The sequence below is a fragment of the Hibiscus syriacus genome, unplaced genomic scaffold (assembly GCF_006381635.1).
Source record: "Hibiscus syriacus cultivar Baekdansim isolate YM2019G1 unplaced genomic scaffold, ASM638163v2 tig00112276_pilon, whole genome shotgun sequence".
In the NCBI taxonomy this organism is placed as follows: Eukaryota; Viridiplantae; Streptophyta; class Magnoliopsida; order Malvales; family Malvaceae; genus Hibiscus; species Hibiscus syriacus.
Window position 1 is genome coordinate 234315 of NW_024063291.1, and position 144179 is coordinate 378493.

Below are 144179 nucleotides of genomic sequence, written 5' to 3' on the forward strand. Positions count from 1 at the left end.
TTTACAAGGATTTTGTTAGAAAAAATGATCTCTTGTTTTCAATTCTGCCATTACCTCTTTGCAAAAGGTTTCGAAAAGTGGCCTCTTTCATTTGTTGCCCTTTGCTGCATTCTACGAAGATGATGATTTTTCTGGTGGTGTTGTTGATGATGAATTTCTTGATGTTTCTCATGATGACATTGATGATGGTGATGGTGACAATGATGAAGACATTAGTAAAAACGTTGAGGGTGGTGATGATTGTAATTGTAACCATGATAACAACAATGTTGGAAAATAAACCGAGTAACGAGTAATTTTCCTATAACCAGATTAGTGAGAGTGCAAAATAAAAACGGAAAAATAATACTCGAAATTGATAACGGGGTTCAGCCAATTATGCCTACGTCTCTGGACTGCTGCAGATCTTTTACTAAGAGAGAAAATTTATAGGTGTTTACAAAACACTCACTACTCACAAGAAAACTCTCTAGTATTGGGAGAAAGAAATGATTTGGGATGATTTTGAAGCTAAATGGGTAAGGGTATTTATAGTTGAAGCTTAGGGACTAATCTTGTAAATACCCATTTAAAAATTCAAAAGAAATTTATTGGAATTCCACCGAATTCGGTGCCCCTAGCAGCCACACATATTGACTTTTTCCAACAATCTCCCACTTGAAGAGTGATTTTAATCTGTCTTCACAACTTGATCAATGCATCAATATTTCTAGTTTTGTTATTCTAGCATGCCAACTGAAGCTGAACAAAACTTCAGTTTGTCTGTAGTTATCGCCCTGTAAACCCACTTGTTATTAGGCAGTTTCTCCGTGGTTGCCTTGTCCCTCAACGTCTTGGCTCCCTTCGACTCTTGTCCACTAGTCTTTGAAGGATTGTTCCTCACTTGAACATCCTCGGCAAGCCCCTGCTTCGACCCTTCTCTTTAGATAGTCTCTGAAGCCATGTTCTCTACACGAACATGCTCGACAAACTCCTTGGACACGGACAACTCTTATTGCACTTGGCTTCTACTCGCCTTGGCAGAATTGAACTTTATTGAGCCATCTCAACGCCTCTTCGATCCTGGGTTTGTCCTCTTCTCTGGACAACTCGATCTTGGGCTCATCCATCACCTTGGATGACTCGGCTCCCCTCAGGTAATTTTGCAACACTTCTGGCATCTTAAGTCTGCCCCCCCGTTTGCTCGACTCTTACCCACGACTTAGCATCTTTGACACTTGAACTTGTGCCAAGACTACACATATCTTCCCCAGATCCATCATCTGGTTCATCATTGAGTGGACTTTCTCTGCCACTCGAGGAACAACATTCCTCATCCTTCAACTTGCCTTCATCATGGAATCTCTTGCTGCTACACTTGGCTTTCGGCTTTTCTTTGGAAGTCTTGTTCTTCTCGACTCCAAATTCTTTGATAGACTCAGCGGTTGTCAAGGCTTTATACAACTCCTTCGCTCCAACACTCTCTTCGCCCATAGCTTCAATCTGAACATGTAGGTGAAGAATCCATCTTCTTCAGTCAAACTTGGGACTTTGAGCATGAGTTTTCTGAATCGAATCACATACTCCTTAAGTGTCCCTTTATGCCTAAGATGCCTCAACTTGGATGACGCCTCCATCCTGGCATACTTTGAGCAGACTTGCTCACTTTGCACCCTCAGCTTGACGGCTTTATCTCTTGTTAACGCATCGGTCCCTTCTTGTGCTCGACTGCTTTGACACCCGCAGTCTCGTCACATTTCGATCCTGGGCTGACTACTTGAGAACTTGTAGTCGCACCACTCTTGCTCCTTGATTTGGCTACTTTGGAATATGTAGCCTCACCAAGTATTGCTCCAGAGTTGATTGCTTGGACACTCGCAATCACATCGGGCTTTCTTCTGGGTTCGGCTGTCTTAACACCAACAGCCTTGCCTCGACTCATTCCTTGCATGGCCGTATTGATCCCATCAATCGGACCAAGTCTTTTCACTGACTTGGTAGCTTTAACACTTGCAACCACACCAATTCTTGCTACTTCTCCTTCTCCCATCCTCTTCATGATGGTTGTAAGGCGGCGCTTCTCGGGACATCCTCTAATCAAATGAGGACCATCACAGAAGAAACACTTAAGCTTTTCCTTGCTCACATTCTTCTTCGCACCGGACTTAGCCTTACTATTCTTTCCCGATGACATTCATTGGTTACGAACAGTCGATGGCTCACCTTGGCCACTCGAAGAGCTTTCTCTACCATCTCTCTACTGCACCTTTTCCCGGTCTCCCCCACTATTACCACTATCTCTGGGCATGGGCCTGGACGACACATCACTACTTGACTTGTCGCCTGCAAGCTCAGTCAGCTTTCCGGCTACAGCTATGGCCTCCGAAAGTCTTTGGGCATCACCTTGCTCTCCCCCGAGCATCGCCCCTGGTCTAAGTCCTTCCAAGAAGGTCTTGAGCGCATCTTATTCACTCATTGTTCCCTTGCATATGAGCAGCTCCCTCTTGAGCTCATCGACTTCGTTTCTCAAAACCATTGCTCCCACTCGAATCTGGTTTCTTTTGGATCATTTTTGACTATTCCCGAGAACCACCGTGTATTAGAACACCTCTGTCGACAAATTCGTATCGCCGACCAAATTTTACTATTCACGAAATTCACTATTTATGTGAATAGTAACCTTACAAAAAATTCACAACCAAAAGCTCATGATACCAGTTGTTGGGAAATAAATCGAGTAACGAGTAATTTCCCTATAACTAGATTAGTGAGAATGCGAAATAAAAGCGGAAAAATAATACCCAAAATTGATAAAGGAGTTCAGCCAATTATGCCTACGTCTCCGGACTGCTGCAGATCTTTTACTAAGAGAGAAAATTTACAGGTGTTTACAAAACACTCACTACTCACAAGAAAACTCTCTAGTATTAGGAGAAAGAAATGATTTGAGATTATTTTGAAGCTAAATGGGTAAGGGTATTTATAATTGAAGTTTAGGGACTAATCTTATAAATATCCTAAAGTGTTTAGGGACTAATCTTATAAATATCCTAAAGTGTTTAGGGACTAATCTTATAAATATCCTAAAGTGTTTAGGGACTAAAGTGTAATTTACCCATTTAAAAATTCAAAAGAAATTTATTACACTGAATTCGGTGCCCCCTAGGAGCCACACTTATTGACTTTTTCCAACAAACAATATATGCCAAAAAAATTATTGGCTCTTATCATACTTGGTGGCGAATCCAGAAATATTTTGTAGGGTTGACACACATATGTTAATAACATAAAATTTTTAAATGGTATAAATATAAATAACATTTAAGGGTGGGCACCGTCCATAAAATAAGTAACTAATTAAAGAAAACTTCTATTTCAGGATGGGCACGAAAAGTTTCAGGGTGGATGCCAGTGGCGGATCCAGAAATATTTTTTAGGGTGGGCACCATCCATAAAATAAGTAACTAATTAAAGAAAACTTCTATTTCAGGATGGGCACGAAAAGTTTCAGGGTGGATGCCAGTGGCGGATCCAGAAATATTTTTTAGGGTAGGCATATATAAATTAACAATATAAATTTTTTGAACGAGGTAAATATAAATAAAATTCCAAGGTAGAAACAATCAATAAAATGAGTCATTAATCGAAGAAAATTCAGATTTCAAGGTGGCCACAATAAAATTTCGACACTATCACCAAAATAGGCGACTAATCGAAGGAAATTCAAATTTCAGGGGCACGTCCACACCCTCAGCCATGAGTGCATCCGCCACTGGTGGACCATCAGTAAAATAAGTAACTGATCAAAAAAAATTCGGATTTTAAAGTTAGCACGTGACCACCCTCACCAAAATGCGGCTCCACTGATTACTAATGATTGACACTCCATGATGCTTCAAAGATGATCCAAAGGACTCGTATAGTTTGAGAACCAAAATGGAATGAAAACAATAAAGTATGTACTAAACGTATAATTTACCCTTCTATTTTTTTGCCTCTGTCTCAATTAATAGTGTAAAAATAGTAGTAACAGGTTTAACGAAAGGTTACCGCTCACTGAAACGGAATTAACGGTTACGCTATTACAATCGAGAAATCCAAAGAGAACTTTTGATTTCTTATGACAATCTCTTCAACTGCTGAATCTTGAAATCAAATGGCTGCAACTCTACTCACTCACAATTACTTCCCCAATTTCAACGCACCCAGAATTATTTCCCCGAACCCCTTGGAACTCCCCAGCCCAAACCAAAGCCATTACGCTGTAACCGGACCAAGATTTCCCAAACGAATCAACTCCGGTTAACCCATTCCAATGCTTCAAAAAACTTAACCGAACCGTGCAATATCGCACTCATTGATGCTCTTCGTTCTTTTATTGATTCGGGGTCAATAGATGATGCATTCTACTTGTTTGAAGAAATGACCCACTCGGATACTTTCACGTGGAATATCGTGATTAAGGGTTTAGTCCAAAAAGAGTTTTTCGATGAAGCAATTAGTTATTTCCACAGGATGGGATTTGGAGGAGTTAGACAGGACAAATTTACATACCCATTGTGCTCAAGGCCTGTGCTGGGTTATTGTCTTTGAAGGAAGGGGAAAAAGTTCATGCTAAATTAATTAAGGTTGGATTAGACTTGGATATTTATATTTGTAACTCTCTTATTTCTATGTATATGAAACTCGGGTGCGTAGAATCGGGGGAGAATGTGTTTGAGGAGATGTCTGTGAGGGACTTGGTTTCTTGCAATGCTATGGTTTCTGGGTACCAACTAGTTGGTGATGGTTTGAGCTCGTTGGTTTGCGTAAGGGAAATGGTTTCGGGAGGAATAAGACCGGATAGTTTCAGTTTTATTAGCGGTCTGGAGGCCTGTTCAGTCGAGGGTTGTGGAAGAAATGGGAAAGAGATTCATTGTCATGTTATTAGAAATGGGTTTGAAATGGATCCTGTCGGAATCGTCTTTCAGTTGGGCTCCGAGATTGGGCTTCGACATGAAAAATATGGATTGGAGTCGCCACCGATTATTTATTTAAAAATAAATAGGTTAATCGGATACCTTATATCTTACATGATCTGCGTCTTACCAAAGATATGTCGGATTCGGGAGTCAGTTACAGCCAAGGAATGATTAGCACCCTTGAACTGCCCTTTCGGTACTTCGTAATTTCCAGTTGTCTTTGATTAAGAAAATTGAAAGTTTAAATTAAAAGGTAAAATAACGATCCAAATTACTTACCTCTGATTGATTAGAAATGTACTCTTTAGAAGTCAAAAGACGTGTTAAAAAAAGACAAATAAATAATAAAGAAAGTAAAAACGAATGAGATAAAGAAAATAATAAGTGTCGCCACCGTCTTTCGGTTGGGCCCCGAAATTGGGCTTCGACTTAGGAAAATGTGGATTGGAGTCGCCACCGATCATTTATTTTAAAAATAAATGGGTTGATCGGATACCCTATTTCTTACCTGATCTGCGTCTTACCAGAGATGTGTCGGATTCGGGAGTCGATTACAGTCAAGGAAGGGCTAGCACCCTTGAACTGCCCTTTCGGTACTGTGTAATTTCCAGTTGTCTTTAATTAAGAAAATTGAAAGTTAAATTAAAAGATAAAATATTGATCCAAATTGCTTACCACTGATTGTTTGAAGTTCTCTCAAAAAGCCAAGGAAAGGGTTAGGTAATGAAAGTAATGAAATAGAAAAATAAGGCGAACAAACGAAACAATATATAAAAAAACGATGTATACAAAAAAGAAAGAATGAAATATGCCTAAATATAAAATAAAATATGCAAAGGAAAAAACGAAAATACAAATAAAGAAAAAGAAGAAAATATAACAAAATATAAATGGATAAAAAAATACACATAATAAAATAAAATATAAAGCAATGAAAATAAAAAAAAGAAAAAAAAAATATGCGTAATATACATATAATAAAAAGAACAATTATAATAGTAAAAATAGTAATGAAATAATAACGATGAAAATAATAAATAAAATATATATATATATGTAGAATATAAAAAATACATAAAAGATATATAGAAATAAAGAGTAAAAAATGAGTAATACATATACGTATATAATAATAAAAATAATAATATAATAGCATAAATAAATAAATAATAATAATAGTAAAAAGTAAAAGGGGAAATAAATAAAATAAAAATAGAATAAATAATTATTGAATGAAACAAGAAATATATATATGTTAAAGTATAAAAAGGAAAAATATCAATAATAGGTAAAATGAATATATATATATATATATATACATATGTAAATACAAAAAAATGTTAATAGAAATATAATTATAAGATAAAATGAGTAAGATTGATAAATAATAAAAAAAATACATATATAACGTATAAAATTATAAGATGTAGTAGCTAGAAAAACAGTTAATTAAAATAATATATATGTATTAACACTAAGTATATAAATGAAATATATAGAAAATACGTATATATAATTACATGATATGGAATAAATAAAAAAGGTTAGTATAAGTATTAAATTGAATCAAAAACAAGTTAAGCGGCTAAATTGAAAGAAAATCAGAATTAGAGACCAATTCAAAAGCCAATTCGGGGTCAAAATAACTCTTTAAAATATGCGAGGGACCAAAAGGGTAGTTTACCCCATTTTCTTTAAAACACGCAGGTTCTGGGGCTATATGTGTCAAAATCTGGGCTTAAAAAAAATTATTTCTTTCAAACGAATGCCTTTCCTCTTTTTCATTCATTTCTCTGCTCCGTGTTCATCCAAGGATGAACGGTCGCCTGGGTTCTTGATGAACCCAGAGTCCGGCCATCGCAGCGCCGCCTCGTCGTCGTCGTCGATCGACGTCGGCCTCCAGTCATCAGCGGCAAAACACAAAAAGGGAGGCTTTTTCCAAAAGCTTTCGACCCCCCAGTTTCAAAAATACACATTGTTTTTGAAAAATGGCCTCAGAGGAGACTAGATCTGGGTTTTAAAACCCCGAACCTTCCTCTAGAGTTCATCGGCCGAGCCTCCTTGAAGGTGTTTTCTTTGGTTTCAAATGAAATGAAAACATCAAGCATGCAACGAAAGCCAACTAAAAACGAAGGTAAAAAAAAATACCTTTCTCTTTTATTTATCGTTTCAACGAGTACAAGTATTTTAGCCTTTTGGTCGATTTGTTTGCTTGTATTCTTGCGCCTAATCCTCTCTGTTTTTTTAACTATGAGATTACATGGTTATTTATACAAAGTAAATGCATCTTATTTTTAGCCTAGTTTGAGTCCTAATCAAACTCTAACTCTCATTGTTTGCTTGTGGGGGTTATTGATGGTTGCCGTGAAATCCGGTGACGGTTGCGTGCGTGGCCAGAGACGTGGGGCGTGGGGGACTTGCTGGCTTGGTTCTGGAAACGGCACTGGACGAGAAACTGTTAGGGTTTGGGAACCTTGTGTTGGGTCTGGCACATGTGTAACGGGCTTTGCTTTCTTATTTCAGCCTGTAAAGAAAAGAGGAAAAAAAATAATAATAATAATAATAATAATAATAATAACAAATAAATTATATATTATATATTATTATATATATATAATAATTTTATGTAAGGACGAAAAATGTGCGTCTACAGCTGCCCCTCTTTGCTCATTATCGTGTAACGAAAATAGAGCAAAGATTAAAAGACACAAATTTCGTCCACATCCACTATTCTTTGTCATAGAGTTGAAATTTGATCATGAAATGACTCCCTTGTCGTGAGGTTGAGTCAAAACTGGAAGATTCTGAGTATGAGTCCTTTGTTGTGAAGTTTGGCTTCGAGTTAGATATCCTCCGTCGTGGAGTTGAAATATACTCTTGAGCAAATTGTGTTGTTTCGAGTCCGATGTCCTTCGTTGTGAAGTTGAAATTGAATCTGAATGAAATTTTGTTGACAAGCAGCGGTCCCTTCGTCGTGAAGTTGAACTTGCGTTGTTTGGAGTCCAATATCCTTCGTTGTGAAGTTGAAATTGACTCTGAGATTGGGAAGTCGTTGTTGACAAGCAGCGGTCCCTTCGTCGTGAAGTTGAACTTGCATTGTCTGGAGTCCAATATCCTTCGTTGTGAAGTTGAAATTGGCTCTGAGTAAAACCTGCAAAGATATGCATATATGTGATGTTATGGATGTCATGCTCTTAGGTGTGCCTAAAATGCATATGCAACATATGTTATTCTGAGCTCTGGAGAGTAATCTCGATCTCCAGTGGCCTGTCGTTGTTGACTCTTGAGCTTGAAGTTCCGATCTCTGGTCTTGAATTCTTCAAAACTTTTTAATGATGATTTTTTTTTTTTGGGTGCTCCTCAACCATCTCAAGCATGTGCATGAGCCTTGATCGGCTTCTGGGTACCTGTACTTTTCAATGAATCTTTGTACAGTAATATGCGATTATCTTTCATAAAAATAAATAAATCATTAGGTTTAAATCTAATTCAAGATGCTCAAAAGGAATTGGAGGAAAGATGGTCTTTATTCATAAGGGAGGAGAAGAACAAATAATACATGGCAAACATTCTAGAAAACGAATACACAATGATGTGTAAATGAATGTCTTAGATCTCGATAACGTGGGCACTTATGAGTTGAAAAGCCGTTTGGTGACTTTGAATGCAGCCTTTGCCAAAGGATCTTTGAAAATGCGACAACGTTTGGGAGGGTGCAACATTTCTCCGATTTGTTGAGTTCGTAGAAGATTCATGTGCCGGGATGTTTCCACCGTTGATATCCAAATCGCCCTTTCCGGGTTTTCAACTTGGACCCATCCTTAGTTGCAAGACGCCCTTTTGCGGGTTTTCACCTTGAACCCACCTTATTTTCTCTTCTTTTTCCTCTTTTTTCTTTTTTCAATTTAGGGCGCCCTTTCGGGTTTTCACCCCAAACGTTTTTTTTTTTTTTTTTTTTTTTAACTTAGGACGCCCTCTCGGGTTTTCATCCTAAGCGAAGTATTTCTTGACTGCGTCCGAGTTAATGGGATGTGGCAGCTCAGGTCCGTCCATTTCAGCCAGGATAAGGGCTCCTCCGGAGAAAGCCTTCTTCACGACATAAGGACCTTCCCAATTTGGCGTCCATTTTCCTCGGAAATCTTTCTGGACTGGCCAAATTCTTTTTAGCACTAGATCCCCTTCACGGAATATTCTCGGGCGCACCTTTTTGTCGTGTGCTCTGATCATTCGTTTCTGATAGATTTGACCATGATGAATGGCTTTCAGTCTTTTTTCATCTATCAGATTAAGCTGATCATATCTGGATTGTGCCCACTCTGCATCATCTAGTTTGACTTCTGACAAGACCCTGAGAGACGGAATCTCGACTTCAATGGGTAGCACTGCTTCCATTCCGTAGGCTAGTGAAAATGGAGTTGCCCCAGTCGATGTACGTACCGAGGTTCGATAAGCGAACAAAGCAAAAGACAACTTCTCATGCCAGTCTTTGTAGGTTTCAGTTGTTTTCTCCACTATCTTCTTAATATTTTTGTTTGCTGCTTCTACTGCTCCGTTCATCTTTGGTCTGTAAGCAGTGGAATTGTGATGTTTTATGTTGAACTGTTCGCAAGCAGCACACATCATCTTGTTGTTCAAGTTTGTTGCGTTATCGGTGATAATCCTTTCAGGTAGACCATACCGACATATAATTTCTTTCTTCAGAAACTTGCAAATAGTGGATTGAGTGACACTGGCATATGACGCGGCCTCTACCCATTTCGTGAAATAATCAATTGCTACGAGAATGAAACGGTGACCATTCGAAGCCTTCGGATGGATTTGCCCGATAACGTCCATGCCCCACACGGAAAAAGGCCATGGTGACGTCATTACATGAAGTGGATGGGGTGGAACATTTATCTTGTCTCCATAAATCTGACATTTATGACATCTCCTAGCATAGTTGATGCAATCACTTTCCAGTGTGGACCAAAAATATCCGCATCTCATTATTTGTCTTGACATCATATGCCCATTTGCATGTGCTCCACAAACCCCATCATGTACTTCTTCCACTATCATTTTTGCCTCTTCAGCATCGACGCACCTTAACAGAACTTGGTTATGGATTTTCTTGTATAAAACCTCTCTGTCAAGGACATATCCAGCTGCCAACCTTCTAAGGGTTTTCTTCTCGATTTCAGTGGTTTTTTCTGGATAATTCCGATGCTTGATATACTGCAGAATGTCGTAGTACCAAGGCTTAGTGTCCTTCATTTCTTCAATTTGGTAACAATGAGCTGGGTACTCATACGACTGCATGTTAATTGGCATTATTTCAGACTCCCCGCCAGCCTTGAATGTGGCTGCCAAGGTAGCTAGAGCGTCAGCCATTTGATTTTCTTCTCTAGGCACGTAGTGGAAGGTGACTTTGTCGAACTCTTCGAGTAGATCTAACACTAGTTTTCGGTACTCTAACAGCTTTATATCCTTGGTTTCCCATTCTCCTCGGAGCTGATAGACTACTAAGGCTGAGTCTCCATACACCCGTAAAGTTTTTATATTTTGCCCCAGTGCAGCCCGAATTCCCAAGACACAGGCTTCATATTCTGCCATGTTATTGGTACAATCAAAGTTCAGTCTGCTGGTAAATGGGTAGTGACTCCCTTCTGGGGAGACTAGAATTGCCCCGATGCCATGTCCTAGTGCATTTGATGCCCCATCGAAGTGCATTCTCCAGGAACCGTCCGTTGAAATGCTTGCTTCCTCTAAAGATATGGCCATTAAGTCCTCGTCCGGGAAATCAAAGTCCAGCGGCTCATAGCTCTCATCAGTTCTGCTTGCCAAAAAATCGGATATGGCGCTGCCTTTTACCGCTTTTTGGCTCACGTATTCGATGTCAAATTCAGACAAAAGCATCTGCCATCGGGCTAACCTTCCGGATAGAGCAGGTACACCCATCATGTATTTTAGTGGGTCTAACTTGGAAATCAGCCAAGTGGTGTGATACAACATGTATTGTCGAAGTCTTTTTGTAGCCCATATCAGGGCACAACAAACCTTCTCAATAGGAGGATATCGGACCTCGCAATCGGTGAACTTCTTGCTTAAGTAGTAGATGGCTCTTTCCTTCTTCCCAGACTCATCGTGTTGACCCAGAACACACCCCATGGAGTTCTCGAATATGGAGAGATACAAAAACAGAGGTTTTCCTGGGATAGGGGACACTAGGACAGGAGTGTGAGACAAGTACTCTTTTACCTTCTCAAATGCAGTCTGACAGTTTTTATCCCATGCTCCAGGGCTATTCTTTCGGAGGAGACGAAAGATGGGGTCACATTTGTCGGTTAACTGAGAGATGAACCGAGCTATGTAGTTTAGTCTGCCCAGAAAACCTCGGACTTCTTTTTGGGTTCGTGGTGGAGGTAGATTCTGGATAGCCTTAACCTTATCAGGATCGACCTGTATGCCTCTCCTGCTGACTATAAAGCCTAGTAGTTTTCCAGATGTTACCCCGAAGGTACACTTGCTAGGGTTCAGTCTTAGTTGGAACTTTCTCAATCTCTGGAAGAGCTTCCTCAGATTCTTGACGTGTTCACTCTCGGTCTGTGCCTTGACAATCATGTCGTCGACATAAACCTCGATTTCTTTGTGCATCATGTCGTGGAACAGGGTCACCATAGCTCTCTGATATGTTGCCCCAGCATTCTTTAATCCGAAAGGCATCACTTTGTAACAGAAAGTTCCCCACATTGTGACGAAAGTGGTCTTCTCCATGTCTTCGGGATGCATCTTGATCTGATTGTACCCCGAAAATCCATCCATGAATGAAAAGTAGGCGTTCCCGGCCGTATTGTCCACCAGAGTGTCTATGTGTGGCAGAGGAAAGTTGTCCTTGGGACTGGCCTTATTAAGGTCCCAGTAATCGACACACATGCGTACTTTCCCGTCCTTCTTCGGCACAGGCACTATGTTGGCCACCCATTCAGGGTATTTGGCTACTTGGAGAAAACCGGCATCAAATTGCTTCTTGACTTCCTCCTTGATCTTAAGGAGCATTTCTGGTCGCATTCTTCTCAGTTTTTGCTGCACTGGTTTGAATTCTGGTTTGATTGGCAGTTTGTGAACAACCATATCTGTGTCTAGTCCCGGCATGTCTTGATACGACCAAGCAAACACATCTTCGTACTCCTGAAGTAAGGCTATCAGGTTTTTTCTTGCTTCAGTCGAAAGAGTTGTGCCGATTTTAACCTCCTTTCGATCTTCCTCAGTGCCCAAATTTAAGATTTCGATCGCCTCCTCATGCGGCAGTATTTGCTTTTCTTCTTTTTCTATCATTCTCAACAATTCGGTAGGTAAGTTGTACTCTTCTTCATTATCGCATTCTTCAAATTCCCCAAGACAAATGGTTGATTCAAAATCCACCTCCGGATCAGGATCATTAGTGCCCCCATTATCGTTATCTGGGAACCTGAAAGAAGAAAAATGTGCATGTGTGAGAGGATAATATCCCACACGGAACGGTCAAGAACTAACTTTGAGAGTAACTGGAAATGAAGTACTGGAATGAAGGAGATAGGGAATGAATTCAAAAATAAAAGAAAAGTTTGTTTGCCATGGAAAGGAAAAATGCATCTTTTATTAAACTTAAACAAAATATTTATTCACCCTTACAAAAGATCACCTATTGCCCCGGGTATAGGCAAATAGGGATAGCTCGAATATTACTCTGAAAGATTCTTGTAAACCACAGGTAGTTCTTCCACCGACCAACTGCTAGGCACGAACCCATGTGGCAGAAGGCATATCCCGGATCTATCTCCGTTGTCAACATCTTCTGTGGTCACGGCATTAACATTCAGATCTTCCAGAGCCGTTTCTAACTCGGATGTGGTGGTCTCAAACACATAACCACCTGACTTGAATGTTCTGAAAAGCGGCGGGAATGTCATAGGCTTCCATTGGAGTTCGTTTCCAGTCAATCTAGCTATCCTTCTCTCCCGGTTCTTTTGAATTTCCTTTCTCTTTTCATGATAACCGGGCTGAAAACCGAGCCCAAATTGGTCTAATTTTGGGATAGGACGGACAGGGTTGATCATTCCTTGCAAATATTTCCCAAAACCTCTCCCGGTTCTTACGCCTCGGCCTAGGGTTTGCTTGATTTCCATCCTTGTGCATTTGGAGAGTCGAGGTCTTGGGATTCTTTTTCCTTCTGCCACGAATGTGGCATTCACAAACTCCAAGGAGCGGAACGAACATTCTACCGCTTCCTCGTCTACTTCGATGTATGGAGCCTCCGTGGTCACGCTTGCCACGATATCTTCCTCAGCGTTGATAATTACCAAGGCCCCGTCAATGACAAATTTAACTTTCTGGTGCAACGTGGAGGGTACTGCACCTGCCTGATGAATCCACGGCCTTCCCAAAAGACAGCTATAGGACGGCATGATATCCATCACAAGGAACTCGACATTATAGGTGGCTGGTCCGATGGTCAATGGTACCTCAATCTTTCCGATTACCTCTCTTTTGGTCCCATCAAATGCTCGGACCACATTCTGACAAGCTCTCATATGAGAGGTATCTATTGGTAGCCTCTTCAATGTAATCAAAGGCATCACGTTCAAGGCTGAACCATTATCGATTAAGACACTTGGTAAAGCGTGCCCCTTACAATAGGTAGTAATGTGTAACGCCTTCGTTCGGCCTCTTCCTCCTGATGGAATCTCATCATCTGAAAACGAGATGAGATTATCAGCTTGAATATTGTTCACCAGTCGATCCATCTTGCTGACTGGTATGTCTTGTGGCACGAACGTTTGATTAAGGACATTCAACAACGCTTCTCGGTGTGCTTCCGAGCTTAAAAATAGTGCTAGCATTGAAGTACGTGTAGGTAAGTTGTGGAGCTGTTCTACAATGTTATACTCGCTGTGCTTCAAGATCTTGAGGAACTCCTTAGCTTCTTCCTCCTTTATAGGTTCATTGACGACTAGCACATCTTCTTTGAATGGCTCCAGTGGTCTTTGCCCCACTTTACTATTACATTCTCCGGAAGTGCTCACCTGACACTCGTACTTCCATGGCACTTGCCGATTGTCCTTATATTGAAAAGGCCGCGGCGCGGAGATTACCACCTTGGTTGGTGTCGTTACTGTCATGCTTGCCTTAGGGGTAATTATCAAAGGACTACCCCTACCAAATTTTCTATCTGATGATTCTCCGGTGGCACAAACATCTGCTTCCAAAGAATCTAAAATTTCTTCATAAAACTCCAGCTCCTTTCGATCCATCATGAGCTGGACTAACAATCTGAACTCCGGGCAATCTTGCACTTTATGCCCTTCTTTGTTGTGGAAATAACAATGATTACCGTCTTCATTTTCTGTCGTATCTGAATACGGTGCAAGAAATCCTGCCTTTACCATTTGGCTCCATACCCAAGCCAAAGGAGATTTAATTTCCGAAACCCTTGATTTAATTCTCCTTCCCCCCTTCAGTAGTAATGGCATTAATTCCTGTCTCCTGATGATTGGGCAAGGGATTCTGAGCGACATTTGGTGCTCCGGAGTTGAAAGTGATCCAATTCTTGTTTCTCATCCGTTGCACAAGTCTCTTGAATGCGAGACAACTTTCAATCGAATGCCCCTGCACACCGCCATGATATTCGCAGTGAGCGCTCTCGTCATACCATTTCGGGTAAGGGGGATTTATTGGATTCATAGGATAAGGCGACACTGCATGAGTGTCGAAGAGCTGTTGGTATAGTTCTTTATACGTCATGGGGATGGGATCAAACTGCTCCCTTTCCCTTTCTCTTCTTGGTTCCCTCTGGTTCTGTCTAGAAGTACCGGATGGTACAGCTGCTGTGGAATTTGAGCTTGAGATCGTAACCCCCTTGTTGACGTTGTAGGTGTTCACATTGTTGATCTCTCGCTCCTTGTTTTTCGTGGGAGGCTTTTTTACTGGAGTCTCCTCCCTCAATCTTTCCTTGTTTAATGGCCAACTCGATCATTTCGCCGGCCATGACTAAATCTGAAAAACTCCCCGACGTGATTGCTACCAAATGCCCGAAGTAAGGTGCCCTCAGGGTCTGTACAAACAGCTTTCTAGTTTCCTTTTCATCCAAAGGTGGATGAACTTGCACAGATAAATCCCTCCATCTCTGTGCGTACTGTCGGAAACTCTCATTGTGTTTCTTCTCCAGGCTTTGTAACATGACCCGGTCTGGTCTCATATCGTTGATATGCTTATACTGTTCCAGGAAAGACTTGGCTAAGTCTTTCCACGTCTTGATATGAGTTCGGCTAAGCTGGTTGTACCACCGAATAGCTGAACCGGACAGGCTCTCCTGAAAACAATGGATCAGGAGTTGATCATTCCCTCCATATCCTGTCATCTTTCGACAGAACATAGTGATATGGGCTGAAGGGCAACTGTTCCCGTCGAACTTCTCAAACTCAGGAATTTTAAACTTTGGTGGAAGCACCAAGTCTGGAACTAGGCTTAGCTCCATTGCGTCCACTCCATAATAATCATGGTCTCCCTGAACCATCTTTATTTGATCTTCTAATATTTTTATCTTTTCTTCCATCTTTTTGGCTTTATCTTCCTCGTCAAATTCTGGGACATTATAATCATCCGGATGATCATCAGGGATGATTGTAGAAGTTTGTATTTTCACAGCAGGTGCAACTTTCGCTTTGGTAGCGAATGAGTCCCCGGGTAGTGCTGCTTTCCCTTTAGTAGCAGATGCGTCCCCGGGTAATATTCCGGGTGAGACAACCACTTGCGGGGTTGGTGGTATGGCCACCCCCTCGGAAGAGATGCCCCCTGATGCACTAGCTTGCTGTAGACCTGACAACTTGGCTACGATTTGGTCGACCAATGACTCCTGATTTTTCTTGATGGACTCAAGAGTACTTTCACTGTTCTGAGCCATCTTATCTTCTAGCTCCTTTTGAAGTCTTGCCATGTGTTCTTCGATCTTCTCCATTCTGGCTTCCATTTGTCTCTTTTTTGCTCGAGTATTGTGCGGGTGATGTGTATCTGATGCTTGCGGTGGTAAACTCGGTGTCTGAGACATGTTCTGTTAGTTAATATGAATGTAAAAACATGGAAAATATAAAATAAACAAACGTGAAATATAAAATGCAAGAAATGCAATGTATGATGCATGCAATTGGAGGCACTGATCCAGAAAAGTGTTCATTATTATAAATAATCCTTATTCAGACAAAAATGTTTTATCTTTTTAGAGACATAAAGACAGACTAAAGGTACATTCGGACTAAATCCTCTAGACCCCGAACAGCTTCCAGTAGGTTGACAAGTCTTCTGCCTTCATCTGTCACTGGTTGAATGCCTTGTCGAACCACACCAGCTTCCCTTGCTAGGCTGTGAAGATGACGGGCTGCTTTTTGCACTTGATCCAGGAAATCTCGGATGGTTGCGTCTCGGGCCCTCACCCTTCGTTGTGCTTGTTCCCAACGGAAACGCCATTGTAGTCCTCTGTCGAAGGGCACCATCTGAAGCTCGTTTGCTTGCCTGTTGAACCCATCTATAATAGCTTCTAACTCAGCTATCGTCTTGCCATCTTTCTCATGTTGTTTCTCTAAGTCAGCCACCCGAACCCTCAAGCGTTGGTTCTGATGTTGACTATCTGCCAAGCGTCTTTGGGCAGTCTTCATCTGTTCCTTCCAAGCTTTCTCATCAGGCCCCTCAAACTTCCTTTTCAGGCTATGAGCTTCGTCTTTCCAGTATTCAGAGGTTACCTTCAACTTGGAATTATCCTTGACCTTATCCTGATACCCCTTTCTCAAGTCTTCAAGCTCAAAACGGACTCTTTTTTGTTCTTTTTCCAATTTTTCTGCCCGATCTTTCTGAGAGTCAGCATCAAGCTTCCACTGATAACGTTCAGCTTCAAGTTCCTTTATTCTTTGCTTCAGCTCATTATTCACGGCTTCAAACTCGGTCTTGGCTATCTCGAGTTCAGAAGGGACATGCATGAGGTGTTCTTCCATGGTCCGGGTGTCATCATGGTCTGGCACAGGGATGTTGTCATTCTTTCTTGACCTTCGCCACTCCACATAATCCGGAGTGAGCATGCTTCTGGCAGCTACAACATCCATCCGGAATACTTTCCTCCACGAATCGGCTGCTTCTTTGATCATCTTCTTATAGCTGTCGCCGTGATACTCAAACTCTGACTTAGCCAACCCGCATGTTGCTGGGACAAACTGACGTGCTCCGTACTGTCTAAGTGCTAATAGCGGAGCATACCCGACTGCTCCCCAAAGTCCAAGTAAGGTCACAGTGTCAGAGTCACCACATCGGAAAAGAACGTCACTGAGAAATAGCCAGGGGGCTCTCCAGACAATATCCTGATCCTGAAGATGCGTAAAGACCTTCATCCATTTTTCTTTCGAAGCGCCTTCATGCCACTTCAAGGTGATGAATTCACCTAGAGGTGAATAGGTGGTGCTGAAACGGCGGTAGGCAACCCCGTTAGTCTTCCAGAAATGGCTGTGAATCCAGACCTGAAGGAGCTGAATACACCCGGTAAATCTTCCTCCGCCAGTTCTTCGGCAATGGTTGAGCGATCGAAAGGTCTCGGCCAAGATGGCTGGTGCTGGGTTAACTCGTTTAGAAAGTTGCTCAAATAGTTCCACCACGGCAGCGTCAATGCACCCCAAAGCTTTTGGAAAGATAATCAAACCGTACAGACCCAGTGCAAAAAGGTCTATAGTCTTCCACTCATCAGGGTGGTTTTTCATTAGTTGCTTTATGTGTATCCATTCAATTCCTTCTCCACTGCCTCTACGCTGAGTCCGATCGATTACCCATTTCTCATCTACTCCTGCAACTTTGGCCAGTGCATTCTTGAAGGGCTGGCTTTTGATGTGTTTAATGTAGGCTCGCTCAAGCTTGATGCTTTCGCAGTGTAGTAGAGTAGTATACTCTTCGATAGTAGGCACCATGTCTTCCTGGTTAAAGGTGAAACAACTATATCCCGGATTCCAGAATTGAATTAATGCTCGGAGTAAGGGCTCATCAGTCTTGACATGGAGCAAGAGGGCGATATCACCATATCGTTGACTGAACTTCTGCTTTCTGTCATTCTTCCAACTATCCCAAATGTTTCGCAGCTCCTGGACATTATTCTGTTTCAGGCTGACAGCGGCATAACTAACCAGTTCTGACACATAGTTTCCCTGAAGACTGTCTCCCTTCTCTTTCTGAGCCTTCTCGGACCATAGTCGTGCCTCAGCGTTTTCAATCTCTTGTATTACAACACCTTTGTCCATTAACTCGAATTATTTTGTGTATAACAAACGTTTTTTAGGGATCAATAGCCTCTTGTAATGATGCAAATGCTAGAAAACAAACACAAAGGCAAAAACGTTAGTAAAATAGAAATAGATAAAAATAAATAAAAATAAATGGTAAATAAAAAAACATAAAAATAAAAAGGTTAGGAAATAAATGTCCTAGGTTTTGGAATGTGGTTTTGGGGTAGGCTCTATTTATTCAAAGCCTCCCGGTTTGGGTTCTAAAAACGGTACTCGAGTTCTCCTTGCTGGCGCCCCCTTGGACCGACCAGACCCTTAGTCCGAAACCCATTACAGGCTTGTGTGGACTAAGTTAAACTCGAGAGGACACATTCCCTTATGCCCATACGGAGAATAAATTCACACGAAGGCATAAGGTATATGAATCCCGAAGGCTACTTGCTAGGCCCATACGGTGAATAAATTCACACGAAGGCGTCGCTTTCACCCCCACTTAAAACGGGTTCGGAGCTCGGGTTTAGAGCCTTAGAAAAATGTTTGGAAAGCTGAAATCATGAGAAAACGATTAGTACAACTATTTACTCGAAAAATATAATCAAAAGTAAGCAATAAGGATCGAAATTTTACCTTAAAATTTAAACTTACCCTTTTCGTTAAAAAGACAACTGGAAATTACCTTAGCCTGACTCGCTTACCGTCCCCAGCGGAGTCGCCAAGCTGTCGCCACCGTCTTTCGGTTGGGCCCCGAAATTGGGCTTCGACTTAGGAAAATGTGGATTGGAGTCGCCACCGATCATTTATTTTAAAAATAAATGGGTTGATCGGATACCCTATTTCTTACCTGATCTGCGTCTTACCAGAGATGTGTCGGATTCGGGAGTCGATTACAGTCAAGGAAGGGCTAGCACCCTTGAACTGCCCTTTCGGTACTGTGTAATTTCCAGTTGTCTTTAATTAAGAAAATTGAAAGTTAAATTAAAAGATAAAATATTGATCCAAATTGCTTACCACTGATTGTTTGAAGTTCTCTCAAAAAGCCAAGGAAAGGGTTAGGTAATGAAAGTAATGAAATAGAAAAATAAGGCGAACAAACGAAACAATATATAAAAAAACGATGTATACAAAAAAGAAAGAATGAAATATGCCTAAATATAAAATAAAATATGCAAAGGAAAAAACGAAAATACAAATAAAGAAAAAGAAGAAAATATAACAAAATATAAATGGATAAAAAAATACACATAATAAAATAAAATATAAAGCAATGAAAATAAAAAAAGAAAAAAAAATATGCGTAATATACATATAATAAAAAGAACAATTATAATAGTAAAAATAGTAATGAAATAATAACGATGAAAATAATAAATAAAATATATATATATATGTAGAATATAAAAAATACATAAAAGATATATAGAAATAAAGAGTAAAAAATGAGTAATACATATACGTATATAATAATAAAAATAATAATATAATAGCATAAATAAATAAATAATAATAATAGTAAAAAGTAAAAGGGGAAATAAATAAAATAAAAATGGAATAAATAATTATTGAATGAAACAAGAAATATATATATGTTAAAGTATAAAAAGGAAAAATATCAATAATAGGTAAAATGAATATATATATATATATACATATGTAAATACAAAAAAAATGTTAATAGAAATATAATTATAAGATAAAATGAGTAAGATTGATAAATAATAAAAAAATACATATATAACGTATAAAATTATAAGATGTAGTAGCTAGAAAAACAGTTAATTAAAATAATATATATGTATTAACACTAAGTATATAAATGAAATATATAGAAAATACGTATATATAATTACATGATATGGAATAAATAAAAAAGGTTAGTATAAGTATTAAATTGAATCAAAAACAAGTTAAGCGGCTAAATTGAAAGAAAATCAGAATTAGAGACCAATTCAAAAGCCAATTCGGGGTCAAAATAACTCTTTAAAATATGCGAGGGACCAAAAGGGTAGTTTACCCCATTTTCTTTAAAACACGCAGGTTCTGGGGCTATATGTGTCAAAATCTGGGCTTAAAAAAAATTATTTCTTTCAAACGAATGCCTTTCCTCTTTTTCATTCATTTCTCTGCTCCGTGTTCATCCAAGGATGAACGGTCGCCTGGGTTCTTGATGAACCCAGAGTCCGGCCATCGCAGCGCCGCCTCGTCGTCGTCGTCGATCGACGTCGGCCTCCAGTCATCAGCGGCAAAACACAAAAAGGGAGGCTTTTTCCAAAAGCTTTCGACCCCCAGTTTCAAAAATACACATTGTTTTTGAAAAATGGCCTCAGAGGAGACTAGATCTGGGTTTTAAAACCCCGAACCTTCCTCTAGAGTTCATCGGCCGAGCCTCCTTGAAGGTGTTTTCTTTGGTTTCAAATGAAATGAAAACATCAAGCATGCAACGAAAGCCAACTAAAAACGAAGGTAAAAAAAAATACCTTTCTCTTTTATTTATCGTTTCAACGAGTACAAGTATTTTAGCCTTTTGGTCGATTTGTTTGCTTGTATTCTTGCACCTAATCCTCTCTGTTTTTTTAACTATGAGATTACATGGTTATTTATACAAAGTAAATGCATCTTATTTTTAGCCTAGTTTGAGTCCTAATCAAACTCTAACTCTCATTGTTTGCTTGTGGGGGTTATTGATGGTTGCCGTGAAATCCGGTGACGGTTGCGTGCGTGGCCAGAGACGTGGGGCGTGGGGGACTTGCTGGCTTGGTTCTGGAAACGGCACTGGACGAGAAACTGTTAGGGTTTGGGAACCTTGTGTTGGGTCTGGCACATGTGTAACGGGCTTTGCTTTCTTATTTCAGCCTGTAAAGAAAAGAGGAAAAAAAATAATAATAATAATAATAATAATAATAATAACAAATAAATTATATATTATATATTATATATATATAATAATTTTATGTAAGGACGAAAAATGTGCGTCTACAATAAGAAATAAATAAAATCAATATGAAGCAAAGATAAGAATGAATAGGATAAACAAAAGAAATAAAATGAAGAAAAATAGTAATAATAATATATACATGGCAAACAACTAAACAAAAATAAGACGATAATAAAAATATATGTATAATGATGGTAATAAAAAAACTAATGTATACATACACGAAATAATAAATAAAAAAATGTAATATAAACAAATGAATATAATATACGTAAAAGTATCGAAGTAATAAGTATAATGTACGTCTATATAAAAAAGGATAAAAAAAGTAATATATGTAAATAAGAAAATAAAATATTAGAAAAATAGTAATAATAAATAAATGAAAAAAAGAGAAGAAAACATATATGTATTAGTATAAATAAATACGCATGTAAAATATAATATAGAAAAAACTAAAAAAAAAATTAAATATATATATATATATATATAAATATATAAATAAATTAAACTGCTCAGTGACTAAATTGCAAGAACCGTAGGCTAGAGGTTAAAATTCAAAGCAATATTAAGGTGTGAATTCAATTCTGGGGTCGAAATAGCTCTTTAGAATCAACGAAGGACCAACAGAGTAGTTTGCCCTAATTATTTCAAAAACACGCGGATCCCCTAAGGGATCCGCTCGGGTCGCGGGTCGGGTCGGTCGATGTATAAAAGCCAAAATTTTTTGAAAGTCTTCATTGCTCTATTCTTCGCACGAGAGAGCCCTCTCTCTCTCAACATTTTCTCTGGCTCGATCATCCAAGGATGAACAAAGGCTGGGTTTTCCAGAAACCGGCCGCCGTGGCCTCCACACGCCGCCTCACCGCCGCCGTTCATCGGCGACAAAAATAAAAAAAAAACATATTTTTCAGGAGATCTTTGAGCCCTTGTTCTGGAAATAAGGTTAGTTTTGTGAAAAGAGGGCCTCGGGAGGGTGGATCTAGAGCAAATCCATTCGAAATACCCCTCCCCGGGTCATCGGCCAAACATTTCTTTGGGGTTTCCGGGCAAAATAGCAAGCAACACTCGACATGCAACGATGAAACACGAACAAACAAAGGTGAAAAAAGAAAAAACACTACTTTTTTATTCTCTTTTTCGAAAATCTCTACAAGTGTTTGAACTTTCTTTGTGTTGGCTATGGTGAGTTTGCGTGTGTGGTGATTTCTCTATGATCCAATGAATCCGTAGTGTTACAAATGTGTATTATTTATACTGAAAAAACTGACTTATTTTTAGGCTCCTATTAAAAGTAGAATTCTAATACATGTTGGTTGTTGATTTTGTGGGTCGTTGGTCGCTTCCTTGCGCCGGGAGAATCGAGATGACCGTTGGTGGAGAGAGGCATACGAACTGAGGGGTCCTCGGGTAAGCGGCGCCGCTTGGAACGAGGCATGGAGCTAGGGTTCTGGAGACTTTGGGTGTCACGGGCTGCTCACGTGGGATTTGGGTCTTGTTGGGCCACGTGTAGCAAGCTATTGATGTATCAGGCCTGCACAAATGTAAAGAAATAATATTAATAATATTATATATATAATTATACAATATAATTATATAATATAACAAAATATAAAATTGAGTGTCTTCAGCTGCCCCTCTTTGCTTATTATCGTGTAACGAGAATAGAGCAAATATTAAAAGACACGAATTTCAGCCATATCGAATATCTTCTGTCGTAGAGTTGAAATCCGATATTAAGACTGATTTGTTGATTTGGATTTAATCCCGAAATGACTCCATCGTCGTGAGATTGAGTCGAAATGGGAAATTCTGAGCACGAAATCCTTCGCCGTGAAGTTGAAAACGAGCTCAAAGCTTTTGACAAGTGGCCTCTGAATCGTCTTCTGGCTCAAGATACTTCGTCGTGAAGGTGGAACTTGACCTGAAGACTTTGGTGTTGTGCTACTACAGATGACCCATTCGTCGTGAAGTTGAGTCAATCTGTTGGGGTATGATACCCTTTGTTGTGAAGTTGTATATGTATATGGCCCTTTCGTCGTGAAGTTGAACTTGAGAATTGGAAATCCTTCGTCGTGAAGTTGAAATCCAAGTATGGTTCCGAGTCCAATATCCTCCGCTGTGAAGTTGAAACTGGTTCTGGAACTGGGAAATTGTTTGTTGACAACCAGTAGTCCCTTCGTTGTGAAGTTGAACTTGTGTTGTCTGGAGTCCAATATCCTTCGTTGTGAAGTTGAAATTGGCTCTGAAATTGGGAAGTTGTTTGTTGACAACCAGCGGTCCCTTCGTTATGAAGTTGAACTTGTGTTGTCTGGAGTCCAATATCCTTCGTTGTGAAGTTGAAATTGGCTCTGAAATTGGGAAGTTGTTTGTTGACAGTCAGCCGCCCCTTCGCTGTGAAGTTGAGCTTGTGCTGTCTTTTTTGACAACCAGCGGTCCCTTCGTCGTGAAGTTGAACTTGCGTTGTCTGGAGTCCAATATCCTTCATTGTGAAGTTGAAATTGGCTCTGAAATTGGGAAGTTGTTTGTTGACAGTCGGCCGCCCCTTCGCTGTGAAGTTGAGCTTGTGCTGTCTTTTTTGACAACCAGCGGTCCCTTCGTCATGAAGTTGAACTTGCGTTGTCTGGAGTCCAATATCCTTCGTTGTGAAGTTGAAATTGGCTCTAGGTAAAACTTGCAAAGATATGCATATATGTGATGTCATGGATGTCATGCTCTTAGGTATGCCTAAAATGCATATGCACCATATGTTATTGTGGGCTATGGAGAGAAATCTCGATCTCCGGTGGCCTGTCGTTGTTGACTCTTGATTTTGAAATCTTGAAGTCCTGATCCCTGATCTTGAATTCTTCAAATGTTTAAATTTGATGTGCACATTCTATTTTTTTGATTGGGGAGATGCTTCTCGACCATCTTAAGTATGTGCATAAGCCTTTATCGGCTTTCGGATACCTGTACTTTTCAATGAATCTTTGTACAGTAATATGCGATTATCTTTCGCAAAAATAAATAAATCATTAGGTTTAAGTCCAATTCAAGATGCTCAAAAGGAATTAGAGGGAAGATTGTCTTTATTCATAAGGGAGAAGAAGAACAAATAATACATGACAAACATTCTACAAAATGAATACACGATGATGTGTAAATGAATGTCTTAGATCTCGATAATGTGAGCACTTCTGAGCTAAAAAGCCGTTTGGTGACCTTGTATGCAGCCTTTGCCAAATGATCTTTGAAAATGCGACAACATTCAGGAGAGTGCATCATTTCTCCGATTTGTTGAGTTTGTAGAAGATTCATGTACCGGGATGTTTCCACTGTTAATATCCAAATCGCCCTTTCCGGGTTTTCAACTTGGACTCATCCTTGGTTGCAAGACGCCCTTTGCGGGTTTTCATCTTGAACCCACCTTGTTTTCTTTTCTTTTTCTTTCATTCTTTTTTTCTCTTTTCCTTTTTCTTTTTTCAATTAAGGGCGCCCTTTCGGACCCTAAACGTTTTTCTCTTCTTTTTTTTTTCAACTTAGGACGTCCTCTCGGGTTTTCATCCTAAGCGAAGTATTTCTTGACTGCGTCCGAGTTGATGGGATGTGGCAGTTCAGGTCTGTCCATTTCAACCAGGATGAGGGCTTCTCCGGAGAAAGCCTTTTTTACGACATAAGGTCCTTCCCAATTTGGCGTCCATTTTCCTTAGAAATCTTTCTGGGCTGGCCAAATTCTTTTTAGCACTAGATCTCCTTCTCGGAATATTCTCGGGCGCACCTTTTTGTCATGTGCTCGGATCATTCGTTTCTGATAGATTTGACCATGATGAATGGCTTTCAGTCTTTTTTCATCTATCAGATTAAGCTGATCATATCTGGATTATACCCACTCTGCATCGTCCAGTTTGACTTCTGTCAAGACCCGGAGAGACGGAATCTCGACTTCAATGGGTAGCACTGCTTCCATTCCATAGGCTAGTGAAAACGGAGTTGCCCCAGTCGAGGTTCGTACCGAGGTTCGATAAGCGAACAAAGCAAAAGGTAACTTCTCATGCTAGTCTTTGTAAGTTTCAGTCGTTTTCTCCACTATCTTCTTAATGTTTTTGTTTGCTGCTTCTACTGCTCCATTCATCTTTGGTCTGTAAGCAGTGGAATTGTGATGTTTTACGTTGAACTGTTCACAAGCAACACTCATCATCTTATTATTCAAGTTTGGTGCATTATCAGTGATAATCCTTTCAGGTAGACCATACCGACATATAATTTCTTCCTTCAGAAACTTGCAAATAGTGGATTGAGTGACACTGGTATATGACACAGTCTCTACCCATTTCGTGAAATAGTCAATCGCTACGAGAATGAAACGGTGACCATTCAAAGCCTTCGGATGGATTTGCCCAATGACGTCCATGCCCCACACAGAGAAAGGTCATGGTGACGTCATTACATGAAGTGGATGGGGTGGAACATGTATCTTCTCTCCGTAAATCTGACATTTATGACATCTTCTAGCATAGTTGATGCAATCGTTTTCTAGTGTGGACCAAAAATATCCGCATCTCATTATTTGTCTTGACATCATATGTCCATTTGCATGTGCTCCGCAAACTCCATCATGTATTTCTTCTACTATCATTTTTGCCTCTTCAGCATCGACGCACCTTAACAGGACTTGATTATGGATTTTCTTGTATAAAACCTCTCCGTCAAGGATGTATCCAGCTGCCAACCTTTTAAGGGTTCTCTTCTCGGTTTCGGTGGTTTTTTCTGGATAACTCCGATGCTTAATATACTGCAAAACGTCGTAGTACCAAGGCTTAGTGTCTTTAACTTCTTTAATTTGGTAACAATAAGCTGGGTATTCATACGACTGCATGTTAATTGGCATTATTTTAGACTCCCCACTAGCCTTGAATGCGGCTGCCAAGGTAGTTAAAGCGTCAGCCATTATTTTCTTCTCTAGGCACGTAGTGGAAGGTGACTTCGTCGAACTCTTCGAGCAGATCCAGCACTAGTTTCCGGTACTCTAACAGCTTTATATCCTTGGTTTCCCATTCTCCTCAGAGCTGATAGATTACTAAGGCTGAGTCTTCATACACCTGCAAAGTCTTTATATTCTGCCCCAGTGCAGCTCGAATTCCCAAGAAACAGGCTTCATATTCTGCCATGTTATTGGTGCAATCGAAGTTTAGTCTGCTGGTAAATGGGTAGTGACTCCCTTCTGGAGAGATCAAGATTGCCCCGATGCCATGTCCTAATGCATTTGATGCCCCATCAAAGTGCATTCTCCAGGAACTGTCCACCGAAATGCTTGCTTCTTCTAAAGATATGGCCATTAAGTCTTCGTCTGGGAAATCAAAGTCCAGCGGCTCATAGCTCTCATCAGTTCTGCTTGCCAAAAAATCGGATATGGCACTGCTTTTTACCGCTTTTTGGGTCACATATTCGATGTCGAATTCAGACAAAAACATCTTCCATCGGGCTAACCTTCCGGATAGAGCAGGTACACCCATCATGTATTTTAATGGATCTAACTTGGAAATAAGCCAAGTAGTGTGATACAACATGTATTGTCGGAGTCTTTTTGTATCCCAGACCAGAGTACAATAAACCTTCTCAATAGGAGGATATCGGACCTCGCAATTGGTAAACTTCTTGCTTAAATAGTATATGACTCTTTCATTCTTCCCGGACTCGTCATGTTGACCCAGGACACACCCCATAGAGTTCTCGAATATGGAGAGATACAAGAACAGAGGTTTGCCTGGGATGGGGGACATCAGGATAGGAGTGCGAGACAAGTACTCTTTTACCTTCTCGAATGCAATCTGACAGTTTTCATCCCATGCTCTAGGGCTGTTTTTTCGGAGAAGGCGAAATATTGGATCATATTTGTCGGTTAACTGAGATATAAACTGAGCTATGTAATTCAATCTTCCTAAAAAACCTCGGACCTCCTTTTACGTTCATGGTGGAGGTAGATTTTGGATAGCCTTAACCTTATCCGGATCAACCTCGATGCCTTTTCTACTGACTACAAAGCCTAATAGCTTCCCGGATGTCACCCCGAAGGTACACTTGCTAGGGTTCAGTCGTAACTGGAATTTCCTCAATCTCTGGAAGAGCTTTCTCAAATTCTCGACACATGTTCATTCTCGGTATGTGCCTTGACAATCATGTCGTCAATATAAACCTCGATCTCTTTGTGTATCATGTCATGGAACAGGGTCACCATAGCTCTCTGATAGGTTGCCCCAGCATTCTTTAATCCGAAAGGCATCACTTTGTAACAGAAAGTTCCCCACATTGTGATGAAAGTGGTCTTCTCCATGTCTTCAGGATGCATCTTGATCTGATTGTACCCCGAAAATCCACCCATGAATGAAAAGTAGGCGTTCCAGGCTGTATTGTCCACCAGAGTGTCTATGTGCGGCAGAGGAAAGTTGTCTTTGGGACTTGCCTTGTTAAGGTCCCGGTAATCAACACACATGCGTACTTTCCCGTCCTTCTTCAGCACATGCACTATGTTGGCTACCCACTCCGGGTATTTGGCCACTTGAAGAAAACCGGCATCAAATTGCTTATTGACTTCTTCCTTGATCTTAAGGAGCATTTCTGGTCGCATTCTTCTCAGTTTTTGCTGCACAGGTTTGAATTATGGTTTGATTGGTAGTTTGTGAACTACCATATCTGTGTCTAGCCCCGGCATGTCTTGATACGACCAAGTGAACACATCTTTGTACTCCTGAAGTAAGACTATCAGGTTTTATCTTGCTTTTCTTCTCTTTCTATCATTCTCAACAATTCGGTAGGCAAGTTGCACTCCTCTTCATTATCGCATTCATCAAATTCCCCAAGACAAATGGTTGATTCAAAATCCACCTCCGGATCAGGATCATCAGTGCCTACATTATCGTTATCGGGGGACCTGAAAGAAGAAAAATGTGCATGCGTGAGAGGATAATATCCCATACAGAACAGTCAAGAATTAAATTCGAGAGTAAGTGGAAATGAAGTACTGGAATGAAGGAGATAGACAATGAATTCAAAAATAAAAGAAAAATTTGTTTGCCATGGAGAAAGAAAAATGCATCTTTTATTAAACTTAAACAAAATATTTATTCACCCTTACAAAAGATCACCTATTGCCTCGGGTATAGGAAAATAGGGATAGTTCGAATATTACTCTGAAAGACTCTTGTAAACCACAGGTAGTTCTTCCACCGACCAACTGCTAGGCACAAACCCAGGTGGCAGAGGGCATATCCTGAATCTATCTCCGTTGTCAACATCTTCTGTGGTCACGACATTGATTTTCAGATCTTCCAGAGCCGCTTTTAACTCGGATATGGTGGTTTCAAACACATAACCACCTGACTTGAATGTTTTGAAAAGAGGCGGGAATGTCATAGGCTTCTATTGGAGTTCGTTTCCAGTCAATCTGGCTAATCTTCTCTCCCGATTCTTTTGGATTTCCTTTCTCTTTTCATGATAACTGGGCTGGAAACCGAGCCCAAATTGGTCTAATTTTGAAACAGTAAGGACAGGATTAATCCTTCCTTGCAAATATTTCCCAAAACCTCTCCCGGTCCTGGCTCCTCAGCCCAGGGTTTGCTTGATCTCCATCATTGTGCATTTGGAGAGTCGGGGTCTTAGAATCCTCTTTCCTTCTGCCACGAATGTGGCATTCATAAATTCCAAGGAGCGGAACGAACATTCTACCGCTTCCTTGTCTACTTCGATGTATGGGGCCTCTATGGTCACGCTTGCCACGATATCTTCCTCAGCATTGATAATTACTAAGGCCCCGTTAATAACAAATTTAACTTTTTGGTACAACGTGGAGGGTACTGCACCTGCCTGATGAATCCATGGCCTTCCCAAAAGACAACTATAGGACGGCATGATATCCATCACAAGGAACTCAACATCATAGGTGGCTGGTCCGATGGTCAACGGTACCTCGATCTTTCCGATTACCTCTCTTTTGGTCTCGTCAAATGCTCGGACCACATTATGACAAGCTCTCATATGAGATGTATCTATTGGTAGCCTCTTCAATGTAACCAAGGGCATCACATTCAGGGCTGAGTCGTTATCGATTAAGATGCTTGGTAAAGCGTGCCCCTTATAGTAGGTAGTAATGTGTAACGCCTTTGTTCGGCCTCTTCCTCCAGATGGAATCTCATCATCTGAAAACGAGATGAGATTATCAGCTTGAATATTGTTCACCAGTCGATCCATCTTGCTGACTGGTATGTCTTGTGGCACGAACGTTTTATTAAGGACATTCAACAGTGCTTCTTGGTGCGTCTCTGAATTTAAAAATAGTGCTAGCATTGAAGTACTCGTAGGTAAGTTGTGGAGCTGTTCTACAATGTTGTACTCGCTGTGCTTCAAAATCTTGAGGAACTCTCTAGCTTCTTCCTCCTTTATAGTTTCATTGACAACTAGCACATCTTCTTTGAATGGCTCAAGTGGTCTTTGCCCCACTTTGCTATCGCAACCTTTGGAAGTACTCACCTGGCATTCGTACTTCCATGGCACTTGCCGATTGTCCTTATATTGAAATGGCCGAGGTGCTGTGATTACCACTTTGGCTGGTGTTGTCACTGTCGTATTTCCCTTAGGGGTAATTATCAAAGGACTACCCCTACCAAATCTTATGTCTGATGATTCTCCGGTGGCACAAACATCTGCTTCCAAAGAATCTTGAATTTCTTCGCAAAACTCCAACTCTTTCCAGTCCATCATGAGCTGGACTAACAATCTGAATTCTGGGCAATCTTGCACTTTATGCCCTTCTTCGTTGTGGTAACAACAATGGTTACCATTTTCATTTTCTGTCGTATCTGGATATGGTGCAAGAAATCCCGCCTTTATTATTTGGCTTCATACCCAAGCCAAAGGAGATTTGATCTCTCGCTCTTTGTTTTTCATGAGAGGTTTTTTACTGGAGTCTCCTCCCTCAATCTTTCCTTGTTTAATGGCCAACTCGATCATTTCACCAGCCATGACTAAATCTGAGAAACTTCCCGACGTGATTGCTACCAAGTGCTCGAAGTAAGGTGCCTCCAGGGTCTGTACAAACAACTTTCTAGTTTCATTTTCATCCAAGGGTGGATGAACTTGCACAGACAAATCCCTTAATCTCTGCGTACTGTCGAAAACTCTCATTGTGTTTCTTCTCCAGGCTTTGTAACATAACCCGATCTGGTCTCATATCGTTGATATGCTTATACTGCTCCAAGAAAGACTTGGCTAAGTCTTTCCACGTCTTGATATGAGTTCGGCTAAGCTGGTTGTACAACCGAATAGCTGAACCGGACAGGCTCTCCTGAAAGCAATGGATCAGGAGTTGGTCATTCCCCCCATATCCTGTCATCTTTCGACAGAACATAGTGATATGGGCTGAAGGGCAGCTGTTCCCGTCGAACTTCTCAAACTCAGGAACTTTAAACTTTGGTGGAAGCACCAAGTCTGGAACTAGGCTCAGCTCCATTGCGTCCACTCCATAATAATCATGGTCTCCCTGGACCATCTTCATTTGATCTTCTAACATTTTTATCTTTTCTTCCACCTTTTTGGCTTTATCTTCCTCATCAAAGTCTGGGACATGATAATCATCCGGATGATCGTCAGGGATGATCGTAGAAGTTTGTATCCTAACAGTAGGTGCAACTTTCGCTTTGGTAGCGGATGAGTCCCCGGGTAATACTCTGGGTGAGATAACCACTTGCGGGGTTGGTGGTATGGCCACCCCCTCGGAAGAAATGCCCCCTGATGCACTAGCTTGTTGTAAACCCGACAACTTGGCCACGATTTGGTCGACCAAGGACTCCTGGTTTTTCTTGATGGACTCCAGAGTACTTTGACTATTCTGAGTCATTTTGTCCTCCAATTCTTTCTGCAGTCTTGTCATGTTCTCTTCGATCTTCTCCATTCTGGCCTCCATTTGTCTCTTTTTTGCTCGAGTATTGTGCGGGTGTTGCGTATCTAATGCTTGTGGTGGTAAGCTTGGTGTCTGAGACATATTCTGTTAGTTAATACGAATGTAAAAGCATGGAAAATATAAAATAAAAAACTAACATGAGATATAAAATGCAAAATATACAGCGTATACTGTATGAAATTTGGAGGCATTGATCCAGAAAAGTGTTCATTATTATAAATAATCCTTATTCAGACAAAAATGTTTTATCTTTTAAGAGACATAAAAACAAATTAAAGGTAAATTCGGACTAAATCCTCTAGACCCCGAACGACATCCAGTAGATTGACAAGTCTTCTGCCTTCATCTGTCACTGGTTAAATGCCTTGTCGAACCACTCCAGCTTCCCTTGCTAGGCCGTGAAGATGACGGGTTGCTTTTTGCACTTGATCCAGGAAATCTCAGATGGTTGTATCTCGGGCCCTCACCCTTCGCTGTGCTTGTTCCCAACGGAAACGCCATTGTAATCCTCCGTCGAAGGGCACTATCTGAAGCTCGTTTGCTTGCCTCTTGAACCCATCTACAATAGCTTCTAACTCTGCTATTGTCTTACCATATTTCTCATGCTGTTTTTCTAAGTCAGCTACCCGAACTCTCATGTGCTGGTTCTGATATTGACTATCTGTCAAGCGTCTTTGGGCAGTCTTCATCTGCTCATTCCAAACTCTCTCATCAGGCCCCTCGAACTTTCTTTTCAGGCTATGAGCTTCATCTTTCCAGTATTCAGAGGTTACCTTCAACTTGGAGTTATCATTGACCTTATCTTGATATCCCTTTCTCAAGTCTTCGAGCTCAAAACAGACTCTTTTCTGTTCTCTTTCCAGTTTATCTGCTCGATCTTTCTGAGAGTCGGCATCTAGCTTCCACTGATAGCACTCGGCTTCAAGTTCCCTTATCCTCTGCTTTAGCTCATTATTCACAGCTTCAAACTCGGTCTTGGCTATCTCAAGCTCAGAAGGGACATGCCTGAGATGTTCCTCCATGGTTCGGGTGTCCTCACAGTCTGGCACAGGGATGTTGTCATTTTTCCTCAATCTTTGCCACTCCACATAATCCGGAGTGAGCATGCTTCTGGCAACTACAACATCCATCCGAAATACTTTCCTCCATGAATCGGCTGCTTCTTTGATCATCTTCTTATAGATGTCACCGTGATAATCAAACTCTGATCTAGCTAGTCCGCATGTTGCTGGGACAAACTGACGTGCCCCATACTGTCTAAGTGCTAACAATGAAGCATACCCGACCGCACCCCAAAGTCCAAGTAAGGTCATAGTGTCAGAGTCCCCACATCGAAAAAGAACGTCATTGAAGAACAACCAGGGGGCTCTCCAGACAATATCCTGGTCCTGAAGATGCGTAAAGACCTTCATCCATTTTTCCTTTGAGGCACCTTCATGCCATTTCATGGTGATAAATTCACCTAGAGGTGAATATGTGGTGCTGAAACGGCGGTAAGCAACCCCGTTGGTCTTCCAGAAGTGGTTGTGAATCCATACTTGAAGGAGTTGAACACACTCAGTGAACCTTCCTCCGCCAGTTCTTCTACAATGGTTGAGAGATCGAAAAGTCTCGGCTAAGATGGTCGGTGCTGGATTGACCCTCCTCGGGAGTTGTTCGAATAGCTCCACTACAGCGGCATCGATGTATCCCAAGGTCTTTGGGAATATAATTAGACCATACAGACCTAATGCAAACAGGTCTATTGTCTTCCACTCATCGGGATGGTGCTTCATTAGTTGCTTGATATGAAGCCAAGCGATTCCTTCTTCACTACCCTTACATCGAGCCCGGTCAGTTACCCATTTTTCATCAACTCCGGTAACCTTGGCTAGTGCATTTTTGGAAGGTTGGCTTTTAAGGTGCTTAAGGTAGGCCCGCTCCAGTTTGATGTTTTCACAATGCAATAGTGTAGTGTACTCTTCTATGGTGGGCACCATGTCTTCCCGGTTAAAGGTGAAGCAACTGTATCCCGGGTTCCAGAATTGAACCAAGGCTCTGATTAGGGGCTCATCAGTCTTAACATGAAGTAAAAGTGCAACATCACCGTACCGTTGGCTGAACTTCTGTTTCACTTCATTCTTCCAACTGTCCCATATGTCCCGAAGCTCTTGCACGTCATTTTGCTTTAGGCTGATCAAGGCGTAGCTAACCAGCTCCGACACATAGCTTCCTTGAAGACTGTCTCCCTTTTTCCTTCTGAGTCTTCTCGGACCATAGTCGTACCTCGAGGTTTTTAATCTCTTGTATTACAACACCTTTATCCATTAATTTAGATTATTTTGTGTAATGAACATCTTTTTAGGGATCAATGGCCTCTTGTTATGATGCAAATGCTAAACAAAACAAACACAAAGGCAAAAAGTTAGTAAAAGTAAAAATAAATAAATAAATGAAAAACAAATGGCAAGGTAAAAAGCATAGGGACAAAAACATGGTTAGGTAAACAATGTCCTAGGTTTTGGAATGTGGTTTTGTGGTAGGCTCTATTTCTTCAAAAGTCTCCCGGTTTAGGTTCTAAAAACGGTACCCGAGTTCTCCTTGCCGGTGCCCCCTTGGGCTTACCAGACCCTTAGTCCTAAACCCATCACAGGCTTGTGTGGACTAAGTTAAACTCGAGAGGACACATTCCCTTATGTCTATGCAGAGAATAAATTCACACGAAGACATAAGGTATATGAATCCCGAAGGCTACTTGTTAGGCATATGCGGTGAATAAATTCACACGAATGCATCGCTTTCACCCCCACTTAAAGGGTTCGGAGCTCGGGTATAGAGCCTTTGGATGAAAAAGTTTGGAAAGCTGAAATCATTAGAAAACGGTCAGTCCAACTATTTACTCAAAAAAAACCAAAAGTAAGTAATAAGGATCGAAATGTTACCTTAAAATTCAAACTTACCCTTTTCATTAAAAAAACAACTGGAAATTACCTTAGTCTGACTCACTTACCTGGGTCCCCAGCGGAGTCGCCAAGCTGTCGGAACCGTCTTTCGGTTGGGCCCCAGGATTGGGCTTCGACTTGAAAAATATGGATTGGAGTCGCCACCGATTATTTATTTAAAAATAAATAGGTTAATCGGATACCTTATATCTTACCTGATATGCGTCTTACCAAAGATATGTCGGATTCGGGAGTCGTTTACAACCAAGGAAGGATTAGCACCCTTGAACTGCCCTTTCGGTACTACGTAATTTACAGTTGTATTTGATTAAGAAAATTGAAAGTTTAAATTAAGAGGTAAAATAACGATCCAAATTACTTACCTCTGATTGATTGGAAATGTACTCTTTAGAAGTCAAAAGACGTGTTAAAAAAAGACAAATAAATAATAAAGAAAGTAAAAACGAATGAGATAAAGAAAATAATAAAAAACAAATAAAATCAAAATGAGGCAAAGATAAGAATGAATAGGATAAACAAAAGAAATAAAATGAAGAAAAATAGTAATAATAATATATACATGGCAAACAACTAAACAAAAATAAGACGATAATAAAAATATATGTATAATGATGGTAATAAAAAAAACTAATGTATACATACACGAAATAATAAATAAAAAAATGTAATATAAACAAATGAATATAATATACGTAAAAGTATCGAAGCAATAAGTATAATGTACGTCTATATAAAAAAGGATAAAAAAATTAATATATGTAAATAAGAAAATGAAATATTAGAAAAATAGTAATAATAAATAAATGAAAAAAAGAGAAGAAAACATATATGTATTAATATAAATAAATACGCATGTAAAATATAATATAGAAAAAACTAAAAAATTAAAATATATATATATATATATATATAAATAAATGAATTAAACTGCTCAGTGAATAAATTGCAAGAATCGTAGGCTAGAGGTCAAAATTCAAAGCAATATTAAGGTGTGAATTCAATTCTGGGGTCGAAATAGCTCTTTAGAATCAACGAAGGACCAAAAGAGTAGTTTGCCCTAATTATTTCAAAAACACACGGATCCCCTAAGGGATCCGCTTGGGTCGCGGGTCGGGTCGGTCGATGTATAAAAGCCAAAAAATTTTGAAAGTCTTCATTTCTCTCTTCTTCGCACGAGAGAGCCCTCTCTCTCTCTCAACATTTTCTCTGGCTCGTTCATCCAAGGATGAACAAAGGCTGGGTTTTCCAGAAACCGACCGACGTGGCCTCCACACGCCGCCTCGCCGACGCCGTTCATCGGCGGCAAAAATAAAAAAAAAACATATTTTTCAGGAGATCGTTGAGCCCTTGTTCTGGAAACAAGGTTAGTTTTGTGAAAAGAGGGCCTCAGGAGGGTGGATCTAGAGCAAATCCATTCGAAATACCCCTACCCGGGTCATCGGCCAAACATTTCTTTGGGGTTTCCGGGCAAAATAGCAAGCAACACTCGACATGCAACGATGAAACACAAACAAACAAAGGTGAAAAAAGAAAAAACGCTACCTTTTTATTCTCTTTTTCGAAAATCTCTACAAGTGTTTGAACTTTCTTTGTGTTGGCTATGGTGAGTTTGCGTGTGTGGTGATTTCTCTGTGATCCAATGAATCCGTAGTGTTACAAATGTGTATTATTTATACTGAAAAAACTGACTTATTTTTAGGCTCCTATTAAAAGTAGAATTCTAATGCATGTTGGTTGTTGATTTTGTGGGTCGTTGGTCGCTTCCTTGCGTCGGGAGAATCGGGATGACCGTTGGTGGAGAGAGGCATACGAACTGAGGGGTCCTCGGGTAAGCGGCGCCGCTTGGAACGAGGCATGGAGCTAGGGTTCTGGAGACTTTGGGTGTCACGGGCTGCTCACGTGGGATTTGGGTCTTGTTGGGCCACGTGTAGCAAGCTATTGATGTATCAGGCCTGCACAAATGTAAAGAAATAATATTATATATATTATATATATAATTATACAATATAATTATATAATGTAACAAAATATGAAATTGAGTGTCTTCAGATCCTTGGGTGGAAACTTCACTGATTGATATGTATGGGAAATGCGGGAATGCGATTTATGCAGAGAGGGTACTCGACATGATCGTCGACAAAAACATTGTCGCTTGGAATGCTATGGTTTCTGGGTATGCTTCCAATGATCGTTTCTACGAGTCATTCTCTTGTGTTAAGAAGATGCAAAATGTTGGAAAGTTGATGCCTGATGTTATTACAATGATAAACTTACTTCCAGCTTGCGCACAAACGGGAGCCCTTTTGATGGCCAAGTCTATTCATGCTAGTGCAATCAGAAAAGGGTTTCTCCCTCATATAGTATTGTAGACTGCTCTGGTTGATCTTTACGGAAGGTGTGGGAAGTTGAAACTGGCTGAGCATGTCTTTACGCTAATCAACCAAAAGAACTTGGCATCGTGGAATGCGATGATTGCTGCTTATGTACAGAATGGATGGCATTCAGAAGCCTTGGAACTGTTCCTAGACATTTGGTACAATTCCGTTAAACTGGATGCGATAACATTTGCAAGCATATTACCAGCATATGCTGAAGTAACCTCCTTGAGTGAGGATAGGCAAATACATGCTGTTGTTACGAAATTGAGGCTTAGTTCGTCTACTGTCGTCATATCAAATTCGATTATTTATTTGTATGCCAAGTGTGGAGATCTCCTGACTGCAAGGACACGTTTTGATGGCATGGTTTGTAAAGATGATGTTTCATGGAACATAACCATTATGGCTTACGCCATTCATGGGTTCAGGAGAATTTCCGTCCAGTTGTTCCACGAAATGATAGAAAACGGTATCAAGCCTAACAAGAGCACTTTTGTTTCTCTATTATCAGCTTGCAGCATTTCTGGCATGGTTGAAGAAGGGTGGGAATACTTTGATTCAATGAAAAGAGACTACTGTATTGACCCAGGAATAGAGCACGTTGTATGCTGGATCTTATCGGTCGAACTGGGAATCTTGATCTAGCTAAGCATTTTATTGAAGAAATGCCGCTTGTTCCTACCGCCCGGATTTGGGGTTCTGTACTATCTGCAAGTAGAAAAACCAATGACATCGAATTAGCAGAAGTTGCATCCAAGCATGCTTTATCCCTGGAGCATGACTATACAAGGTGTTACATCTTGCTTTCTAACATGTATGCTGAAGCTGGGAGGTGGGCAGATGTAGAGACGACCAGAACTCTTATGATTCAAGAAGGCATAGCAAAAACAATGGGATTTAGTACAGCTGAGAAAGACTATAAAGTTCACAGGTTAGTCGATCAAGACGGGTTGAACGCTCAGGTGAACATGGTCAATGACGTGATGGATATCATCACGAAAATGACAGCGGAAGATGAAGATGTTTATGCTCGCCGTTTTACCAAGTTGAGAAGAACAGATTTGACAAGAAAGAAACCAAATGTACCAGAGAATCATAGCATGAGATCGGCCATCTCTTTCGGATTGATCTCGACGGAGTTGGGGTCTCCGGTTCTCGTTAGAAAGAACATCAAAATTTGCGAGGATTGCCACAATTTTGCAAAGAGGGTCTCAAAGATTAGTAAAAGAGAGATAGTAGTGGGAGACTCCAAGGTGTTTCATCACTTTGAAGATGGAAACTGCTGTTGCGGTGATTATTTGTGATAGCTGCTGTCGTAAAACCCATATAGCTAGCAAAACAACTGTAAACAAACCTCCAACACAATTGTAAAAGACCAACGACAAATGAATAGAGACAACAAGACATTGTTTATAGACATGTAAATTCATATTCGAATTCTAAAATTTGACTGATTAATCTGGACTAAATACACACATATTATTTATACTAACACATGACATGTAACATTTTGGTTAGCGAAAGACAACCAAAACAAGCAGTCACAATGACTCAACATGCGTGTAGGAATGGAGTTGTTACACCATTAATTAAGAAAAAGAATCGTCATTTGTTTGTGCTTATGAAGAAGTCAACGTCAAAAGCCATAGATGATATTAGTCTTATCGACTTAGATGTAATTGAGACGGCATGTAATCAAACTTAACCACTAATTAATCACTATAATATATTAGCTTTATCATGTAAGACAAACGAAGCTTGTCCAACCATCAAAGCTTGCTTCCTCTCTAAACAAACGTTGGGTTATATTCAGACATCCTTTCTTGGTTAATATATTAGTACTCAATAATATATAATTTAGTACCATTAGCTACCGGTCAAACAAGCAGCGATTTGAGTTTCAGTCAACTTTGTCATCATCGTCTTCATAAGAATCATTAACCTCTTCTCTGCTCTCCCAGACCGCCTCCCTGACATTCCTCCAAACGACATCGTACAACCAGAGAAGGCACCCACTTTCACGGCAGCACATTCCCTTAAGCCCCACGAACGAACCCTTTTCCGCCGTCGCCGTGGGACTCGACATGGGCTGCAAATAAGCCAACGCCGCATGCTTGACCAGCGGATTCTTTATGGGAATCTCTTCGTTCCAACATCTCCAATTATTATTACTATTATTACCACGTGTCGTCGGCGAACTGAAGCCGGTTTGCAGTGCAGCCGGAGAAGACAACAAGTCCTTCAAACTCGTGTAAGAAACCGACTGTATCTTTATCATCTCTATGTCCGAAACATGATGGGATGAAGGGAAGCCGCAGTATAAGAGAAAAGTTGGAGAGTGGGAGGTCATTGAAGGATGATTCAGGTTCATGTTGTTGGCTTCTTTAATCATGGGAGTATCCATGAATGGAAAATGGATGTTATTTCATCTCTTTGAATGATGATAAATGTGGAAGCGTAGGTTCTACGCGCAAACTTTGATTTTCGTTTAGTCTTTGTAGTTCAAGGCACAATCCAAATCACTAACATCGTCAAAATTTGCATTAGTTGAGCGACAACGATAATCCATATCATGAGGCTGAGTTGGAATTTTTTAAATATAATAAATAAATATTTTGATAAATCAAAACTTAGTCTTTTAATGACAGGGAAATCGTGTTTTATTTTTTTATATAAAATTTAAATTAATTATTCATATGTCCCTTAAATTATAATTCAGATTTTAAATTAATTTTTAAACTTTAAAATTTTCTAATTAAGCTCTCAAACTATGAATATCAATTTAATCAAATCATCCTATCAATCTAAACTCATCAAATAGAATGTTAAAAACAAAATAATTCTATAAAATTTTAATGACAAACTACTTTTTAAAATACAAAATTGAAGTAAAATATACACTTTTTTAAAATTAAATTTACGTCATTTAAAAACACTTTACAACAAATTTGAACTGACATTTAATACCAAACACAGTTGAACTAATAAATGAACATGATTGAAATAATTTTAAAAGAACACTATTGGCCATCCAAAAAAGAAACCCTAACTTAATACCATAATTAAACAAATATGGTCAAAACATAGAAACACAAAATATGGCATTCCAAGAGGCCTAAGATTTATTGTTATTTGGGTAAACAATGGGGAAAAAAGTAATGAAAAACAAATCCAGCCACCAATTCCAATAGTATGTTTCATATCTTGAATAATACAGAAATGACACCCCAAAACTAATAATAGAAGACAATGAAAGCGCTTGTGCAAAAAATCTGTGGAATCCACAGATCAAAACCCTATTCCAATCTCACAAAACAATCAAAACAAGAAGGAAAATTGTCTATCAGTTAAACATAACAAATGCAAATGCTTGAATCAGATTACCTTGCCCCATGTTTCAATTACTAAACACCAAATAGAACTCCTTCAAGCTTTTTGGAGGCTGCATATTTAATTTATTTAATTTAATTAAGGGGTCAAAATGGATAGTTTTGAAAATTCTAGGTTAATCTCAAATGTTTGGGAAGTTCAGGGACTTAGTCCTAAATTTTTCCTTTTTGGGTCAGTAGAGAAAAAAAATGAAAAAAAAATGTGTGGCTTGAACCCTAACCTATTGCATAACCAACCACGCCCCTACCGATCAAGCTAAGCTACATTTTTTTATTAGAAATAATACTCTTATTTTATATTTAATAAGCCGTGTGTTAACCCATTTTTTAAAACCCCCGATGCTCATGAAATCTCAAACCCTGAACCCATTTCCCCCCCAAAAAAAGATCCCCCACCGTCACCATCTTCAACCGTTCACCACTATTCTAGCCATCCGTGGCATTCACTGACACCACCAGTTGAACCAGCGTCCTCCCACGATCCGACCCCGACCGTCGGAACACCAAAGTCGATCATCGTTCGTCGTCAAGAAGAAGGGAGAAACACGTTTGCGCTCTTCTTTGTCGATTCTCCCCTCCGACCGGGGGTACGTGTCATCGCCTGTTCCAGTGAAGACGCCGCCTCAACCCGATCAAAACCTCTCTGACTGATTGTCGAAAAGTGTCGTCGATCGTCGTGGAGAAGTCGTTAAAGTTCCGTCAAAAACCTCCCTGCCTCTTCGATTTTTCCTCGATTCCGGTCGCCCCGGTCATCGGCTAGCCTCACGCCTGCACCATTGAACTCCCCACCTCCGTTCGCACAAAACCCAACCGGTAGGTCACCGTGTCGTTGCTGGTTTCGTCCGTCCGCCGTCGAGGTAAAAGTTTCAGCCATTTTCTTTTGCTTTTGATGATTTTAGCTTGTTTTGAGCGTTGTTATGGCTTGGTCTTGATGTTTTGGTGATCTCGGAGTACTAGACTGCCCACCCCATCGTGGTCGTCACGAGCCACATCATGCGCATGAGGCTCCTCACCTATCTTGGAACCTCCTAGAATCGGTTCGTGTTGAACTGGGTCAACCCGAACCAATCTGACCCTTTAACTTTGACCTGACTGTTGACCTATCCGGTGATCGTTAACCAGACCCGTTGACTTTGACCTTTGACCAGTTTACTTTGACTAAAAAGTTAAAATTTTTGAAAAGTCATATTTTATGTTTTTCGATGTCCCGAGTCTGAATTCGAGGTTCATTTTGCCAAATTTGAAATTGAAAGCATCTGAATTGTTCCGTTAAACTCAAATATGCATATATAATTTAAATATTTATTTAAGTGATTTAATTAAGTGCATCTAATTTAATTGAGGGTCAATGACTAATTTATGTTATATTATATTAAGGTACACATGTTTCTCCCGACCGTTCTTCTGCGAGAGCTCGTGATTACTCGTATAGTTCTGCAACCCTGTTAAATACTCAATTTAGTGTACTACTCCGGTAATAATTTTGTTCTGATATGACTTAGGTTCTCGTACAGTCGAAGAGCCTAGTGAAACTGGTGCACAATAGATCTCCCGGACTGATTCTTTTTCCAAGGTGTTCTATGTGTGCTAAATATATTTGAAATATCGTGTGCACATGATTGTTTTACCTGATTTGCAATATGGCTAGCTGATATAATTTAATTTCACATGTTTTATTTGTTTCAAGCCTGATTTCTGATTTACTGAAGTTTTAAGCCTGTTTGTCTCATTCATGTTTTCTGGTTACTATTTTTACTGAATTGATATCTGTTGGAATTATGATTTCCTTGCTACTGTTAGTTACTGTTTGAAAACTATTCTCTTCGGGATACTCTGGGATCTAGTATGAAGTCTCTGCAAGTTCAGCTCCGATCAAGCTGCTAATTCCTTATTGACCTAAGGCGATCATTGGGTGGGCTCCTAAGCCCAATGGGCCTAAGGGTAAGACCTGATGGACCCTAAGGTACTCCTTTAGGGTGGCTCCCCTACTATATGCATTGGGTAAGTCCTTATGAGCCTTAGGACACACTCTTCAAGTGGGCACCTACACTTCGACTAGGATAAGACCTTATGGCCCCAATATACTCCCTTAGATTGGCACCTACGCCCTTTACGCTTAAGGTAAGTCCTTATAGATAGAGTTCTGGGGAACTGCATATGATGTACAGTTAAAGGGTTGTTCTATATTTTAAACTACAACTCTACTATAGTTTTCATAACTTTGATAATGAACTAATTTTGAAACTTAACTGTATGTTTTTATTTTGCACTACTGGAACACACTGAGCTCCCTAGCTCATTCCACAAACTTTTTTTCTTTCAAATTACTTTTTCATAGGCGACCCAGACCTAACACTTAAAAGATCGACACATTTGTACAATATTATTTTGTTTTAATGTTTTTATCTTTCGATTTTCCATTATGATGGGTGACATATGCCTACAACATATATTTCTTTTCTGAATGATGTTAAAATTACAACGATACTAATTTATGAAAGATTTTGTTTTACTCAGAAATTTATAGTTTTATATATTACTCGAATTAGAGCTTATTATTAATAACTATGTTTTTAAAAGATGTTTATTCATAATATGAATTTAAATTATTGAAAAATGTTTTGAATTTTTTTATCGTAATCTGCTAGATCTGATCGTAACACATAGGTAGGGTCTAAGGGTTACAAACCGTGCATAATGGGGACAAACCCCCACTTGTTTTAAGACAAGGCAACTGATATTCTTTGCCACGGTAAAATCCATAACCACCTATCGGGAATTTGCTTATACGAACCGCAGCTCCAATACAGTCGGATAATGCACAAAATATACCAACAGTATTGATGCTGATAAACCTCTCAATAACAGCAAATGATGTAGAATGACGACAAGCATGTATAGCGGCCAAGTTCTTATACTTGATACTTTGAAAGTTTATCCTTAACAGGTGGCTCCAAAGCAGACATACATTGGTCCCACGCCCCATTCCTAAGCATCTGCAGGCAACATTTATTCACTTGACTCAGTAACTGAACCTAGTCTATTGCATGTTATAATAATTATGTATCCTTGGCAAAAATATAAGCAACCAAAAAGTACTAAAGTTCCCTTGTTAATTGGAAAAAAGAAAAAGAATTTTCATAGGCAAGGAGATAGGGTAACCTATATGATTGCAGAAGTACATAGAAGCAAAAAAGGCACGCAATAACAAAATATAAGGATTTTGATCATTTTAATATATATTAAGTTAAAAGTAGTAAACCACAAACTTCCAGCAAGAAGGTATAATCAGCAAAAGCAAAGCTGGCGATGACAAATGCCTACCTGTTTGTAACCATTCAAGACCTGACAAACTTCATTGTGAAGTTCTACGCTCCTTATTTCCTACAGGCAGATAAAAAAAAAGTTAAGGTCAAACTTTAGTTTAACATAAACAAAAGCTTAAAATACAATTGATAACAGAACCCTTACATGCCAACTTGCAATAGCTTTGCACATGAAAACAAGTGAACTCAGAGCACCAGATGGATTTGCCCTGACCTGGAAAAGTGTATATCCAGGAACAAATTAGTTTCTTGCCTCTGTTAATTAACATTATTACAAAAACAGATGCATACCATTGCACATAGACCTCGGAAGGCATCTTCTTTCTCAACATCATCCCGTATCCTGACAGTTATTTGACAAATGAGTTGACATAGATGAAGCAACAATTACAAGTGTAACTTAGCTCTGCATCAAAAGTGACGAAAATAAATTATACTTACTTAGACAAAGCAATACACCATGATTGCATGAAATGTTCCATGTGTGGTGATACAAGATCTGGGCAGACCCATGCAAGCCTCCCTAGTGTAATTGCACTATTTTCAACAAGTGACTTGTTGAGCCCTTGCTAATCATACAAAGAGATTATGGCATCAAAATGACTAATACAATAACTAACGTACAAACAATAGTTATGCTTATATGAGGAAGCATACCATCAAATTTTACCAACAGAAAGGGAATAATACCTCTGCATGCTGAAGGATCGGAACCAAACACAAGACCACTGACATGACAATTGGAGAAATTTCTTGACGTACCTGAAACTCAAAAGGCAAACAGTGAAAAAAAAGATTCAAAGCACCCAAAGGGGAATCAACTTATGAAGGCAAGTTGATAAAACGGTAAGTAATCTAATTTTATCATGATTGAGAATGCAGAACACACATACCTTAATTGCTAGCTCGCCGATAGCCCAGCATGCATTATTTGCTACTGAAATGGTTTCCTTTATCTTGGGGGTATTCTGCATTGGGCATAATATACTTTGTAAAACTGTAAATGTGGCAAACTGAGATATGTAATCCCAAAATGAGCCCTTACCAATTGCTTTGCTGCAATATCAAGAAACTCAGACAAACGAGGATGCAAATGAACAGGGCACACCTAATCAAAGTCAAACATTCGAATACAGTTAACATACACTAGCTAAACACTATATTATAAGGAGTTTCAAGTTGATCAGCTATGAACATGTTTGAGGCTTATTTAATAATAGACTTGCAAGCTTCATGTCGAGGTAGACAAGTGATGTTTTATTTAGTCTATAGTTCTAAACTAGCATAAGTGGTGAGTTCATTTTTAACGTACTCTTGCAAGGTCCCCAAGAAGTGCAAATGCACTTTGACGAACATCAGAAGCATCATCATCCATGCAACACTGCAGAAGCAGATCCCTCAAATTGCTCTGTGAAACCTGGCATATAAGAGGTCCACGTATGCAAAACAAACACATTACACGTTTTAACTTATCATAAATTTTATAGTTAAGGAAAATTTCCAGTTTGCACACCCAATATCAGGAACAAACGGACAAGTCCTCAAATTATGATGACAATTAATCTATTAAACATCAATGCAGGAAATACAAAAATTTTAAGGGATACATAGTCCAAGAAAGTTTCCGTGAATAATAGTCCATTGCTCATTACACTCATCCATGTGTTCTCTGCAATTACTCCAATGTCTAACATAGGATAATGACCCAAAATAAAAAAAAAAATCTCGCTTCATATAATCTCTCATAAAATAGATAATTCCATGGACTAAAAGAACAACCCATTTCAGTTCAAGATACAAAAAAAGAATGCAAGGAGAAAGCAAGTACCAAACTCTCTATTCCACTACCAAGGCCCTCCGTTAGTCCAGAGAGCAAATCAAGTGCGCATACAATGAACTCCTTATCATACTGAACCCCAGCTGAAACAGGATCAACCTGCAATATAAATTCCATCAATTTCTTCAGAAAAACTAAAATTAAAATATGTTTATAGATCCAAGAAACAATCATATATTCCATAAGCATTAAGCAAAGAGAAAAGTATCATGAGATTCAGAAAATGGTTCAGTTGCTTTTATGTTTGAAGCACAGGTTGGAGTAACATTACTATGCAAATAGAACATCAGATTAAAAGATTCTATCGGTTGTTTGGTGGGAAACTTCCCATCTAATTATCTAGGCCTCCCTCTAGGTGCTACTAGGAATTTCTCTGTTATCTGGGAACCAGTGGTACAGAATTTTCACTCTAAATTAGCAGGTTGGAAGGCTGCTACTCTTTCTTTAGCAGGGAGAATGGTTTTGATCAAATCCGTTCTGTCCTCACTACCTACGTATTTTTTGTCTATGTTCAAGATTCCAGCTTCTATCCTCTCAATTCTATTATGTCTAATTTTTTATGGGGAGGGGGCAATGGTATTAAGAAGATACACTGGGTTAAATGGGATGATGTCTGCAAATCAAAGACTGAGGGAGGCTTGGGAGTTCGGAATCTGATTTCTATGAACAGAGCATTGCTAGGGAAATGGTCTTGGAGGTTTGCAAATGAGAGAAATTCTGTTTGGATGAATTTTATTTGTAGCAAATACAACATTGACTCTTCTAGATTATTGTTTGACAGCAAGATTCCTTCTCAATCCTCCTGGTTGTGGAGATCAGTGGTTAATAACCATTTCAAACAAGACTCATTTGGTTGTAAGTTCCGTAGTTTGTGCAAGTTTTATGTCGGAAATGGTAAGCATGTTCGATTTTGGCAAGATAGCTGGGCTGCTGATTTTCCGTTTCAGATTCTATTTCCTAGACTGTTTTCACTGTCAACTAATAAATTCGGTAAACTTTGTGAGTTTGGGGAATTTCTTTCTTCGGGCTGGATTTGGGATGTTAAAGTTCGAAGAAATTTAAACGATTGGGAGCTTGAACAATGGTGCAATTTGGTGAGCATCATTTCTTCTTTCTCTCTATCTATTGATTCTAGCGATGGATTGATCTGGAAAGGCAGTGGGGATGGGGTTTATACAGTCGGTTCTTGTGTTAAGAGTTGTGCTTCAATTTCAGAAGAGTCTCATTTCTGGAACAAGATTGTTTGGAGAGGAATGGTTCCCCCTAGAGTTGAAACATTAGTTTGGCAAATTGTGCTTCAAAAAATTGCAGTTAAATCCGAATTGGTTAAAAGAGGAGTTCAAGGTATTGAGGATGGCTTATGCCCTCTTTGTAAAATGGTTAAAAAATCTTCTTCGCATCTATTCTTCTCTTGTTCGGTTGCGTGGTCTTTGTGGAATAAATTTCTAAATTTTTGGAGATTTAGTTCTGTGTTTTCTGCAGAAGCAAAAAAAAAAATTCTTGCTTGGGATGAGTTGAAATCTAATTCGGTAATTTGGACTTTCATTCCTGGGGCTGTTATTTGGACAATCTAGAAATTCAGGAATTACATAGTTTTTGAAGGGGGGAAGCTCGATCAGACTGAATTATTCTTCTTAACAAGAGTTAGGCTGGCCTCTTGGTATTTAGCTAAGTATAAGGATGTTTCTATTCCTAAGGACTCCTTAATTTCTGATCCTTCTATAGGGGATTCTTACTCGTCCTACAATTTCTTGAAGTCTTCCATAACCCCTTGGTTACCTCCCCCTACGGGTTTCATCAAGTTGAATGTGGATGCAGCAATTAGTTGTGATTGGGAAAAATCAGGTCTGGGTGGTCTTATGAGGGATCATTCTGGTGCAATCCTTGGTTCTTTTCAGGAACCGGATGGTTCTGGACCTCCAACATTGAAGGAACTTAAAGCTATCCAAAGGGGTATCTCTTTCTTTACCTCTGTCCTAGGGAGGGTTAAAGATAGGTTGATCATAGAGAGTGATAGCAGAGTTGCAGTAGACTGGATCAATAAGGTTGTCTCATGTCCAGCTGTTTATGGTTTCATTGTTAGAGATATTGTTGAGTGTCTTAAAACTGTCGGGGGGGGGGGGGGGGTTGTTAGATGGATTGCAAGGACAGCTAATATGGATGCCGATGCTCTAGCAAAGGCTGGTATAGGTTGATTATTATGTTGTTGACTTCTATAGTTCGGTTTTAAGGCTCAAGAATTGTTGTAAGGGTTCTACTTGGATTTTTCTTTCCAAGGTTGTAATTCTTATTTTATTCAATGAAATTATAAGGCACTCTTTTCCTCCTTCCGATGATTAAGAAGCTTCTTTACAAGCTCCATTAATCAAGAAGGAGGTTTTTAAAGAGACCTTCAAATCTTATCAAAAAAAAAAATTACATGCAAAAACTTTCACTAGTGGATAATATAACACACACACACACACAAGAAAGTGCAGATAAATGCAACTGATTTCTTTATACATCTATTTTAGCTTTAAGCTTTTCAATCCAAATAAATTTGAAAATTTATTGTTAATACAACACAAGTTTAAAGGAAAGCACTGTACTTGACATATATCACACAAGGAAATTTCAGATAGTCTTGGCTAAGCATCTCAATCCCCTAAACAAGCACATAATAACATGAAAGAAAAGAGCACAAATTAAACAAATAATCAAGGCACTAGTCAATATGTTGCTTGATTAAGGAGATTAATTACAGTGAACAAAAAATCTATAAAAGCATCAGTCAACCATGAAGAGGAAAGAACAATTGAACAAATTAAAGTTGGAAAATTGTTGATGAGTAGAGAACTTAATAAAAAAACCTTGGCCAATTGTTGACTCTGGATGATATTTATGCACCTTTGGAATACAGGTGGAGCAAATTGAGAGAACCCGGTACCCAATGCCTGAAAAAGTAAAATACATTATCCCAATGCTAACTTTACTATAATTGCGTACAGTCATCTTGTTCAAATATATAATCCAAAATGATGTTGAAGAATGCTATGGTGCTAAACTTACAGCAGATTAAAAAATTATGCAGATTGGACTGTCCCTAGAATAAATAAAAAATTCTAGTTTGCACACACACCCATTTTCCAGGTTACATTATGCAGAGGAAGATGTAATTACAGACAACTCTATAGCAGCTTTAAGTCTCTTTCCAAAATACTACTAGATGCATTCAGTATTCAGCATTCACTATTCAATACTTGCTGAACTCAGAGTAAAACAAAAAGTTAAATTCAAAGCACAAAATCAAGATTCAAAGACAAAAACACATCTATCCTCCTTGAAGAAAAATGTTATAAATAAAAAAGTCAGACAAGAAGAGACAACAGACCTGTGCTATGGATGTGAAGCACTCAAGCAGTGGAAAGAGATCCTTGTCAGAATTTGGAACCTGATGCCACTTTGCAATAAGCGGAGGCATCAGAATTTCAAGATAAACAGGCTGCCAAATAACAAACCAGTCAATAAAGATAATCATCTTTATACCAAAAAAGAGCAACGATTTTTGTGCATAGTAAGACTCAAATACACAACAGAGAACATTGTTTATATTTTAGCATACAGATATACCTGATTTAGTTCCCCTCCAACAGCATCTGCTAGAGTTCCGATAGCATCATAAACAATTCTAAGGTTCCGTCTCTGTAATTATACATAAATGATAATATTATTCAACAGTGACGATGAAACAGAGCATCTATCATAAGGCATAATCGCAACAGTCAAAAGTAGCTTTTTTATCCAGAAAGCAACCTGATACTTGCCAAAAGCGCACATAAGATGCTGCAAAATTACTTCCAACCTAGGTGCCAACTCTTCGGCAGCCTCCTGCAAACAAAATTAATACATTATATATATGTTGAAATGTATAAGAATTTAAACCCCATATGCAACAATTTGTACAGCATGTTTATAACAACCTCTTCAAGTGTTGCAAAAGCCGAACAAGCAGCCTCTTGCACCCGCTTGTTAGTATCCAATATTCTTCGCAGAAGACCCATAAGAGTTGCGTCAAATTGCTCGTAACCTTTTTGATGACCACTATCCTGAAATAAACGAAATATTAGAGTTTTGAAGCACAAAATCCAAAGCTATAGACAAAACAACAAAAATGTGCCAATAACAAACAAAAGATTGCCGTATTATGCAAAAGAATATATTATTTTGTTGGATATAATAGTAATTTATCATTAGTAGGTTAAGAAAGATTTACAGCTAAACAACATTGAGGTAATTATGATCTTCAAAAGAAACATCTGAAGCAGCAATTTTCATCCATACCTGAACAATGTATTTGCTGAATCGAGAAAGTGTCCAACAAGATATACTCCTTATGAGAGGAAACTTATCATCCAAAAGAGGAATTAAAAATGCCACAATCTGGGAGGGAAATATGTTTTTCGATTAATTCAACATCATGGCAAACAAAAATAAAGAAAAATCAATGACAAAAAGAAACAATGATAAATTAAGGAGCATAATAACTTGATTTAAGTAAAACAAATTGTAGAAATCAGAGTAATTCTCTATATTTTCTTATTAATTCAATAGGACATATTGCATCTTTATATATATTATATACAAATTATATCTCTAAATTAGGAAACTCTAAGTTAGGAAAGATATTAATCCTAGAAGATATGATCCCTTAAAATAAGAGATTGTAAAAAAACAAAATATTTACAGAATTCCCTAACTGAAGGGATGGTAACAGCTCATATATTTCTATAATTCCCACACTCCCCATCAAGCTAGAGAATACACATTGTATAATCCCAGCTTGAATAGGAATTATTGAAAACAGGATTTGGCAAAGCCTTAGTAAGAATGTCTGCAATCTGTCCTTCTGAAGGAATGTATGAAAGGGTGGTTGTCTTTTTGTTGACTTGATCAGCAATAAAATGCTTATCAATCTCAGCATGCTTTGTTCGGTCATGTTGAACTGGGTTTTTGGCAATCTGAATGGCAGATTTATTATCACACAAAACTTCAAAGTGATACTTCTGATTAGTGCCAAGTTCTTTTAGTAGTTTAAGTAGCCAAATTCTTTCTCATATTCCCAATGCTAGTGCTCTAAATTCAACTTCAGCACTACTTCTTTAAACAACATATTGTTTCTTACTTCTCCAAGTTGTAAGGTTACCCCAAACAAAAATGAAGTAGCCACTAGTGGATCTTCTTTCAATGAGATCTCCGGCCCAACAAGAGTTTGTAAAACTCTTAACAGTTTTGTCTTGTGTCTTCTTAAACATTAAGCCATGTCCTAGAGTTTTCTTCAAGTACTTGAGAATTCTATTTATTGTTACCATATGCTCTTCAGTAGGATTAGTCATGTGTTGACTTATCACATTTACGGGAAAGGCTATATCTGACCTTGTCAAAGATAAATAAATTAGTTTCCTAACTGACCTTTGAAATTTCTCTCAGTCTACTAAGGACCCATCTTCTTTGTTGAATCTCAAGTTTGCCTCCATTGGTGTATCAGTCGGCTTACAACCAAGAAAACTAGTTTCTTTGAGTAAATCAAGTACATAGTTTCTTTGAGTAAATCAAGTACATAGTTTCTTTGGTTGATCACAAGTCCTTCTTTTGATCTTGCCACCTCCATTCCTAGGAAATACCTTAGCTTTCCCAAGTCCTTGGTTTCCAATTCCCTATTTAACAACTTCTTCAAATTGCTAATCTCTTCCTCATCATCTCCAGTAAGAATTATGTCATCCAAGTACACAATTAGGATAGATTTCTTATCTGTAGAAGTTACCTTGATGAAAAGAGTATGATCGGCGAGGGACTGCTTGTAGCCGTTTTTAAGAATGACTAGTAAACCTCTCGAACCAAGCTCTGGGTGGATTGTTTTAACTCGTATAGAGACTTGTTGAGCTTGCAAACCTTGTTGCTACCTTCAACAGACTTTAAGCCAGGTGACAATTTCATATAGACCTCTTCTTCTAGCTTGCCATTAAGAAATGTGTTTTTTACATCAAGTTGGTGTAATTGCTAATCGCAATTTACAGCCAAACTTAGGAGTACTCGAATAGTGTTAAGCTTTGCCACAGGTGCAAAAGTTTCTGTGATATCTAGCCCATATGTTTGTGTAAAGCCTCTGGCCACTAGTCTAGCTTTGTATCGTTGGATACCATTGGAGTTATACTTTACAGCAAAGATCCATTTACAACCGACAACTTTTTTTCCTTGAGGACGGTTTGTAACGGTCCAAGTAACATTTTTCTCTAGTGCACAAATTTCCTCTTCAACAGACCACCTCCATTTTCGATCCTTTAGAGCTTCAGCTATGCTTGTGGGAACCTGTTCTTTATCCAAGGTTGTTGTAAATACTTGAAAAGAAGGCATCAATGAATTATAACTAGCAAATTTTCCAATAGGATGCTTGGTGCACTGTCTAACCCCTTTTCTAATAGCAATAGGAAAGTCATCTAGAATAGGAAAAGTGGACTTACTGATTTCTTCTTCCATTTCGGCAGCTAGACCCAAATTCAATTCTCGGCAAGAATTAGATTGCAAAACAGCCTCGGGGATATGTTTTATTTTCCTTGTGTAGACATGAAATTGTTTGGGTGGTGCTGTTTTTGAAAGACTTTCAATGGGAGTAGGTGTATTTTCAGGAAGGGCGTTTAAAGTAAGTGTGGATGAATTAATCATAGATATTACAGGAGAATTAATGGGAGTAGTCACGTTTGACAAATATGTAGGTAAAGGCAAAAATGGTGGCAATTATGAAGGTTGAGAATGTAGATTAGGAGGAGATACCTGATGTGGCTGAAAATCCTTCCATGTCTCCCCCTGAATTTCAACCTAAGTGAAATAGAGATCCTCCACATAAAATGTTATATCCATAGTGGTAAAAAATCGTTTAGAATGAGGATGATAGCATTTATAATCCTTCTTAAATGAAGAATACCCAACCAATACACATTTTAAAGACTTAGGATTTAACTTCGACTTATTAGGAGCAATATTTTGGATAAAAACAGTATAGCCAAAAATTTTAAGTGGCAGAATGGAGGAGATAGATTTAAAATGGGGAAAGTGTTGCAAAAATATAGATTGAGGAGTTTGAAATTGTAAAACCTTACTAAGCATTCGATTGATTAAATATGTGGCAGTTAATAAGGCTTCCCCCCACAAATATTTGGGAACATTAGCGGCAAATAGAAGGGAACGAGTAACTTCAAGGAGGTGCCTATTTTTTTATAAGAAAGGGAGGCCTCGTTAAAACCCCCTTCATAACTGTCAAGAACCCTAGGGTATCTCGACGGCCATTGGAAGGAGGAAAAGAGTACCTCATAATTTTATTTCTGCCGAACAAACCATTACATTATAACCAGTACATAAAGTACAAAACCAGTAGTACAACATAACCTATAGGAACCTAAAACCATAAATTCACCCAATTCCTATCTTAGCTAATTCATCCGCTTTACAATTCACAATTCTACTAACATGTTTTACAACAACACTCCTATCTTCTACCAATGCACTAATTTCCTTGACTAGTGAGTTGAAAATCATAGGAGAAAAACTCAGCCACTTGATCCAATCCACAGCTTTACTATTATAAATCTCCACCATTAATCTACCCCTCGAGCTCCAACTTGACTTGAAGAAGAATAATAATCCTGCTTTAATAGCCAACAACTCGGCCAGAATTGGGGGACATCCCCCAACACTCTCAAAGAAAGAACCTAGCACAACCCCGTCTTCATCCCTCAAAATACCACCTATTCCCCCTTTACACCAAGACTTCTCCACAGCTCCATCAACATTAAACTTGTAAAAACCTTTCGGAGGAGGATTCCATGAGAGCGAAGAATCACCAAATTTAACATTAAACACATAGGAATCAGCTAGAACCGGATTCCCCACAAGACAATCGAACATAATAGGGACATCAGGAAATTTCCCAACAAACCAAGCAACCAGTCTATACCTCGTTAAGAAATGCAACAAAGCAGTGTCCATCTTCCTACCATCAAACATAATCTCATTCCTAAACTTCCAGACTGACCAAATAATAGCTCCTGGAATAAACACCCATATTTTCGAACGAGAGAACATCCTTCCCCACCATGCAAGAAGATCAGATGGACTTTCTGGAACAACAAAAGCAACTTTCCAACTCAATAGAAAGTAAGACCATAACTGCCTAATGTCTTTTGTTGTAGGGTTCCAACACAAGAACTAAGCTAAACTATACCCTTTTCCCTGAATAAATCACCCAAAGACCTAGCAAAAAATTCACTGCCAATATCATATTTAAAGAGCTAGATTTTAGACCCAAATTCAGTGAGAACCATGTTATAAAATTGGGCAAAAACACCAGCAGTTTCAGATTTATCTTTCAGCAAATAAGTCCAAGTTATCCTACTGTGATCATCAATGAAAGTGATAAACCACTTACAATTATCAGCATTCTTCACCCGAAAAGGGCCCCAAATATCACTGTGAATCAAAGTAAAAGGGTGAGAAGGCTTGTATGTAGAAGGAAAATAAGATGATTTAGTATGTTTGGCAAGAAAGCATACTTTGCAAGAAAAAGATTTGGCCTTTTATTAATGAATAGAGCAGGAAACAATTTTGCAAGGTATTTTTTTTTTTATAGAATATTAGGCCTCATTAAAAACCCTCTAGTTACCCTCCATATTACAATAGTAACATGAAGAACAAACGAAGAGGGAAAAGAGTGCCTACTACTATTATTAAACAGGAGAATAATACACTGCCATACCTTACATCAAACTTTAGAAGCCTTAATCCTAATTACATAAGACTTAAAAACTTCTTCCTGCAGAAACTTTAACACTAATTACATAAGACAAAAAACAAAATCCCTGCAGAAATGTAAGGGTGTCTAACACACCCTAACACACCAAAACATAGCCTAACGATCATCCTATACCATCCTTAGCTAGTCCGTCCGCTTCCCAATTAGCAGCTCTCAAGATTTGCCTTAACATAATATCCTTCCCTTCCATTATAGAAACAATCTCCTTCACCAAGGATAGAAACATAGGGGAGCTTAGTTCCGGGTTCTTGATCCACTTCAAAGCATTACTTGAATCCGATTCTAAAATAATCCTCTTATTAAGACTAACACCTGAATCAAACATGTACAACCCCCTCTTTATCGCCAATAATTCTGCCATAATCGGAGGTCCCCCCAACCTTATCAGAAAACCAGTGAATCAACACACCTCTGATGTCCCTTATGAGTCCACCTATACCACCTTTATTCCAACCACTCTCCATCGCCCCCATCAACATTAATCTTTATGAACCCGTCTAAAGGAGGAACCCAACAAGTAGGTTTAGATCCACTTTTTTCCTGTCTACCAATCGAATCAGCAAGAGTTAAGTCACCCACTAGGGAGTCAAAAGGTATCTGCACAGCGTCAAAACTAGCAGCAAACCAAGAGACTGTTTGAAATCGAGCAATAAAGAACATCCTCACCACATCCAACTTTCCTTTCATAAAGATAACCTCATTCTTACATTTCCATATAGTCCACAACACCGCCCTTAAGATAAATTTCCAAATACTGGAATACTGTTGTAGCTCATCCCACATAATAATAAAGTCTAAGATGTTATTAGGGATCACCAAAGAAACATTCCACAAATTCGCAAATCTAGCCCACAAACCCCAAACTACCTCACAATGAAAAAAATATGAGAAACAGATTCCACAAACTTGCCACACAACGAACATAAAGGGTCTTCAATCCCAACCACTCCTCGCTTCAACAATTCCTCTTTAACCGCCACTCTCTGATGAACAACTTGCCATATGAAAGTTTCAACACGTGGAGGAGCTATCCCGACCCAGATATGTTTATCCCACTTAGCCTGAATCCCCTGATTACCAGTCGTGTCAAAAAAATGATTAATACAAGACTTAGTTGAAAAACAGCCCTCTTCATTCCCTAACCAAATCCAGTAATCGTCCTCCTCAAGAGAAAGTGAGATGTTATTCAATATAGAAATCAGCTGCAACCATTGTTCAATCTCCCAATCCACTAGATTTCTCTCATTTGAATGTCCCACACCCAGCCTGCTACATTGTTCACCCTAAACTCCACCACTTTACCCACTTTATTATTCGAAAGTGCATACAATCTAGGGAACAAGTCTTTAAGAGGGACTTCTCCCAACCAAATATCATGCCAAAACTCCACAGAATGCCCATTTCCAGCTTTCAAATGCAAGTTTCTCCTAATGCAATCTCCAAACTCATCACTAGAAAAGAAGTTATTAATCACAACTCTCCAAATCCAAGAGGCTCGAGCTGTCGAAGTATTCCCCAACATTTTGGAATTCAGATCCAAATTGTTCACACAACAAACCACCTTCTTCCACCAAGAATCCTTTTCAGAGACAAACTTCCAAACCACTTTCCCATCAGTGCTCTGTTCAAAATAGCTAAATTCGGAATCCCTAGACCCCCCAACCTTCTCGGTTTACTGACCAAATTCCAGTTCACCCAATGTATGTTTCTTCTATCTGTCGAACCCCCCCATAAAAATGCAGCCTTGATTGAATTTAATTTCTGCAACACAACTTTTGGAATTCTAAAAATCGAAAGGAAATAAGTGGGAAGGGAGCACAGCACTGATTTAACCAACACCACCCTACCTGCTAACGCTAAAGAGTTTACCTTCCAACCAGTCAACTTATTATGAAACCTCTGTACTATTGGCTCCCACATTGCAACAGAGTTTCTCTTGGACCCCGAAGGCAATCCTAGATACTCTGCTGGAAAATTACCCACTGAGCAGCCAATTTCATTAGACCAACCAGCTAGCACCTCCTCCTCAACATTTATTCCAAAAATTCTACTCTTAACTAAATTAATCTTCAGTCCCACCAATAACTCATAGATCAGTAACACCCTTTTAATATTCTTCAAATCCTGGATTGAAGCTTTGGAAAAAATAATAAGGTCATCCGCAAACTAAAAATGTGATAGATTGAAAGAACTTTCTTGAACCCCTAACTCAAAGCCCGAAAACAATCCCATATCCACTGCTTTAGTTAACAACAAATGAAGCAATTCACCACCCAAATTGAATAACAAGGGGGATAACGAGCAACCTTGTCCAAGTCATTTTTCAGTGTGAATTCTGTCTGTAGGAGTACCATTTAGTAAAACTGAAATAGAAGCAGTTGACATACACTGATACATCCAAGAGCACCATTTTTCACCAAACCCCATTTTACCCATTATTTTCAACAAAACCAACCAATCTACCGAATCATAGGCTCTCTTGAAATCCACCTTAAAGACTACCCCCTCCAACCTTCTCTTCCTCCAAAAATCAATTCATTCATTTGCTATAAACGAACAGTCCAAAATATTCCTCCCTTGAATAAACGCAAATTGAGATGGACTAATTATCTCATTAATGCACAAACTGAATCTTCTAGCTATGACCTTTGACAAGATTTTATATAAACCTCCCACAAGGCTAATAGGCCTAAAGTCCTCCATCCCCTCCGGATTATCCTTCTTAGGTATAAGGGAAATAAATGAATGATTCACCTCCAAGTCCCATTCCTTCCCCACATTAAATTCCTTAAAAACAGCATAATATCCTCTTTCAAAGAAGACCAGAATTTCTTAAAAAAAACTAAATTCAGACCATCCGGCCCGGGAGCTTTGTTGTTGTCCGAGTTGGCAATTGCTTCCCAAACTTCATCCTCTGAAAATGGCTTCTCAAGTGCTAAACTCTGTCCTACCGATAATTTTAGAAAATCCAGATCTAATTCCTCAGCCTCCAAAGAATTATTCTGACTAAACAGACCATTAAAAAACTCCACCACTGAAGCTCTTATTAGGGTAGGATCTTCTACTACTTCATTACCCACCTTGAGGGACTTAATGCCATTTTTTCTTCCTCTAACTGCAGCACTATGATGAAAAAATCTAGTGTTCTTATCACCATCCATTCTCCATTTCAGTCTTGATTTTTGCAACCATATCGATTCTTCTTTCTTTTGTAGCTCCCATAGTTCTTTTTTTGCTTCAATTATTGATTTCATTGACACCGAAGGAAGACCTTGTTGCATTTCCAATTCCAAATCCTGAATTTCTTTCTCCAATAATCTGATTTTTCCCAGTAACTCTAAATAACCCCTCCCAGACCAATTCTTTACCACACCCTTCACCCTCTTCAGCACCTTAGACATGGGCTTCCCTTTTTCCTCTTTACAAAATTTAACTAGCTCCTTCTCCATCATCTCACTAAACCCATCCTCCTCCATTACATAATTAAGCAGTCTGAACGGTTTCTTCCCCCAATTACATTCTTTGTTCTCTAACAGAATAATATTGTGGTCTGAAACAGACCTTGGCTGCAATGACTGACTTATCTTTGGAAAACAAGCTAGTAATCTCTGATCAACCAAAAACCGATCCAACCTCTCAAACGTGAGAGCTTCCCTATTATTGCACCATGTAAAACGACCTCCAGACAAAGGCAAATCAAACAAATTGGCCTTACTCACAAAATCTCTAAACATATTCATTGTTACCGAATTCACAGCCCCTCTTTCTTTCTCTTCCTGTGACAACACTACATTGAAATCACCTCCTAAGCATAATGGACAGTCAACATTATCCAAAAATGATAATAATTCCTTGAAAAACATATCTTTATCTGCATCCACACTAGAGCCATACACATTAATAAAACAACAGCTTCCTGGTACTTCTTCCAAAATCCCTTTTGTTACTACAAATCTACTATTAATGACTAAATCCTTCACCACAAACTTCTTCTGATTCCACAAGGTTATTAGACCACCAGTAGAGCCTACAGAAGGAGATATTGCCGAACCAGTAAGTATTTTACCCCCCCATTTTCCTCACCAACATATGACTAACAACCTCCAATTTTGACTCTTGCAAAAATACAATTGTAGGTTTCTTCTCATCAACAAATCTCCTAATTGCTCGAGCTTTCACCCTTCTACCCAACCCTACATTCCAAGACAACATCGGCCACTCAACCATCATTAACATACAATAACCTTGCTTCTCATTAACAACTACCTTCCCTCTTTTGAGTTCCTTTCATTAACCAGAGGAACCATTTTGTCCATAAAAGCTTTATGTCCTCCTTTGAACTTCACACCCAATAACTTGGAAACATTCCAACATTCCAAAGCCTCTGCCACCCCCTCTCTCTCATTCACTTCAAAGGATTCAAGCTCCTTACTATTACAACTCTTAACTTCCCACCTCCTGGAATATACATTCTTATAAAAACCTCTCTCAATTTTACTTACTGACGCGCATTTCCCATAATGACGACGCATCACCGGTGAGACATGCCCGTTCTGCAACTTTAAAACAGCTCTTTCAACATTAGTAACTTTTACAGAATTAATGGCAGCAATATTTGATCTTAAATTCCCTTGAACAGGCCTGTTTGTTAGACTCTTATCCATGCTGTTACTAAGCCAATTTTCTAGTGCAACCGTGTCCTAGCCCAATATGATATCTCCAATGTTCCTCTCTTTTTCTCTCCCTTCATTAAAATCCTCTGACACTCCCTGTTGACTGGGAACACCACCTACTACTGTCTCCTCAGAACAAAAGTCAACAACCAACATTTTATTAGCGCCTACTTTTCCTTTCAAATTTCCATCGATAAGCGTATCATCTCCTTGTTGAGCCCCCCGAACCCATGCTTCGACCCTGTCCTGTGAATCTGACAAGGACTGTTGCCCCAACTGCTCTTCCTATCCTTCCTGAATATCCCGCTGGCTCCAGTCCGATGAATTCTCCTCCCAAGGATCCACTGTTCCGTCTTCTTCTACCATATCCTCCAAGACCGGAAAAAAAATCATCACTCCCTTCCACCTTAATTTTAATGGTAAACGATCTTCCATACGTATTGACGGAAACCTGAGAAGGAATATCAAAAGGACTCTCCACCCTCAACAACAAATGTGCCACTCTACAATCCGTTTTCTGAACTGTTTACTCCTGGATCTTCACTAGCTTGCCCCATCTCGCTGCCAAGTTTGTAAATGGAACCGTCCAACAATTTAATGGAACACCTATCAAGGAAACTGTACAATAAGCTAATGGAACACCATTCTCATCCACAACAGATTCCAACCTTTCGAACCAGAAGGACAATTCCTCCCACTTATCTTCCATCGCTGTTTTTTTCTCCTCCACTGAATGAAAAACTATCAAACATGCATTATTTACATATCCCCATCTTGCAAGGTATTGAAAACTATGATGGCCTAAACGAAAGTGCCATAACATAACAATATCAACTTTTCCTAAAGCGGTGAAAGATTTGGAGTAGGAGAGGAAGGGAGGATTTAGAGACCATTCTGCAAGCTGGCCTTACCAATCATCTTCTTCGAGTTCAGTGCTTGTAAAGTACAATCAATATCACTAAAAATTGTGGAGCAGTACAAGTCTGTGTAAAGTTTACTAACAGAAACGAGATTGCAAGCCAGATTTGGTACAAAGAGAACATTTTTAAGTGCAATTTGTTCATTGAGAACAACAGTGCCATGTCTTATTTTGCACAATGAACCATCAGTCGTTTTGACAGCTTTACCAAAGGTTGAGAAAAAATTGAAAAACAAAACCTTGTTACCAGTCATATGATACGTAGCACCAGAATCGAGGATCCAATTAAGAGTCAATTGGGAGGAGAAAAAAACTGTAGCATAACGGTTACATTCTAGTTCTTTCATGACCAGATTACCTCACAAGGCCCCTATAACTTTCCAAACAGTTTTTGAAGTTTAGCAATATGTTCTTTGGTGAAGCCAGTGACAAATGTGGCAGCGACTAGGCTTGATTTATTATCACGAGAGTTCTTGGAATTCCAGTCCTGAGGCTTACCATGAAGCTTCCAACACTTCTCCTTGGAGTGGTCGGGCTTTTTGCAATGATAACACCAAGGTCTCCCCCATTTGGAAGTGGGAGATGATTGATGGGTAAGTAAGGCAGATCCTTCAAGAGGGGAATATGGTTCATTAGGCAACATCACACACCTTCGGCTTTCTTCCTTCTTGACAATAAAGAAAGCCTCTCGAATGGAGGGAAGAGAAGAAATAGCCAGGACCCTGCCACAAACCTCGTCCAGGTCCTTGTTTAAGCCTTGGAGAAATTGAAAAAACCTTCGTTGAGTGACAATTTGCTGGTAAAGGTTAGCATCTCTTGGATCTGCCCAATCATGTTGTGCATACAAATCTAATTGTTGCCAATGGGCGGTAAGGGTATTGTAGTAGAGAGTGACGGGCATGGTTCCCTACTTAAGGGTGGCTGCCTGATCTTCAATATGATATAATTCGGCAATGTTGTCAGTGCTAGAGTAGGTTTCGTGGACTGCACTCCAGATTTCAGCGGCTGTGGTGTACAGAAGAAAGTTTCTGCTTATACTCGAGGTCATGTAATTAAGGAGTCAAGTCATAACCTGACCATTGTCACACATCCACTTAGTAAAAATAATGTCAATCGCATCAGGCTTCTTGATTTCACCAATAACGTAGCCCAATCTTTCTCTGCCCAAGAGAAAAATCTTAACCGATTGGGACCATTCAAGAAAGTTGTTGCCATTCAATCAATGGAAGGTGATAGTCAGACCAGATGAATCTAATTGAGCATCAGAACCAGAAAGATTTTCTGGATTTGAAGTGATCTCCGAAGTAGGAAAAGGAGATGTAAGAGAAGAATTCGCGGGCATGGTCTAGGTTGGAAAGAAAACGTAACCTAATCTGATACCATGTAGAAATCAGAGTAATTCTTTGTATTTTCTTATTAATTCAATAGGACATATTGCATCTTTATATACAAATTAAATCTCTAAATTAGGAAACTCTAAGTTAAGAAAGATACTAATCCTAGGAAATATGATCCCTTAAAATAAGGGATTGTAAAAAAACAAAATATTTACAAAATCCCTTAACTGAAGGGATGGTAACAGCTCATATATTTCTTTAATTCCTACACAAAGAAATGTTATACATGCAAAATTTATTCTTCACCTCATAATCTGCCTCAGAACTTTGTGCATCAGTACATAAACAGAATTACCTCAGACAAATGAGCATAGAGACCGTTGATGCAACCTTCACCAACTGCACCAAGAGCCAAAACAGCAGCTTCTCTATCTTTCCAGGCTTCATCACCACTAGCAGCTAACTTGGACTACAAAAAATCAACTAGGAAAAATCTTGATGCAACTCCCATCACTGTTAACACTATTAAGCTCATGAAGAATGCAGCAGAAGTTTGACATTTGCAATAAAACAATAACCTTCTTGATCAAACTAGTATTTCTATGTAACAAATTATTTAACTTTGCAAAGTTAGTGCATGAAACAATCTTGTCTTCCGATATACTTTCTTCTTTAGTCCCATGTATGTGGGTGCAACTAGTTCTAGTGACCAAAAACATAAATAGATAAGAAATAGATACAATTTCCATGTCCTAACATTAACAACCATAATCGTAAGTTACCTGAATAATTGGCATCAGAGTTTGAAGAATTTCGTCCCCAAACACATTTGATAAAACATCAAGAGCTGCCGCACTGCATTTCCGTAAGTTCCATATGTTGAATGAGTCATCATCCTGAACCAAAAAGATCATTTAGGGAAAAGTTACACCAGATAACAGATATTTCTAAAACTAAAATAACCATAGAACTTAGCTATGTTCTCTGATTGACTGGAACAGAAAGGGAATCAAATACTTACATCATCTTCTGCATCCTCAGAACCATGAAATCGTGATGTATGAAAGCGAGGTTTTAGATCCTGAATGAAAAATATTAAGGAAAAACACATTCATCAAAATACTGACTTAGAATACATTATGGAAAACTAAGAGAACAATGATCAGAAACAAATTATATCAACCTGGTCTTTGTCTGGAAGAGACTCATCTTCCTACAAGAATGAATAAATTCCAAGTAAATTATCAATTATGATTGCAAATTCATATAATCTGAATATAAGTTGACAAAAAACAACCTCAGACTCAATGAGTGATTCATCATCATCTGCATAAATCATGTTTGACAACAAAACCTACAAAGAGGAGTGCATATGTGTGAAAACTAAGAACGTGGTTTTATTAAATAAAAAAAAAAGACAATATGAAACTCAGCAAAGTATTAGCATACTGGGATTAGTCGTGGCAAATATTCTCTCAAAATCGCAGGTGGTAATTGGGCATCACAATATGCAGACCTACAAACCAAGATCAATGTTGAAACATTAAGATTAACCAAGACCAAGGTAAAATGCCAGTAAAGTTAAATGCATGACCTTCAACATGTCCATATCTTAAAGCAAAAAAAAGAATCAATATTTTCTAACAGAAACAACTAAGAAAATGATGACTAAAATATTCGATTTCTTTGTAGGTACAACCCAGTTTACAATATACTAGCACAAAATGCCAGAAGGGTAACACACCGCAAATGCAAACAGAGATGAAAAAAAGGATCTAATCTCAGAAGATATGGCATTCCACAAAAAAGTATTTGTTTGAAGCTTGTCAAACTGCATAAGCTATTAAAAATATGGTTTTAATAATTTCTTAATCTACTAAGAGATTTAGAAATGTAATGCACAAAGGAAGTTACCAGAATTCACATGCTTCAAGTGCTACTTCAGCATCGGTGTCCTTATTGACTTCCAACATATATTCAATTACATTCTTCATATGTGGCTGTGAAATAACACAAAGTCACTTTAGAGAAAATAAAATGCAGGCTGTAAACAAGCCTAAAGGGATAAAAAGAACATGAAAAAAAAAACTAAAAGGTTTTAATATATACTGCAATCAATAAAGAACGTATAAAAACTAAAATGCAACAAACAAAAGATACCCACCTCCAGAACAGATGGACAGACTTCAATTAGCTGAACAAATGCTGCACAAACCTGATCATTTGGTAAGAAAAAGAAAAGGGAACATTGATGTGAAAATGTATAAGCTTGGAAGAAACAATATGGCTTTCCATAATCATCACTAGCTCACAATTAAAAATTTGGAAATGTTATACAGAAAATTATAACAGGAGTTGAAAAAAGTCTTTATCCGTAGTATTCAGTTACATAATATATACATGGTCCATGATAGAAAAAAGACGAGGAACATCAAACATCAAAGACTAGATGAGAAAATATGTCGGATTCTAACACTGCATTCAAAATAAATGTTCAAATCAGAAATGATAAGTAATACACGTCAAGCTTTTATGGGCTAAAATAATAAATTATAAGGAAAATAGGAAATATTCACAGTAGAGTATTCCATGCAAGATATTAGGTTATAAATAGAATAGGAATACAAGAGAAAGGAGAAACTATTCACCAATTTCCGCACTTCTGCTGCAGGGTCATTAGCAAGGCCAAACAAACCATTAAGGTATTTATCCATGGATGTATATAAAGCCTGAAAGAAATCAATGCACAATTCAAGCATTTCCCAAAAAGCATCATGATAACATCCATCACTAGAAGAATATAAATGTTCTAACTTTCAAGTTAACTTACAGAAGGCATCAACATGATATATTGGTTTACAGAACCCAATGACAGCTTTCTCAGAGAAGCATGGGGAGATTGAAAAAACTGCTCAGAGAAAAATAGACACAATTAGAAAATTTTAAAAACCTGACAATTTAAAAAAAAATGTGTTTTACCTGAAATAACCGAGTAAGGAATATGTTGATAGGCCTTTCAGCTAACCCAGGCACATCTGAATCCAGCAGTTGAGGTATATCCTCACAAATCTGTATTACAAAAGGAATGGTTGATGCGTTAAAGGTAATTCAAAGTCAGCATATAAGCATGTCTTCGACAGAGGGCGTTTGTCAGCTACAGTTACGTTTGACCCTCAGAATGCAGTAAGACCGCCAATAAAAGAAGAAGAAACAATATAGATTAGCTAGTGTAAGTTAACCCATTGGCATTCACCAGGATATATTGCTACTCATTAGTGGGAAAAGCACCAAAATAATGGAAACATGTGTCAAATACCATAGAAAATCAAGGATTCTGCATCAGGAAAACTCCATATATATATATATATATACCATAATGAAAAGAAAGAACTCGGGAAAGTAGAACTTGTGGGAACCCTCTACCTGGTACAATTTCAAGGCAACCTCTCATTGAGTCTTAGAATCTTGTTCCAGCAAAAATTCTTGTTTGCATGTAGGCAAATATATTCTAGATGGCCAAAGAATCATCTCATTTATCTCACTAGAAAAACTGGGGGGAAGGGTAATCCATCTGACACTGAAATTTTTTGCTTACTAACTTCATATAACTAATGGGGACATTTTCAAATAGCTTTCACACTAAATTACATTAACACGATTCTATTGATTTAAATTGACTCTTCCAAAACTTAATGGCATAAACTATGTAAAAGCATGAGAAACCATGGTTCAATATTGAATAAACTCGCATGCTTCTATTGATTTGATTGATTCATTCAACGTTTAATGGCTTAAAGTCTTAAACTATCATTCTATATTGAATAAACGAAAAGGAAGCTTCTCCATAGTAATATGACAACTTCCATAAAATGATAGCAGAGATTAGAAAATTACTCATCGCATACCTTCGACAATGCATCCATAGCACCTTCCATGTGATTTATGTCATTGCTATCCAAACAATTTACAAAAGCTTGCAATAACTCAGGCCATACCACAATTCCCCCTAGTTGAACAACCACAGTTATAATATTCCCAACAGTTGACCTAATGTGTTTATCTGCAGCTCCTAAACAGGGCAATAACTCTGATTTTATATATTGTTGGTGTGCAGGAGCCATTATCTTATAAGCAGTTCTTAGATTATTTTTCAGAAGCAAACCAGCAACTTGTCGAATCTCTACTGATTTACCCTGCAAAAATTTACAAAAATGAAACCAAGTTTCATTAGCACATCAAAGAAAACAGATTCTCATAGTATATCCAAAGGCTTCTGATTTACCCTCCATAAATTAACAAAATGAAACAAATTTCTATTCTCGCATAAAAGAAAACAGGTATTCCTAATACATCCAGAGTAAGAACATTGATTTCATGCATTAGACACCTATACGGGCACAAAACTGTATTTTCAGTTTTAAAGGTGTAATTCAATTAAATACCCGGAATGTAGTCCGTCAAAGAAATGCACAATCTTTGCAAATTCTATTACAGTGTAATTAACCCTACAAAAACCCAATTCTAGTATCGAATAGAAGCGTAATCCAATAAAAAAAAAGAAATTTCCCAAAAGAAAAGAGAGCAGCAATCGTATCTCCTCCATAAACACATAACCCCATCAATACCCATAATCCAGTTCCTCAAAAAACACTACAAGAAAATAAAATATCTGTAAACTGGTCACCGAAGAAACAAACGGGGATAGAAAACGAAGCAAACCTCAGCTCGTGCTAGGATAAAAACGAGATAGTTGTTGAAATCAGGGAACTGAGAGTAGTGCTGAAGCTGTTTCCAAATCTGAGACTTATCAGCCGAAGAAGATGGTGAAATCTGCTCCTCCAGCAGTCCACAGATCTCCTTCAACCCCTCCTCTTGCGGCTGCCACGGGACACTTCCGGTCGCCGCCATTTCTTAATCAGATTCTGATTCAAATAAAATTTTATTATCCGGTTTCGACTTGGCGAACAAATATGGGTTTTCGGTATTTTTCCGATTGAGGGGTTTTCGAAGAGTTCTGGACAAGCTGGGAGATTTCACCTTCTGGTTGACAAAATAGGCCAAAACACCACGAGGAAGAAAAGCAAATAAGGATTTTGTAGGGGATTTTCTTATAAATTTATTTTAATAATGATAATATACCCTAAAATAAAAATATATAATAGCAATAAATTATATAAAACGCAAGCATTGTTTTTTTATTAATCTAAAATAAATTAAGCTAATATTATTCAAAAATAATTCTCAATTTTTTTACGTTGGATTTTACATTCATGATGCTTGAATTCGAATTCTTAATGAATAATAACAATTTTTTTTGACAAAGATCACTTGGTTCATAATTTTATTTGAGTATAGATATATGAATGATGTTGAGATATGATTGTAATTTTAATAGTTTTAGATTTCTACATAATTTTTAAATTTTTATTATTAATTTAATTTTATATATTTCAATTTTAATATATAATTTTATAAAAAAAATTCTCGTTTGTGTGTCATCTTTAAGTCTATATATATATATATATTAGGAATTGGATATAATAACTAGGTCAAATAAAAATTGGCGTTTGGAGTGGAGTGGAGTGGCGTCATTCAATTATTGACCCAAAATAATTATTATGTGCTTGAATTTAACACTTCCAATGAGTGCCTAAAGTACGATGAACTGACTAACACGCTGCTAAAAGTTTTGGTATGCGGTGGAAAAATTTGTATAAATTACTCGAGTTTTCGATGTAAAATTTTATGCTTTCGATGTAAAAATTTTTGTTGACCATCAACACCAAGCTTCTTCAACAAGAGTACATATCGACCAGGATACAAGCAGCAGGCCGTGCGGATCCTTCAAGAACTACTACGAAACAACATCGTGTATCGACGATGAGCGATGGCAACCTCCTGCTCAAGGCTATGTGAAGGTTAATATAGATGACGGTTTTTATCTTATCGATCAAGTGGCAGCTATAGGTGTTATTGCTCGTGACTCTCCTGGTCAGATTCTGGGTGGGATGGCTTCATCCTCTTTAGGGTGTGTTGAGGTCGGCTTTGCGAAAATTCATGCTCTCAATGTTAGATTGACTTTAGCCAGCGACAATCATTGGACACATATGATTTTAAATCAGATTCAATGCTCGTGATCAACAAGTTGTCTCAAACGGAGAAAGATATATCCACTCTTAGATTTTATATTCAGGAAGTTCATAGTATATTAGATGGCAGTGAGAATTTTATGGTGCGTTTTACCCCTAGAATTTGTAATAAAGTCGCACTTAAGTTAGCAGTCTGGGCTCTTCATTCTAGGTATGCTTTGTATTTTGACTAGATTTATTCTGAACTTATTATTTATGATGTATTAAACGATCTTCTGCTTGGTAATAATTACTTAGGACACTCTTTTCCCTTATAAGATTTAGATGGGATATTAAATGATGGCCCTTCTTTCTTTAAAAAAAAGACTACTAAAAAAAGTACACTACACATTTAGACCTAAAATATTATATTTATTTCATTTTAGTACATAAATTTTCATTTGTTTCAAAACATACCTAACATTTACTTTTTATTTTAATTTGGTACCTCACAGTTAAAAGCTCAATGAAATTGTTGTACATGGTACCTTTTATGGGTAAATTGTATAATTCACCACTCAATTATCTTCTCACTCCTATTTTCATCACTGAACTTTAATTTTTTTTAATTTAATTACTTAAATTTCAAATTACTCCTAATTTATTCACTCTAACTTTCAAATTTATTTGTATTTTAATTATATACTAATAAAAATAATAATGAAAAATGTAATGTCATAAAAATTATTAATAAAATAAATTAGAGTGATTAAAATATGAACAATTTGTAAGTCGAGTAGTTAAATTGAAAATTTTTAAACTTTAGTGACTAAAATAGGAGTGAAAAGATAGTTTTAGTGATGAATGATATAGTTCCCTTAAAGTTTGAGGGCTATTTGTGTAGTTTACCCTTAATTTAATTACTTAACTTTCAAATTACTCCTAATTTAACACTCTACCTTCCAAATTTATTTTCATTTTAATTATATATTAATAAAATAATAATAATAATATCATGTCATAAAAATTATTAACAAAATAAATTAGAGTGATTAAAACTTGAGCAACTAGAAAGTTGAGCAATTAAGTTAAAAAAATTTAAACTTTAATGACCAAAATATGAGTGGGAAGATAGTTTGATGAATGATGTAATTTACCCATAAGTGAATATGTTAAGTTTTTAACAACCGCACGAACCAAACGATCTCTGTGATAAAAGAATTATTGTTATTCCTTGAGGTCTAGGGTTTAAGCACCAGAAATGTCAGGAGGTCTAGGGTTTGAGCACCAGAAATGTCAGGACAGGTGTGAACTCTCCCCATCGTTAAGCCTGGAGCCTTCTCCCACCCTCGACAAAGCTTCATCAGTACCAATATTCATCCCATGAGAGGATGAGACTTCCTCGTAACTTTGACGTCAAGCTAACCCATTTATTTAGCAAATGACGCCCAGAAGCTTTATAAGTAAGTTGTTTTTTCACCTTCAAACTTTTCTCGTTCAAAATATTTGCATTCGACAAAGAAATCGACTGAGGCGAAACCCCCTTGCCCCTCCTGTCCAAACGATTATTAAGTGAACCATCTTTAATGGATACCGCTAAGTGATTCTCCTTGTAGCAACCCGTGACTGAATTTTGACAGAAGGGTCCCTCCAACAGGGAATGAAGCGCACCATGTCTGCTCCCCAATTTATATTTGGTAATGCTACTAACGTATTCGAAACAATAGGCTCTCGTCTCTCTCCCAATGGTTTCCTAACCATAGCATCCTTAATGACCACCCCCGCTCCATTCGATGAGCGTCCAGTTCCACCATTCCTTTTGTCCGAGGTCGAAGCCACCCCTTACCTTTATTACGATTGTTACCCCATTTCAATATTCGCCTTTGCCCCTTGTTCAACAATATTTGGATTCGTGTTTTCATCATTAAAGACTGGTTCTTCCTGAGCAAGGACCCTGGACCTTGAAGAAGTTCTAACCCCCGAAGCACCAACTTCACCGTTGGTTTTTCCTTAGCTTGTTGTGGTCTTTGTTTACGATTTATAGCCACTATCCAAGGGCCATAAAGGTCATGACTTTCAAATTCTAGAAGGCCGATTGATTTTCAAACTAAGGAGCTGGTTGATTTTCAAATTAAGGGGATGTTTTGAATTCAAAATAGGGTGGCTGTTTTAGTTTAAATTGTCAAGGGATAATTACAAAATTCAACCATTGTATTTTAGGGTAATTATAGAATTAGTCCCTAAGCTTCAACTATAAATACCCTAGCTCATTTAGCTTCAAAATCATCCCAAAAATCATTTCTTTCTCCTAATACTAGAGAGCTTTCTTTTGAGTAGTGAGTGTTTTGTAAACACCTGTAAATTTTCTCTCTTAGTAAAAGATCTGCAGCAGTCTGGAGACGTAAGCAAATTGGCTGAACTCCGTTATCAATTTCGTGTATTATTTTTTCGCTTTTATTTCGCATTCTCACTAATATGGTTATAGGGAAATTACTCGTTACTCGTTTTATTTCCCAACAACTGGTAATCAGAGCTTTTGGTTGTGAATTTTGTCAATTTTTTGCGAGGTTACTATTCATTACTATTCACATGAATAGTGAATTTTGTGAATAGTAAAAAATTTATTGGCTATACAAATTTGTCGACGGAGGTGTTATAATACACGGTGGTTCGCACAAATTGTCAGAAACGATCCAAAGAAGCCAGATTCGAGTGGGAGCGATAGCTGCAGACGAAGGGAATGTGAAAATTGAAAAGTTCGATGGTACGGACTTTGGTTTTTGGAAGATGCAGATTGAAGATTTTTTATACCAGAAAAATCTATATCAATCTCTCTTAGGAAAACAACCTGAGGGCATGAAGAATGAAGACTGGGCTCTTCTCGACAGATAAGCCCTCGGAGTTATCCGACTGACGCTGTCACGCAATGTTGCTTTCAACATAGCAAAGGAAAAGACCACGGCGGGTCTTATGGCGGCTCTCTCCAGTATGTATGAGAAGCCATCGGCCTCAAACAAATTTCATTTGATGAGACTATTATTCAATTTGCGGATGACGGAAGGGGCATCAGTGGTTCAACACCTGAATGAACTCAACACAATCACAACCCAGTTGAGTTCCATAGAAATTGAATTCGATGATGAAGTTCAAGCTTTAATTCTCTTATAATCTCTACCAGACATTTAGAATGCTACTGTTACAGCAGTCAGCAGCTCATCGGGAAACAACAAATTAAAATTCGACGATGTTCGGGATCTGGTATTGAGTGAAGAAATTCGACGGAGACAATCGGGTGAAGCATCAACCTCCTCAGCCTTTGCACTCGGAGTCCATAGGGAGAACTTCAGAAAGAAATTCAAATCGTGGCAGATCCAAATCCAGAAGGGGAAAATCAAGAACGGGAAAGAAAGATTTTACCTGTTATAACTACGGCAAGAATGGTCACTTTAAAAGAGACTGTCGAGCACTGAAGAAAGATACCGGTGCACAGGAATCTGCCAACATGACAGATGAGACAGGTGATGCCATGATTCTAAGCGTCAACAGTCCGATTGAATCATGGATCTTGGATTCAGGGACATCTTTCCACTCCACACCATGCCAAGAAATCATAGAGAACTATGCCAGTGGTGATTTTGGGAAGGTTCATCTAGCTGATGATGAAACCTTGAAGATCGTCGGAAAAGGAGACATTCGACTAAAGCTGCCAAACCAGACCACCTGGAAGCTGACAGGAGTGAGACATATTCCTGGCCTCAAAAGAAATCTGATTTTTATTGGACAACTTGATGGAGAAGGATATTGTACAACCTTTTCAGGCTGTGAATGGAAGATTACCAAAGGAGCACTCGTCATTGCTCATGGTAAGAAGACTGGTACTCTCTATGTAACCTCAAATTTAGAGAATATCATTGCAGTAACAGATGCTGATGGAAAATCAAACATATGACAACAAAGGCTTGGTCATATGAGCGAGAAATGGATGAAGACACTTTTATCAAAAAGGAAGCTGCAGGATCTAAAGAATGTAGATGTCGGACTATACGAGGATTGCATCTTTGGCAAACAAAAGAAAGTCAGTTTTGCAAAGACTGGCAAGACACCCAAGGCAGAAAAGTTAGAGTTGGTTCATACTGATGTATGGGGACCATCTCCAGTTCTATCTTTTGTAGGCTAACTATATTATGTCACATTCATCGATGATTCTACAAGGAAGGTGTGAGTTTATTTTCTGAAGAAGAAATCAGAAGTCTTTGATACCTTCAGAAAATGGAAGGCCATGGTGAAAAATGAGACTGGTTTGAAAGTCAAGCGGCTGAGGTCTGACAATGGAGGAGAGTACAAAAATAGCAGATTCAGAGAATTTTACTCAAGCAATGAGATCAAGATGGAGACAACAGTTCTCATGACACCACAACAAAATGGCGTAGCAGAGCGCATGAACAGAACTCTGAATGAACGTGCCAGTAGCATGAGGATACATGCCGGATTGCCCAAATTTATATGGGATGAAGCTATCAACTCTGCAGCTTACCTGATCAACCGTGGGCCTTCAGTTCCTTTGGATGGCAGAATACCAGAGGAAGTTTGGAGCAAGAAATAAATAAACCTTTCACACTTAAGAGTGTTTGGTTGTATTTCTTATGTACACATAGATTCTGCTGAAAGAAGTAAACTTGATGCCAAGTCCAACAAATGTGCATTTGTTGGTTATGGCGGTGATGAGTTCGGTTACCGGTTTTGGGACTATGAAAATCGGGTGATCATTAGAAGCAGAGATGTCATTTTCAATGAGAATGTGATTTACAAAGACAGGTCAACCATAGAATCAAGTAGCTCCAATACCGAAGCTGAAACAAAGGAATTTGCTGAGTTCGAGGAGATTTCTGGAAATGATGTTCAGATCAATCCTGAAGCAGTTCAAGAAGAACCACGTACACCAAAACTGAGACGCTCCTCCAGAATTCCTAAACCAACCCAACAATATTCGTCTTCTTTGCACTACTTGTTGCTGACTGACAATGGTGAACCAGAGTGCTATGATGAAGCAATACAGGTGGAGGATTCAGTCAAGTGAGAGTCTTCAATGAAAGATGAGATGGACTCGCTTATGTCAAATCATACGTGGGAATTAGCTGAATTACCACCATGCAAGAGAGCGCTCCATAACAAGTGGATTTACAGGATCAAAGAAGAGCACGATGGGAGCAAACGCTATAAAGCAAGATTGGTTGTCAAAGGTTTTCAACAAAAAAAAAGTATTGACTACAATGAAATTTTCTCTCCAGTCGTGAAGTTGTCTACAATCAGACTGGTATTGAAAATTGTAGCTGTAGAGAATTTACATCTTGAGCAGTTAGATGTAAAGACAGCTTTCCTTCATGATGATTTGGAGGAAGAAATCTATATGAGGCAGCCAGAAGGCTTCATAAAGCCAGGCAAGAAAAACCTGGTATACAGGTTGAAGAAGAGCTTGTATGGTTTAAAACAAGCTCCTAGATAATGGTACAAGAAGTTTGATAGCTTCATGGGTAGCAGTGGTTTTACCAGATGCCAAGCAGATCATTGTTGCTACATAAAGAGGTTCGACAATAGCTTTATTATTTTATTGTTGTACGTTGATGACATGCTCGTTGCAGGCTCAAACATGCAAGAGATTATACACTTGAAGCAAAAATTGTCGAAGCAGTTTGCTATGAAGGATTTGGGCGCTGCAAAGCAGATTCTTGTGATTAGGATCAAGAGAGACACAAAGTCGGGGACTTTGATGTTATCACAGGCTGAGTACATCAACAAAGTACTCTCCAGGTTCAACATGCAAGATGCTAAACCAGTAAGTACACCTTTAGGTGTTTATTTTAGACTCTCCAAAGAACAGTCACCAAAGACGGAAGAAGAACGTGCACACATGGTGAAGGTGTCGTATGCCTCAACAATTGGAAGTCTAATGTATGCCATGGTTTGTACCATACCAGATATTGCTCAAGCAGTGGGAGCTGTTAGCAGGTACATGAATAATTCGAGCAAGGTACACTGGGAAACAGTCAAATGGATCCTCATATATCTGTGGGGTACTACAAACAAAGCACTTTGTTTCAAAGGTGGAGATACGATACTGACATGCTATGTAGATGCTGACTTAGCCGAAAATGTTGACATCAGAATGAGCACTACAGGGTATGTCTATACTCTAGGAGGTACTAAAGTGAGTTGGGTTTCTCAACTACAGAAGATAGTTGCTCTCTCCACAACTGAATCAGAATATGTCGTTGTTACGGAAGCCAGCAAGGAGATGGTTTGGCTCCAAAGTTTCTTGGAAGAGTTAGGCAAGAAACAATAAAACAATGTCTTGTATTACGACAGTCAAAGTGCTATCCATCTAGCAAAAAATCCATCTTTTCATTCCAGGACGAAGCACATACAATTGCAATATCATTTTATCATGTCTCTTCTGGAAGATGGGATTTTGAAAGTTGAAAAGATTAGTGGAGCTCAAAATCCGACAGACATGTTAACAAAGACGGTGATTACGGACAAACTGAAGTTGTGTTCAGCTTCAGTTGGCATGCTAGAGTAACAAGACCAGAAATACTGCTGCATTGATCAAGGTGTGAAGACAGATTAAAATCAGTCTTCAAGTGGGAGATTGTTGAAATTCTAGAAGGTCGGTTGATTTTCAAACTAAGGAGCTGGTTGATTTTCAAATTAAGGGGCTGCTTTGAATTCAAAATAAGGTGGTTGTTTTAGTTGAAATTACCAAGGGATAATTACAAAATTCAACCATTGTATTTTAGGGTAATTATAGAATTAGTCCCTAAGCTTCAACTATAAATACCCTACCTCATTTAACTTCAAAATCATCCCAAAAATCATTTCTTTCTCCCAATACTAGAGAGCTTTCTTGTGAGTAGTGAGTGTTTTGTAAACACCTGTAAATTTTCTCTCTTAGTAAAAGATCTGCAGTAGTCTGGAGATGTAAGCAAATTGGCTGAACTCCGTTATCAATTTCAGGTATTATTTTTCCGCTTTTATTTCGCATTCTCACTAATCTGGTTATAGGGAAATTACTCGTTACTCGTTTTATTTCCCAACAAGACCATGGACCTTGAAGAAGTTCTAACCCCCGAAGCACCAACTTCACCGTTGGTTTTTCCTTAGCTTGTCGTGGCCTTTGTTTACGATTTATAGCCACTATCCAAGGGCCATAAAGGTCATGACTTCGTTCTATTGTCTCATGATGATGTATCGTTGCTTCATTAATCATTTCTGCAGAGTTAGAAACACCCTCGTCTCTTATCACACTCCACCTTTGAGTGCCCACACATCCTACAGTGAAAACAAATTTGCGGTAGACCCTCATATTCCAAACGTTGAACGAACCCATCAATTTCGAAGCACGGAAGCAATGGTTTGTTAAGATCTACCACCACAACCAATCTCGCAAACTTGCCCCTCTCCCCAATGTTCGAGTTATAGTCGATTTTGATAACCCTCTCAATTTTCGAGGCGATCATACGAAATAACAATTTAGAATAATAACGATATGGGAAGCCAAGAAGGCAAACCCATGCAATAACCTGCGATGGATACTTATCAGAAGTATTGAAATTTCGACTCCATGGTTGCACGATCAAGAAGCTCCCAAAAATCACCCACGACCCTTCCATCAAAGCTTTCGTGTAATAGTATTCCTTTTTGAAACGGACAATATAATACTCGTTCTCAAGGTCCACCAATTGAAACTTCCCCTGCAATTACCAGAGCGACATGATCTTATTCCAGAAGACTCTATAGTCGATCCTCCTCCCCAAAAGTCGAACTATTATTGTTTTCTTCATATTCGAGTCAATAGCATCATGCACGCGATCAGAAAAGTGAACCATGGGGTAAGGTCCTTTTCTATCAACAATGACATCATCGTCCTGTAGTATCACTTCGCAGCCCAGGAAATCCGCGTCCGCCGACTGTCTATCAGAAGAGGCTCCCTTAAGCATTGCTGCATACGACTTTAGGCTACCCCCGTTAGGAACGCTTATGTTGTTTTGTCCCTTGTTATCCACTCTAGAGTCAGTACCTCCTACATCCACCATCGTCACTTCCTTCACAACCACCTGATTCTCCTCACACCCAAACGTGAAGTCTCAACCGAGTCATCCCCAACAGATTTTACGTCCACTTCATTTATGAACTTCTTTTTTAGCCTTAGACTCTCCGCTGGAATCGGGGATCCCGTCCTTTCAAGACCACCGGAGCAAACCCCAGCAATTCATGCTCTGACGACACATCGAATTTCATACAAAAACCTTAGAAAAATATGAAACCCTGGCTCCTGAAAATTTGGAGCGGCTAATAATATATCCTTTTTAGATTATTTATGTATTTAATTTCACTAAAATTTCATTCAAACAATGTCGATTAATCATAATAAATAAATGACTTAATAAAAAAAATAAGTGTTTAAATTATATACTTTTTCTATTTTAATGCTTAAACAATTGAATTATTTTTCGAACTATCCAAGTTTCAAACTGAACCATTATCGTCATTAAATTATGCTATTAAATGACACATGTCGTCTTTATAAAATTTTAAAAATCTATAAAACAATATAATCTGGGCAAAGTATACACTAATGGTCCCTCGGCATTAGTTGTTTTAGAAACAAACGTGAAATGTTAAAATAATTTCACGTGTACAACACCCTACACGTTATATAATATAATATGTAAAATATATAATACTTTCAAATTTTCCTATGTTATTTAAAAAAAAATCCTATGTTGATCTCCCTCATCCCTCGTCATTCCCCTCGTCCATCACCACTGTTGCTGCATGTATAGTCAAAATGTAATTTTAAACTTCAAGGCCTTTTCTACATCACTTCTGTTGTTTTTCGGCAGCCTGATCATAAACCGAATCAAAAGTCAGATAGTGCAAATTTAACAATAAATTTAATGAGAAAACAATAGTTTAATGAACATCTCTAATTACCAAACTTAATATTATTAATATACTGCAGCAAGGTCATACCTTTTTCAGTTTGGATAAAACAGAATCTTCAAAAGCTTGGAAACCAGCCCCAACCAGATTACTGAAACGATCAGGTTCCTCGGCCTTCCGGGGAGCTAAAAAATCTGCAACAATTGCCGGTTTAAGAGGCACGACCAGCAATGGATTGTGCAGATCCCCAATAACGCTTCCCGTAGCAGCAACCTGAAAAGAAATAAAATAGTTGAATAAAATAAAACAACAGAACTAAAATAAGATGACACGAAAGAAATCTCACTTACAGCTGCTTCTTTAGTAGCCATGACTACTAGAGCAGACCCTTTTTTCTTTGAGCTTTTGATTACAATATCCTCCACTTCCCCGAACCCGGAAAACAATTGCCTTAGCTTCTCTGCTGTATAACCCTCCCCAATTCTTTCCCAAGAAACCTTTAAAACCTTCTCTTTATCCAACTCCCCACTAGCCCCACCCTCATTATTCCCTTCTCTCCCAACCTTGTCTTGATTAAAGCCTGAACCTGAGCCCCTACCCATACCAGCACCCTTACTAGCAGCGTGCATTGCACGGATCCTTGCAATTTCCTCTTTTAATTTCCTAGCAATCCTCTCTTCTTCCTCTTTAGCAGTTACAGCAGGATCCGGAGCAAAAGAAGCACGTTCTCGATCTTCCAAATCTGACATCATTTTCCTTCGCTTTGTATCTTGCTGTGCAAAACGACGCTGCTGTTCACGTTTCACCCGGAGAAGATCATCGAAGAGCTTACGAGCTTTGTCGTCAACAAGAATTTCATACGAGGATTTGAGCTTTATAAAGTTTTCATGGGCATTCGGATCATCTTTTCGCTTATCAGGATGAAGATCACGGGCTTTTTCTCTATAAGCCTTGGTAATTTCTTTTTTGGTCAAATTGGCTCCTTCCTCGCCCGAAGGTAAACCCAAGATGCTGTAATGGTCAACCTCCATAGCTGAATCCAATTCAAAGGAAATACAAATCAGTAAACTGTTTCAAAGATGAATCTAGTGTCAAACGAAATACAAATCAGTAACAATGCTTCAATTGAGGTGGTCTTGCCCTCTATTTCACAGTTGCAGTGCTGTCAGCTACCACTAAAGAACAATGTAGCTGTGTGACAAATTTGACATCAATTGCAGCAGGTTGCTGCCGCAAATTGCAGTGTAACAGAAAATAGAGGCAATAAAGGTCCATTATTTCCAGTAAACCAATAGCTTCATGAAAAGATCTTCTCAACAATGTAAACAGAGAAGGAGTAAAAATCAGTAGGATTGATAACAGAAGAAAATAAATAGTACACTTATGCAGAGACTAGATAACTACAAATCCGACTCAAGTAGAATAATCTTCCAACTTAGGTTTTGGGTTCCAAAAATTACCTTACTTGATTCCCTGGTCAATCGGAAACTAGAAAGCAAGAGGCGGCTTCCGTCAGGCACTGGAGGAGTAGGAGAGGGGTAAGCATCAGGGTCGAAAACATAAAAACAAATATAGCAGAGTGGCGATGATGCAGATACCAAATAAATCCTAATTCCGTGACTTGAGTAGAAAGATATATTCAAATTAGGTTTAGGGTTTCAAAAATTACCTGATTATATTCCCTGGTCTGTCGGAAGCTTGAAGGCAATAGAGGGCTTGCGTTGGGCACCGGACAAGAAGACGAGGGATGAGCGGTAGGATCGAAAACAGAGAACACAACACTAGCAAATATCAGATAATCCAAAGCAAACGTTACTCAAAATTTCATGATTAAAGTATAAATCTTCAATTTAAGTTTAGGGTTTCAAAAATACCTTATTTAACTCCCCGGGCCGTCGGGAACTAAAGGAAAAAGAGGGTTTGGATCAGGGACGGGGGAGGAAACGGAGGAATGAGAAAGGGATAAAATTAGAGGAAGAGAAAGACGACGCTTTGGACAGAGCAGCGGTTGCTCGGCGTAGATGAGAGCGGGTCGGCAACTTTTAAAAGGGAAAATTATACGGTGTTTTAAATCTAAATACGCCGTAATTTTAAGATTAAATTAAACTACACCATTAATGATTAAACTTAGGGTAAACTACTTATTTAGCCAGCCATTTATTACTTTGTTTCTATTTTACTCACTTAACTATTTCTTTTTAAATTATGTCCAACGAAACGTTTTGTTTCTATTTTGATCATCTATCGCTATATTAGAAAAAAAAACAAAATATAGTGTAATAAGTTAAAATTAAGGGTAAATTATACCATTGAACATTAAACTATTTAGCCCTTTGATTTTTGCTACCGATCTTTCAATTTTGTCAATCAGACCATCAAACTATTTAAATTATTGCCGTTAATTTTTAATAGAAGGATGATATGGCAATTAACACATTTGGTCCTCAATATTTATAAATTCAGTCAATTTGGGCCTAAATACAATTTAATTCACCAATTAAATGGTTACACATGTCACCATTAGATAAATTTGTTTTTACTATAATTTAAATTTATTTAACTTAATTATTTATCTACCAACGAACCAGATGGTGAAAAATAAGTAGAAAAGGGGCAAGGGGGAGATTCAAACCTGGGACAAATGGAGCAGAAAGAAGGCCTAACCACTGAGCCAAACCCCACGTTCGAGATAGAATTTACACAAAAATTTATATATTTTATAACATAGTTAATGCTAAAAGAAATGAAAAATGCCTTTAGAGAGTTTTGAACCTAAGCTAGGTGAAGAACTTTAAATCACCAAACCACTAGAACAAACCTTATATTTAAACTATAGCTGGATATATATTTTAAGACTAATTTATACAATATTAAAAAATGTTAAATTTAAAATTTATATATTTTAAAATAAAATTAATATTTTTTTCCTTTTTACAATTTAAATATTATATATAATCTGATATTTTTGATTTAATTAATAATTTAATTTTTATTTTAAAAATGATAAATCATTTATATTTTAGTTAACTTTTTATTATATATAAAATGTATAATTTAAAACTACACGAGCTAATAAAAAGTTAACTAAAATATAAATGATTTATTTTAAATTATAAATCTTAAATTTATTTTTTTAATATTGTATAAATTAGTCTTAATATATATAATATATATATCCAGCTATAGTTCAAATATAAGGTTTATTCTAGTGGTTTGGTGATTTAAAGTGTTTAACTACGTTATAAAATATATAACGTGTTGTATAAATTCTATCCCAAACGTTGGGTTTGGCTCAAGTGTTAGGCCTCTCTATTCTGCTCCATTTGTCCTAGGTTCGAATTTATTCAATCAGATGGTGGCACGTGTTTCCATCGGTTGGTAGATAAACAACTAAATAAATTTAAATTATAGTAAAAACAAGTTAATCTAATGATGACATATGTCACCAATAACTGGTGAATTAATTTTTTTGAAATAAATTATATTTAGAACAAAATGATTGAATGTATAAATATTGAGGACTAAATATAGAATTATATCAATTGTGTTAATTGCCACATCATCATTTTTGTTGAAAATTAATAACAAGTGACTTGATTAATATCATTTAAATAATTTGATGGTCTGATTGTTCAAATTAAAAGATCGGTGACAAAAATAAAAGACTAAATAATTTAATGGTCAATGATATAGTTTACCCAAATTAATAGCAACTCAATGACAACAAAAACTTCATTCACGATGTAGTAGTTCTTCAACGATCACCATAACAAATGATCAGGGGCTTATCTAGGCCTAGGCCTACCTAGGCCATGCCCCACACGCCCAAAAAAAGGGTAAAATACTTATTCAGTCACTGATTTATTATTTAGTTTCTGTTTTGGCCACTCAATTATTATTTATTTTAAATGATACTTAATGTTACATTTTGGTTCTATTTTGGTCACTCATCTTTAAAAGATCAACGGTAATGTTGACGTATCATCATAAAATAATATAATGTCATAATTGAAAAGTAATTAAAAAATGTCATACTAACAACATTCTTAATTTTTTAAACTGTAGGTGATCAAAATAGAACCAAATCGTAAGGTTGACTATTATTTTGACAAAAATAATAATTAAGTGACCAAAATATAAATTAAGTAATATGTGGGGTGTACGAATTATGTTAAAAAGTTATATTAGTCCAATTAATATACTTTTTTCTAGATTTAATCCATATATATATATATATAATAATTTTTAAATTAAAAATATATGAGGATTATTTAGATAAATTTTTTATTATATTTATATTGGTCCGATTTACAATTTTTTTTGAATTCGCCATACAACTACCACCGTAACTTGTCAAGAGGACATTTAACTTGGTAAAAACCTTATGCTAAAAAAAATATTTCATGTTCTAAATCTCTCTCAACCTCATTTCTATTCACAAATTAACCACCAACTTAAAGTGTAATGTAATCAATAAGACATTTTTCATATTCTAAAACATTAAAATGTTTATAGTCAATCTATGTATAACACTCGTAAAAAAAAAATTAATAGAGACATTAGGCAATGAGAGGAGGGAAGACATGACAACCATTGCGAAGAACAAAACACGAAAAATAATTGAACCATCAAGTGGGAAGCAATGGGTTTTATCTGTAAAATATAAAGTGGATGACACAATTGAAAAGTACAAAGAAAGATAAGTGAACATAATAATAAGTATCTTGTCTTTGGCAGCTAATTTTAGATGGGATCTACAACAGTTGCATCTTAGGAATGCATCTCTCCATGGTAATCTTGAATATAAAATTTAGAGTAAATTATATTAGAGACCATCCAACTATAGTCTCTTTTCATTTCGACCACTATTTTCTAATTCTTGTCAATCAAGCCACTAGCCGTTAACATTTAACGGAAGTGATGACGTGTCAGTTAATAAAAACTGATATAATTACACATTTGGTCCTCAATATTTATATATTCTTTCAGTTGGTCATAATTTAATTCAATTTGATAAATTTAACCTTCAATTAGGTGTTGACATGTGTCATTACTAGATTGGAGGATATTTTATTAATTTTAATTATTTTATTTTGTATCCAATTGGATACAAAATGTTAAAATCTTCAACTTACTTTTGGAGGGATTAAACCAACAACCCACAATCCCTTTTGAGGCATGCCAAAATCGCTGGGCTAAGTCCATCAATTAGTATTGTATTCCAACATTTTATATATAATATGTTCTAACTAATGGTACAGAAAAATAAGAAACTATATTATATATATATATATATATAATTATTAAATAAAACTAAAATTATTAACTATATTAAAAATTAATTTGATGCTTATATAAAAATTGTATAAAAGTTAAAGATAATTTAAAAATATAAAAATATAAAAATTTAAATTTTACTTTTTCTTTTAAATATATGTTAGTTTTCTATTTTTCTCTATCATTGGTTAGAGCATATTAAATATAAAATGTTGGAATACAATACCAATTGAGGGACTCAACCCATAGGTTTTGGCATGCTCATAAAGGGGTCGTGGGGTGTTGGTTTGATACCCTCAAGAGCAAGTTGAAAATTTTACACATTTTTATCCAATAATGTGGTGACACATGTCACCACCTGATTGGATACAAAATAAAATAAATTTAATAATTAAAATTAATAAAATATTATTCAATCTAATAGTGACACATGCCAACACCTAATTTGAGGTTAAATTTAGCAAATTGAATTAAAATTATGACCAAACTAAAAAAATGTATCAATATCGAGGACCAAATGTGTAATTATACCAGTTTTATTAACTAAAACGTCATCACTTCCGTTGTTAACGACTAGTGGTATGATTGAATGCATTTAAATAGTTGGGTGGTCTGATTGACAATAATTCAAAATTTTGGTCGAAATAAAAAGGAGTTATAGTTGGGTGATCTCTGTTATAGTTTACCCTAAAATCTATATGGAAGTTTCTTCTAGTTTTAAATTTAAGAAGGTAATGACTTGTAGATTAAAGAAAACTCTTCACGGGCTCAAACAGTTTCCACAAGTATTGTTTGAAAGGTTTGTCGAGTCGATGATCTTACTGGATATAAGTGAAGTCGAGGTGATTATATCTTGTTCATAAAATACTTGGAACTCTTAAAGAAGTTAATCATTTTTGGTGTATGTGGATGACACGATAATTACAGGCAATGACATTGAAGTAATGAACTTGAAATAATGTCTTTTTGAAGGAATTTGACACCAAATTGTTGGGAAATTGAAAGATTTTGGTGTATTGTAAGTAGTTGTTAGCATGAGCTAATGCTTATTAAAATGCAGCACTTGCAGAGGTCTCAAACCCTAAAAGGAAAATGAAACTGATAACCTTGAAGTTCTTGCAGAGATCTTTCATCAACGGCCATTAGAAAAGTAATGATGATGATAATCAGCTATGTCATCAGAACTGAAACATCATGGAAACATAACTAAATTTGCCCAAGCGTGCTGCTTAGACATGATATTCAGTAATATACAAGTAGAAACAACACCAAACTCATCAAACCAAGATTCTCAGAAACCTCTTTAGCATTGTTATGTCATCTGCTACCATTTTCCTCAGCCTTGGAGCCCTCGATGTAGATTTTCATAGAAGCCTTGGAGAATTCGATTAAGGACTCAAAAACAGTTGAAAACCCAGTCTGAAATCCATTCGATGTGATTCTCTGTGTTTCTTGCGTGTAACTGTGGTGTTTCTCCCTTTCTACATCCAACCTCTTCCTCATCATATCCAACTGGTATTTCTTCTCCATTAGATATTCATTCCGCTGTTCTGTCTCGTGCTCGGATTTAAATTCCGTAAGCAACTTGGATTCCAAGAACCTGGTTTCTGCCTTCTGGAATGCCATAGCCCTTCTATCAAGTTCTTTTGCCATACCATCAACTTTCCTATTCTGTTGCTGTTCCTCCCCTTACTGAGCCCACAATGCCTTAACACCCTTGAAAAAGCTTTTCAATGAAAAGGTGACAGCCTTATCTTGTAACTCTTCCATGGAATTTAACCAATGATAACATATCACAAGAAGTGGAGGCCAATTACCTCCATACGGGGCACTAGAGCTCCTCCCTCTCGAATAAAATTCCACTTCAGGAACCAAGAACTTAGTTAGCCAGTCACTATGTTGCACTGATAAGTATACGGAGACGGGAAACAATAATTTTTAAAATTACAGGGTATGGAGACGACAAGGGTATGATATATAAAATAATTTTAAAATTATAAATATATATAAAAAATCATAAATAAAGTCAAATATCAAGACTCAAACCACAATATTAAGTTTAAAACAGTAAAATCTTAACATTTGAGTATTTTTTAAAATTATAAATAGATATAAAAAAACATAAATAAAGTTAATATTTCATAGAAAAATTGGTGTAACACCCTAATTTAACTCTAATTAAAATCTTAACATTTGAGATTTTTTTTCCAAACCCCTAAATTAATTTTAGTGTCCAATTTAAAAAATAATGAAAAATTGTTTCCAAATTCGAAATCCCTAGGAAGATCAGGGATCAAATGGAAATTATACCAAAAATTCTATAAATCCTACTTTCTCCAGCCCGCTGCGGCTTTTTCTTCCTTTTGTTTCTTTTCTTCCTTTTCGGAAATAGGGGAGCTGAATCACCGGCTTAGGCTCATCATCTGCCTATCGTGACTTCATCTTCTTGTTCCCACTACCTGTCTCACCACTCCCGTTTTGTTTTTTGTTCGAATCCAAATGAGGGTTCCAACGGCTCCTCTCTGTCTTCGGCTAGTGGTTTCCTCTTCTCCGCCCAAGCAATTCTTGTCGGTTGTAATTACCCCGGGACGTCCCCGAAACATCCCAGATAAGCTTTGACCGTCCCTGAATTCAATCAATCATACCTGTCAACGAGGCACGTCTCTGGTACGTACCCCAACCGTCCCCGTGCCCGAAACATATCGGGTACTTGAAACGAAGCTCCTTTGTTGTCCCTGTGCTTCCTAGGCCAGTCATGAAGAGCTTGAATGTATGCTCTTTGAGCCGCAATGTACTCCGTAAAGCAAGCACGCCAGTTTTGAAGCTCGGCTTCGAGTTAAAGCGTAGCAAGCCGGTGAGAATCGTTGCAGAACTTTCCAAACGAAAGACAGACGAAGGATTTCACTTCCGAAAGAATTTTGTTTTGGGTTTCATGAGATTCAAGCATAACTTTCCAGGTTCGTGTTAGGCTGCATCGAGGGGAAGGTTGAATCAAAATCCAAAGTTTAGATGAAAATATAGGATTTTTTTAAAGATTATTTCACCTACCCTTTCAACAGTTCAATAATTTGAGGGAGCAGTTCTTCATCTCTGAGTTTCTGAATTCTCTTTGAGATTGATTCGACACTTCGAATTGCAATCAAGATACCGACATACAAATCTTTTACTGCTGCTCTGGTTTTATTCATTGTAAGTCATCGTATCCCTTGACATCCTGGTTTCTCAGTCGAGAACATTTTCTCTCATAAATTTTCCTTGTGCTATCACCAGCCTACATGGTAAGTTAAAACATATCAAATACCCTAACATATGCACAAATTGGCTTTCCCAAAACGAATATCAATTTTTTTTACCTTAACCTCCTCGTAAAGCTTCTTTTCCCAGGCATAAAGTGTTCATAGTGTTGATGAATGGCTTCCTGAATCCATTCCTCCATATTGATCAAAAAGATCAGTCTTATATTTTGTCCATGCTGAAGAACCTTTTGAACTGTATGCCACCTAACTCTTACATGATTGAGGCTTAGACAAAGTGGATCGGTGCCATGTAATAACCTGGATGATTTTAGTCAAGTTCTCTACAAGAAAATTAGCAGAATCAATGATTTTCTGTAATGATATGGACATTAGGACCATCAAATTATACTAGAGGACCATGAACTAATAACTGAATGCTAGACCCAGAAGTGCAAATGCAGGGGATAAAGAATCAAGATATTTGAGCAAAGTAATCATAAACTGGAGCTGAATGTTGGTAAAATAGAATGCAAAATCACACCGTTAGCACTGACAGGAAATATAAACAATAATTGAAAAGGAACATATTCGTAAATCGTGTCATGGTATAACAACTGCCTTAGAAATGAATTCGCCCCAATGTGTGTAATCATTGCAGTTGGCGGACTGTCTCCCAAGGTTAACACGGTCGCTCCAAATTTCGTAGACCCGAAATCGGAGTGGACTATTGGTGGTATTGCTCTTCTTATCGGAAAGCACACATAGAGAATATCTAGAAAACACTTGGACAGTGAATTCTGAAATGTTGAGAGTGAGTTGAGAAGCTGAATTTAGCTCTCTATTTATAGGCTAGAAATAGGGTTAAAATCGTCCATATAAGAAATCAGGATTAAAATCATTCTTTGTAACAGCTGAAACATCTAGATAAACCTAACTCAGAAATAGTCCAGGTTCATTGCACCATTATTCAGCTGTTATAACTCCTAAAATTATATCATGTAACTCCTGAAATTAAATCATACAACTCATGATATTAACAGCTTATCTCCTCTGTACAAAGCTGTAAATCAGTCCAGATACATCTTAACGTTTTTGATTTAATTTAGAAAAAAACTGTTTAATTTCTGATAACTCATAAATCATCTGTTATCATTTGAATTTAACCAGTCCTCAGCAGCCTATAAATATCAGTTTAAATCTTTCACATTTTCCATTTGTTTCTTTCAAAGAGAAATTCCTCAAGAATTTTCTCTAGAAAGATAGTATCTGCGCGGACGTGTTGAAGACACATATTACCACGACCACGACCAAGAGCCGAGCCTAGCCGAGCCAAGCCGAGCAGTACCAAGACGGACGGCGGCGGCGACAATGCACGAGAGTCCCCTTGTTCTCTTTCACTCAACAAGGAAGTGGGAAATCCAAACCATAAATACCCATTCCCAATAGTGTTTCCAATACTATGTGGGATTGAGCATTACCAACATTCCCCCACTAATGCGAAAGAATTCTTCTGAAACTTGAAAACAAACTTTTCAGAAGAGCAATAGCGAGATTAGTTGCTTAAGGACTAGTGAACGTATCTGGAGCTAGTACATAGTGATGATGACCAATCTTTCTCTTAGATAAGTGAAACTAGTCTGGAACTTTCTAAGATGGGGGTAAACTCATAACACACAACTAACCCCTTCATCCACCTGAGTCATCGATGTGTAAGATATATATATATATACAAAAGTATATATTTGGCCATCTTACCTTAGGATTCTAGTAAGTGTGCTAGAAAAATGGCCCAACATTTTTCATAGAAGGCGGCTAACCCTTCTCACTTACATAGGTTATTTCATTAAGTTTATCTCGACATAAACCACCCTTAAAAGGGATATGAAATAATTAAGAGCTTTTATAATAGCTCAACCTTACAAAGGGTATGATGACTTTCTTCAAGTTCATTATTAATGAACCACCCAAACTCTGGGCTAAGAAGTCATTAAGAATAAATATTCAACCACATTTATCGGTAAATTCAATAAATCCTTATCACTAGAACCATCTAAATACTTGGATTTGAATTTATTAAGAGTTTAACAAACTCAACCTTTCTGTCGGTAAGTTCATTATTTCCTTCTCACTTAGGAATACCCACTCACTCTGGGTTATGAACTTATTAAGAATAGATATTCAACCAAAATCGGTAAATTCATCAAGTCTTTCTCACTAAGACCACTCAAAGCTTGGGCTATGAATTTATTAAGAGCACTTAAGTTCATCTTGGGCATGCACATTATTCGTCATAGAGATGGGCAGTATGAATGTGCACTATGAGTCTTTCCATGGTTTCGTTTAACCACATGGAACTTAGATAACTAAGTTGGGTATCCACTATGAATTCCTCAACCAATGGGCTTGAGGCCCATCCCCCTCGACGAATCTAGGACCAGCTTCCGACTTAACCATTTGGTAAGTGGATCTGCTAGGTTCCTTTCCGACTTCACATACTCTAAAGAGAGCACTCCATTCTTTATTAAGTGTCTAACTGATTCATGTCTTATGCGAATGTGTCTTTTCTTACAATTGTAAGCTTGGTTCTTAGCCACACATATCGCAGCTTGTGAATCACATAACAATAAAACTAGAGGAGTCGGTCTTCCCCACAACGGAATATCTGCTAACAAGCTTCTGAGCCGCTCGACTTCTTGCCCAACTAGATCAAGAGCTATAAACTCTAACTCCATGGTACAACGAGCAATACAAGTCTGCTTTGATTATTTCCACGAGATTGATGCTCCACCCAAAGTAAAAACATACACACTCGTAGAGCTTACCTCATCATTATCAGAAACCCAGTTGGCATCACAATATTCTTCTAATACCGCAGGAAAGCCAACAAACTCAAGTTTCCAATCCAAATTACCCTTAAGATACTTTAGTAAGCGTTTAAGAGCAATCCAGTGTTCTCCACTCGGATTATGAGTATATCTACTCAGTCTACTCACAGCATAAGCAAATCAGGCCGAGTATAGTTCATTAAGAACATTAAGCTTCCAATTAATTTAGAATATTTAGTTTGGGAAACGCTACTTCTTTTATTCTTAACAAGATGTATGCTAGGGTCATAAGGAGTTCGAACAGGGACGACAATAAAACTGTCAAATTTCTTTAGCACTTTCTCTATATAATGTGCTTGACTTAAAGAAAACCCCTTTTCAGTTTTGGTAATTTTGACTCCTAAGATTACATATACTTTTCCCAAATCCGTCATCTCAAACTTTGTGGACAAGAAACTCTTAACTTTGTTAATGGACTCAATGTTAAAATTGAAAATCAACATGTCATCAACATACAGGCTTATGCTGACATATTCAGTGCCAAACATCTTCGAATACACACAAGCATCCAAACCATTCACAACAAAACTAAAACTAAGAATAGTTTTATGGAATTTCTCATACCACTGTTTATGAGCCTGCTTAAGTTATAAAGTGACTTTTTAAGTCTACAGACTTTACCTTCCATACCAGGTGCTTCAAAACCTAGTGGATGCTCCATATAAATCTCCTCATCCATATCCCCATTCAAGAAAGCAGTCTTAATATCCATTTGATATACATGCAACTCATGAATAAAGGCTAGCGCAAATAATGCATGAATCGTTGAGATTTTCGTAACGGGAGAGTATGTATCAAAGTAGTCTAAACCAAACCTTTGAGTGAACCCTTTGACGACTAACATTGCCTTAAACCGCTGAATCGAACCATCTGGCCTCAGTTTCTTCCTGAAGACCCATTTATTGCAGATTGGTTTGAATCCCTTAGGAAAGTCAACTAATTCCCAAGTATAATTAGACATTATCGATTCTAGTTCATCATTAATAGCGCTTTTCTAGAAACTAGCATCGATAGATCTTATAGATTCTTCAAAAGTTTTAGGATCCTCATCTAACAGAAAAAATTGAGCTATATGATTTGAAATGGAGTCTAAATCATTTATCTCATAAATAAAGGAAGTAATAAAGACTGGTCCAAAAGAGGTTTCAACTCTTTGCCTTTTACTTCTTCTAGGCTCGAAATCATTATGTTGAGAAGACCTAACAAGAATACTAGAAGAAGTAAATGGAATATATTCTATTTGTGTTTCGAAATTTATTCTCGGTTCCTTTAAAGGAAAAGTATTTTCAAAGAAAACAACATCTCTTGACTCACAAATAGAATAATCTTGTAAAAACATGAATCTGTATGCAACACTATTTGTAGCATACCCTATAAACACTGCATCAACGATTTTAGGTCCAATGTTGGACTTCTTAAAGTCTGGCAAACCCACTTTGGCCAGACACCCCACACTTTTAGGTATTGTAAATTAGGAGTGTATCCTTTCCACAATTCATATGGGGTAGAATCTAATTTCGTAACAGGAGAGTATGTATCAAAGTAGTCTAAACCAAACCTTTGAGTGAACCCTTTGATGACTAACATTGCCTTGTACCGCTGAATCGAACCATCTGGCCTCAGTTTCTTCCTGAAGACCCATTTATTGCAGATTGGTTTGAATCCCTTAGGAAAGTCAACTAATTCCCAAGTATGATTAGACATTATCGATTCTAGTTCATAATTAATAGCGCTTTTCAAGAAACTAGCATCGATAGATCTTATAGCTTCTTCAAAAGTTTTAGGATCCTCATCTAACAGAAAATTTTGAGCTATAGGATCTGAAATGGAGTCTAAATCATTTATCTCAGAAATAAAGGAAGTAATAAAGACTGGTCCAAAAGAGGTTTCAACTATTTTCCTTTTACTTCTTCTAGGCTCGAAATCATTATGTTGAGAAGACCTAACAGGAATACTAGAAGAAGTAGATGGAATATATTCTATTTGTGTTTCGACATTTATTCTCGGTTCCTTTAAAGGAAAAGTATTTTCAAAGAAAACAACATATCTTGACTCACAAATAGAATAATCTTGTAAAAGCATGAATCTGTATGCAACACTATTTGTAGCATACCCTATAAACACTACATCAACTGTTTTAGGTCCGATGGTGGACTACTTAAAGTCTGGCAAACCCACTTTGGCCAGACACCCCCACACTTTCAGGTATTGTAAATTAGGAGTGTATCATTTCCACAATTCATATGGGGTAGAATCTAATTTCTTATGAGGAACTCGGTTCAAGATATGAGTTGCCAATAGAATGGCTTCCCCCCACATGTTATCAGATAACCCTGAACTTATTAGTAAAGAATTCATCATCGCTTTTAAAGTTCTATTTTTCCTTTCGGCTATACCATTTTGTTGAGGAAAATAGGGGACTGATGTTTCATGAATTATGACATTCTTTTCACAAATATTTTTTAAGAAATTAGATCCATATTCACCATCTCTATCAGATCTAACCCGTTTGATTCTCCTATCTAACTGATTTTCAATTTCTACCTTATAAATAAGAAAGAAGTTTTCAGCTTCATCTTTAGTCCTTAGGAGATAAACTTTTATATATCTTGAGTAATCATCTACAAAAGTTATGTAGTAGTGTTTTTCTCCTTTACTTTCAGTGTTTCTAAAATCTGCTAGATCAGTATGAATGAGTTCTAACAGCTCAGTCTTTCTATTAGAAACAGTCTTAAAGTGAGGTCTAATATGCTTAGCTTCTACACAAATTTCACATTTGTTAAAGCTAGTTGTGTCTAGTTTAGTCAAAACATTCATATTTATCAATTTCTTTAAAGTATGAATATTCACGTGTCCTAATCTAGCATGCCACATATAAATGGATTCAACAATATAAGCATAAGTGGTTGCTTTATTTTCATTAAATTTAGTTTCTATGACAAATAAACATTTGCTTAAAAACCCTTTCCAAACATAATCACCATTTCGGGAAAGTACAAGTTTATCTGCCTCAAAAACTAACTTAATGCCTGCCTTATTCAGAAGCCCACCACTTATCAAATTTCTATGCAAGACAGGTACGTACAGAACATTATTTAAAGACAAAGTTTTACCAGAGGTCAGCTTGAGGAAAACTTTGCCTTTGCCTGACACTTCAGAGTTGCTAGAGTTCCCCATGTACAGACGTTCACCTACGTTTCCATCCTCGAATTTGGTAAAAAAACTCTTTCATTGTGCATAAATGCTTTGAAGTGCCAGTGTCAACAACCCATTCCGAACAGTTTTCCACCATATTGACTTCTGAGACCACCACAGCAATGATTTCATCATCTTCTTCTACAACGTGTATCTGTGGCTTGTTGTCATTCTGGCGGTCTGAGTGGTGTTGGAATTTGTAAGCTTTGTGGCTGGGTAAACTGCAGACGTAACACTTGAGCGTATTTCCTTTAGGTTTGGCCTTTCCTGACTTCTTGAAGTTAGTAGCCTTCTGGGGTTTTGTCTTCTTATCTTGATTCCTACGTTTCATGATCTTCTTGAATTTAGACTCAACCAAGTTAGCTCTAAAAGATAAATTACTCATAGAATTAGTAAGCTTATCTTTTAAATGGTTGGCTTCTTCAATATTCATATGGCCCACGAGCTCTTAAAACGAAATTTCTCTCTTCTTATGCATAAGAGAGTTGCAGTAGTCAGACCAGGACTTGGGTAGCTTCTCAATGAGAACATTTGCTTGTAGTACCTCACACATTTGCATCCCTTCGACGATGATGTCGGTGACTAAGTTCTCATAGTCATGGACTTGATCCATTATCGACTTGTTGTTTGTCATCTGGAATTTGAGCCATTCACCGACAACGTACTTCTTAAGGCCCGCATCGTCCGCACCATACTTTTTCTCGAGAGTGTCCCATATTGCCTTGGTACTCATTTCTTTAAGAAACATATCAAACAGTTTATTTGACATGTGACTGAGCAGATGTCATCGCACCGTTTTGTTATATTTCTCATATTTCTCGTAGGTAGCGAGAGCGGCGGCGGCAGTTGCTAAGGCATCATCATTCAGAACCGCATCCGCATCATTACCGGTAGCTGGGGTTGGTGGCATGGTAGATGGTGGCTTGAGCAATACGTAGTCATGATCAAGTTGCTCGAAGAATATCAGGATTCTTTGGGACTACCTTCTATAATTCTTTCCATCAAGTGCATCGAGCTTGGAAAGATCGGGTATCAGTTTGCTCAAAGGTGTTGACATGATTGCAATATATAGAATTCATTTCTAAATTGTTGGTAAAATAGACTGCAAAATCACACCGTTAGCACTAACAGGAAAGATAAACAATAATTGAAAATGAATAGATTCGTAAACCGTATCGTGGTATAACCACTGCCTTAGAAATGAATTTGCCCCGATGTGTGTAATCGCTGCAGTAGTCGGACCGTCCCCCGAGGTTAACACGGTTGCTCTGAATTCCATACACCCGAAACCGGAGTGGACTGCTGGTGGTATTGCTCTTCTTATCACAAAGCACACAGAGAGAATATCTAGAAAACACTTGGAGAGTGAATTCTGAAATGTTGAGAGTGAGTTGAGAAGCTGAATTCAGCTCTCTATTTATAGGCTAGAAATAGGGTTAAAATCGTCCATATAAAAAATCAAGATTAAAATCATTCTTTGTAACAGCTAAAACGTTTATATGAACTTGACTAAGAAATAGCCCAGGTTTATTGCACCATTATTCAGCTGATATAACTCCTGAAATTATATTATATAACTCCTGAAATTAAACCATATAACTCATGTAGCTCCTGATATTAACAGTTTGTCTCCTCTGTACAAAGCTAGAAATCAGTCTAGATACATCTTAACGTTTTTTATTTAATTTAGGAAAAAATTGTTTAATTTATGATAACTCATAAACCAGTTGTTATCATTTGAATTTAACCAGTCCTCAACAGCCTATAAATATCAGTTGAAATCTTTCACATTTTCTCTTTGTTTCTTTCAAAGAGAAATTCCTCAAGAATTTTCTTTTTATCCACGCGGACGTGTCGAAAACACGTATTACCACGACCACGAGTCGAGCTGAGCCGTGTCGAGATGAGACGGACGGCGGAGGTGTGCGAGATTCCCCATTGTTCTCTTTCACTCAACAAGGAAGTGGAAAATCCAACCATAAATACCTATTCCTAATAGTGTTTTAATACTATCTGGGATTGAGCATTACCAACACTGAACCCACAAGTTTGAAGCAGAAGAAAACTTCAAATGCAAACATAAACAATTTTTACCAATTCTAAACATATATTAAAGCTTGAGTCAAGCTCAAAATCTGTGATAGGAAATAAAAAAAAACTAGACTTTAATCCCCTCCAAACCAGATTGCAAATGAACCATATTAGCTTCCAACATTCTTGACACGTCTTTCCCAGAATTATAAGCTCTGATGAAATTATCTTCAATATCTTTCAAGGCTTCTAAAGTTTCCTTTCTTTTTCTGGGCTATCCATCACTGTAAGCCTTTTTTATTCTCCGTGGCTCACATGTCTCTTCCTTCACTTTCAACACACTAGTTTCACACTCCTCATGCTCTCTTTTGTTATTTTTTTCTTCAATAATGACAACTTTCTTCTCTTCCTCTTTGGTGTCCCCTTCCTCTTCTAGCTCCGATATCCCTTCGTGTTCTCTCACGGCTCTTAAATCATCCTCGGAACACCTGTAATATCCACTAATAATCTCTGGTCTAACAACATCAAACGGATTAAAAAAGTCCCACCCAAAATCCCTTTGCGGTGATGGCATTGGTGGTGGCATTTGCATATAAAAGTACCCACGATGTTGTTGTTGTTGTTGTTGTTGCTGCTGCTGTTGGTGTTGTTCTCTCACCAGGTCTTGCTCGGTCACTTTCTCTGAGCTATCCAAGATTTTCGAAGAACCAAAAGACTCTCAAGCAATGGCTTCATGGCTAGTAGACTCCGAAGGCCTTTGTTGAAGCAGCATTGGGTTGGTCATCACGTTTTGGTCTGTGGCCGGTGGTGTAGGTGGACAAGGTGGAGGAAAAGTGATGAGAAAAAGTGAAGCAGTGAAGAATGGAAAGCTACGAAGAGCTTAATGGCAGCTGATACCGCATAAAGAGCTTGACAGTACCTAAAATGTGCTTCCGTAAGTGCATATCTTCTGTCCACTGCTAACTTTATAAGGCGTTTCCTTTCTCTACAAATTGACACAACCGCTTCTTCTTCCTCTAGCTTTGAAGCAACATAATCCATTTCCCTTTGCTAAAAACCTGGGGGTGTTTTTGTTTGCCTTTTTTCCCGGGTTTCAGTAGGCTTAGAAGCTACTAATTTATGAATGTATGGGGATAGGGTAAAGAAAGGTAATTTTTTTTTAGGAATCTAAGCTTTCTTTTCTGCTAAAAAGGAGGTGGGATTTTAGCAAAATGGAAGATAGAAAGAATTTACAAGGGTTTGAGACTAGGAAAATGTAGTTGTATGAGGAGTATTAGATCCTACAGAAGTACTGTAATATAAAAACTTAGTTAACTGGAGATTTTCCTGAAAAATTACCCATTTTTTAATTATTTACGTGTCAGACACTGTTAGAGAAAATATTACGGATCTAACACCCTTTACAGAAAGACGTAGCCCATGCACCACGTCTTACGCTGATGTGGCGTCACGTGGGGTAAGGCGCGGTGCATTGGCCACGCCTTTCGTATTTAATCCAGACCGTTCACACCCCTCCCCCCATCCGCCCGTTCACACTCCCCATCCTATCCTATAAATACCCTAATGCATATGTTATTTAATCCTATAAATATGTTTGCTTAATTTTTTTTATCAAAGAAAAAAAGGAAAGGAATCCTCTTACATATGTTGACATATATTCAACTTAAGAACAAATGTACTTAAACAAAATATAATTGATAAGATTACTGGATTTCAGTTTGGGAAAACAAAATAAAGTACAGAGGACAATGCTGATAAAAAGTCTTGCAAAGATAAAAGATTCAAACCTCAAAATTCCATTCAAGTCAAAGCATATATTATTGTTAACAAAATCTTAAGCTCCTAACACACAAAACTCTTCATAGCCCACTTTTCATTTGTTTTTTGTCACCTAATGCCAATGCCATTGAGGGAGCAGTTGCAGATGCAACGAGGTTTTATGTCAGTGGTGGTGCTTTGGTGTGTTTTTGATACATGCATCACAAGGCTCACATCAAAGGAAGAAGTAAGAACTCTTCCAAATGATCCACTCGTCCAAGCATTGGAAAAAAAGATCAGAACAAAAGCAGACTTGCGATGACTTTTTGAATTGGATCCTAATCTTATATGGTCAATATGTGTTCTGGATATACGACTGTCTATCTCTTATCTTTCCAATGGTTCTTGAATAGCATCAATCCAATAACGGGAACTCAAGATATGGTCATTTTACTGAAGACGGTGCATGCAGAAAATCCTACACGGGATTAATACGAGATTTTATAAATATTACGAATTTTTAATATTTTTATTGATTATTTGTAATATAATATAATATAGGATGATGTATTATCCTTTAGGATTAGATTTATTATTTTATTAGGAATTAAGGTTGGGTTAAAAAATTATATTTTAGTTATTATTATTTTATTAGGAATTAGAGTTAAGACATGTTTCGTTTATTATTATTATTATTTTATTCATTAGTTATTTAGGACCTTTAGAACTCAGCCCCTATATAAAGGAGGCTTCATTCAACTTTTTAATTAAGATTTCTTTGATTAATAATACAACGAGAGTTTGTTTTTGCAAGTGTTGATTGCCTTGTGCCTTCGAAGCTTCTTCTCCTTGAGTTCTTTCAAGTTCTTGTGAGAGAGATTAATCTTCACACTCCAATTTGCCTTTTCATTGCGACTAGGAGGGTTGGTTAGAGCCATATAATCATGTTTGCCTTTTCATTGCTACTAGGAGGGCTCGATAGGACATTATCCATCGATTTTCCACATATCCATCCACGCCATCAATCATCTTTATCGTTCACATTCATAAGGGAGAACTTTTGATTTCTTGATTATCTTACTTTATTTTCAATTCCTTTATCTTTTGTTTATCTTGTTTTAATCTTGTTTCTTACCTTGTTTCCAGCACCTAAAAGAAACTCTAAGAACCCTACTTACTACCGCCACCTTCCCCTATTCATTCCCTATTGTTCTTCATCGAGTCTAGATCTTTCTAGGTTTGATTCTTCAATAAGAGCAACATTCATTAACCCGCCACCGCTTCCCTATCAATTGGTATCAGATTTGGGCCGATTCTTGGAAATAAGCAAACAATCTTGTTTGTTCTTGCACACAAAACCGTCAAGGTATCCCAACGGAGCTAGTTCAGAGAAGATTCATCGTTTTAGGTTTTTTTATTTAATTTTAATTTAGATTCAAAACCTTCTTGTTAGTTTGCTATTTTTTCACCAAAAAAACAAAAAAAGGCAAAAAAATAACAAAAAAAACCAAAAAACCAAAATTTCAAAATTTCAAAACAAATTGCAAACGAAGGTATTTAGGACTGAGTTTCTCCATATATCATATTCATCCTAATAGAAATCTCCAATCCAAAATTTACCCAAATCGAAGTTCATTAGAGCCTTCAAATACATCCTTCAAGTTTCATCGGCGATTCGGTCTAGGATCTTGTCGAATTTCTTGAAAAATCTACAGGATGATTTCGTGGTAAAAATTTCCATATTTCAACTTAATATATTTAAGATAATTCACACAAAAAATAAGAATTTTTGGAGATCAAGAACACCTTCAAACAAAGCAATAACGAAAAACAGATTGTTTGAGGACTCACCGTTCAATAGAGTCTACTGGATTATACTTCTGAAATTTTACGGGTAGTTTCTTAACGCATCGAAAGACATTCTAGAATTTTTCCAAAATTTTTGGACACCAATAACCCCCGCAAAAATGTTGCTCAAGTTGATTTAGCGTTTTCTAGGTTTTCTGGTTTGGTTCTTTTTTTTCTTTGACTCTTAGTGTTTTAGGTTCTTTTGTTTTTCCTTTTTATTGTTCTTTTGCATTATCTAACACATTATCTTTCTTGTGTTAGTAGGATTAAGGAGTTTGCATACTTATTCCTTCATTGCATTCTCGTTCTCTTGGAGTCTAACCCTTGTTTGGCCTCTTAGAACTTTTAGGTTTTCTTATCGCCTTTGCTAGTAAACAAACTCTGATACGAACTGTGGAAGACTACTTGGTAAAGTGATTTTTAAAGAGTACAAGATCGGCTTACTTGCCTCTCGTTGTGTTACTTTCTTGGAGTGACTTGTGATGTTTCTTTCTTTGTTGAATTTTCTTTCTTTTCTTTTTATTCTTATTTTACTTTAAAATTTCTTTTGAGTGCTATGATTTTAGAATGGGCGACAATAACAACAAGACACTTATGGCTATCTTAGCCGCACTTGACCGACTCACGACTCAAGTTGAAAGATTTGATGAAACCGTGAAAGAACGACAAGAATCACAACTGGATCTACCAAACCAAAATCCAAGACCAAACAATGTTGAACTTTTAGTACCTAGGCGAGAACAACCACGTTTCCAAGCAAAACCAAAGTTCATGATCCCTTCTTTCAAAGGAGACAACGATCCGGACAGGTACATCGATTGGGAAGGAAAAATTGATCTCATGTTCACATACCATGACTACCCCCAAGCTAAACAAGTTCCCCTTATCACCATGCAATTCGAAGGATATGCTCGAACTTGGTGGATGCAAACAAGGAAAAAGATCTAGAACTTCCAAATTCCAACGATCACTTCTTGGACCGACCTCAAACAAACTATGAGGAAACGATTCCTACCGACAAATTATACACGAGAAGTTAAACTACGACTACACCGACTTCGACAAGGTAGAAGTTCAGTTGAATACTACTACAAGGAGATGCAGTCCTTACTCAATAGGGCTAACATAACCGAAAAAGAAGAGGTCACCGTGTCAAGATTCATCTTCAGCTTGAACTCAAACATCACTGATCTTCTTGACCTACATGGGTACGAAAACCTTGAAGATACACTAAAGAAAGCAATGGCAATCGAAGCACAAATCCAAAGGAGATTCCGATTCAGAGAACATTACAAAGGTACTTCATCCTCTTACGAAGGTAATCCTTCAAATCCTTCCTCATCTTCTACTCCATCTTCTCTAAAAAAAGCCAAGATATGACAAACCTGACAAGGAGAAAGAACGACCAACAAAGAATGACACGCTTCAAGCCCCTAAAGATTAAATGATAATTTGTGAGGAGGTAGGGAAAGTAAAAAATGAAAAAGAGGCAAAATCAAAAGAGGTCACTAGTTACAAAAGCCAAAAGAATAATGACACATGGGTGGTGAGTGAACCTAAATGTGAGACAAAAAGAGTGACTCAAAATCTATGTGTGAGCACAAAATAATTGAGAGAGAACTATCTTTATTGCATCCTTGTTCACTTTAGGGAATCAATTGTTTCGATTTCTAACATTAACAAGGATTTGCCTAGTGTGTTTTCATCTTTGTTATAGGATTTTCAAGAAGTGTTAGGTGATCTACCTAACGAATTACCACCGGAAAAGAAGAAAACAACACCAAACCAATCTAATTCAAGGTTCCATCATACCTCGTCAAACATACAATATCGAAGAAACCAAAGAGTTAGATTTTTTACGAAAAGGCTACATCCAGGAAAACTTTAGTCCGGACGCCATCTTAATGACCAAACATGATTTGAACAACTCCACATGCTTTATAGTTCGTGCACAAGAAATCCATGTAAATGATGAAAAAATAAAAGCAACACGAGATTGGCCCACACCATCTTCCATTGCCAAGAGTTGTCGAATAGTGTTAGGTGACCCTCCTGACGGTTTACCACCTGAAAGCCCTAATCACGATGCCATATCAATGAAGAGTCACAATTTAAGGGAGTCCAAAGGTAAGTATTTTGTTACTCATTTTAATGACATTGTAACGTACTTCTCCTTTTTACAAGGTAAGGCTCGTGAGGTTGTCATCCATACTAAACATAACTCCTTTAAGTGCGTCACAAACCGAGGTAAGAAAAACACAGTAGACGATGCACTACCACTGAGGTTTACTCTTACCTATCAAACACATACTACTATTCCGAGAATTGAATATATCAAAGATGTATATCACAATAACTCGGATATTTATGATATTTCTACCCATACTTTTAAAAGTGCTTCTAATGAGCTTTATCTTGTATATGAGTTTCCTTGCCACACTTAGTAGACTTAAGGGACTACTTTAACAAACCAGTTGACATGGTTTTTAAACACTCATTCTCGCCACAAATGAATAAAACCATGGAGATATTATCTGAAGCAATCATACATAAAGCCAACAGTGGTCGACGTCATGTTGAATTTCAACCTAAACATCAGATTACAAGACTTGTATGCAAAAGAGGATTTCAAGACTACAAGAAATTAGTTCCTACAAAGAAGAAACCTCGACTAAAACGCATAAAGACACATCACATTGATCCTGGTAAATGTTTCACAAGTTTTCCTTTCAACACATCTAATTCTCTTTCTCTTGGATTTTCAGATTCGAGGACGAATCCTTTTGAGGAGTGGGGGAATGATACATGCATCAGAGTCCATAATACATGCTTCTTTGGACTAATGTTTCTACTCGAACCTATTAGAAGAACAAAGTCTCGAAGATTCAAAGTATATATATTCGGTAAGTATGATGTGAATGAATCATTAAACGATTCTAATATTGCTCCCTTTAATGTTTTAAAGTCGAGGTCGAATCTTTTTGAAGAAAGGGAGGATGATACATGCATCACAAAGCTCACATCAAAGTAAGAACTCTTCCAAATGATCCACACTCGTCCAAGCATTGGAAAAGAAGATCAGAACAAAAGCAGACTTGCGATGACTTTTTGAATGGGATTCTGATCTTATTTGGTCAATATGTGTTCTGGATATACGACTGTCTGTCTCTTATATTTCCAACGGTTCTTGAATCGCATCAATCCGATATCGGAAACTCAAGATATGGTCATTTTACTGAAGACGGTGCATACAGAAAATCCTACACGAGATTAATACGAGATTTTATAAATATTACGAATTTCTAATATTTTTATTGATTATTTGTAATATAATATAATATTGGATGATGTATTATCCTTTAGGATTAGATTTATTATTTTATTAGGAATTAAGGTTGGGTTAAAAAATTATTTTTTAGTTATTATTATTTTACTAGGAATTAGAGTTAAGACATGTTTCATTTATTATTATTATTTTATTCATTAGTTATTTAGGACCTTTAGAACTCAGCCCCTATATAAAGAAGGCTTCATTCAACTTTGTAATTAAGATTTTTTTGATTAATAATACAACGAGAGTTCGTTTTTGCAAGTGTTGATTGTCTTGTGCCTTCGAAGCTTCTTCTCCTTGAGTTCTTTCAAGTTCTTGTGAGGGAGATTAATCTTCACACTCCAATTTGCCTTTTCATTGCGACTAGGAGGGTTGGTTAGGGCTATATTATCGTGTTTGCCTTTTCATTGCGACTATGAGGGCTCGATAGGACATTATCCATCGATTTTCCACATATCCATCCACGCCATCAATCATCTTTACCGTTCACCTTCACAAGGGAGATCTTTTGATTTCTTGATTATCTTACTTTATTTTCAATTCCTTTATCTTTTGTTTATCTTGTTTTAATCTTGTTTCTTACCTTGTTTCCAGCACCTAAAAGAAACTCTAAGAACCCTACTTGTTGTCACCATCTTCCCCTATTCATTCCCTATTGTTATTCATCGAGTCTAGATCTTTTTAGGTTTGATTCTTCAACAAGAGCAACGTTCATTAACCCGTCACCGCTTCCATATCAGTTTTGCTTTGTTTATTGATTGATGGTGAGGATTTAGGATCAATGACATTGAGAATGGATCCGTGGTGTGTAGGTTAGGGAAGAGAAATATAATAAATAATAATGGGGAAAGGGGTTATTTAGAGTGGATTTAGAGAGAATATGGTCATGACACACTCTGACAAATGTTATTCCCACCTCGGGAATTGCCTACTTCATTCTCAACACCCCAAGCTTTGGTTTGCTGCAAAGAAAACTATTGTTTTCTCCCTTTGAATACAACAAGAAATCAAATACCTACCGACACTAGTCAAAGAGAGTTAAAGATCTTGGACAACCTCATCCTGGTTTCAGTTCATGTCCCAACAACCATTATTTTATGATGTTAATACAAATTTAAACTCAAAAACTGGTGAGCCATGGAAATAACTTATATATAATATTGTATAAAAGAACAGGTTACAAAACACTAACCACCCGACAACCAGAAATGCCTGAAACAGCCAATATTCACTGGCAGATGAGCCATTTTGAAGGATTAGGAAACCTGAAATAAAACATGGAGTTGTTCTTCAGACTAGTTCCACCCAAATCTTGACCTGCTTCACCCAAATCTCACAATCTTTGTACAATGCAACACTGTTAACAGTTGTGAAGCAGGTGAGTACAACAAGTTGCTTAATAGTAAGAACATATGCACCAGATGAAGAATAAAAGGAGACTATCATATAGACCTTTAAGGGAACTATTCCCAGGTAAATTTAACCATATTTATTGTCACTTTGTACTCCTTTCTAGTTCTCTTCGAGTGTTTTGGCACGGATGCGAAATGCAAACTTAGTAGTTTCTAGTTAAAAGTTACAGTGTACATTAAAGAATTGAAGGCTTGCTCCTTCTGTCGCTTTTCGGAAGCTACCTGGTATTCACATAAAGAGGACAATACAACAAAGAAATAGATGCGATGCGGCATGATCAGGTACTGCCAGCTTCAGTTGGCATAGCACAAGGAGTCAGTGTACCATGAGGCACGGTGATTCCTCCGCCTCGAACGGATAGATTAGGAGTCTTAAGGGAGGTTGCCTTGCTCTCGAGGTTTGAGTTAAGAAACACCACAATAACTGTGATGTCATCATGGAAATGGCGACGTACACCACGGTCAATCTTCTTCAAGTCAGAATATCTCATTTCTCTCTTCTTTGCTGCCTCTTGTAGTGCAGTTTTTACCAGCCGCTTTGCAATTCCCTGCTTGTAGAATGTAGACCAAAGTCAATAAAAAGGTTTTTTTTCTTTTATTTCTTTCAGAATCCTTACTTTAAGATGAACTACATGTCGGTCAAGATATTGGAATAGCAGCAACCGCAAAATGTCATATCTCATGTAACAAAGGAAATATTTTCAAGATAAGGATCAGCTTCATTAGCAACTTGAATTCTATATTCTAATATCTATAATCAGTAGCCAACTAGAAAAGGCTTTCATACTCGAAATCAAATGAAGTGTCAGAGGGATAAGAGAAAAGATTACAATTCATGACAAGATACATGACATTAAACATCGAGGCATTAACTTACTCTTCGTGGATGATTCTGAACTATATCAACAGCTTCTTGATTGCTAAGGTGCTCCCAGAGCCCATCAGATGCAAATATCACAAACTGATCATGTGGCTGCAGCAGGTGCACTGATATTGATGGGTCTGAGCTCAAAATCGGCTTTATGAAAGGTTCGCGAAGCCGGAATTTAGGATACAAAGGCTCCCTGTTGAACTCAGCCCTTTTCAAATATACATCGCCAATAGATCTGGAAATCTGTAAGGTTTAGAATTCTATCAATACAACATACTATGAAAACCAATATCAACAAAATTACAATTCTGTACTGCTAGACAGATAGCTCGCACTATTTTGGTGATTGACTTGGAATATAGGGATACATGGCAGATCAATGGATGACCATGATCAAAACACAATAAAAAAGCTTAAGGTTGCAAAGCTTTCCAGCAACAGCCGGTAAGCTATTTATCCCTTCCAATCATCTTTGTTAATTACCAAGTTTTCTCGTAGTAAAAAATATTTCTTATTTCCTTTTTCCTTTTAAGCTTTACAGATAAACCCAAGCATCCAACTGTACCTATTCTTCCCCTAAATGGGGCCACCTTATATTTACCTTATTGAGAGAGAAAATATCATGCAGCTGATATAATCTTTTTTCTAACAAATCAAAACCCTTCTTTCGCTTGAACATGTCTCGGAATTGTAATCATAAAAATCCATTTTTTTCTCCAAAAACACTACAGGCCTGTTTTCAGTTCTTATTTTGAAAAGTAGCAGATACTCTCTTTCCAGGTTCATTCTTCTTCCCTAAAATTGTGTATGATAAAATAAAGTTTTCAAATATTTATAGCAAGCAAGCTTGATATTTCTCAGCCTGAACAAGAGCTGGTTCAAGCTCTCTATGAGTCAGCAGCACATATGAACGTAAGTAATACCTGGTCCTTTATTCACATGGTTATTCTTGTAGACAAAAGAGATATAAGCCATAAATAAAAGCATGTCTTACTTCATTTCATTTTTTTTTCCTACACACTCATCACAGCTAGGAAAAAGTGTCAAGAACTCGATGTTATTGCTTAACGATAGTAGCAGTTATTACTTAACGATATTAGCAGTTAACTACTCAAAATAACAATTGTTAGCACTTAGAATGGTGAAACTTACCTGTATTAGACCTTTCACACGCCACACATTGTGCTTCAAAACTACAATTTGTGGGTCATCAGGATGCAATGATTGCAGCTCCTGTCTCACGGACTCTATACACGCATTATGCTCAGCAGAGAGCTGAATGGCCAGAACCTCTCCTGTTGCTTTCACAGCTCTACCCAAAACAGCACGGGAATCGCCAAGGTTGGCAACATAGAGGGATCCACCACAGATAACACAAGTCAGGCAACAGGATCCAACAGCTGCAATTTGTGGTTTTATAGGCCACTGTTTAGTAACAATAGACAAAAAACCCTCTTCTGTTGCTCGGTACGCTTTTTGTATTACATCAACTGACATTGTCTGTTGCTCTGATGCGAAACCTGAACATAACAAATTTTACAGAACAAGAAACATAATCGGTAAAAAAGTGCAAGATAAATATGTCAAAGATGAAAGCGAGCTCTACGGCAAGAAATAAGCAGCGAGGCAAAAAATAACTGAAGGACAATCAGGAACCTATAAGCATTTGGACTCAGAACAACAAACCATAGATACGGTGCAACAAGTTCACCACGGAAATTCCTTCAATTATTTAATCCTATCCAAAACAATTGTTTATTGAACATTTCATCCATGTACTTAATCAGTAAATAGAGAACTTAACAAGAATTCAACCCTGGCAAAGGCCTTTTACTTACGTTTAAGATGTTGAAAGAGATGATCATTGATGTAGCGCGAAGTCTCTGGACCCCCATGCCCGTCATACAAGCCAACGAAAGTACCATAGGGACCGCACTCGTGTAAACTCAAACAACCGGACTCAAGCTGGCTCTGATCCTCAAGTAAATTGTTGGCCTGAACCACTGCCATCGAGAACTCGCCACTAAAGTGTTGCCCTGAGTCCTTATACCACAAAAGCCCATCTTGGCGACCTCCAGCATCAGAACTTGTGTGAATGTATCGATCTGACCTTGGCCGAAAACAGGCCCTCAAGAAGTTTATAAACCCAGATAACATCCCTCATCTCCTCCAAATTCTCCACATCTAAATTAAGCACTGAATACGAAAAGGAGCTAGAAACCAGAATCGTGAGCCTTAAATTTCTTTGAGCTTCAACACAAAAATGGAAAACTACAGTAACATCGACAACAAAAGACGCCAAAACATCGACTACAGTAACAATTCGGCAATGCGGAATTACAACTCAAAAGCAACTAAATCAAGCAAACCTCAAGTACAAGTCAGTATCTTTAACTACTCCTCAAGCCTTGATAATACAAAAAACTCGATAACTATATAATCAATAACTAGCAGAGCAATCAAAGACCGTACTTTTTTCTGGAAAAATCAATAAAAACATGAAGATATTTTTTTAAAAACAACAGAATCGGTCAAAGATCATATCTTTTTACTAACGTAGCTGGTCAGCCATTGGCATATCCAGAAGGTCTAAAGTTTCACATTTGAGAACTTTAAACAGCCATGTTTCACATATCCCTTAAAACCCATTAATCGTCATATTTCAACTCATGATTCCCACATTAAAAGTTATAAATTAATAAGAAAAAAAAGGTCACCTTTTTTAAAACAAATTGACCACTTCGGTTTGTACTTTGAAAGGAGAATCTGGAACCATAAAAGGAAAAGGCTTCATGCGAGCTCAAAACCAGAACCAATAGATCTATGGATCAATCACATCAAAAGAGAGGGAAAACAAAAAAACAAAGTTTTGTTTTTGATTTGGGTGGTTTCAACTAGTGATGAGATAATTGAAGTAGAAGAACAGAAAATAACAGAAAAATTGAAATGGAAGATTTTTTATTTTTCCCTTTTCTTTTCTTCATTATTCTTCAGAAAGAGGGTCTTTTTACTCGTTTTTATAAGTAAGATTTGGCGTTTGGCCCCAAAAAAACTTTGTAAAAAAAATCTCTTTCCTCTTCCCCCTTATTTGTTTCTCTTCCTTCTAATTCTCAGCAGACAAGACCCATTAAAAAACAGCAAAGCAGAGGTCCATTTTTGGGCTCTACACCCATAATCCGGTAACAGAGGGAGAAATTAAAAAAAATCAAAAGAAAAACTCTTTGAGTAAGGAGTAAATGAAAATCGAGTTAGAAGAAGGATCTATCAATTTCTTTCTCATTATTTTTATTAATAATTATGTGCCATTTTAGTATTTATTTGTATTTTTATTTCATGTATAATAATGTAAAAGATTTTAGAAATTTGGAAATTTAAGTTAGTATGTATAAAACATTAAGTATATTTAATTGGTTGATTAAATTGTTTATCTTCACTATGTGAATATTAGTATTGTTTATTTTTAATCAACTCTAAATATATTTTCTATTTAAAATAATTATATATTTGGGGTGTTTGACAAACAATATTTTTAATATATTTTAGCTTATTTAAACATAAATAATTTATCGGTAGTCAAACCCTCTATTTTTTAGTGTTTGGTAAACACATTTTTTAAAGACCTTATTGTGCAAAATAAGTAGAAAATGAAAACTTGGAAAATTCATTGGTTTAGGAGAACTGATTGCAAAATAAAATATTAAATGATATATTTGACTTTATCATTTTTATAATTATATCATTGCCATAAAATTTAATATAATGAAATAGCCTACATCCTAATATATTTTAGTAAAATTTTATTTTATTATTCTAGTTTTTAGTTGTATATTCTCAAATAATTTTAGTTAAGAAAATATAACAAAATTTGAAAGTAAAAAAATATAATATTGATATTTTATACAAGGTTAATAACATGTATCAACCTCACACGATTAATATTTTTAAATATTAATATAAAAAATATATTCAAAATTTTCAAAAATATTCACTAATTTTCTTATTTTTAATCTATTATAAAAAATATTGTATCCGAATAATATCACATCAATAAAGACTAAAGTATTATAAAATATATATGTAATTAACAACTAAATGTATCATATTCTTATTTGTCATTTTACCCATATCACCTATCAAATAAATTTTACAAAATACTTCTATATACACAATTAACCAAATTAATTTCTCAAATCAACTAATTAAATCAGTTGATCAAATCAACTACTGAATCAGCTACTAAATATCAACTATAAATTGTACTCCATCCATTACTTCAATGGTACAGAGTGGAGGCAAAGGAATGTAGTGGTGGATCAATGGTACTCCATCCATTCATAGTGGATGTGTACTTTATTTGCATTGAATATGCACCATTACTTCAATTTCAAACACACCCCCCCCCCCACACACACATAAACATTAACTAAATAATTTTACTGCAACCAATAATATATGAGTTTTTCAATTCCTCAAAATAACAACATTGTTAACTTCAATAAATATTTAAAATTAAATATAATTTATCAAAATAATATCTTTAAATTAAATTTCAGAAAGAAAAAAAAATTAATGGTTGAACGTACTTTTAGTAACGTGGAAAAACATAGGAAAATATAGTTTTTGAGCAATATTCGGTTTTATCAATTATCAAAACAAAAATAATAATAATAAAGAAATAATTAAATAAATTTTGTCTAAATAAAGAAACACATGTGGTACATTTTAGCATAAGCATGATTATCACTCATAGACAGACACACGATTTTATGTTAATGACATAATTATAAAATTTTAGATGGAGAAATCATAGAACTAATAAAAATAAAACGGAAATACTTAGATTATATGAAAATTTAAAATTTTAAAAGGGCGGCCGCCCTCTGTCAACCCCTCGATTCATCATTGAACATGAGAATAAGTTGGGTCAAATGACAACACCGACAATGGCACTTTTATGTAAACATTGTCTTTATTCATTCAACTAGTGTATATTAAATAAAATGTTATATTTAAACACTTGAAAAACTAATATATAATCGATATGCTATTTACACTATCAAATTTCTTAATTAGATATTGTTTTATTTAAATATTTAAATATAATCTTTTAATATATATTCTCATTGAATAATTGAAAATAAAATCCACTCACGCGTAAAGAATAATTTGTCCCAAACATTGCATATTGGGTGTAATTGACTTTACGTATTTTTCACTTACGTGATACTGAAAGAAATATTATTTAAATAGATAATTAATAATATGCATTATTTTAATATATAGTTTTTTAAATGATGAAATATGATAAAGGAACAAGTATGAAACGTCGGGTTAGTATCCACCCAATATGCAATGTTTGGCCTCTGATGGTGGAAGCTGTTGTTGTTGGGTCCTCCATTTTCACAGTTCAATTTATTTTCTAATTTATGATGAATTGAGGTTAATGATTGTTCAACGTGTTACAATCAAATATGACGACGATGATGTTAAAATTAATTAATTTTTTTATTATTAAAATCATATATTATATATAATAAAATTTAAAAGTAAATTATAGAATCTGTATATGTAGAAGATGTATAATATCAAATTTATAATATGCATAAATGGTTCACATATTAATTTTAAATATATAATATAAATATGTGACAAAATTACTTGGACAATGTGGTGGAAAGAATTGTTTGAATAAAGTACGGTATAAATTATTTTTATGATTTAAAGTGATTGTTACAGTAATTCGATGATTTGGTTAGGACTCCACGATAATTTTATGATTTCATTATGCATGCATGGCGATTTTTTCATATTGTTTGTCTGCACACTAGTTTACAGCGATGTGATCCGGACACACGAATAATGCACATGAGCAGAAACTTCTGTGCAATCAACACGCTTTCTTGAAATCGTCATGGAATCCTGATAAGTTCCTCTATTATTGCATGAACATCCTATAGGAGTGAGCGAAATTTGGATCAACTCAAAAAAAAAATTGATACTTTTGACTCGGCTCGATTCAAAAAATTTCAACTCGAACTAACTCGGGGTTGTAATATCATAAACTCAATTAAAAAAAATTCAAGTTCAAGTTGAGTTATAAAATACAACTCGAATAGTAATTCGAATAATTCAAATTTTTTTGTAATTAATGGACTTATTTTAAAGTTTGAGTCGAGTTTCCCTGCTCTATATGATATGTATATCACATATGAAAAAATATGAAAAAATAAATATGTATTGTATATGATTATAAAAAATGTTTAATTTAGAATCAAATAGTATAATAATATTATAAATATTTATAAATAAATTTAATTAAATAGAAATTCAAAAACTCGCCTCGACTCAACTTAAAAATTTTTTAAATAAAGTTTGAGTTATAAAATAGTATCCGACAACTTGAATAACTCAAATTTTTTAAATTTAACTCAACTTGACTCAATGTAACGTTCACCCCTAACACTCTAAATCATGAAATAATTTGTGGTGCACCTTATTCAAGCAAAATTCTCCCACCACAATACTCAAATAATTTTACCAATTATGTCCATTAATTATTTCTTAAATAATTTTTAACTAATATTAAAAATTTCCATAACATGTATAATAAAAAATGTTGTAATTATTTATTATTATTATTATTATTTTAATTAATTTTAATAAAAATATTTAGTCCTAAACTAATATTTATGACATATTTCCTTTAAAGGATATATTTTCCTTTCATTTGTATATTTAATCTTAAATTAATATTTATAAATTTTAAGGGTCAAGATATTTTAGTTAAAATTTAAGTGTTAAATTAAAGATTAGTTCTTTTTATTATTGTATCACATTATTATACTACGAAATTTAATATTTAGTAACCAAAGTATTAATAAAAAAAAAGACATTAATGATTAAAATGTTATAAATTGATAACATAAGTGAAAAAAAATTCTTTTTAGATTTCAATGATGAAAGATAACATTTATAAAAAAAAAAAGTGACGACTTCGATAACTTATCCTATTATCTAATATAAGAGAGTGGATTTTAATGTTTGATTTTTTTTTGAATTAATCATTAATATCTAATTTATTGATCTCTTAATTCAGAATGAGTACGCCAGAGTTCGAACTACTAACCTTGCTTAAGGAATCTAGAGGATTTTAAACAAAACACTTTCCAAAAAGGATAGGTTGCTTCATCCCAAATTTGTTTTATTAAGTTAAGATGAATACAAAGTAATCAATGTTATAAAAACTCTCAACCATTTAACAACAAATGTTCAATCACCCTGCTACAGTCGTTGGTGTTCAAACTCGGGACCTCTAAGAACAATAACGATTCCTTTAATCGTTGAGGTAAGTTGGTTCATGCTGCTTTATCACAATTTAAAACATATGAATGTGTAACCTTTTTATGTAAATTTCTTTGTTGAAAGTTTTACTTGTGGAATTATATAGATGGAAAATGATATTTTAATTTAGGGTAAATTACGTGTTTAGTACATAAAATATCAATTTTGGTTCGTTCTAGTACTTAAACTTTCAATTTTTTCAAAATCATACATAACGTTTAGTTTTTGTTTAGTACATCATCGTTAAAAACTTAACGACATTGTATTTTTATGGGTAAATTACATCATTCATCACTCAACTATCCTCTCACTCCTATTTTGGTATTAAAGTTTAAATTTTTTTAGTTTAAACACTCAACTTTCAAATTGATCATATTTTAATTGCTCTAATTTATTTTATTAATATTTTTTGTGACATTATATTTTATTATTTTGTTCATAAATAATTAAAAATAAAAAATAAATTTGAAAGGTAGAGTGATTAAATTAGGAAGAATTTGAAAGTGAAGTAATTAAATTAAAAAAATAAACTTAAGTGACCAAAATATGAGTGAGAAGTGTAACGCCTCGATTCCTGGGTTAGTAGTTCGGCCTAACTTGAGATAGAGTAAAATAAACCTAATAGGCTTGTAAAAAACCCTTGTCCAAATAAGGAATGATTTGGGCTTCGATTGAGCCCATTACGGATTAAAAAAGAGTATTTTTTAAATGAGGATAGATGAGAAGGGACGAAAACAATAATTAACCCCTAAACTATTCTGAAAGCTAAATTATCATTAAGATGGATGATGTATGCGTGTAGGGTCTCCTCTTTTTCTTCATAATTCTTTATCTTCTTCCTATTCTTCTTCTTCTTCATTTCCTTTAAATTTGAAGCTACCAAACGAAATATTTTTATGGTCCATTCTCCCTAGTTTGAATTTGTGAAGGTGGGCTTTGAAATCCTCTTCCTTAGAGCTTCAAATTAAGTTGTCAACCTTAGAGTTTAGCTATGATGGCCATGGTTGGGTTTAAGAAGGGTTTTGTGTTTTAGAACTTGTGGGTGGCTCTAGATCATTCCTAAACCTTAGAAATTTCATCCTTACCTTTATTAAGTTCTTAGATGAGTTGAAAACTCGTTTCATTGATTGTTCTAGTGAAAGAAGTTGGTGAAGGCTGTAACAGCAAGGGAAAAGAGAAAAAGGTCCTTGTGTGAGCTTGAGGTTGTTTCTCCAATTCCTAGGTGCAAGGTAACACACTTATAACCATTCCGTACTTCTTGTAGATTAGCATGTGTAGTATTGATTCTTTTACGAGTGTATGAGGCATTTGGGGTACATATGGGTTCATAGTATGAAAACGAGAATTTGATGTTGTTTATGCATAAAGCAATGTCATTTCATGACCCTTTAACCCTACATATGCCTTAAACACTGATTAAGGGAATTAGTAATGCTTTAGGAGTGATTTGGGAGGTTTTACACGAGTGACACAAGGCTTTCTAGGTTTAGAGTATCAGTATTGTCCATACAATATCAATATTGTTTGTTTGGAAGTGACAATTCTAAGAGCTATTTTAAGAGGAGTATCGATACCTATTTTTGGGGTATCGATATTGTTCATGGAGTATCGACACTCAAGAGCCCAATATCGGTAATCGGGGCTATATTAGATTCCACTGAGCTATTTTGGAATAGGTACTAGACAAGTATCGATACCATAGTATAAGGTATCAATATCGTAGGTGGAAGTATCGATACTCGCACAATTTTCCAAACATCGAATAGAATTTTTGTTTCGGATTTAAAAAAATGGTAAACCACTTAGGTAGTTCCTTGTAATATTCTAATCTATCGAATTCTGGGTTGGATCGGATTAGGGTGTTACAAGAAGATAGTTGAGTGGCGAATGATGCAATTTACCCATAAAAAGGTGTCATTGCAAATCAACCATTAAATTTTTAACGGCGAGGTACTAAAGCGAAACAAAAACTAAACAAAATGTATGGTTTTGAAAAAATTGAAAGTTTTGGTATCAAAACATACCAAAAATGATAGTTTAGGTACTAAAATGTAGTTTACCTTTTAATTTAAATAATTTATGTTAGGTTTAGTAGGAATATTTGTTTTCCTATATTTTTAATATCCAAGTATGTAATAAATTATTTTTCAATTATATTTAACCAGTCGAATTATTTGTCTCAGACAATGAAAAAATATTGTATAAAAATATTTTAATCAAATATTAAATTCTTATACTAATAAAAATACACTGTACAGAGGATAGATCATAAATTTTACATTTTATATTATTTTGTACCCTTGACTTGACTCAAGATTAGATAAATTCAATTTAAGTGGGGAATTTGAAGAGAAAGAAATGAAAGGAAAAAAAAAAACAAATCAATCAATGGAAAAGAAAGCCCAACAGCTTGGAATTAAATTGAAGTTGCAGTTCTGTTAGTAGGGTCCTACTCCTACCTAAGCTGCTTGATGTTCCTTACATTATTAATCAATCAAGTTGGAACCATGGTGCAATTTTATTAAGGCTATACCACAAATAGACACTTAAAAGTGTATTTTTTTTCATTTAAATACTTCAAAAAAAAATGGTTGTCTCTTTTTCCCATATGTATATGGGTAAGGGGGAGATAAGATAGTAGGCTACCCCCAATACCAGGAGACCTCCGAATTATGAAATGCCCTCCGTGGGACTCGATCCCACGACCTCAAAGTTAAGAACCTTGTGCTCTACCAACTGAACTGGATGGTCAAATATTTTTTAATCAAAATAAATATATAAAATTAAATTTATCAAAATAAGTACCTAAAGTACTATATGTTAAATAGGTACGTAAATTATTCAAACTTTTTTATCTAAGTTATAATAAAGTTGACATGTGACATTAATTAAATAATAGTACTTTAGGTACTTGGATAAAATAATTTACTATTTTAGATACTAATTTTGATTAAAACAATACTTTAGGTAATTAAATGAAAAAAACATACTTTAATTAAAAAACATACTTTAGGTTCATGTTTGAGTTCGAATTCGAGCTTCAATCGATTTAAATCTTAGAATGTTTCGAGTTTAAATTTTTCGAGTTCAAGTTGAACTTCAATTTTTTGATTTTGATTTCGAGTTCGAGTCGAATTTGACAATTTTAAACTCCTGTATTTTCGAGTTGAGCTTAACATTAAAATTTTCAAACTAAATCGAACTCAACAATACTCGAACTCGAATCTTTTAAGCGCTATAGCCGGATACAAAGTCATAAATCAAAATGCTAAGTATGCCATAATATGAAGAAAAGAGATAGATCCCACGGGTGATGGGTCCATATTAACCGAACGAAAAGGAAGCAGATGACCATGCAATCGTGTTCGATAAGCCCTTATCTCCAATAGATGGACAATTCAGATAGTGTTGCTCGACTCCATCAAATCTACGTTAAAAGGTCTTGTCGTTCAACTCTCTAAAACAATGTACTTAGCCTAGGTTCTGTACCATTAATGCACTGGACCATCTCTATCCTTTGACACGCAGCTTGGAATCTTCACATTTCAATGGCATGCACGTGTATATAATATAACGTATTAGGTTCAGATCATATTGAAAGTAATGTTTTGAGTCCTTTCCAATGTGAAAGATTAACAGCCTGTCTTCGATGCTGTTGATGATGTATGATATGATCGATGCTTGAATATATAATTAAACGTTTTCTTTAAACAAATATACGTGAAAATAATTAAATATATTATATAAGTATATATGATGAAAACCCAGATTTGGAAATGACATCCCAAGATCTGACGACCTTGAAAGTAGGGGTCCAGATTCTTTCATAGTTGTACAATTATTATTATCTTTTGAAAAATCACATCAAGTTATATTTTATTTATTTGACGTTAAAAAATTAATGATAACATCAATATGATTATTTTTATTTTTAGTTTTAATATGATATTATTTTTAGTTTTAATATGATATTATTTTATGGTCAAGAGAGCCAAGAACTAGGCTTTTACACGAACATAGGGTGGACCATGTAAATCCCGATACAAAATTTCATGCAAAGATATTGGCAGGTTTGCAAGATAAACAAGCGAAGTGCTACTTGTCGATGCCATCTTAGCCTACTGATGCATATGTTAGGAAATATATCGAGTACGAATAATTTCTCTATAATTAGATTAGTGAGTGCGAAATAAAAGCGAAAAAATAATACCCGAAATTAATAACAGAGTTCAGCCAATTATGCATACGTCTCTGGACTGCTGCAGATCTTTTACTAAGAGATAAAATTTACATGTGTTTACAAAACACTCACTACTCACAAGAAAACTCTCTAGTATTGGGAGAAAGAAAGAAATGATTTGGGATGATTTTGAAGCTAAATGAGCTAGGGTATTTATAGTTGAAGCTTAAGGACTAATCTTTGAAAATATCATAAAGTACAATGACTAAATGTGTGATTATCCCTTGCATATTTTCAAAAAAAGTTTGCTACAACTGTCCCATTTAGCCGCCCCATTTGCTTTTGAATTCACGATGGCTGCCAAATATTGTTGAAAAACAATATTTGACTTTTCAACTCCAACAATCTCCCACTTGAAGACTGATTTTAATATGTCTTCACACTTCGATCAATGCAACAACATTTCTAGTCTTGTTATTCTCTTTGTCAACATGTCTGCTGGATTTTGAGCTCCACTAATCTTTTCAAGCTTCAAAATCCCATCTTCCAAAAGAGACCGGATAAAATGATATCTCAATTGTATGTGCTTCGTCCTGGAATGAAAATACGGATTCTTTGCTAGATGAATAACACTTTGAATGTCGCAATACAAGACATTGTTTTCTTGTTTCTTGCCTAACTCTTCCAAGAAACTTTGGAGCTAAACCATCTCCTTGCTAGCTTCCGTAACAGCGACATATTCTACTTCAGTTATGGAGAGAGCAACTATCTTCTGTAGTTTAGAAACCCAACTCACTGCAGTACCTCCTAGAGTATAGACATACCATGTAGTGCTCCTTCTGATGTCAACATTTTTGGCTAAGTCAACATCTACATAGCCTGTTAGTATCGTATCTCCACCTTTGAAACAAAGTGTTTTGTTTGCAGTACCCCGCAGATATCTGAGGATCCATTTGACTGCTTCCCAGTGTACCTTGCCCGGATTATTAATGTACCTGCTAACAGCTCCCACTGCATGAGCAATATCTGGTCTGGTACAAACCATGACATACATCAGACTTCTAATTGTTGAGGCATACGACACCTTCACCATGTGTGCACGTTCTTCCTCCGTCTTTGGTGATTGTTCTTTGGAGAGTCTAAAATGAATACCTAAAGGTTTACTTACTGGTTTAGCATCTTGCATGTTGAAACTTGAGAGTACTTTGTTGATGTGCATGTGATAACATCAAAGTCCCTGACTTTGTGTCTCTCTTGATCCTTATCCCAAGAATATGCTTTGCAGCGCCTAGATCCTTCATAGCAAACTACTTCGATAATTTTTACTTCAAATGTATAATCTCTTGCATGTCTGAGCCTGCAACGAGCATGTCATCAACGTACAATAATAAAATAATGAAGTTGTTGTCGAACCTCTTGATGTAACAACAATGATCTGTTTGGCATCTGGTAAAACCACTGCTACTCATGAAACTATTGAACTTCTTGTACCACTGTCTTGGAGCTTATTTTAAATCATACAAGCTCTTCTTCAACCTGCATACCAAGTTTTTCTTGTCTGGTTCTATGAAGCCTTCTGGCTGCCTCATATAGATTTCTTCCTCCAAATCACCATGAAGGAAAATTGTCTTCACATATAACTGCTCAAGATGTAAATTCTCTGCAGCTACAATTTTCAACACCAGTCTGATTGTAGACAGTTTTACAACTGGAGAGAAAATTTCATTGTAGTCAATACCTTCTTTTTGTTGAAAACCTTTGACAACCAATATTGCTTTGTAGCGTTTTCTCTCATTGTGCTCTTCTTTGATCCTGTAAATCCACTTGTTATGGAGCGCTTTCTTGCCCGGTGGTATTTCATATAATTCCCACATCTGATTTGACATAAACGAGTCCATCTCATCTTTCATGGAAGACTCCCACTTGACCGAATCTTCCACCTGCATTGCTTTATCATAGCACTCTGGTTCACCATTGTCAGTGAGCAACAAGTAGTGCAAAGAAGGCGAATAACGCTGGGTTGATTCTAGAGGAGAGTCTTAGTTCCAGTGTGTCTGGTTCTTCTTGAACTGCTTCAGGATTGATCTGAACATCATTTCCAGAAATCTCCTCAAACTCAACAAATTCCTTTGTTTCAGCTTCAGTATTGGAGCTACTTGATTCTATGGATGACTTGTCTTTGTACATCACATTTTCATTGAAAATGACATCTCTACTTCTGATGATCTTCCTATTTTCATAGTCCCAAAACCGATAACCGAACTCATCACCGCCATAACCAACAAAGACATATTTGTTGGACTTAGCATCAAGTTTACTTCTTTCAGCAGAGTCTATGTGTACATAAGAAATACAATCAAACACTCTTAAGTGTGAAAGGTTTATTTCTTTCTTGTTCCAAACTTTCTCTGGTATTCTGCCATCCAATGGAACTGAGGGCCCACAGTTGATCAGGTAAGTTGCAGTGTTGATAGCTTCAGCCCATAGAAATTTGGGCAATCCGGCATATATCCTCATACTTCTGGCACGTTCATTCAGAGTTCTGTTCATGCGCTCTGCTACGACATTCTGTTGTGGTGTCATGGGAACTGTTGTCTCCATCTTGATCCCATTGTTTGTTTAGAAATCTCTGAATCTATTGTTTTTTTACTCTCATCTATTATCAGACCTCAATCGCTTGACTTTCAAACCAGTCTCATTTTTTACCATGGCCTTCCATTTTCTAAAGGTATCAAAGACTTCTGATTTCTTCTTCAGAAAATAAACCCACACCTTCCTTGTTGAATCATCGATGAAAGTGACATAATACAATGAGCCTGCAAGAGATGGAACTGGAGATGGTCCCCATACATCAGTATGAACCAACTCTAACTTTTATGCCTTGGGTGTCTTACCAATCTTTGCAAAACTGACTTTCTTTTGTTTGCCAAAGATGCAATCTTCACATAGTTTGACATCTACATTCTTTAAATCCGGCAACTTCCCTTTTGACAAAAGTGTCTTCATCCCTTTCTCGCTCATATGACCAAGCCTTTGGTGCTATAGGTTTGATTTTCCATCAGCATCTGCGGCTGCAATGATATTCTTTAAATTTGAGGTTACATAGAGAGTATCAGTCTTCTTACCACGAGCAATGACGAGTGCTCCTTTGGTAATCTTTCATTCACAGCCTGAAAAGGTTGTGCTATATCCTTCTCCATCAAGTTGTCCTACAAAAATTAAATTTTTTTTAGGCCAGGAATATGTCTCACTCCTTTCAGCTTCCAGGTGGTCTGGTTTGGCAACTTTAATCGGATGTCTCCTTTTCCGACGATCATCAAGGTTTCATCATCAGCTAGATGAACCTTCCCAAAATCACCACTGACATAGTTCTCCATGATTTCTTGGCATGGGGCGGAGTGGAAAGATGCCCCTGAATCCAAAATCCATGATTCAATCGGACTGTTGACGCTTAGAATCATGGCATTACCTGTCTCCTCTGTCATGTTGGCAGATTCCTATACGCCGGTGTCTTTCTTCAGTGCTCGACAATCTCTTTTAAAGTGACCATTCTTACCACAATTATAACAGGTAAAATCTTTATTTCCCGTTCTTGATTTTCCCCTTCTGGATTTCGATCTGCCACGATTTGAATTTCTTTCTGAATTTCTTTTTGAATTTCTTTTTGAATTTCTCCCTCTAGCCTCCGTGTGCAAGGTTGATGCTTCACCCGATTCTCTCCGTCAAATTTCTTCACTCAATACCAGATCCTGAACATCGTCGAATTTCAATTTGTTGTTTCCCGACGAGCTGTTGACTGTTGTAACAGTAGTATTCCAACTGTCTGGTAGAGATGATAAGAGAATTAAAGTTTGAACTTCATCATCGAATTCAATTTCCACGGAACTCAACTGAGTTATGATTGTGTTGAGTTCATTTATGTATTAAGCCACTGATGCCCCTTCCGCCATCCGCAAATTGAATAATCGCCTCATCAAATGAACTTTGTTTGAGGCTGATGGCTTCTCATACATACTGGAGAGAGCCGCCATGGTCTTTTCATTTGCTATGTTGAAAGCAACATTTCGGGACAACGTCAGTCGGATAACTCCGAGGGCTTGTCTGTCGAGAAGAGCCCAGTCTTCATTCTTCATGCCCTCTGGTTGTTTTCCTGAGAGAGGTTGATATAGATTTTTTTGGTACAGAAAATCTTCAATCTGCATCTTCCAAAAGTCAAAGTCTACACCATCGAACTTTTCAATTTTCACATCCCCTTCGTCTGCAGTCATCGCTCCCACTCGAATCTGGCTTCTTTGGATCGTTTATGATAATTCTTGAGAACCACCGTGTATTAGAACACCTTCTTCGACAAATTCGTATCGTTGACAAAATTTTCACTATTCACTATTCACGCGAATAGTAATGAATAGTAACCTCGCACAAAAAATTGACAAAATTCACAACCAAAAGCTCTGATTACCACTTGTTGGGAAATAAACCGAGTACGAGTAATTTCCCTATAACCAGATTAGTGAGAATGCGAAATAAAAGCGGAAAAATAATACCCGAAATTGATAACGGAGTTCAACTAATTATGCCTACGTCTCCGGACTGCTGCAGATCTTTTACTAAGAGAAAAAAATTTACAGGTGTTTACAAAACGCTCACTACTCACAAGAAAACTCTCTAGTATTGGGAGAAAGAAAAAAATGATTTGGGATGATTTTGAAGCTAAATGAGCTAGAATATTTATAGTTGAAGCTTAGGGACTAATCTTTAAAAATACCCTAAAATACAATGACTAAATGTGTGATTATCCCTTGCATATTTTCGATAAAAATTTGCCACAGCCGTCCCACGATGGCTGCCAAATATTGTTGATTGACTTTTCAACTCCAACAGTACAACCATTTTTGCTTCTCGTGGAATATAAAGGAAATCAACATACCAAGCTTGGCGCAGTAGGACGCGATCATACGGACTGCTGCTAAAGGACTAGTCTCTGAAGGCGGTAAACATCTTGATTATATGTCTGAACAATCAGCTTTTCAAATCCGAAGGTTCAAACAAGTTTTAGTCCTTCGAAAACGCCCCAAAGCTCTGCGTCAAAAGGTTTTGTGAGACCTAAATATTTTGTAAAACCTCCCAGACAAGAGCCGGAATGATCTCGGAAAAGGCCTCCAATGGCACCGTGACTAGTGGAGCGAGAAACATCACCATTCGTGTTTAAAACGATCCAGCCATCAGCAGGCCGTCCCCACCGAATATAAATTGGTTCCGAAGTAGCCTCGGATCTTTCTCTAGTGGCATTCAACATAATATTTGTTCCATTGAATACTGGAATGAAAGAATCAGCAGCTACAAATTGGTGTCGGAAAACAGCAAGATTTTTTGCTTTCCAAAGTTGCCAGATTAGGGATGCAAACAACACATTCCAAGGGCCTTGAATCTCAGTACAAAACAGCGTTGAATGCAGATTTTCAAGCAATCAATCATCGAGGGAGCTTGTAAAGAAAGTAGGCGATGGGTATTTCGCAAGCAAGAAGTTCCAAATCCAACGAGCATTTTGACGGTCTCTTAAGATATGAAGCATCGTCTCACTTACAGCAGCACAAACGATACATGAAGGATCTTGACTAAAACCTCACACGCATCGAACGGGATTTGTAAGAGCTTTATCGTGCATGGCCAACCATAGAAAGCCACGAACCCGTTCGGGAATCGGGAGCTTCCAAATGACAGACCAGCAAGTTCGTTTTTCTCCCCAAGACGAACGGCATAGCGTTTAATAAGCACTTTTATCCGTGAAAACTTGATTTTCACTTCCAGACCAATAGCACACATCGGTTCCCATGGTAACATTTGGATCAAGACAACGACGAAGTTGAGGAATAACAACAGGTGATAAGAGAGACTCGATCGTGTCCCAGTTCCAATAGTCATCAGGATGGATAACACTCTCAACTTGAAGCGAGATATCAAGGGGCCGAGTAGAAGATGCAAAATTTATAAGAGGACCAATCTATCCGTCCAAAAATTAATTGAAGATCCATTCCCCCATAGACCATGCAAGATATGCATAGAAAGAAGGTCACAAGTTAGATAATTGACGACAAAAAGGAGAGCATGCAAGCGAGAAAGGATAAACCTCTGCAATCATATATTTTTCCCGTAATAGCCGAATCCAGAAATCAGACGATGAATGAATTAAGGCGTTGCAAACTTTAAAAAGAAGTGCAACGTTTTGGAAGTCCATCTGCCTCAATCCTAAACCACCCTTCGACAAAGGCTGACAAAGTATCCCATCGGACTAACTAGATGGACGAAGCATGGGGTTTGGAACCCCAAATAAAACGATAGATAGCCCGTTCAATGTCATCACAGAGGGATTTCGGAAGTTTACTAACTTGCATAATATAGGCTGGGATACTTTGCAGAATCGTTTTAGCAAGAGTAACTCTTCCCATGAATGAGAGGAATACACACATATATATATATTATAAAAACAGAAGAGAATAACATTAAATTATAAACACTAAATATGCTTAAAATGAATAAATAATACAGAATAATATGAGAGAGGAAAAAATGGAAGCGACCCAAACTCACATGGCAAACCTAGCTCAACATTAACAGCAGAATAAATAATACAATTGGGCTTGATTATGTTCCATCATCACGTGAATTTCTGGCTACAACAAGCAAATAATGCAGAATTTCATCCAAGACCATATAAGTAGAAAGCACGAAGGATAGTCAAAACAGAAATCAATATGCGGACATAACACAAATGTTTTAAATTTATTATAATAATTTTGAGTGATTATAAGATATAATATGTTTAAAAATTTTCTTAGTCAATTGATAAATGATAACTCATATTTATTCTGCATACGGAGTTATTCCAACCTAGAGAACAACATTCATTTTCATCATTGAAATCATTTGACAGTTCCAAGCTTCTTATTTTCCGAATAACTATTTTGTTCTTTCTTAGCCGCCACACCTGCTACACGATTGAAGGTGAAGCAAGTGATAAAATACTCTTTTCACTCGATGATCTTCCCTAGGTCGACCACGTGCTACAATTCAATCTAGCGGACAAAGTTTAATCCGTTGTCTGCTATTGTTCGACCGGACAAATTGACTAATATTATCTACAAATCTGCACATGGACCTGCATTCTCAACACCATCATTTGTCATTCTCTTTCTTTTTCTATAAACAGCTTCTTCAATCCTCCATGTTTACCAGCCCTGCAATGGAGATCGTCAAGGACATTGTGATTGTGGGGGCTGGAATTTCCGGTCTAACTACATCCTTGGGACTTCACAGGTACATACATACATCGACGCGTACCCGCAACCTTCCATTTGATCATATTGTGTGCTATGTACTAACTGAATCAGAACCATTGCAGGCTTGGGATTCGAAGTTTAGTTTTGGAATCATCGGACAAATTAAGGATCACCGGCTTCGCATTCACGACGTGGAACAATGCCTGGAAAGCCTTGGATGTTCTCTGTATCGGCGAATCTCTCCGCCGACAACACCACCTTACTCCAAGGTACTGCATTTTAACTACATTGAAGCTTCAGTTAGCTATAAAACCGACGTTGATGGTGTTTGAACCTGGGTTCCAGCATGCTTGTTGCCTCTACATTTTCAGTCCAGCCAGCATCAGAGATATCGTTTAAGGGTCATGAAGTTCGTTGTCTTCAAAGGAGATCGTTGTTGGAAGCTTTGGCAAATGAACTCCCTATTGGAACTATCAGATTCTCTTCTAAAGTGGTTTCCATTGAGGAATCCGGGTTCTTTAAACTAGTGCATCTTGCCGATGGATCCGTTCTCAAAGCCAAGGTGCTGATCGGGTGTGATGGGGTGAACTCGGTTGTGGCAAAATGGCTTGGTTTGGAGAAGCCTGTTTTCACAGGCCGATCAACGGTTAGGGGTTACACAAAGTTCAAAGGCGGCCATGGTTTTGGACCGGAATTCCGACAGTTCGTCGGCAAAGGTGTTCGATCTGGCCTACTCCCTTGTAATGACGAGAATGTTTACTGGTTTTTGACGTGGACTCCATCCACCAAAGGTACCTAAATTAACCCCTCTTCAGAAAAATGTGACTTAAATTGAATAACATTCTTGATTCTTCTGCTAATACTTTGTAGAAGAAGAACTAGAAGATGACCCTGCTAAGCTGAAGCAGTTCGTACTGAACAAGCTCCAAGACACACCCGACGACATGAAATCAGTCGTCGAAAAAACCTGGCTCGATAGCATTGCGTCGTCCCAATTAAGATACAGAAGACCTTGGCATCTTCTATGGGGAAATATCAGCAAAGGCAATGTTTGTGTAGCAGGTGATGCCCTTCATCCTATGACTCCGGACCTCGGCCAAGGAGGATGTTTGGCCTTGGAAGACGGCGTTATTCTAGCAAGGTGTCTTGCAGGAGTGATATCGAAACCCGATATGGAAGGAACCGATGATGAAGAAGAAGAGTATAAGAGGATTGAAATGGGGTTGAAAATTTTTTCTCAAAAGAGAAGATGGAGAAGCATTGATCTCATTACGACGTCTTATATGGTGGGGTTTATACAACAAAGGAGCGGGATGATTATCAACTTGTTGAGAGAGAGATTCTTTTCTAGATTCTTGCCTGGGAGGCTGTTAAGAAAGGCTGATTTTGATTGTGGCAATCTTCAATACTGATCTACCATTTGTTTGAATGCCGCGATTTTGTTGTGTTTGATTTCTTCTAACATGGACAAATGTTGCAGACTGGATGTGCTTGACTAAAGTTCTCAGTAACATATACTTATAAAAATCTATTTATAATTTTATTTCATAACTTACTTTTCTAATCAATCTTTAATTAATATAATACGCCATCTGATTTCTCAACAAAAAAATAATAATATACCATCTAATTAACTATTTTTTTATAAAATTATGTATATACAATTATACATGTATATAGGGATGACAATGGGTCTTTGTTGAGTTGGAATTTTGACCAACTCTATTTGACTCGAGAATAATATTTTTTCCACCGAACTTAATCTGAAAAGTACACATCTTTCATTCGATTCGATTCGAAAAAATTATTTCCTTTTCATTTTTAATCCAACACAACCTAAAATTTTAAAGGTAAAAATCTACATCTGACATGTCCTTATCCAACGTAAATATATAAAAAAAAAATTTATTTATTAAAGTATGAACTTAATTAAAAAAAATAAAGAGTTTGTATTATAATAGTTATCCTAAACTGATAAAAAATTATATTATTCTTCCGAATCAGATCAGATAAGATATATTTCACACTAAACTCGAACCCGATCTCATCGTCCACAAAATCTGACTAACCCAACGTAAATTATCTTTTAATAAAATTTAATCCTATCAAAATAACTTGAGTGAAAATCGGTCAAATTCGGATTGAATTACTATATCTACAATCTACATATACGTACGAACAAGGCCATAAAACAGGATTTAAAAGAAAACCCTAGTCCTCTGCAAGCTCGGCTCTCGTTTCCTCCAAATCCGACACTTCGTTTCATGAATCAAAGGTCAAATTTTTCTCCCTTTTGCCTTTGACTTGGAAGCATCTCCATAATCGAAATTTCACCTTTTTCCCTCTTATTTTTTACGTTTCATTTCTATTTGAAATTGTTTCAGATTCTCATAAATGACTCAAGATGTGGAGATGAAAGAAGAACCAGCTCATTCCACTCCATTCACTTTGCACCGTAAGCTCACTCCATCTATGCATCTATAACACCCATTCCCCCTCTCGCACGCATATTTTTTACGCTTAGTGGTAAAGCTTTAATTTGCTATTTTCTAATGTTTTCTGAACAGGGAACTTGTGGGTTTACTCGGATTTGAATAAATTCTTCTGGGTTTCTGTTAGATTTGAAGGAAATTGGGTCTCTGATAGAGACCGGTGCGTATGACCGTGAAGCTCGCCGTATTTTACGGGCTATAAGACTTACTATGGCTTTAAGAAGGAAGCTGAAGCCGTCTGTGCTGTCCCCATTCCTCTCTTTCGCCCTTAGCCCTGGATCCTAGGCCCTTACTCGGCTTTCTTCATACCTTCCTAAGGTAGTCTTTTGATGGAACATTGCTATATTCAGCTATCATGTGGAATAACTTCTTTTTGTTTTTAGTTTCCTCTTATGTTAGACTAGATGTATTGGTTAATTAGAAGAATTGAAAATCAGACTTGACTAGCTCGTCACCTTCACCAGTTTAGTAGAAAATGGTTGCTAGTCAAGTTTCTCTCGTCTACCTTCATGTTCACCTTAGAAATATTTTTGTGTACAAGTACAGTAAAATGATCGTAACGTATTTAGTCTTGCGTTGATTGTTCTTTTAATAATCCAATTGTTGAATTTGTTTCAGGAAGATGAGCTGAGATGGAAGTTGATACTGCAACCTCAGCTGCTCAGCGTCCTGCTAAGCATTCCCTGCTTGAGCTAGAAATCTACTGCTACTTGCTTGTCCTGATATTTTTGATTGGTCAACAAAAATACGATGAGGTACATTAGCAAATGACTCCATCAGGACGTTTCCTGTTTCTTTTTACATAATGTTATCTCGTTTCAGTCGAAGGTATACTCCTCTGCAAGCATTGCTCGGCTGAAGAATCTGAATAGGAGGACCCTTGATGTCCTAGCTACGAGGTTGTACTTTTATTACTCTCTTTGCTATGAACTCGAGGGTAGCCTTGCTGAAATTAGGAGGTAAGCTATACCTTATTCAAATTTGACTTGTATCGAATGTTGTCTTTAGTATATATTCTGATGCGTGTTTTCTTTTATGGAAATCTCAGTCTGTATGTTTCTAGAATACATGATCAAAAGTACTGTGTGATATTCTAAGTCTAATTAGCATATCTTTAATTGACAGTAATCTTCTAGCCCTGCACTGGATTGCAACATTGCGCCATGACAAGCTGGGTCAGATGAATTTTCAAATATTTAAGCAATTATATCTCTAATGTGTTAGGGTGTTATATATAATTGTTTCTATCGTGTAGGAAACGCTTCTTAACCTGCAACTTCGCAATTACCTTCATTACAATTTAAATGACCAAGCTGAGAAACTGAGATCAAAGGCACCCAGATTTGAAGCTCATTCAAACCAACGGGCAAGTCATAATCTTAGTTAACTTTTTGTCTTTGAACAGTAAATCATAAAGTAACCCATGGGCTGAGAATATTGCTCACTTCATTTCATTCAATTTAGCTGCATTTTTATGGTTATTAAATGGTTTCCTGGAGGTTTGGCATGGTTACGTTTATGGTTGTCGCTTTAGAAACTTACAGTTAGCTTTTGCTCATATGAGAAAGGTTATCCTCTGAAGTTTTTCCGGTACCTCTTTTACTTGGGAAAGATTAGGACAATCCAATTGGAGTACACAAACTCCAAAGAGTGTCTCCTCCAAGCTGCTAGGAAAGCCCCTGTCGCAGCACTTGGTTTTCGGGTTCAATGCAACAAATGGGCCATTATTGTCCGATTTCTACTAGGAGAAATCCCCGAGAGGATTGTTTTTATGCAGAAAGGCATGGAGAAGGCATTGAGGCCCTACTTTGAATTGACAAATGCGAGTAAAAAGAGTTTTTCATACTTAAATTTTCTTTACATTCTACATATAGAAAATCAAGTCTGATTTTGGAAGCATGTCTTTCCTAGAAAGAAAATGGAGAGAATTGTGTGTATATCTTCATGTTATTATTCAAATATTGGATTGCTGTTATTTATATATGATTTTAGCACAAAAAACAAAGGGTTATAATCATTTGGATTGCCTCTTTGGTTTCAGTGGTTGCTAGATTTTACTAAAAGTTTTGAGAGTACAAAATGTTTGTGTATTTTCAGGCTGTCCGCATTGGGGATTTGGAGCTTTTTAGATCTGTGGCTGATAACTTCTCAAGTACTTTCAATTCAGACCGGACCAATAACTTGATTGTTAGGCTGCGGCAAAATGTCATTCGGACAAGGCTACGCAACATAAGTATCTCATATTCTCGATTCTCACTGACAGATGTTGCCAAGAAGCTTAGATTGGACAGTGTTGCCGATGCTGAGAGCATTGTAGCCAAGGCAATTAGAGATGGAGCCATTGATGCAACATTGGATCATTCAAATGGATGCATGCTGTCAAAGGAGACGGGAGACATCTACTTGACAACTCAGCCTCAAATGGCGTTCAATTCTAGGATTGCTTTCTGCTTCAATATGCAGAATGAGGCGGTGCGTGCACTTCGGTTCCCACCAAACTCCCACAAGGAGAAAGAAAGTGCCGAGAAGAGGAGAGAGAGACAACAACAGGAGCAAGAGCTTGCAAAACATATTGCAGAGGAAGATGATGACGAGTTTTAGAAACGTAATTTATCCACCATATGATAGTTTCATGGAGTTTGAACATTTTGCTTTTAAATGCTGCAGTGGAATTCTTTTGCTTTTGCTTTTCTCAATGGCTATTGGCTACTACTTCCATTGCTTTACAATCGTACACTTCGGAGTTGCACTTGTTTTAAGAACTTTCAATTAATTTTTCAGTGTACATTTTGTTTAAAATAATTGTGATCAATTAAGTAATCTTTGATTGCGGTTACAGAGATTATCTTCGGCAGTTTTGTCGTTACCTCCTTTACTTGGGAAAGATTAGGACAGCCCAATTGCAGTAAGCAGGCACCAGTGATTGTCTCTCTTGAGCTTCTAGGTAAGCCCTTATTCATGTAGAAAGGCATGAACTACACAACGTTAGCTCGAATCTATTGGGTTGTCTAAGACTAATAAAAGGTAGTGTTGTTACTTTTAAAGGACTCGAATTCAAATAATTATGTTTGGAGAATGCGGACTCGAATTCAAATAATTATGTCTGTAGAATACATATATATTGTCGATGAATAAGAAAATTCTGAATAAACATTACTTTATAATCGAAAGTATCTTGTATTCTTGTATTGCAATAGTTATGTTTACATGATGTCACTGATGGAGCCAGCTTAGTATGAGAGGTATCATATGTCATACCAATTTTTTTTGAATTTTTTTTACATAAATTTAGCATTCCACAATAATTTTTTTTCTTAAAAAAATTGATATTTCTAAATAAATTTTCTAACTCCACCCTACATGATGTATGCTCCTACTCCACCACCACATCAAACTCCACAAGGAGAAAGAGCCTGCAAATCACGTCATAGAGGAAGATGACACAAGTTTTAATTAAGAACTGTTAAATGTTAAGCTGGGACTGTTGAAGACTTGGGTAAGTGGGGTTCCATTATTTAACCCACCTTTAAGTCTATGTTCACTTTCTAGTTGGACTTATCTACATGTCGAACCATCCAACCCAAAAACTTTAAGTAGACTAACAACCAACATCTTTTATATCAAAGTATTTAATTTTTACTTTGTGCCCACGTTATCTTCTCCTCATCACATAAATGTATCAAGACTTGTATCTTTTGTTTGAAGCATCTCCTACCTTCCATCATTATCCACACCACATTCATTAAACATACGACTCTTCATTTCATCACTCATAGCTTGGAATTCATTTGTTCTAATGATTCAGTTCCAGTTGTATCTTATGATTGTTTATTCACTATTCGGTATTTAAATCATATTATTTTTGTTACTTTCTCTCGATCGTAAAGTTAAAATTCAAATCTTTTTCAGAGAAAATTTTATGGTACGTCTAATAGGAACGTTACATACGATGTTTTATTGACAGTTTTCTATATAAAAATTGGGACGAAAATAATTGTTAATGTATCAAAATAAAATTTAAAAAAAACAAATATCGAAATGAGAAAATGTGTATAGTTCAAGGATCAAATCGTGTAATCGTTTGTTCATTTATTAAAAATATTTGACGATGACACATCCTCCGACTGGTTAACTTTAAAATCTAATGTGTACATCGAACTTTCCAAAAACAAAAAGATCATCATTTTCGTTGCTTTCAAAGCCATGGAAGACAAGATTGTCTGTTACGTTAGATTCCCAGTTGTCATTCTTATGATCTGGTTTTCGTTCTTGAACGGTGCCGTATCTGAAGTCTACAACGTTGGCGACGAAAACGGATGGAACTCGGAGGTTGACTATGCTTCCTGGTCGGAGAAATACAATTTCACCGTAGGCGACATTCTAGGTATACCACTGACTGCTCCCTTCAAACCCATCTTTTCCGATTTGATTTTCCGGTTATATGTTTTACAAGGTTTGCCATTAAGCTAATGGTACAATTGTACTTAAATCATCCCAGAAACTTGTAATTCCATTATGGATTCCTAAAATGGTTCCCGACTTCGGTCGTGATTTTGGAATATAAAAATTAGGGGTGTAAATGAATTCGATTTGAATGAATAAAGTCGCGTTTGTGTTTATTTACTTATTTTTGGAGGTGTTTATATTAAATTTGTCTGTTTAAAATTTTAATATAATGTTCGTGTTTTTTGTTCGTTTAATAAATAAACATAAATTTTTGTTCATTCTCGTTTATTTTAACTTAATAAACGGACATTATACGAATGATTAACGAACAATTCATCGAAAATTCTGTTCATTTACATCCCAACACAAAATATGTCAACATATGCTAACCTGGGTGTCCATACTCCATACTGTGTTGTAGAGTTCAAATATAACAAGGGGCAACACAATGCCTTCGAAGTGACGGAATCTACGTTCCGAACGTGTGAAACGAGCGGTGGAGTTTTAGCAAAGTACGAGAGTGGTGAAGATAAAGTGAAGCTGAATGAATCAAAGAAGTATTGGTTCGTCTGCAATGTAACTGGTCATTGCCTCGGGGGAATGAGGTTTGGGATCCATGTCAAACCAGGAAACACCACTACTGATTCGGAGCCAGCTCCATCGGCCAACTCTGCCTGTATTCCTGCTTTTGATTCTTGGAGTTCTGGTCTTCCCCTTTTTGCATTTGGGATTCTGCTCTGTTTGTCTTCTTGATCTGTGATTGCTGTTAAGGTACCCTATTTTTTTTGTTTATTTTCCAACCATTTTATGTGCCAGGGTCTGCCCCTGTATTATTGGCGAATTCATGCTGCAACTTTCAGAAACTTGGTGACATACATGGTCTGGGTCAATAGGGTTTCTAAATTTCTGATTCGTTGGTTAATTTTGGGTTTAGATCCTTTCTTATTTGTGTTAATTTTGGTTAGTTGAGATCATTCAATTTGTTTTTTTATAATCGATATACTTTCATTTCATCCAAAAGAACCAATACGATAGAATCGATACCACCACTAACAAAGCCCTACTAACGCAGCACCAAACTATACAGACAAATCAAACAATTAAACTATGTCCCCAGTTTTGAACCAAACCAACCGGACCAAGACACACTCCTTACACCTAACCAGTCTATCCCTAACACAGTCCCTTATCAGCTCAAAAATATGCTTAGCACATCTAGGACGACGTCCATAATTCTTATTATTCCTTTCATGCCAAATGAAATAAATCATAGAATTTCAAGCAAGACAAACAATCAAATTCAATATCCCTTTACCTACCCACTCTAACACTTCAGTCCAAGAGGATCGTTGCATATATAACCAACAAGCGCCTAAAATCATAGATCACACCTGTCGAACAAAGCACAAATAGATGGTCTATATCCCCACCTGCCCCTCCTCACAAAGTAAGCACCAAGGAGGCACATGCAGCCCCCAATCCACTAAACACAACCTAGTAGGCAAACGATCATACATCATGCCCATAAAACAAAACTGTACCTCGGATGCAATACCTCCCCCAAACCACCTCATACTATCCCACTTTCTCCTTTTTGTTTCTATACAAATCTCAAGCATCCTTAGCTCTGTAAGGACCAATAGGATCCCCTATGCACAACAAACAGTCTCGAATCTTCAACAATTTCCTCCACACCCAGCTGCACCATGGATGAGACCTAGTATGCCATACACACTCTCCCTTCTCAGTGACCAGGCCACCCATAAAGTATCCGCACAAGTTAGCACCTGCCAGAGGTTTCTCATCATGCACGCCTTGTTCCAATTCAAGAGCTCTTTGATCCTCAACCCCCTCCTCCTTCGGATGACAAATATGCTCTCAACTAACTCTCGCACCTCTTGCATCACCATCATTACCCTTTAAATGAAAATACGGGAAAACTTGAGTAATCCTTCTCAAAACACCCACATGAATGAGGAAAATACAAGTCCAAAAAGTTTGTAAACCAAACACCACATACTATATGAGTTGAAGTCGACCAACAAAGGAGAGACCTCTAACAACCTAACCCCGAACCTATTTAATAACCTTATCTACAAATGTGCTACAATTCAAACTCTTAAAGGCTTCTAGAGGTTAAAGAGACCCCTAATATCTTACTGGGACCATTGCCAACCTAATCCCTATAACCCTAACAATCTTATCTAAAGAAAGGGAATGAACACTAGCACTAAACCATTCCGTTTTAGAATTATTCGTTTAAAGCCCCGAGATGCCTTTAAAAAATTCCAAAACATCACAAATCCCCTGCACCTACTCCAAATTCCCTTTGACAAACGCCAAAAAGTCATATACAAAATATAGATAAGTGAGCTTTAGTTTCTTACACCTAGGGTGGAATCCAAAAACCTATGATCCGTAACACAATTCAACAAGCATGATAAAACGTTCATACTCAGAATAAAAAGATACTCCGTGAGTGGATCCCTTTGCCTCAAACCCTTAGCCCTATCAAAATATCCTACCAAGCCCTCATTTAAAGCAATGTAGAATTTCGAATGACAAACACACGCATTGATCCAACCCCTGAGCTCATCCCAAGGACCTCCTAAACATGCAGCAAAACCCCCCAATCAAGCAAATCAAAAGCCTTCTTAAGGTCTACCTTTAAAGCACATCGAGAAGAAATATTTTTACGAACATAGCCTCTCATTACTTCCTGAGCAAACAAAACATTATCCAATAATTCCCTACCCTTCAAGAAAGCACTTTAATTCCCGAAAATAACATCTGAGAGAATCAATTTCATACAATCACAATGATTTTGTAACATATTGATATATAGTATTACAACATGATCAAATCTGAAACAATATACGGAGTAGGAACCTTGGTTAGTAAAGTAATAATCGTGGAATTAAACCCTGTTGACATTACCTTAGAACTAAAGAAATATTGAACATCATCCACTATCTCCCTACCCACCACTCCCCAAGCCGCTTGGAAAAATTTAGTTGAATACCCATAAGGCTGAGGGGCTTTATCCCCCCTTCATAGCAAAAATTACATCCCTTATCTCCTTAGAACTGTTGGGAAATAAAACGAGTAATTTCCATATAACCAGATTAGTGAGAATGCGAAATAAAATAGGAAAAATAATACTTGAAATTGATAATGGAGTTCGGCCAATTATGCCTACGTCTCCAGACTACTGCAGATCTTTTACTAAAGAGAGAAACTTTACAGGTGTTTACAAAACACTCACAACTCACAAGAGAACTCTCTAAACTCTTTAGTATTGGAAGAAATAAATGATTTGGGATGATTTTAAAGCTAAATGGGTTAGGGTATTTATAGTTGAAGCTTAAAGACTAATCTTGTAAATACCCTAAAGTATACAGGAACTAAAATACAATTTTCCCCATTACCATTTTCAACAAAAATTAGGCACCGAATTCGGTTCCCCCTTTCTTGACTTTCATTTTCTTAAATCGGTGCCCCCATCTTGACTTTCCCTTTCTTAACTTTCAACAATCTCTCACTTGAAGACTGATTTTAATTTGTCTTCACACCTCGATCAATACAACAACATTTCTAGTCTTGTTAGTCTAGCATGCCAACTGAAGCTGAACACAACTTTAGTTTTTCCGTAGTCACCGTCTTTGTTAATATGTCTGCCGGATTTTGAGCTCCACTAATCTTTTCAAGTTTCAAAATCCCATATTCCAGAAGAGACCGGATAAAATGATATCAAAATTGTATGTGCTTCGTCTTGGAATGAAAAGACATATTCTTCGCTAGATGGATAGCACTTTGACTATCGCAATACAAGACATTGTTTTCTTGTTTCTTGACTAACTTTCAAGAAACTTTGGAGCCAAACCATCTCCTTGCTGGCTTCCGTAATAGCAACATATTCTGCTTCAGTTGTGGAGAGAGCAACTATCTTCTGTAGTTGAGAAACCCTACTCACTGCAGTATCTCCTAGAGTATAGACTGTAGTGCTTCTTCTGATGTTAACATTTCCGGCTAAGTCACCATCTACACAGCATGTCAGTATCGTATATCCACCTTTGAAACAAAGTACTTTATTTGTGGTACCCCGTAGATATCTGAGGATCTATTTGACTGTTTCCCAGTGTACCTTGCCCGGATTATTCATGTACATGCTAAAAGCTCCCACTGCATGAGCAATATCTGGTCTAGTACAAACCATGGCATACATCAGACTTCTAATTGTTGAGGCATACGACGTCTTCACCATGTGTGCACGTTCTTCCTCCATCTTTGGTGACTGTTCTTTGGAGAGTCTAAAATGAACACCTAAAGGTATATTTACTAGTTTAGCATCTTGTATGTTGAACCTGGAGAGTACTTTGTTGATGTACTCAGCCTGCAATAACATCAATGTCCCCGACTTTGTGTCTCTCTTGATCATCATCCCAAGAATCTGCTTTGCAACACCCAGATCTTTCATTGCAAACTGCTTTGATAATATTTGCTTCAAGTTTATAATCTCTTGCATATCTGAGCCTGCAACGATCATGTCATCAACGTACAACAATAGAATAATGAAGCTATTGTCGAACTTCTTGATGTAACAACAATGATCTGTTTGGCATCTGGTAAAACCACTGCTACTCATGAAGCTATCGAACTTCTTGTACCACTTTCTAAGAGATTGTTTTAAACCATACAAGCTCTTCTTCAACCTGCATACCAGGGTTTTCTTGTCTGCCTCTATGAAGCATTCTGGTTGCCTCATATAGATTTCTTCCTCCAAATTACCATGAAGGAAAGTTGTCTTTACATCTAACTGCTCAAGATGTAGAGTCTCTGCAGCTTTGGTATTGGAGCTACTTGATTCTATGGTTGACATGTCTTTGTACATCACATTCTCATTGAAAATGACATCTCTTCTTCTGATGATCTTTCAATTTTCGTAGTCCCAAAACCGGTAACTGAACTCATCACCACCATAACCAACAAAGAAACATTTGTTAGACTTAGCATCTAGTTTACTTCTTTCAGAAGAATTTATGTGTATATAAGAAATACAACCAAACATTTTTAAGTGTGAAATGTTTATTTCTTTTATGCTCCAAACTTCCTCTGGTATTCCGCCATCCAATGGAACTGAGGGCCCATGGTTGATCAGGTAAGCTGCAGTGTTGATAGCTTAAGCCCATTGCAATTTGGGCAATCCGACATGTATCCTCATGCTTTTGGCACGTGCATTCAGACTTTTGTTCATGCGCTCTGCTACGACATTCTGTTGCGGTGTCATGGGAACTGTTGTCTCCATCTTGATCCCATTGTTTGCGTTGAAATCTCTGAATCTACTATTTTTGTACTCTCCTCCATTATCAGACCTCAACCACTTGACTTTCAAACTAGTCTTATTTTCCACCATGGTCTTCCATTTTCTGAAGGTATCAAAGACTTCTGATTTCTTCTTCAAAAACTAAACCCACACATTCCTTGTAGAATCATCGATGAAGGTGACATAATATAGTGAGCCTGCAAGAGATGGAATTGGAGATGGTCCCCATACATCAGTATGAACCAACTCTAACTTTTCAGCCTTGGGTGTCTTGCCAATATTTGCAAAATTGACTTTCTTTTGTTTCCCAAAAATGTAATCCTCACATAGTCCGACATCTATATTCTTTAGATCCGGTAGCTTCCCTTTTGACAAAATTTTCTTCATCCTTTTCTCGCTCATATGTCCAAGCCTTTGGTGCCATAGGTTTGATTTTCCATTAGCATCTGCTACTGCAATGATATTCTCCAAGTTTGAAGTTACATAGAGAGTACCATTCTTCTTACCACGAGCAATGACAAGTACTCCTTTGGTAATTTTCCATTCACAACCTGAAAATGTTGTACTATATCCTTCTCCATCAAGCTATCCAACATAAATCAAATTTCTTTTGAGGCCAGGAATATATCTCACTCATTTCAGCTTCTAAGTGGTCTGGTTTGGCAAATTTAATCGGATGTTTCCTTTTCCGACGATCTTCAAGGTTTCATCATCAGCTAGATGAACCTTCCCAAAATCACCACTAACATAATTCTCCATGATTTCTTGGCATGGGGTGGAGTGGAAAGATGCCCTTGAATCCAGGAACCATGATTCAATCAGACTGTTGACGCTTAGAATCATGACATCACCTATCTCCTCTGTCATGTTGGCAGATTCCTGTGCACCGATATCTTTCTTTGGTGCTCAACAATCTCTTTTAAAATGATCCTTTTTGCCGCAATTATAACAGTTAAAATCTTTCTTTCCCGTTCTTGATTTTCCCTTTCTTGATTTTTCTTGATTTCTATCTGCCACGATTTGGATTTCTTTCTGAAGTTCTCCCTTTAGACTCCATGTTCAAGGCTGAGGAGCTCGATGCTTCACCCGATTCCCTCCATCGAATTTCTTCACTCAATACCAGATCCCGAACATCGTCATATTTCAAATTATTATTTCCCGACGTGCTGCTGACTGTTGTAACAGTAGCATTCCAACTGTCTGGTAGAGATGATAAGAGAATTAAAACTCGAACTTCATTATCGAATTCATTTTCCATGGAACTCAACTAGGTTGTGATTGTGTTGAGTTCATTTAGGTGTTGAGCCACTGATGCCCCTTCCGCCATTTGCAAATTGAACAATCGCCTCATCAAGTGAACTTTGTTTGAGGCCGATAACTTCTCACACATATTGGAGAGAGTCGCCATAAGACCCGCCGTGGTCTTTCCTTTGCTATGTTGAAAGCAACATTGCGGGATAATGTAAGTCGGATAACTCCGAGGGCTTGTCTGTCGAGAAGAACCCAGTCTTCATTCTCCATGCCCTCTGGTTGCATTCCTGAGGGAGGTTGATATAGATTTTTCTGGTACAGAAAATCTTCAATCTGCATCTTCCAAAAGCCAAAGTCCGCTCCATCAAACTTCTCAATTTTCACATTCCCTTTGTCTGCAACCATCGCTCCCACTCGAATTTGACTTCTTTTGGATCGTTTCTGACAATTCTTGCGAACCACCGTGTATTAGAACACCTCCGTCGACAAATTTGTATCGCCGACCAAATTTTACTATTCATAAAATTTACTATTTATATGAATAGTAACCTCACAAAAAACCAAAATAATTCACCACCAAAAGCTTTTGATGCTAGATGTTGGGAAATAAAACGAGTAATTTCCTTATAATCAGATTAGTGAGAATGTGAAATAAAAGCGAAAAATAATACCCGAAATTGATAACAGAGTTCGACCAATTATGCTTACGTCTCCAGACTGCTGCAGATCTTTTACTAAAGGGAGAAACTTTACAAGTGTTTACAAAACACTCACAACTCACAAGAGAACTCTCTAAAATCATTAGTATTGAGAGAAAGAAATTATTTGGGATGATTTGGGATGATTTTGAAGCTAAATGGGTTAGGGTATTTATAGTTGAAGCTTAATGACTAATCTTATAAATACCCTAAAGTATACAGGGACTAAAATAAAATTTTCCCCATTACCATTTTCAACAAAAATTGGGCACCAAATTCGATGCCCTTTTCTTGACTTTCCATTTCTTAACTTTTAACAAGAACTCACAGGGACAGTCAAAGAATTCAACTTGTCCAACGGTATAGAGACCTCTCAAAATCTATTTTAAAATAGCATTAAAGATGCTCCCTATAGAATCATATGAAGATATAACACACTGGATCCCAGGTTAGGAGTTCGGGCTAACTGAAGATGCACCTTAGGCAAGTTCCTTAGCTTGTAGGAAGCCTTGACCAAAAAACAAAAGAAACTGGATTTGGATTTAGCCCAATAGAGATTAAAAAGGGTATTTTTGGGTTATGAACAAAATTAGAGGGACCAAGGAAGTAATTATCCCATTGTTTAAAATAAAGGTTAAACACCATTAAAAATTAGTGATCTGACGTCTATTGCATACCCTTTTTTTTCCTACACAAAGCTTGTCTTATTTTCTCTTCTTCTTCAGTCATTTCATTATTCACAAAAACCTTAGCAAATGTTAAGACTTTATAGTTTTCAAGCCTTATTAGGGATTTCAAAGGTAAGTTTCAGAATTTAACCATTATAAGCTTCATTTGAAGTTTTCAAACAGAATATTTAGCCATGGTTTTAGAAAAATGGGTGATTTCAAGTTGTGAGAGGTATTTTTAAACCATTCTTCACCCTTAAAACATATTAATAACCAATCCTTTTGTTTTTTTGTTTAGTGAAAGAAGTGGGGGAAGGTTCTCAAGCAAGAGGTAAGGAGAAACTCACCTTGGGTTGAGCCTTTGACGTCCCTAGCAACTTAGAATCATCAGGTAACTCACTTTTAACTCATCTATACCACATATAGTTCATTGGATGAGGTTTGTGTATGTGCATAATCTTGAAGCATGATCATGTTAGATTGTATTGTTTGAGTGTTTTCAGTATGCTTACAGACTCTTTATGACCCCTAATATCAAATAAAACACTTAAGTATTAATTGGGGACCTTAATAAGGTATTTGGGGTAGAAAGATGAGGTTTTTTGTGCCAAAATAGGGCACCAGTAACAATAGTATCGATACTATAAGAACAATATCGATACTTTTCATCATTCAGGTAAGAAATAGACACTTTTATAAGGGTACTATCAATACTCATTCACTTAGTATCGATACCAGGGTAATAGTATCGATACTCCCCATAGGGGTATTAATACTGGGGTATTTTTTAAAACATCGAACTGAAATTTGGTATCGATACTCAGTCAAGTATTGATACCTTAAGACCAGAGAATTGATACTCACCCAGAGTATTGACACTGCCTCAATCCAAAAGCCACGTCAATAAGGGGGTATCGATACCAATAGGTGGGTATCGATACCAAAAGTATAGTATCGATACTGAAGGGTCAATATCGGTTCCCACGAAAAGATTTGGATAAATAATCTAAGGATTAAGGGATCATACTTGAGGTGCCCTCTAAACTCAAAATAACACCAAATAATACTTCAAGTGATAATAATAACTAATATCAAAATCGTAGAAACAATAACAATTAGGTCATTTAAAACTAGCCTTGTTTGATGCTCGGGAAATAGCATGGACACCCGAGTTCCTCCTTAACAGAATACGACAATCAGTGGATATCCAAGTCAGTGCCAAGGCACTCTAGTAGTCGACTGGGCACAGATGCTCCAAGAATATACGGAGTAAGTTGGTAGGTGTACGCTTTTTATATAGATTTCGGATCTCACCCTGTGTACCTTGAGTATACCGACAGTACGAGAGAGAGATGTGTGAGCTATGAGAAGTAGATCCCTCAGTCGTACCATGATACAACTACATATAGTAGTTCAATAGTTGCATGTTTCAGATATGTGCCACTAATCGTTTCATTTAATGGATGCATATAGTATAATATAGTTATTAGTGAGACACTGAGCTAGTAAGCTTAGCATTCATAATGTGTTTTCGTTAGCATGTTCTTAGGGACAGTTCGTGGGGAGTTATCATCATCAGATATTCCAGTGTAGTAGACCATATTTCCAAAGACCTTCAAAGCATGTCTTGAGTCAACTTTAGAGGGCATGTACTATTGTGGACTCATTTTGTATCAAGTCGTAACTTTATTTGGTACTTAATATTTGTATTTTTTTTATGTATTTTGGGAGCTCCCCATATATTTGTAAACCCATATTATTATCACGTTATATTTTATCACTATAGATGATATACTTATCACTGAATTATAAACAATTTTTCAAGAAATTTTTGGGTCACTATTCTGGTAGTCTCATGTAACATTGTAATCCATGGATCTACAACTCAAACTGGATTAGGGTGTTATAGAAGAGCCCAAAGTACGATTGAAAAAACCAATCATCTTAGCTCTAATCTTGTCAAACTCTTTAAGCTTGTGATTATCAGTATCATACAAGCAACAGATAGAATCCATCTTCTATTTTATAGTCACACACTTATGAAAGAACTTTGTATTTTTATTCCCATCTTTAATAAATTGGACTCGAGACTTCTTTCCAAAAATTCTTTTCTCCGCCTCCTGTAACAAATGATAATCAGCAGCCAGCTTCCTTTTCTCTTCCATTAAGTCAACAAACAATTTCATCATTAAAAGATTTTGAACCTTCTCAAGCTCTTGCCACTTCGCCCTCTTCTTGCTTGAATTATCCCCAAACCTCTCCTTTTTCATCTCACAAAGAACATGCTTCAACCTCTTCAATTTTACAAACAAACGAGATATAAAATTACCCCCAACCGACTGTTCCTAAGATTCCTTAACTATAATAAAAAAATCTAAGCAATCTACCCAAAAAATAAAAACTTAAAATGCCTTGGGGGCCTAACACTTTCAGCATCCAACTCAAACAATGATCCGACTTCCAACAAAAAAGACCATCCTTCCTTCTATTACACCGAAGTGAATAAGGATGATCAACAATCTCCAAATATTGAAGACACTCAACAAACTCATCCATGTCCTAAGTCAAGGCTTGACTCCCATCAAAATCAGAGCTCTCCCTTAGATCAAGCATGACATTAAAATCACTTGCATCCATCCAACAACTCACATCCAAACTATCATGAACTACCTTTAACTCACTCCACAACTCCAACCGCTCCCTACCAACATTCATCCCATAGACAACAGAGAGAGTAGCGACATGGTCACCCCTCGTAAGCCTGCATGTAATAACCTGATCTGTAGCACGAATCAACCTACAATCCCACTCTTCTCTCCACAGAATCCAAATACGACCATTCTCATCTCAGCCCACCCATAATTGCGAAAAACAACCCCCCCCCCCAAAACAAAGAATCAAACAAACCTTGAGCTTTAGCCTCCTTTACCCTAGTCTCCAACAAACATAAAACCTCCAAATTAAGATAATTTATTCTCCTCACCAACCTCCTCTATTTGAGAGGATCATTCAATTTGGATTGGTTTAGCCTTTAATCAATTCACGTTTAAATCAGACAAGTCATAGAATTTTATGATCAAATTGGTTCTGATTGGATTGATGAAATTAAATTTTACGAGCGTGTTAAAAAACAAAACATTAGCAAAAAATTGACGGAACAAACTAAAACTCATTTAAAAAAAAAGGAATTGTGAATTTTTATTTAACGGGTGTTGAAGTAAGAATTCAATTGTTTGAATAAAAATAAATAGTCTTTACCTAGTACTTATTAGACCGTTTAGCTTTAACAGTTTAATTGCAATTTATTTGAAGTAGACATTACAAATCTTACAGGCAGGCAGAAGAAACTATTTGAGTTTGAGACCAGAGATGGTTAGTTCGTTTGATCTTTCAAACCAAAGCTGATGTTTTCCGTCATCTATTTATCTTTACTTCCAAGTTTCGTTAAAATGGAAGCTGCTGCTCAAAACTGAAAATAAAATAATGGAATCCCCTCCTGAATCTATAGGAATTTCTAGAGAAAAAAAAATGGCTTCAGGATGCCCTGGGTGTCCCTTTCACCTGTTGGGATTGTAAAAACACTTGTAAGGATGCTCCTTTATGCAACTAAAAATAAAACCCTTTGCAACTAATTCTGACATAACCGAATTATTCTCTCAACACTTTATGTTTCATTGTCTTTGTATGTACCTATGTACCTAAACCTAAAACCATTCATTGCTGATATACATATATAACCAAATTTAACTACATTATATGATCATTAATTTGAAACTTGTACGTTCGTATTGTGCTCTACATGCTGATTCGACGATTTAACCTAACTGACTTGTTTTTTTTTTAAATTCTTCCGTTCTAACACCTGTTGACCAATATTTCCCGATGTAGCACCCTTTCGACTGAGGTGGCAAAAAGGATCATCTCTGAGGATGCGCTTTACCTGGGTTTATGCTGGATCGAACGCCACGTGGGGAAGACGCATCCCCGGGGACGCGCCTTCCATTAAATGTCATAAATGCCCCCATTCGTTTTCCCCCAACTACCCCTCCTCCTCCCCTATATAAATCCCCTCAACCCCCTCTCATTCATCACACCAAAATCATCTTCTCCTCTCTTATATAACTCAAATTCTCCAACTATTTGAGTTTTAAATTCTTATTAGTGGTAAGAAATTTATTTTTAAGTTAGTATTTTTTAAATAGTTTTTATATTTTATAGTAATATAATTATATAAATAATATTTTTTTTATTAAAATAATATTTATATAATTATTATTTATTTAAATTTATTAATTAATTATTTTTTGTACTAATTATATTTTTTTGTCTACAGTTATAATGGAAAGTGAAATGCTGCTGCGATTGGATGCAAACCATATCTCCAGACATTTTAGTGATATTGTAATATTTTTTATAATTAATGTTAATATTTATTATTATTTTTAATTTAAATTTAGAATGAATTTATATTAATTATAAATTTTTATAATGCATATTATTTAGGAAAATAATCGTATTTTAGAGATTTTTATTAAAAATCCACGTATACCGACACCACAACATATTTTGCCATATTTGTCTTCTGCTGGGTTCGGGTATATTGCAACAATTATTGGCGGTTGCAAACTCGAACCTGTCCTAATTTCTGGATTGATTGAGAGGTGGAGGCCCAAGACAAACATATTTCATCTTTCATGTGGAGAGGCTACAATTACATTGGAGGATGTCTCTATGCATCTGGGGCTTCCCGTCGATGGGAATATTATCTGTGGTATGGCGGATGGTGATTGGCAGTCAATGTATGTATTATCTTGGAGCTGCTTCGCCAGAGTTTAATGGTTAATGTTAATATTTATTATTATTTTTAATTTAAATTTAGAATGAATTTATATTAATTATAAATTTTTATAATGCATATTATTTAGGAAAATAATCGTATTTTAGAGACTTTTATTAAAATCCCACGTATACCGACACCACAATATATTTTGCTATATTTGTCTTCTGCTGGGTTCGGGTATATTGCAACAATTATTGGCGGTTGCAAACTCGAACCTGTCCTAATTTCTGGATTGATTGAGAGGTGGAGGCCCGAGACACACATATTTCATCTTTCATGTGGAGATGCTACAATTACATTGGAGGATGTCTCTATGCATCTAGGGCTTCCCGTCGATGGGAATATTATCTGTGGTATGGCGGATGGTGATTGGCAGACAATGTATGGATTATCTTGGAGCTACTCCGCCAGAGTTTAATGGAGGTAGAATAGCTTTATCATGGTTGAAAGCTAATTTTGAAGTTCTGAATGAAAATGCTTCAGATGATGAAGTAAAGGCATTTGCTCAGGCTTATATATTACGAATCATTGAAGGAATATTGATGCCCGATAAATTTCACAACCAGGTGCATTGTATGTGGTTGCGGCATTTGATTGATTTTGATGAAGCTGGAAGATATAGTTGGGGCGCTGCAGTTTTGGCATTTCTCTTTAGAGAAATGTGTCGTGCAACAAATTATAAGAAAACTGCTATCGGTGGATGTCTCATGCTTCTACAATCATGGGTGTGGTTTCGCATGCTTTTCTTATGCCCGATCGTCAATGAACCATACGTATTCCCCTTATTATTGAGGTAATTTTTGAACTAAATTTTGATTTAAATATTTTTAATTAAATAGGGTGATATTTAGTTTATATTATATTTCATAGGTGGTCGATGAAAAGAAAGAACCATAGAGATATACCTACTGGACTATAGGAAATTCGTTTATTTATTGATACAAACGTTGGGTCTGAGTTATGTTTTGAAATCTGTTTAAATATGAATATTTTAATTTAAAATGTTAGATATAATTAGAATATTATATTTATTTGAATTGTATATTTATATTTCAGTTTCAGTGGATACCTTATGTGAGCGATGAAGTAAAGGCTTGCATCCCACCCCACCTGAGTGGGTCATTAGAGGTATGGATGTCAATTGTACCTCTTATATGTTATGCCATTATTGAGTGGAATCTAGTTGATCGCGTGCTCCGTCAGTTTGGTTGTACGCAATATATTATTGGAGCACCTAGGAATTTAGACGACATGCATAACATATATAGACGAGGCAAGAAAGATGTTAACTGGGTGGTGAGACACGGAGAATGGATTGCGCTTTGGGAGAACCAGTATGCACAGTTGTCCCCTCGACAATATTACGCTGAAACTGGTCATATGGCTACGGATAACTATATAGACTGGTTTAATGAAAATGGAAAGTCGTTTCTACTTTCGGTGAAAGCACGAGGGGTTAACATTCCTAGGCGCCGAGAGAGACGTCCATCATCTCAATATCATTGTCCCCCGACTCGTGGACGGAGAGAAGGCGATATCGGTTCTGCATCAGTCTTACCACAACATCCCTATCCACCGATGATGATGCCCAACCCTCCAGTTCAGATGACATCTCCTCAGGGGTATATGCCAAGCCCACCAGTTTATATGTCATCTCCAAAGGGTTACATTCCTAGCCCTCAGGGTTACAATCCTAGCCCGCCAGGTTACATGCCTAGCCCGCAGGGTTTTATGACACCATATGGAGGTGTATATACGGCCATGTTTAATGATCCAACATATGGTTCATATGCATCTTATTTGGCTGGTGGTTCTTCTCCACAGACACCTCAATCTCTATCTGGATCACACACATTGATGCCAATGTTTTCACATTTTTCTCAATTTTCTATGAGTAGTGGGATTGTTAGTAGCACTCCTCCAAGGTCATTATTTTATACAGGCCCTTCAGCGTCATCTACAACACCAGCCAAAGAAAATGCCGATGATAATGATGATAGTGAAGATGAGGAGACTGAAGAACAAGTTCCACGAAGAAATCCTCAGCGAAATAGACAACCACCGCCATATGGAACTCATTCGAGAAGACAACATCGGTGATCCAGTTTTATTTTAATGTTATTTAAATAATTATATTTCATAAATTTATGTGATTTGTTTATGTTATTTTAATGTTTCATGGTTGTTAGAACAATATTTTTAATGTTATTTTTTATTCAAATTGAACATTAAAAGTTTTTAATATACAAATTATAGTATTCGAAATTTAAAATTAAAATACAAATTATGGTATTCAAAATTTAACATTAAATTCAACTTAATATTCCAATAGTATTCAAAATTAAAAGTTATATTTCAATTATAGTTCACACTACTTAAATTGAAATTAAATTTATCTATACGTATGATTTTATCCTTAACATATACATTAAAACCAACTTATCACTTCATATTTATTCGTAAAAACAAGTCAATGCTCATTCCATACAATTTCAATGTCACGACCAACTTATCACTTCACATTTATTCAATTTATCCATAACATTTTATCCAATATATTCAAACAACCAATTGATCACTTAACATTTATTCAATTTATTCATAACATTTTATCCATTTTATTCAAACTTCACATAACGTTTTAATTTAAGTTATGAACTTAAATTTATCCATATGTATAATTTTATCCTTAACTTGCGCGTATATTCCAAAAAGAACTTAAATTTTGGTTATAATTTACCTGATTTCACCATTCATCTATAGTTCCCCGGGGGACATGAGTGATATAATAGGGCAATGATAACATATTCTCTGACAAAATAATCGAAGGCGCGCGCCCGGGAACGCGCTTTCACCACTTTGCCAAGTCCCCTCAGAAATAATAGGTACTGACATGAATAGTTCCCCGGGGGACATGAGTGACATAATAGGGCAATGATAACATATTCTCTTACAAAATAATCGAAGGCGCGCCCCGGGAACGCGCTTTCACCACTTTGCCAAGTCCCCTCAGAAATAATAGGTACTGACATGAATAGTTCCCCGGGGGACATGAGTGACACAATAGGGCAATGATAACATATTCTCTGACAAAATAATCGAAGGCGCACCCCCGGGAACGCGCTTTCACCACTTTGCCAAGTCCCCTCAGAAATAATAGATACTGATATGAATAGTTCCCCGAGGGACATGAGTGATATAATAGGGCAATGATAACATATTCTCTGACAAAATAATCGAAGGCGCGCCCCCGGGAACGCGCCTTTACGTGAATAGTACCCCGGTTATAGACACTATTATATGCAACGTATTATGGACTTTCAAAACAAACTTCAGTTCACAAGCTTTCAATTTCTCAAACTCTAAATTTCTCAAAAATCTCATTCCTCTATTTTCTGAAAATGAGTCATCTTTATACTGTTGTTTATATGATGGAGAAATTAAGGAAGCTGAAGAGGGGGTTGTTTTTGAGTCAGATCATTATATCCCCTTAACCTTGAAGAGAAATATCACTCTTGAGGAGTTAATCACAAAAATTTCGTTAAAGATTCGTGTAGCTGGCCGGAGAAGACTATATTCACTTCATTATAGATTTCCTACTGAACTTTTTCCACTCACGTATACATCATTTCAGCTTTCCAACGATCATGATGTTTCTATGATGGTTGATGCTCATATGGGGAGTTCACAATCTCTTATTGAAATGTATGCCACTTTTATTTAGGTTCGTTCTTCTCGTGGTCTCTCATATTCCTCTCACTTTTGGCATTGCATATCATGTTGATCAAGTTGATAGTCTGACGCAACTGATCTGTAATGATTTCACATCATTAATGGCAGATCCAACGCCAGATGTTATGTCATCAAGTTCTATAGGAAGACTTTAATCAGCAACTGTTTATGATCTCAACCCACGTGGTTTCACCAATAATCCATATGGCAACATCTCTTCTACTTCAAGAGGCAGACATTCATCTGCCAATGTTTTCGACTTACATATGGAAATGTCATCGAGACGGCAGTCTATTCATATCCCACATGATACAATGGCCTCAAGTTCAAGGGGAGGACAAGCAAGTGGGAACTTATTT

At 37.0% G+C, this 144179-nt stretch overlaps 6 protein-coding genes and 2 pseudogenes across 6 annotated transcripts; 4 read left to right on the forward strand and 4 right to left on the reverse strand.

The window, feature by feature from the left end:
- Positions 1 to 4049: 4049 nt before the first annotated feature.
- Positions 4050 to 37847, forward strand: LOC120176989 (annotated as a pseudogene).
- A 435-nt stretch (positions 37848 to 38282) lies between these two features.
- On the reverse strand, positions 38283 to 38776 carry LOC120176988. Its single transcript, XM_039183257.1, has one exon. The coding sequence runs from the start codon at positions 38766 to 38768 to the stop codon at positions 38298 to 38300; it is 471 nt and encodes a 156-aa protein (XP_039039188.1). The 5' UTR covers positions 38769 to 38776; the 3' UTR covers positions 38283 to 38297.
- A 3650-nt stretch (positions 38777 to 42426) lies between these two features.
- LOC120176985 (transportin-1-like) lies at positions 42427 to 65817 on the reverse strand. Its single transcript, XM_039183253.1, has 29 exons — positions 65440 to 65817; positions 64626 to 64913; positions 63700 to 63789; positions 63551 to 63628; positions 63369 to 63449; positions 62885 to 62935; positions 62635 to 62720; positions 62170 to 62236; positions 62018 to 62074; positions 61904 to 61933; positions 61742 to 61801; positions 61503 to 61616; positions 61076 to 61189; positions 49270 to 49368; positions 48909 to 49034; positions 48742 to 48816; positions 48559 to 48630; positions 48320 to 48430; positions 47799 to 47882; positions 44941 to 45048; positions 44425 to 44529; positions 44158 to 44220; positions 44006 to 44080; positions 43803 to 43874; positions 43554 to 43681; positions 43404 to 43455; positions 43258 to 43326; positions 43111 to 43170; positions 42427 to 42782 (listed from the first exon to the last, which is right to left on the reverse strand). Exons 1-29 carry the CDS (start codon positions 65626 to 65628, stop codon positions 42699 to 42701), a joined length of 2688 nt encoding a protein of 895 aa, XP_039039184.1. The 5' UTR covers positions 65629 to 65817; the 3' UTR covers positions 42427 to 42698.
- A 9610-nt stretch (positions 65818 to 75427) lies between these two features.
- LOC120176999 (dnaJ homolog subfamily C member 17-like) lies at positions 75428 to 77767 on the reverse strand. Its single transcript, XM_039183269.1, has 6 exons — positions 77603 to 77767; positions 77398 to 77509; positions 77189 to 77247; positions 76079 to 76767; positions 75819 to 76001; positions 75428 to 75689 (listed from the first exon to the last, which is right to left on the reverse strand). Exons 4-6 carry the CDS (start codon positions 76757 to 76759, stop codon positions 75666 to 75668), a joined length of 888 nt encoding a protein of 295 aa, XP_039039200.1. The 5' UTR covers positions 76760 to 76767; positions 77189 to 77247; positions 77398 to 77509; positions 77603 to 77767; the 3' UTR covers positions 75428 to 75665.
- Positions 77768 to 100670: 22903 nt separating this feature from the next.
- LOC120176987 (probable protein phosphatase 2C 46) lies at positions 100671 to 104631 on the reverse strand. Its single transcript, XM_039183255.1, has 5 exons — positions 104290 to 104631; positions 103411 to 103843; positions 102725 to 103092; positions 101579 to 101815; positions 100671 to 101249 (listed from the first exon to the last, which is right to left on the reverse strand). The coding sequence occupies exons 2-5, from the start codon at positions 103727 to 103729 to the stop codon at positions 100980 to 100982; spliced, it is 1194 nt and encodes a 397-aa protein (XP_039039186.1). The 5' UTR covers positions 103730 to 103843; positions 104290 to 104631; the 3' UTR covers positions 100671 to 100979.
- Positions 104632 to 120333: 15702 nt separating this feature from the next.
- LOC120177010 (monooxygenase 2-like) lies at positions 120334 to 121782 on the forward strand. Its single transcript, XM_039183276.1, has 4 exons — positions 120334 to 120407; positions 120493 to 120639; positions 120716 to 121161; positions 121241 to 121782. Exons 1-4 carry the CDS (start codon positions 120334 to 120336, stop codon positions 121780 to 121782), a joined length of 1209 nt encoding a protein of 402 aa, XP_039039207.1.
- A 780-nt stretch (positions 121783 to 122562) lies between these two features.
- LOC120177016 lies at positions 122563 to 125610 on the forward strand (annotated as a pseudogene).
- A 1353-nt stretch (positions 125611 to 126963) lies between these two features.
- On the forward strand, positions 126964 to 128061 carry LOC120177011 (mavicyanin-like; the record flags this gene model as incomplete). The annotated part of the gene is made up of 2 exons (XM_039183277.1): positions 126964 to 127246; positions 127730 to 128061. Coding segments are annotated over 2 exons (615 nt in total), but the record flags the coding sequence as incomplete, so codon positions are not given.
- Positions 128062 to 144179: the final 16118 nt, after the last annotated feature.

Bases quoted from the DNA above. Each gene is read 5' to 3' on its own strand.
- LOC120176988 (XM_039183257.1), bottom strand. From the start codon at position 38,768: ATGAACCTGAATCATCCTTCAATGACCTCCCACTCTCCAACTTTTCTC.
- LOC120176985 (XM_039183253.1), bottom strand. From the start codon at position 65,628: ATGGCGGCGACCGGAAGTGTCCCGTGGCAGCCGCAAGAGGAGGGGTTG. The intron at 64,914-65,439 runs GTTTGCTTCGTT...AAATTTTTGCAG, and splicing joins TTATCCTAGCACGAGCTGAG to GGTAAATCAGTAGAGATTCG. The intron at 63,629-63,699 runs GTAAAACACATT...TTCTCTGAGCAG, and splicing joins TCCTTACTCGGTTATTTCAG to TTTTTTCAATCTCCCCATGC.
- LOC120176999 (XM_039183269.1), bottom strand. From the start codon at position 76,759: ATGGAGGTTGACCATTACAGCATCTTGGGTTTACCTTCGGGCGAGGAA. The intron at 76,002-76,078 runs GTAAGTGAGATT...ATTTCTTTTCAG, and splicing joins TGGCTACTAAAGAAGCAGCT to GTTGCTGCTACGGGAAGCGT. The intron at 75,690-75,818 runs GTATGACCTTGC...GTTTATGATCAG, and splicing joins TTTTATCCAAACTGAAAAAG to GCTGCCGAAAAACAACAGAA.
- LOC120176987 (XM_039183255.1), bottom strand. From the start codon at position 103,729: ATGTTATCTGGGTTTATAAACTTCTTGAGGGCCTGTTTTCGGCCAAGG. The intron at 103,093-103,410 runs GTAAGTAAAAGG...TGTTATGTTCAG, and splicing joins TCTCTTTCAACATCTTAAAC to GTTTCGCATCAGAGCAACAG. The intron at 101,816-102,724 runs GTAAGTTTCACC...TAAACCTTACAG, and splicing joins GTGTGAAAGGTCTAATACAG to ATTTCCAGATCTATTGGCGA.
- LOC120177010 (XM_039183276.1), top strand. From the start codon at position 120,334: ATGGAGATCGTCAAGGACATTGTGATTGTGGGGGCTGGAATTTCCGGT. The intron at 120,408-120,492 runs GTACATACATAC...GAACCATTGCAG, and splicing joins ACATCCTTGGGACTTCACAG to GCTTGGGATTCGAAGTTTAG. The intron at 120,640-120,715 runs GTACTGCATTTT...CCTGGGTTCCAG, and splicing joins CAACACCACCTTACTCCAAG to CATGCTTGTTGCCTCTACAT.